This window comes from Rhinolophus hipposideros, assembly GCF_964194185.1.
Source record: "Rhinolophus hipposideros genome assembly, chromosome: 1".
NCBI classification, from domain to species: domain Eukaryota; kingdom Metazoa; phylum Chordata; class Mammalia; order Chiroptera; family Rhinolophidae; genus Rhinolophus; species Rhinolophus hipposideros.
The window spans coordinates 14,724,955-14,866,572 of record NC_138047.1 but is presented as its reverse complement, the minus strand read 5'-3'; the positions used below and the strand labels follow the sequence as shown (position 1 = coordinate 14,866,572).

The following is a 141,618-nucleotide window of genomic DNA, read 5'->3' as shown; positions in this document are numbered from 1 at the left end:
AATCAATTAGTCCTTGGGAATAATGGTTGCTAAGTGTGTGCATTTAATTAATATAGCAATGTTACAAGTAAAATTTATTAAAAATATTTCTCAGTTTTACATGCACCCTTAGATTTTTTTAAAGGTGTGTGTGAGTGTTGCTGTACGACTGGGAAGCAGGGATAGAGGGTAAGAACAAACCTTTAAATCTTGTAGCATTTAAATATACAAACATCATAATGCTTTATATGTTATTAGAAATAAGTCTAAAATTTTCTCTATAAAATAGTAGTTTTCTATTTAGAAAGAAGCCTATTTGCTAACATTTTTAAAGAAGCGTTTCATGAGAAGCATGAGTTTCATATAGCCTGAAACTGCTTTTACATTATGCCTGATTGCCACTTTGTTAAGGAACAGTAAATAAGTCAATTTCTGAAGGCAAGTAGCTGATAATTTTTAATACACCAGTTTGCTAATAAAATATAATGGGAAAGGAAGGAATTCCTGGCATCATAGTGAAATTATAATACAAAACTTCTTAAAACCACAAGTAAACTGGTATCACTGCCACTGTGGGCCTATGGAAGCAAAACACATTTTGACATTCATCCAATGTAAGGGGCATTACAGTTGCACAAAGGGAGCTGTGACTGTAATGTAATACAGGATTAGTAATGCTTTAAATCCAGACTTTGATAATATACTGTCACATGATTAAAATCAATAAGGTAAGTGTTAAGTGAACAATGGTCAAATGCTCTTGTAATAGCCCTGAAATCCAACCCATGAAAATGCTCCTTCTTTCCTACCAAGTTGAATGGTGAATCTGTTTTCAGGAGCTGATGTATTCATTCCCAGCCCCGACACTGACATTTCCCCCACCTGGATATTTTGTTGAGTAGAGAAATCAACTTAAATGTCAAAGTCCCAAGACAACTTTTCAAAAGGGGTCCCTGTTTAGTCCAATGTTTGCAGAAGTACCCTCACCATGTTCCTTGTTCTATAAGGTTTCAGATGATAGTAGCAGTGGTAATGGTAGTAACAACAATAATAATAACAGCCAACATATATGTGATGTTTTCTGTGTACTAGGAACATGTTTTAGTCAGTTCAGGATGCTAAAACAACACCATCGACTGGGTGGCCTAAACAAATAAACATTGTTTACCATTCTGGAGGCTGAGGAGTTCAAGACCACGGTGCTGGCAGATCCTGCGTCTGGCGAAAGCCTACTTCCTGGTTGTAGATGGTGACTTCTCATTGTATCCTCACATGGCAGAGAGCAGAGAGAGAGAAAGCAAGCTCTCTTGTGTCTCTTCTTCTAAGGACACTGAAACCAGTCCCAAAGGCCCCACCACCCATTACCATCATATTGTAGGTTAGGATTTCAGCATATGAATTTGGGAGGGAGGACATAAACATTCAGTTCATAACAGAACTGTTGTCAGTGTTTTCTATATATTAAACTATTTAATCCTGCCAATAACTCAGTAAGGCAACTCTTAAGCTATCATCCTCATTGTTCCATTTTATAGGAGAGAAAATTGAGGCACAGAGGTGTGAGGCGATTTTTTTCAAGGTTTTGTAGCTTGTTAGGGAGAGGTGTCAGGATTCTGGCTCTGGGCAGTGATTCTCAACCATGATGGCACTTTGGATTCACCTGGAGAGCTTTTTTCACACTGATGCCTGGGTCTTACCTGCAGTGCCCCCATCCCACCCCCAGTCCCAATTCCAGATTCTAATTTAATTGGTCAGGAATTTTTTTTTTTTTTAAATGTTCCTTGGGCAATTCTAATGAGCTGCCAGGATTGGGGCCTCCAGTCTGGGGCATCTTAGCATCATATTATGCAGTCCTTGAGAAACTCTTGAGCAGACACTATACCTTGGTTCCTATGACTTTCCCCATTGGGCACAATTGGTTAAAGGAACAGTCAATGGAAGTTCAAGTCTTATGAATGAAATAATGACAAACGCACAGGCATTTAGCTAGCCACAAGGTTTTAGTCAAGTGCCTCAGGACTTAGATTTTTCATCTGCCAAGCAAAGGATTGGAAATGATTTCCTGGATTCTTCCAGTGTTATGAGTCTACAAAATCAATATTTTAAAACCCTTGATTATCCATGAGTGGATGATCCACAGAAAATATTTTAACCTAAGGACTGGCTTCCTGCAGTCAACCTTATCAATTGGTATATGCCCAAGGAATGCACATCAATTTCATTTTTGGTCTAAGCAGAACATAATGAAGAAAGAAAGAATCATGTGTGTTTGCATGTGTGTACATGTGAAAACTATTCAAAAGATAAATGATCTGGAGGGCTTATCTGCTGTTTTGGATTATCCACATCACTGCCCCCTCCAATAGTGTTGATAATTGAAAGTTGCCTGTAGTCTGATTGCTGACAGCTGAAGGATCCATGTTGCCAAAGAAGCTATGGCTGTACGCCAAGTAATGACCCGATTAATTATCCTCCTTTTTGTGCTGCCCCAGCTCTCCCTATTCCCCTCACCAGAGGGGTGTCTAGTTTCAGGAGCATGGGGAGAACAGGAAGTCCCCAAAATGAACAGCCCCTATTTCCTGAGGCAGAAAATATATCAGAGCAACTTTTCATACCCCCTCAGGTCCTTTGCTAACTTCCCCACTTGTTGACTGTGCCAAAGACAATAATTAAATCAAGGAGGGTCTGTCTAGTGACAGTGGTTTTCCACATGGAAGAGTTTGGCAAAATGCTCTCTCTTCTTCAATCTGATGCATATGGAGGTCACCCAAAAATAGTACATGAGAGGCTCCAGAATAAAAACAAAATACCATGCATGGCCAAGAGGCTAAATCTTAATTCTGTTGGCTTTACGCTGATTGGACTAAAATGAATAATTATCCTCAGTATTTTGGTTTGAAATGTCATATAGAATTCTGACAGCCTTTTCTAAAATCAATTTTAAACGATTTCACAAGGGTATTAAAAGGGCATTGAATTTTTGATTGCAGAGCAGCTGCATTGCTGGTGGAGGGTGTGTTCTCTGGACTAGCTGAAGTGCCCTAGAAAAGGAGAAGAGCTCACCATGCACATTTCTCCATGGCCTGGGCTAATATGGCCTGGGGTACTTCGTGCCATGAGACTTTGTGGACTCCAAAGGCTTTCCCTGTCCCATGACTCAGTAGCCTCAGCACAGTTCCTGAGAAGCCACATCTTGATTTTTACTGGGTGTACCCTCCAGATGCCAGCTCTGTACTGGTCGGCTGGGGCTTTCAGTGCTGGTGCTCCAGGGCTGGCCTCTGGGATGTGTCACCTTAACTCTGGGAAACAACCCCCAGGAAGTGGGTGGTTCTACTTACCACCAGAACCGTTCTCCACCAACAAGGTTCTACTTTCCGTGTGGTAGTCAGCCAGACCTCAGGCATCTGACCATCTGGGGCTTGGCGTCGGCTCAGTGGTGGTGTTTATGTCACAGAGAACCAGTCTGATTTTACATACATTTCAAACATATATTTAAGAATGGGTCCTATGCTGGAGGCAGCTGGGAGGAGAGATTTCCTTCTTAGAATTTGTCTTTTAAAGTGGGTTCCACCAGCTATCTTGCTCTGAGCTTGTAACGAATCCAGTTGGAAACTGATTTGAGAGTTTGACCTGATGAGCTGGAAATCAGCTTTCCTGTGTAGAGTGGCTCAGTGAAACCACTGTTTTGAAACCATTGCAGCTCTGTGCAGTGCCCTCTCCAATGAGATTGTTCCAGACACTTCCTGAGGCCAGTAAAAAGAAGTTGAACCTATGTTTTTATTAGTAGATTAGGCGAGTTCTCAGATACTTGGACACTGGTTAAGGACACGGCTTTGTGCCTTATCTCCATAAACAGATTACTCTGGTGTCTAAGCCATGTGGATACTTGATTTCACTATCTACACATACATGTCCATAGTTATAATTTATTTGCTTGTCTTAATGCCTTTCTTACAAAGAACAATCTAGCCTTTAAAAACCACACTGATTTTTAAATAATAATATAGCTATCAAAAAGAACTTTAGTCTAAAATTATTTTCCTAGTTTCCACAGATTTACTGGGGTGTAACATACCAAATTGATGTTCTTTTATCTGTTCACTAAATTATTTTATGACTTTACCTGTTGCCCTAAGAATTCTTGTTGAAAAATATGGAGACCTATTACATTTTCCTAGTCTCAAAGGAATGTAAACTAAAACTAGAAGATAATGAGTTTTCACTCACCAAATAGTCATCTTAGCAAGGAAATTATTTTGCCACATATTGCCAGTGTGACGTCTAGGACTATATCCTGGCACAGGATTACCTTTAAATAGGGGGAAAAAGTTTTATGTACATTTTACTCAGCAGTATTGAAATGTATAATAATAAAAACAGTTGAAAAAAATCTATCTGATTACAAGGAAATAGTTGAACGACTAGCCATGTTGTAGTTAAAAATGGCTCTAATGAAGAACATTGAAAATGTTTATGACATACAGCTAAGTAAAAATGGAAGCTGTAACACAGAATATGGACAACAACTTTTAAAAAATATATATACATATAAAATACGTTTTTGGAGACAACCTCTACCCCCTCCTTCAGTGACTGCTCAGTGCCTTAAAACAAAGCTCTGAAATTTAAGGCAATTCCCAGTGAGGCCCAGCCTCCCCTCACTCCCACACTGCTCTGCTTCCGTTAGACCAGCCGGCTCTCTAATGCACCCTGCCTCTAAGTCTTTGCCTGTGCTGGTCTCTTCCTCAGAAAATGCTTCTCTTTTCCACATTTCAGTGCAGCCTTCACAAGTGTTTTCTGTGCTTTATATAATTGATTGTTTATGCTCTTATAATTCTCATCTAATTTTTCATGGACTTTCATTTTTTTCATATTCATACAGGGCAGATTTCAGGTACCCAAAAAGATGCAAGCTCCTAGGAGGCATGTGATTATCATGTTTACTAAACATTCCCTGAAATGTATTTCATGAGCAAACCAGAGTTAAAGGTACCCAGATCCCTTGCTTCAGATTCCAGAGAAACTGCAGTCAGTGCTTCATAATCCAGCCAAGAGTGGAATAAGTTTTGTTCTAAAAATCTAACATGTTGCATGACAAATTAATATTTGTGACTAAGATGCAAGATCACTGGCCCTGGAAATAGCAGAACCAGTGATCTTGTGAGAGAAAGAAGCTGGAAGTGATGCAGCTGCCTCATGAGCCTGCAGTGGGGACACTGCCCTGTTCTCCCCGGGTTTGGTGCTGCCCAGGCTTGGTGCTGAGTGTTTATCTCCACACTGGACCCTGGCTCATATCAGACGAACCCAAGGCTGGAGGGAAGCAAAGTATAGCAAGTGTCTATCAGTCAATCATGATGACACATAATGAAAATAAAAATGCTATATCAATTTTCCATGATTAGAAACATACGGGTCCAGAGCCAGGGCAGGCTGCAAGAGGCTGACTACAGAATGCCCCTTGATATTATTTCTGACAATATAAAATCAACTTATATTTAATATATTTTAAAAGAAACAACCCACCTATATTATTTGATATGACAAATGAGAGCTGAAATTGAATCCTAATGTGGTTCGTGAACATATTCAGCAGAAGTTTATTATTCCTAAAAATGCTTGGTGTAATCATAGCAGTTTATCATTGAAATTGCCAGGTTTTGTTATACAAATAGCTTAGATTCCTAATTAAAATCCTGTTGTCTATCAATGCTACCATGGCATTTTCCCAAGGAGACACTTAAAAAAATCCTGTACGCTTTCAAGGATGAGTGAGCTCCTCTTTAGGAAAGATTCTTCCCTATACATGCTTTTTTATTAATATGGTCAACCCAGAGAAGAATAAAGTATCATACGAATTAGCACTAATGAGGCCTAAGATCACAAAATTGGAAATAGTCATCCCCTTGTCCAAACTGTGAAATAGTCCCTCTAGAGTACCTACCTCTGCTGTGGCTTTAAGTGGAACCAACTCCTAAGGTTCATGAAACAATGTGGTCAGAGTCATCATAGAAAAAAATATAAAGATATAATGAAAGTTTTTTAAGAGAAAGTTCCAGTACGGTCGGAATAGCCCCTCCTATGCTCTACTCTATAGTTTAGGAAGGATGAGGAGTCTGGCCCCACCCACTATCCACAGGGCTCTGGGGCAGGAAAAGATTTCCATTTGTTTGCCATAACAGGCAAAGAGTGAGGTAGGAGTGGACCTGAGTTGGAAGGGCAGTGGAAAAGGGGCCCTGGAATGTTCCCCAGGACTGTCTGTTCTCCACCCATTAGGTGGTCAAAAATCTAAAACTCTTTGGATATGTTGGTTTTGGAAAGTGGCAGTGCGTTCCTCCTGCCTAAGCATAATCCTAGGTGCTTCTAGCCTAAAAGCAACCAGACTTTTGGGCTTTGGGAATAAAAGGCATTGGTCATTAAAGGCTTATAATATCTTCAGATTCTTGTATAACTTGTCTTGCCCTCTTTTGTTGAATTTTCATGAAAATCTGCATTGAAGAATGGAATTGACTAGAGCAGAGGCATCCAACCTTTTACCACCAAGAACTCTTATTAATATCCTCCATTATGGAAAAAAATAAGTAATCATTAATTGATTTTCCACTTTATAGCTTCAGGGCACCTGATCAGGAGGAGGGACAAGCTGATGGACTTCCAGCCAAATGCCACAGCTCATACCCTTTTAATCAGGTCCATGTATGATAGTTGTTAGACTTTTGGAAATACTTAAAATAGCCTGAGGACTCTTTTCATTGTCATGAAGACTTTTGACAAGCCAAAGCTTGGTGTTGAGCAGACAGAATCTGGGGAGGAATAGGCTGGAGAGGGCGGTGTAAATGCTGTGGGGGGTGAGGACTTCCCTCACTTCCTGTAACAGCGGTGTAGCTGGAAGGTGGAACTCCCACGGTGCTGAGCGGATTGGTTTCCAGGAGTGGAAGCAGTTCTCAAAGAGATGGAAAGGGAAATAGTTAATCAAGCTAGGTGTTGCAGAGAACACAAAGGTTAAAAACAAGAATGACAACAACACAAAGATCTTTTTAAAGCTTTCCAAAAAGCTTAAAAATGGTAAAAAGAAAACCCAAGGAAAGAATATGTAATCAAGTGTGCCCATCGAATCACAGGTGAGAGACATGTATTTAAAGACGGGAAGGACCATTTCAACAGGGGAAATCAGCATTATTGAGCAGATGCCACGTGCCACGCATTGCGTTTGCTGCTTGATGGACTGGGTTTTCTTACAATAGTATAGTGTGGATCAGGCACATTGTTCTCTTGTCTTGTCCCCATGGACTCATGGCTGAATGCCAGCAGGAAAGACACAGTAGTCGGAACAACAGCAACAATAACATCAACTACTGCAGCGTGAATAGAAACAGGTTATGTTTACTGAGCGCCTGACAAAGATCAGGTACCAGTCCTGGGGACACCCTAATACACAGGTAGTATTCAGCTGGATAAGATGAGGCTCAGTGACTTGCCCTATGTCACAAAGCTAGACAGCAGAGTGTCTAGGAACCAAATCCCAGAATAAGGATCCTTGCTTATACTTACAGCAATTAGAGTGGCTAATAGGAAGGGTAAAAACTAAGAGCTGCTTCCCTAGAATTTCCACAGAAAACAGAGAGCAAAAAAGGAAGGCAGTGTCAGTGGCCGTGGAGGTGGAGACATACTTAATTAACATGGTGGCTCAGAGAACCCTGTGTGGACTGAGGCAGGCTCTGCAGTAACCCCCATTCCCGGCCACACAGGACAGCCTGCCGTGAGTTGGGGCAGAAGAGGAGAAAAAGTGCACAAGTGACCTGGGAGCCAAGAGAGACAACTCCCACTTTCCCCAAGCATCTCCTTCCTGGAAGTCCTGGAAGTGTGGGGGAGGAATCTGGGCATCTAAGGGGAGGGCTGGAGCTCCTGCTCTGAGTGCTACTGTGTCCTGGGAACTATGAAATGGCGACTATTGATTGGACACTGTTTTTAATCCCAAACTGGTGGGCTTGGGACAAATGGCTTACATTTATAGTACGTGAATAGTTTATCTATTTGGCTGATGGGTCTTGCATATTTTTCTGAGTTGGAGCTCAAGCTTCTTTTATGCAAAGACTTCACTTGCTTCATCATATAGGATTTTGCAGAGTGTTGCATGAATTTCACCTTTGTATCTATCTATCTATCTATCTATCTATCTATCTATCTATCTATCTATCTATCTAATGATGGCAAATATTACTAAGAGATAGGGATCTCCTTCATAAAACTCTTTAATTCTAGGGGCCTTCTCCTCAACAAACCCTTGGTATACTTTTAGAAATAAGGAAGCTGTTCCACTGCTATTTTTAAATCATTGGGTTGTGTTAGTTCAGTGTGTTAGTTCCTTTATTTAATACTGACACATCTTAGATTGAGTGGGTGTGAGCCCCGTCTAGACCATTATTTGTCATTTGATTGCTCAGCCCTCAAGTAGATTGCTTTATGATCTGATCTGATTGTTCCAGACCACCAAAGTCACCAGAAGGAGACCACAAGATGGGTGGTTCTTAGCTGGCTCTCATCGTGTCCCTGCTCTAAGGCTTTTGGTGGCTCCGCTTTGCCCTTTGGACGCACCCGAGAGTCCGATCTGCACTATCCCTCTCCCTTACGCTGTATTTCACGCTGCAGCCCCTGCCAGCTCAGGAGCCTTCATGCCATGCAGATCTTGAGGAAAAATGTGCTTCACTTCCCATAGCCAGCAAGTGTGGTAAATAAATGATAATATGCTCAATCAATTTACAATTAACATCTCATGCAATGGCCTGACAAGCATCAAGCATTCTGAAAACTAAAGACAGGATTGGATATTACTGCTTTCAAGGGTGAAAAAACTAAAATAAAAGCATTACGTAAGAACTGTTTACACTTGTCAGCATTTCTACCTGAAATAGTAAAAGAGAACCCGAAGCAGCCTCATGAAAAACAGCCTGTTCCAAACCACTGAGATATATTAAAACACACACCAGCATAGATGTTTTGTCACTTTAAAAATATTTTGAATCCCTGATGTGAAGCTGGATGCAGGGGGATTCTTGCAGCCAGCACCAAGTGTCGGGGAAACATTAAAAGGGGAAAAAAAGAAAGAAAAAGAAAACACCCACACAAAATTCCCTCCATGTTGACCCAGCCAAAATAAACATTTATTAATCTCATAGTAAAGACAACTTCTTGATTGAGTAGATGAAATTCCAGGTAGCCAGATTTCCAGGTTGTACTGTGTAGGCAATTTTCAGAGACACTTAATAATAGTGTGTATGACAAAGTGTTGAATTCGATTGGCTAAAGGGCGATTGAAGGAGAGACAGCCCAGTGAGTGAGTATCATAGGCCGTATCAGGGAATCTGATGGGCGATGGAACCCAAGGAATAGTGTGCAATAGGTGCTTACTGACAAAGCCAAGAAACTTAAAAATAATAAACTAATTGTCGAAAATATTTTATAATTGTCAAATTATTGAGGACATTGTCTCTAGGGAATGTGTTAAAAAACAATCTCAGGCTGGGTTATGGGACTTTTTTAAAAAAGAGGGAAGAAAGAAGAAAGGAAGGAAGAGAAGGCAGAAGGGAGTAAGAGAGAGAAAGACAGAGAGAGAGAGAGAGAGAGAGAGAGAGAGAGAGAGAGAGAGAGAGAGAGAGAGAGAGAGAGAGAGAGAGACAAAGGAGGAAGAAGGAAAAGGGAATAAAAGCAATAACTTCACTGGCTTTGTAACTTTCTCCCCTATACATATGGAGGAGCTATCACCCATACATTCTTCTTCAGGGTGTTTCCTCATATTTTGTCTGGTTTTATTCTCATAACAACCTTGAGGGAACCATTTTTTAACCGAGGAAATGAACACACAGCAGTTAAATGACTTTCCCAGGGTGACACAGCAAAACAGGTCCAATGCCTCCAGCGAGCAAAGTCGAGAGGATATATTCTTATATGGAATGAAACACACCTCTTACCTAGGGTCCCTCTGCCCTCATGTTGCTGTTGAACTCACCATATGGAATGATTTACAGAACGTCTCTCTGAAGGCAGGGTCATGGACTTAATGATGCCCAGAGGTCCCTGGCCACATGATGGTTTTCTTGTGAGTCTAAAAACACATAGTGGACCTCTAGGAAACAGAATACCATGTGCAGGAAGTCGAGGTTGGGCTCCATTTCTTGTCATTGATCAGTTTATGTTGGGAAAGAGCATAAAAAGAGAGAAAGAGATGTTCATTGATGGTCTGTCTTCCTAAAGAGATCTTGTTGCTTATCAACCAGTGGCCCTCACCTGGGCTATGAAGACTCCACATCAAGTCCAGTGAAAAGAGTGAGAACTCTGAATTAGGTGGCTTCCTCCAGCGGTCTGCACCAGAGGCTCCCCGTCCCCTAGTCTCCTGGGCTCAATATTTTGTCAGAGTCTACACCCCTCAGTCCCTCATGGTAGGCAGGGTATGCAGGCTCTTGTAGGGTGTGGGGCTGGCTGGGAGGTGTCTTTGAGATGCATTTCTCTCTCTGGTACTCAGATCATCTAGAGAAAACCTACTGCCATTTTGATGCTACAATTATTTAATGTGGTGAAGAGTTGCTGTAGCAACATGATTTCTGTATCAGTTTGACACAAATTCACGCTTGCCTGGTTTGAAAAGAAAAATGGGACATTTAATACTCACCAGAGAATTTATATATAGGAGCAGGGAATACCTATAAATCCTGACTTCATTATTATTTTCTAACTTTTTAGTATGGGTTCCAACTAGACAAAAGTAGGTAGTCTAATGAAGCTTCATGTGTTAGCACCTTCAGCAATTATCAATATATGGCCAATCTTACTTCTTTTCTAGACTCACTCCTCCTCCAGACCCCACGCACTGGGTTATTTTAAAACAAATCCAAGCTATCATATCATTTCCTACACAAATACTTCAGTATGAATCTCTGAAAGATAAGGACTCTATTTTTAATAAATAATAAATAAAAGATAAAAATAGAGGAAGCCTTCAAAATACAAATTCTGAGAAACCGAATTATTTAAACTTCTATTTTCTTTATTAAGATGTCTACTCTAGACACAATTTTGTTTAGGTTTAAAATATAATAGCATTAAGTAGCAGGCAAAGTTTTAAGTACTTTATACCTGACCCCACACCCCCTAGATTCACCCTGGAATTCTTTTTTAACTCAAACAAAATATGAGGGCAACTGAAAATATATATACTGAGTGTACAAGAAAGGTCTGGAAGTACAGATGTCGCAGTGACAGTCTTATGAGTGAGCAGGAGGGGAAGCTTGTCTGTTGCCCCCTCACAGGCCCTGCAGGATGTACTGATGCCAAAGAGCTTGAGAACAAAATGCAACACTTCTCCTGGGTCCCCTGCACCCTCAAGGTGCTCTTCTGAGCGTGCCCCATGCTGGAAAGTCGGGCTCTCAATGCAGAGTGGTGGCATTCCCACAAGACACAACCTCTCACTGGCCTTTGTCCCCAGACCACTTTGCTAGATGCACAGCTGGAAGGGATGTTGGCCAAATGTAACTTTCTGCTAAGTTAAATGCCACTTCTTGTCAAAAACAACATTTAAAATTGTGCTTCCTTTTGCAGAGGAGGTTTAGGGTACCAGTCAGAGCTCTCAGAGAAGCGTTTCCATGGTATTTAACCAGAGCTTGTGGAGCTCGAGAAAGTTACTGCCACAAGGGCCAGCCAGCCTCACTTTCCAGTCTGCAGAGTTCACCCTTAAGGCCTCTTTCAGAAACATGTGGAGAGCTGATGGCAAAGTTAACTAAACCAAATGTCAGCAAGTGTTGCCTTTATTTGAGAGGAAAAGAGCCTTTTGTTACTGCTACCATTAGTTTAGGAGAAGCATAGAGCAGGTCTCAATTTTACCAAAGAAATAACACCTAAAACTTTATAATTGTTTTTAGTGTTGTGAAATAGGTAAGGCGATTCCTTCCAGTATAATCTTTTCAAGGCAGGAAGAATTCTATGGGCAGTAGCAAATCCCAGGATGGCTTGTTGGAAGAACCAAACTTTAAGAAGTACATGACCCAAGAGACACCAACTTACTCTGAAGAAAACTTGGCCCCAAGATAGCTAAGTGGATTGTCAGTTAGAGCTAAATTTATTGAGACTTACTATGTCGCAGGTACTGTGCTGAGGATATTACGTGGATTACCAGATTGAATCCTCACATAACAAGAAAAGTACTAATATGATATCAAATATCTAGAAGAGGAAACGGAGGCTTGGGGGTATGCACTTGTCCACGGTCATACAGCTAGCAAGTGGTAAAGCCTGGCAGGATTCAAATTCTCCCAGCTCACTCTAACGCCCGCGCTCTCAGTTTCAGTGCAAACCATCTCTCCTAAACTCTCTCCAATGCCACAGATTTTCCTCAACACCCAACCCAGTCAGGCCATTTGAGTCAGTAAGAGCAATTTATTTGTTTGTAGGTCTCAGAACTTCATTCTTTGATTATTAGCGTGCCCAAAAGAATAAGCAAAGGAGTTGGCAGGAGTGAAAAGTATATATCATAATCCCTTTTCACAATTCTTAGAACTCCTTAAGAGTTTTATAAGAAATGTTTGAAGCTAAATAAGGGAACTAGCAATAATTCTGTACTTACATTAGGACTGGAATGTGTTCAGTTTAGTCATGATGTGACTTTGTATAGAGTGAATGCTATTTTCCCACTGAGTTTTCCCACTGATGAAATCCAGAAGTCCATTTTTCACAGGAAATTATCTGTCCTAAAAGGTTAAGGTTATAGGAATGATCATATTGGACATCCTAGAGAAGCTTGTAGCAGACTTTCATGATGTTCCCAAGTCAGATTTCACCTCTCCACCCCCATTGTCCTATCCTTACGTCTTCTCTCTTCCTAGACCATAGGGACACAGGTTTCCTTCTTGCAAAATTCTAGATGCTCTCCTTTAGATTAAGTATTTATGTACCTTTTAGAGCTGGGGATTGTATATGATAACGACACCCATTAACATGTCTTCTGTCTACCCCTTCTTTGGGTTATTGCCCTTCCTTCCTATGGCCACAGGGATGGGCTCTTAGCTCATGTTACAGCCCCTTCCTTCTTGGTCCATCCAGTGTCCCAAACTAAAACCTGATGTCTTTCTTCACTCTCTCTACCTTATTCCTCACCTCACATCCAATAGGTGTCCAGGCTTTGCCTCTTCTTCCTCTGGAACCTAATCCCTTCTCTCCATCCACACACCATTCTCAGCTCAGCTCTTTTTCTTTCTCACCTAGATCAATGCCACAGATTTTTCTCAACACCCACATTAGGCATCTTCTCTTGGAGGTTTCTCTTGCCTATTCGCACCCCTCAGTAAGGGCTCAATATCCTATATGTTCACACTGCATCTTGTGCATATCTATCACTACACTTATCTTGTGTGCCCTAATTGTGTGTTTACTTTTGTATGTTGCCCCAAATGCCCATAAGCTTCTTGAGGGCCAGGTCTGTGTCTTACTATAACTAGCCCAGTTCCCAGCAGTACCCAACACTCAGCGGTTACTCATTAATGTCTGTTGAGAAAATGGAGAAGACTTTGCTGTTGGTCCTGGGGAATCTTGTCAGGATCTGTGTCTGATTACAAGCTTATCTACCTGCAGTTTAGGGTAGGCTCTTCAGGAGTTTTGATTCCTTTTCGTTTGTATCTTCTTTGTGATAATAAACAAGAACACAGCAAGCTCAACAGCATTTAGCCCAGGGTTACAGGCCAGAAATAAGTGCTTGTTAAATTAAAATGGACATTCAAATACATGGTGGTGGAAGGAGAACTGACTCTGGTTGGTGAACACACTGATGATATATTATAGAAATGAACACTTGATACCTATATAATATTTCTAACCATTGTCATCCCAATAAATTTAATAAAATAAATAAACAAATTAAAAAGGACAAGTCAGACAGGGCTCAAACTTAGAGATTTAGTTTTTAGACTTCCTGAAGTAACATATCTATTTTCTACATTACAAAAAATCCATCATGTAAGCATGTAATATACTACCTGGCTACAGTAGCTATTCGAACATTAATAACACTAAAAACAATAATGATAATTATCACTTACTGAATGCTTCCTATTCTGAGTGTTATGTGCATATGTCATATAATCTTCACAATAATTTTATAAAGTTGATATTATCCCTATTTTATAGTTGAGGGCACAGAGTTAAGTGACAGGCTTAAGGTTGCCTATATGTTAGTGGTGGCACCAGATATTGGCCCAGCTGTCTAATTTTGGAAACCACATTCATTAGTCACTACTGCCTGACCCAGTGCACACACGACTGTGTCGTGTTCTTCTCAGCCAAACTCTCAATGAGTGACTGCTTCTGAAATATGATTTGTAAGTATGTAGAAAACAGATTTCTGTTTCTGACATCCTTTCTGATAGTCACAACTTCCTCAAATTCAGGCAAATAATTTAAAATATTACACATGCTAAGTTGCTTCACATTGTCATTTAAAAATATGAGTAAATGTTTAAAAATGGTTTAAAGACCATTGATCAAAATGGCGACGTGAGGTGAGCCTCTGTAAAGCTCCCCTGGAATTTACAACTAATCGAACAACAATAACTCCACAAAGGACTCCCTGCACAGCAGATGGGCAAGACTAAGAGGCCCACTACTAAATTCACCTAAAGGTGGGAGAATCACGTGAGCGGGAAAGGAAGGAAGGGAGAAGTGCGGAGACGGAGCCGAGGGGGCACAGGACGCAGACCTAGCTCAGTGCTCCAAGCTCGCTGCATCCCGGAACTACCGCAGCTGCGGGAGAGGGAAGAACTCGGACTGCTAGGGCTCCGCTTACGGCCCACAGGGCTGAGGGGGGCAGCATATAACACGGCTGAACCCAACGCTCACAGCAGAGACCTCGGAGGAAAGACTGAGGGAAGAAGGCTGAAAACGGTGGTTTAAGCCCTCACTGCTGAGCAGAGAATGGAAGCCGTAGGCACTGAGACTAGCTGCCCCCTCCCTACCCTCCCAGAGGTTGCCCCAGCCCCACGTACATGGTGCTAGAAGTGGAACAGTAGCAGTGTCAGAACAAAATAATAGAATATTTGCTGTACTTAGAACTGTGGACTGCAGACACAGATTTGTAGCCCAACTAGTTCCAGCAAAGGGGAGGGAGCTGTGGAAGCAGGACCGGCTGTGGTGGTGGTCGCCGCCATTGTTCTGGGCCACCTCTCACAACTCACCCCCCCCCCCAGCCCCACCTATTTGGGCGGATCCCTGCAGGAGTAAACAGAACTGCTGAAACATACAGGCTCTGAATCTGGTGCAGGAAGAGCTTTGGAACTTCAAAAGCTCTTCGCATACCCACACAGACACTGCGCCCTGTGACCCAGGAGAACTATTAACAGAGGAGAAGCCTGTCTCCCAGGGAATCCCCCCATTGTGTTAGAAGCTGGAAAAGTGCCGAGAAAACATAGCACTACCGTGTGAGAGAGAATTAAAAAGCTGCAGTTGGAAAGAAAATAAAACATTCTACCAACAAGTACCGGAAAAAAAAAGAAAGACCTCTTCCTATCAACCTGTTGCAGAAGCCACTCCTGTAGATGTCTAGGAAGAGAAATAATAAACCAGTAATTGCCATGAATAACCAAGGCAACAAGACAGCTCAGAAAGAAAGTGAAAAGTCTCCAGAAAAGGAACTTAAAGATATGGAAATATGTGACTTAAATGACAGAGAATTCAAGATTGCAGTTCTGAAAAAACTCAATGAGATGCAAGAAAACACAGAAAGGCAGTTTAATGAACTCAGAAACACAATCAAAGAACAACATGAGCATATTACGAAAGACATTGACATTTTAAAAAAGAACCAAATAGAATTTCTGGAGATTAAGAACTCAATAGAAGAAATTAAGAATGAAATAACCAGCTTAGGTAGTAGAGTTGACCAGATGGAGGAAAGAATCAGTGATATCAAAGATAGAAATTTGGAAATGACACGGATGGAAGAAGAAAGAGATTTGAGACTTAAAAGAAATGAAAGAACTCTACAAGAACTTTCTGACTCTATCAGAAAGAGCAATATAAGAATAATGGGCATACCAGAAGGAGAAGAATGAGAGAAGGGAACAGAGAATATATTCAAACAAATTGTTGATGAGAACTTCCCAAACTTGTTGACAGAACTGGATCCTCGAATCCCAGAAGCAAATAGAACACCTAATTACCTCAATCCCAACAGGCCTTCTTCAAGGCACATTGTATTGAAGCTGTCTAATATCAATGACAAAGAAAGAATCCTGAAGGCAGCCAGGGAAAGAAGACGGTAACCTACAAAGGAAAGCCCATTAGATTATCATTAGATTTTTTAGTAGAAACTACAAGCCAGGAGTGAGTGGAACCAAATATTCAAACTATTGAAAGAGAGAAATTATGAGCCAAGAATAATATATCCAGCAAAGATATCCTTTAGATATGAAGGAGGAATAAAGACCTTTGCAGACATATAGAAGCTGAGGGAATTTTGTAATACACGACCTGCACTACAAGAAATACTAAAGGAGGCTATTTGACCACCATCAACAGGGACAACTTGTGGCAACCAAAATATAAAAAGGGGGAGAATGAATGCCTGAACCGGAATATGGGAATGGAGAAAGTAAACGTGCTGAAGAAAATGGAATACTCTAAATATGAAACTTTCTTTTACATAAATTTAAGGGTAACCACTCAAAAAAAATCCAGAACTGAAATATGTAATGTAATAAAAGAAGAAACAGAGGGAAACATCATAGAATATCACCACACAGAAATAATAGACAACAACAAAAAGGCAAAGAAACAATGGAGACACAGCCTTACAGGAAATTCTCACATATCAATAATCACCAGAAATATAAATGGACTGAACTCACAAATAAAAAGACACAGAGTAGCAGATTGGATCAAAAAACTAAACCCAACCATATGCTGTCTCCAAGAAACACATCTCTGCTACAAGAACAAGCATAGATTCAAAGTGAAAGGGTGGAAATTGATACTCCACGCAATTGGTATCCAGAGAAAATCAGGTATAGTCATACTGATATCAGATGAAACAGACTTCAGGGTGAAAAAGATAACAAGAGACAAAGATGGACATTTCATAATGGTAAAGGGGACTATAAAACAAGAAGACATAAAAGTCATCAATATTTATGCCCCCAATCAGGGAGCACCGAAATATACCAAGCAACTACTAACAGAACTAAAGGGTGAAATTGACCAAAACACAATTATACTAGGGGACTTAAATACATCATTGACAGCTATGGATAGATCATCCAAACAGAAAATAAATACTGAAATAGCAGCCCTAAATGACACATAGATGAAATGGATGTAATTGACATATATAGAGCACTTCATCCTAAAACATCAGACTATACATTCTTTTCTAGTGTACATGGAACATTCTCAAGGATAGACAATATGTTGGGACATAAAATCAGCCTCAGCAAATTTAAGAAGATTGAAATCATACCAAGCATATTCTCTGATCACAAGGCTTTGAAATTGGATATCAATTGCAAAAAGAAAGCAGGAAAAAACACAAATACATGGAGATTAAACAACATACTTTTAAAGAATGACTGGGTCAAAGAAGAAATTAGAGGAGAGATCTCATATAAAAAGATACATAGAAACAAATGACAATGAAAACACATCCTACTGAAATTTTTGTGATGCAGCATAAACAGTTTTTAGAGGGAAATTTATATCATTACAGGCCTTTCTCAAGAAACAAGAAAAATCTCAAATAAATAACCTCATGTTACACCTTAAAGAACTAGAAAAAGAAGAACAAGTGAAACCCAAGGTCAGTAGAAGAAAGGAAATAACAAAAATCAGAGCAGAACTAAATGAAATAGAGAACAAAAAGACAATAGAAAAAAATTAATGTGACAAAGAGCTGGTTCTTTGAAAAGATTAACAAAATCGAGAAACCCTTGGCTAGACTCACTAAGATAAAAAGAGAGAAGACACTAATTAACAAAATCAGAAATGAAAAAGGGGAAGTTATCACGGACACCACAGAAATACAAAGGATCATGGAAGAAAATTATGAAGGACTATATGCCACCAAATTCAATAACCTAGAAGAAATGGACAAGTTCTTAGAAACATATAGCCTTCCTAGGCTGAACCATGAAGAACTGGAAAATCTAAACAGACCGATCACCAGTAACGAAATTGAATCAGTCATCCAAAACCTTCCCAAAAGCAAAAGTCCGGGAGTAGATGGCTTCACTAGTGAATTCTACCAAACATTCAAAGAGGATCTAATCCCAATCTGCTCAAACTCTTCCAAAAAATTGAAGAAGAGACAGTACTCCCTAACTCATTTTATGAGGCCAACATTACTCTGATACCAAAACCTGGTAAGGACAACACAAAAAAAGAAAACTACAGACCAATATCTCTGATGAATTCAGATGCAAATATCCTAAACAAAAATCCTAAGCAAATCGAATACAACAATGCATTAAAACAGTTATTCATCACGACCAAGTGGGGTTCATCCCCGAGGCACAAGGATGGTTCAACATCCGCAAATCCATCAATGTGATACATCACATAAACAAAATTAAGGACAAAAATCATATGATTATATCAATTGATGCAGAAAAAGCATTTGACAAGATACAACATCCATTTACGATTAAAACACTTAATAAAAGAGGTATAGAAGGAAAATAACTTAACATAATAAAAGGCATATCCGACAAGCCCTCAGCTAATCTCATAATTAATGGTGAAAAACTGAAGCCCTTTGCTCTACGTTCAGGAGCACAACAGGGCTGTCCCCTATCACCTCTGCTTTTCAACATAGTGTTGGAAGTCCTTGCCAGAGCAATCAGGAAAGAGAAAGAAATAAAAGGCATCCTAATTGGGAATGAAGAAGTTAAATTGTCACTCTTTGCAGATGACATGATGCTATATATAGAAAACCCTAAAGACTCCACCAAAAAACTATTAGAAACAATCAATGAATACAGTAAAGTTGCTGGCTACAAAATCAACGTACAAAAGTCCATTGCTTTCCTATATACCAACAATGAAATCTCAGAAAATGAGATAGAAAAAACAATTCCTTTTGCAATTGCAGGAAAAAGAATAAAATACCTAGGAATAAACTTAACCAAGGATGTGAAGGATTTATATGCTGAAAACTATAAGACATTTTTGAAAGAAATTGAAGAAGACACAAAGAAATAGAAAGACATTCCGTGCTCATGGATTGGAAGAATCAACATAGTTAAAATGGCCATATTACCCAAAGCCATATACAGATTTAATGCAATCCCATTAAAATCCCAATGGCATTTTTTAAAGAAATAGAACAAAAAATCATCAGATTTGTTTGGAACCACAAAAGACCCCAAATAGCCAAAGCAATATTAAAAAAAAAGAACAATACTGGAGGTATCACACTCCCTGATTTTTCCTTGTACTACAGGGCTACAATAATCAAAACAGCTTGGTATTGGTGGAAAAACAGACACATAGACCAATGGAATAGAATTGAGAACCCAGAAATAAAACCACATAAATATGGACAGATCATTTTTGACAAAGAAGCTAAAAACATACAATGGAGGAAAGACAGCCTCTTCAATAAATGGTGCTGGCAGAATTGGATAGCTACGTGCAAAAGAATGAAACTGGACTGCTATCTGTCACCATGTACCAAAATTAATTCAAAATGGATCAAAGACTTAAGCATAAGACCTGACACAATAAACTGCATTGAAGAAAACATAGGTACTAAACTTATGGACCTTGGGTTCAAAGAGCATTTTATGAATCTAACTCCAAAGGCAATGGAAGTAAAAACTAAAATAAACAAATGGGATTATATGAAACTGAAAACCTTCTGCACAGCAAAAGAAACTATTGACAAAATAATGAGGCAACCAACTGAATGGGAGAAGATTTTCGCAAACAGTTCCTCTGATAAGGGGCTAATATCCAAAATATACAAGGAACTCATGAAACTCAACAACAAAAAAACAAACAACCCAATTGAAAAATGGACAGAGGACCTGAAGAGACATTTCTCCAAAGAGGATATACAAATGGCAAATAGACATATGAAAAAATGCTCAACATCGCTAATCATCAGAGAAATGCAAATGAAAACCACAATGAGATATCACCTCACCCCAGTCAGAATGGCTTTCATCAACAAAACAAATAGTAACAAGTGTTGGAGAGGCTGTGGAGAAAAAGGAACTCTCATACACTGTTGGTGGGAATGCAGACTGGTGCAGCCGCTATGGAAGGCAGTGTGGAGGTTCCTCAAGAAATTACGAATAGAATTACCATATGACCCAGCAATCGCTCTCCTGGGTATCTACCCCAAAAATATAAAAGCATTTCTCTATAGAGACACGTGTACGCCAATGTTCATTGCAGCTTTGTTTATGGTGGCCAAGACATGGAAACAACCAAAATGTCCTTCGATAGATGAATGGATAAAGAAGTTGTGGTACATATACACAATGGAATACTATTCGGCGTTAAGGAAAGATGATATAGGAGCATTTGTGACAACATGGATGGATCTCGAGAGAATAATGCTAAGTGAAATAAGTCAGACAGAAAAAGCAGAGAACCCTATGATTTCACTGATATGTGGTATATAAACCAAAAAGAACAAGACAAACAAATGAGAAACAAAAACTCATAGACACAGACAATAATTTAGTGGTTACCAGAGGGTAAGCGGGTCGGGGGTGGGTGATGAGGGTAAAGGGGATCAAATATATGGTGATGGAAGGAGAACTGACTCTGGGTGGTGAACACACAATGGAATTTATAGACGATGTAATACAGAATTGTACACCTGAAATCTATGTAAATTTACTAACAATTGTCACCCCAATAAAATTAATTAAAAAAAAAAAAGAAGTTAAATTGTCACTCTTTGTAGATGACATGATGCGATATATAGAAAACCCGAAAGACTCCACCAAAAAGCTATTAGAAAAAATCAACGAATACAGTAAAGTTGCTGGCTACAAAATCAATGTACAAAAGTCCAGTGCTTTCCTATATACCAACAATGAAATCTCAGAAAAAGAAATACAAAACAGAATTCCTTTTGCAATTGCAGCAAAAAGAATAAAATACCTAGGAATAAACTTAACCAAGGATGTGAAGGACCTATATACTGAAAACTGTAAGACATTTTTGAAAGAAATTGAAGAAGACACAAAGAAATGGAAAGACATTCCGTGCTCATGGATTGGAAGAATCAACATAGTTAAAATGTCCATATTACCCAAAGCAATATAGAGATTTAATGCAATCCCCATCAAAATTTCAATGGCATTTTTTAAAGAAATAGAACAAAAAATCATCAGATTTGTTTGGAACTACAAAAGACCCGGAATAGCCAAAGCAATCTTAAGAGAGAAGAACAATACTGGAGGTATCACACTCCCTGACTTTAGCTTGTACTACAGGGCTACAATAATCAAAACAGCATGGTATTGACAGAAAAACGGACACATAGACCAATGGAATAGAATTGAGAACTCAGAAATAAAACCACATAAATAAGGACAGATAATTTTTGACAAAGAAGCTAAAAACATACAATGGAGGAAAGACAGCCTCTTCAATAAATGGTGCTGGGAGAATTGGATAGCTACGTGCAAAAGAATGAAACTGGACTGCTCTCTGTCACCATGTACCAAAATTAATTCAAAATGTATCAAAGACTTAAGCATAAGACCTGACACAATAAACTGCATAGAAGAAAACATAGGTACTAAACTTATGGACCTTGGGTTCAAAGAGCATTTTATGAATTTGACTCCAAAAGCAATGGAAGTCAAAGCTAAAATAAACGAATGGGACTATATGAAACTTTAAAGCTTCTGCACAGCAAAAGAAACTATCGACAAAATAAAGAGGCAACCACCTGAATGGAAAAAGATTTTTGCAAACAGTGCCTTCGATAAGGGGCTAATATCCAAAATATACAAGAAACTCATGAAACTCAACAACAAAAAAACAAACAACCCAATTGAAAAACGGGCAGAGGACCTGAAGAGACATTTCTCGAAACAGGACATACAAATGGCAAATAAGCATATGAAAAAATGCTCAACATCACTAATCATCAGAGAAATACAAATAAAAACCACAATGAGATATCACCTCACCCCAGTCAGAATGGCTATCATCAACAAGACGATTAGTAACAAAGTTTGGAGAGGATGTGGAGAAAAAGGAACTTGTACACACTGTTGGTGGGAATGCAGACTGGTGCAGCAGTTATGGAAGGCAGTGTGGAGGTTCCTCAAAAAATTACAAATAGAATAACCATATGACCCAGCAATCCCTCTCCTGGGTATCTACCCCAAAAATCTGAAAACATGTATACATAAAGATGCGTGTACTCCAATGTTAATTGAAGCTTTGTTTATGGTGGCGAAGATATGGAAACAACCAAAATGTCCTTCGATAGATGAATGGATAAAGAAGTTGTGGTATATATACACAATGGAATACTATTCGACGGTAAGAAAAGATGATATAGGAACATTTATTGACAACATGGATGGATCTTGAGAGTATAATGCTAAGCAAAATAAGTCAGACAGAAAAAGCAGAGAACCATATGATTTCACTATTATGTGGTATATAAACCAAAAACAACAAAAGAACAAGACAAACAAATGAGAAACAAAAACTCATAGACACAGACAATAGTTTAGTGGTTACTAGAAGGTAAGGGGGGTGGGGGGTGGGAGTTAAGGGTAAGGGGGATCAAATATATGGTGATGGAAGGAGAACTGACTCCGGGTGGTGAACACACAATGGGATTTATAGATGATGTAATACAGAATTGTACACCTGAAATCTATGTAACTTTACTAACAATTGTCATCCCAATAAATTAAAATAAAAGGTAGACCATTAAAAAGATTACTCTTCAGGAACTTCCACATTCTTTTCTTCCCCTGAATAATCTTGCTGGAAGATATTTGTTCATCTTAGTTCATATTACTTGGTTTGTGTTTGTGTGGTAATTGAGGTTTTTTAGAATGGGAGTAAAATATATTTATGCTTTTGACACAGATTATTGAAACTTCTTTTATCACGGTAAAAGAATGGAAACACCTTTGAATAGGTCTTCTTCCTTAGTTGGCTTGCACTTTACTTGTGGATTGGAAAAGGTCACATGGGCCAGAATTGTGTTGGCACAAAATGGCCTGACTCTAAAAGCTATGTTAGCCAAAAATTTCTTCTGAAAGGCAGCTCCTGAAATTACTTAAAGAAGTGTCCTCTGACAAGACCAGCTTCAACTAAATGTGGTCAGAAGATCTCCATCCCACTGGGCAGTTTTGTAGGTTTCTGAAAAATAGTTTTGCATGAATGGTGAATGGCAAAGAGGAGAAATGTGGCTTTAAATTTTTTCTCTCTGATGTCCACTACTCTGTATTACCAACCAGAAAAATGTGGTCCATTGAGCCAGCTAACATGAAACACTACAGAAATAAAGAGGAAATTAGATTATGTTAATTGAGTGTTTTATTCATCTGTTTAAATGTATATATCTGCATCAAGTTCTGGATTATAGTGTAAGTGTCCACACTGGTGTAAGACCTGTGTTTTCTTTTTCCTCATTATTGAGCACCAGTTCTAAGTTTGTTAACATCATTTACAAATACATCTTTAGGGGCTATACATACCATGTGTCAGATGCTCAAGGATTTAAGGAGATGTGGAACCTTTTTTTTTTTTTTTACAATTAGGAGAACCAGTGATCTATGACAAAATTCCCAAAATGTACTTAAAAACAATTCCCCCAAGAGCTGTGCATGATTGAGTGTGTTGTTGCTTCAACATTAAGAACTTAAAAATGAAGGAGTTGTTTTTAAAATTGCTAAGACTCCTCAGAAAGTGTCCCAGACTGACTCATTCCCTAATTTTCTGGTTTAAGGAGCATGTCTAGACTATACTCTTCATGGAAAAGAAAATGTTCTAGAATAGAGGACAATCAGTAGCTTAAATTGTGTCCAAAAGAATATTAGTGGACTAAATGATCAACAGCTCATAATATAACAATTGGTTAATAGCTCTTTAACATCCTTTGGAACTGAAAATTTAAAATATTAACTTGGAATAGAAATATTTTGAGAAAATTTTTAGTAAATTGTGTACATGCGTGGGAAAAACTATGCCAATACATCTGCAGTATTTGTGGGACGATATTTCAAATATGAGATTTGATGTTTTCTGTGCAAAAGTGGATTGTATTTGGTGTATGCAATTATCAAAACTCATAAACTCTAACTTGAGGTCTCTGCATTTCACTATATGTAAATTGTACCTCAACTTAAATCCTCAAAATCTCAAGGACATAAAACACAAGCAACGTCTGAGAAACTATCACTGCTTAAGGAGATATGAGGACTAAATGTAATGTGATAGCTTGGATAGGATCTAAGAACAGAAAAATGAAACTAACAAAAACCCAAACCCCCTCAAATCCAATGAAGTATGGAGTTTAGTTAGTAATACTGTATCAGAATTGATTCTATACCGTACTTGTGACAAATGTACCACACGAATGAAAGATGTTAACAATTGGGAAAACTGGAAAATGGGTATAGAAAAAACTCTTTGCCACTTTTCTAGAAGCCTGAAAGTATTCTAAAATTTATAAAGCTTATCTGAAAAATAGAAAGAAATTCGCTAAGCGGGTGGGTGGGATGGATAATATGGCAGTTACCCAAGACACTACTGGAAAGTCAAGAAAATGAAAATGTCAGTATAATCTATTTCAAGCAGTAAGTGTAAATAAGCCATAATGACCAAGTTTTTTGTTTTTATTTTTTTTTAATCTACGGACATTAGCGTCAAATAGATAGCCCCTCTATCAGATTTACTTTCCCAAGATAAAACCGAAGATTGTCATCCTTATCGCATGTTTTTTTAAAGCTGGCTAATGTTAAAAAGGGGGGTGTACACATGCAAATGGCAATGGACTGAATAAGCAGTATAGTTTTTTATATTTTCATATAGCAGATTCCTCATTGTAAACTATCTATGGCACCATTCCGTCCCGTTTAATGCCACCATCCTTGAGTTACGCGCAGTCTTTATACGTATGAATAGAAAAATACATTTCATGCCCGCCAAAGCGTTTTTCTTCTCAGGTGTGAGTGTATAGAAAGAGACGAGTGAAGAAAACTCTTGCAATGGCATCTATGTCTCTGTTAAATATGCTTTTATGCTATAATCCATAATTATTACATTTAAATCCTGTGGATCCCCTTTTAATAAGCAGGAAATCTTCCTCATCATTTATTGGTGTCGGTGCCAAGCAGCCCTCGGAGCTGCTTGGATGGGCCAAGCACAACTGGAAAGCGATGTCTGGTGTCACCACACCTGGGCTTGGATGCAGGGTACCCACAGGACGCAGCAGGGTCCTTCCTTTGCAACCCGCAGCTCCATCGGGAAAACACCCCTTGCGACAAATCCCTTTTTTCAGTTAACAGTTCTGGGGCTGTGGTTGGTGGAGAGGCCCGGAGCCGACGTAGTCAGAGACGAAGATGAGGAACAGCAGGAGTAGGAAGATGGTGGCTACCGCAGCGACCGCAGCGCAGAGCTCCAACCGCAGCGCAGCCTCCCGCAACCCTAGCTGGCGGGCCAGCGCTGGGCTTTGCGTTGCCATGGCAACCGCCCCCCGCGGAGCCCCACCTTTATGACCAGAGAATCGACCCGCGCGGGCACCACCCCCACGCCGGGGCGGAGGGCCGCGCTTCCTCCCTGCCCCCATCATCCACGCAGGGAAAGCAGAAACCAGACCACGCTGAGCTGTGTAAATTGCAGACGCTCCGTGAGCGTTGCCGAGAGCGGGCCGCTGGGAGCCCCGCGTGGAGGCCGGTTGGGGACCCGCCCGCCAGCCCCCTTTCCCGCCGCTGGGGTTTGGCCGCCGGCGGGGGACGCGACGCGGGCCTCAGAGAGACCCTCTGGCGGGTCCCGGGCTCCGCTGACCCCTCGGACCCCTGGCTGGGATGCAGCGCCGGCAGGTGTGGGACGTCCGAGGCCAGCGTGGGCGTTTTCTGCGGACGCCCCAAGGCGAGGCCGCGCTTATCCTTCTCTCTCGTGCGCAGTTTCTCGCAGGGAGGGAGGGAGCATAAAGATATTTACCCGGAGTCCTAGTTACTGGAACATTTCCTGAACACGCTCTCTGGTCCGGGAGGTAGACTCGTCTTGCAGGAAGGCGATGTTTAGGAAATTAATAAAGAGGCGATCCCTGCGCTTCGGCATCGCTCGCCGCCCGGAGCCGGGCCTGCTCCGAGCTGGGCGCCCCTCGGCCCTTCTCTCCGCGGGCGCGTCCACACCCCGCCCGACTGCCTTCGCTCTGGAATTAGCCAAAACGCGGAGGGCGGGTGATGCCCGTTTTATCCTCCAAACCTCCTTCCGGGTCACAGGCGAGGCCCCTGGCTCTGGGGACACCGGGCGTCTGCGCCTCCTCCTGAAAAATCCGCCTCCAGGGAGCGAAGGTCTTGTCAATCCCGGCTCTGAATATTAATGAGCCCAGCGGCTCAGGCATAATTATCTCCCTTTAATTGCAACTCCACCAAAAATGCAGCCCCTGCCACGCAGGGTCCCCTAAACACGGGGTGTCCGTGTCAGCAGACTCCCCGGCTCAAACTCCTTCTCTGCACCCGCTGCCCAACATGGAAACCAAGGCTGCGCCTCCGCGCGTAAAATCACCTTGCGGAGATGGAGACGCGAGCTGACACCCGTGCGCCGCTCCCTCAGTCGCCTGAGTCTCCGGGGCGACCAGGGGACTCCGCCCCTACCCACCCAGACCTCCTGCCACCAAGGCAGTAGTCTGAGGGCTTTTCCCAACAGGGTCGACCCCGGACCGGGTGGGATTCGCCGCGGGTTGGACCCGAAGGCCACCGGCGGCCCCAGAGCGCCCAGGCCTCCGACCCCGAAGAGCCGCGGCCCCGCTGCCCCCCCAGGAAAGCAGCCGTGGCGGCGCCCCCGCGGCCGGGGACTCCGGTCCGCACGCCGGCCTCCCGGCGTCCCGCTGCGTCGCGGGCGGGGGCCGTTACCCGCCGCCCCGTCCTCCTCCTCCCTCCCAGAGGCTCACCCTGTGCCGCGAGGGCGAGCACGCGGTAGAGGGAGGGCGCGGGGCGAGCAGGAGGCTCCGCCTCCCTCCCCGGGGTCGGAGGTTGGCATGCGGGGCGTGGGGGGGTGCAATTCGCCGCGCTCTCTCGTCCCGCGCGGCCAACGCTGAGAGCCGGGGTGTCGGGCCAGCCCCGCTCTGGCTGCGCCCCCTGCCCAGGCCTCCTGGCCGGCGGACTTCGACAATGCAGGCCACACTCACAGCTGGGTCCCCAGGGCGTGTGGAGCCCAAAGGAAGCCAGCAGCGGGAGGGGGCTTTGCGGAACCCTGGCGTCAGGGACGCGGGAGGAAGCCCAGCCGCGCTCCTCCTGGAAAAGCGGCAGAGGCCAGGCGCCCCTTGGGACGCCCGTGGGTGCCTCAGAAGGCCCAGCTTTCTGACCACGGACCCGGTTGCTCAGATTTCTCAGTCACCCTCGCAAGCCAAGAGGAACTGCCGAATTATTTCTACTTGAGGAATCGTGTGCCAACAAACAGCTGCCCAAGACAGAGGTGCGGTCCACTCCCTGGAGGTTATGATCCATTAAAAATACTCACGTCCTTTTACTTGATACATTCCCCTTATAATCTGCATCAAGAGGAAAGTTCAAAATGCAAAATAAAGATTTCGGTAAAACACCCACAGCACTTAAATTAGTACACATTTTATTTCAGTAAAACGTAGACCCATCTGATTAAGAATACTGTGTGCTCTACAATTGATGTGTCGTGATCACACTGTGGTGCGCACCGAGTTCCACGAATAGTAACTTTTCGCTGAAAAGACAAAAAGAAGTTCATCTCGGAGGTCAGATGCTTGAACTGTCGCTGTGTGAATTGTAGGCAGTCTCTGCGAGTCACTTCGGAGGCAAGATCAGCTTTTGGGCTGACCAAATCAGTTTCCTGTAAAATTGACCCAGGCTCAAGGCTCTGGCAGCACATGGTTAACTGAGGCCCAGAGTTGTGGAGACCCATTTGGATGGTCAGGGCAGGAGGTCAGTGCTAGCACTGTGGTTTTGCGTCTCCCCTTCTTTGCTTCCAGCACCCAGGTCACCTGTAATGGGAAACTTTGTGGCCTGGGAGGGCATGAGTACATGAGGGCATCGGGTGCAAGACAAGTGGAGGTGGCAGTAGTGGGCATTTGGACAGGCATATATTTCATTTATTATTTTTTCTGCATCCAGCAGGTGTTGAATAATTGCTAAAAGACGCAGAGCTACATGAAGACAATGTGGGACTGGCCTTCTCCAAAGGAAAATTTAGCTTGAGCGGCCTGATTTCGAATTAGGCCTAGAGCTGCATGGAGTAACCTGTTCTAGCCTGCATTGCTTTTTGCCATGGTGCACAGAGGCAGGCAGCGGTGGGCGGCCTCCTGTTCCCTAGAGCGCAGGAAGGCATCTGGAAATCTCCTAGTGGGAGCATTTCTCTAATCGTCTTGGAAACTCTTTAATCTCAACCAAGAAGGGTTTCACAGGCTGAGACTGTGTTTAGAAATTGTTCTTTGCTAATGACAGTCTTGCGGGATCTCTCTCTCTCCCTCTCTCTCTCTCTCTCTCTCTCTCTCTCTCTCTCTCTCTCTCTCTCTCTCTCCCACACACGCACAAATCTGCATTTTCTATATTTTGTGTTAAACATTTTGGTCTGATAAAGATCAAAGTCAGGTACCAACTTGTCTCTTCAAAACTCTACTTATAACTTAGTCGTCCCTGGCAGTAAAGTCTGGAAGCTGTTTTGAATTCTGCTACCTCAGCCTCACCTGCTCCTCCCCAGATGATGCAATACTAGAGCAGGGCCCAGAAAGCTGCTGGGTCTGTCACCAGCTGCTGAGTCTGGCCTCAAGGTGCCAGATTGGATTAAACAAGAGCTGTGTTGTGTGATCTTCCCTCAACCCCTGGAGATGTGACAGAAATCACAACATAACACCTCCCGTTTTTGTAGGACTTTAGAGCTGACAAAATTCTTGCTAGTTCCTTACAACAACTTCTGCATTTATAGATGAAGAAAATGAAGGCCAGAGAGATGAAGTGATTAGGTCAAGGCCACATGGAGAGATGGGGGTCTTGGGAATCTGCCCTTGGGCTCTTGCTACCACACCTGTCACTTTAAAGTTAGCAGTAAACATTGTGAACTTTAATTGGGGTTTTACCCTGGAATTCACATTGCATCTCAGCTCTGTTTGGCAGGAAGTGGGTGCAACACATCTCTCAGCAGCAGAGAGATGGTGGGTTCCTATCAAGAAACTGGGTGCATTCCAGGCACCAGAGCCAAAGTCACAAGTGTGAGTGAGCGAGCAGGCCTTTCCACAGTACCAGGCCTTCCAGCTTGAGGATGTTACCTGAGTAAGCAAAAGCCCCTCTCTGCAAAGACAGCAGCAGGACAGGGGATTGTGCCTCCCCTCCCCACCAGGGGATGATGGGGTTCCTCTTCCCTCCCTTCCACCCTTGCCTGACTCACTGGACACAGGCCCAGGCAGCTGGCCTTGATGGGAAGTGCAGGCCATGGACGGGGACAGTATTTTTTCTTTCTCAGAAGTTGCAGGATGTGACATTTATTATCACTAGACACTCAACAATCTCAGACCTGTAATGCCTGCAGAATTTTAAAGAGCATAGACACCCAGACACACCCTCCATTTATGGTCATGAAAACTCACTCTAACTTACATCTCTCCCTGGTTAGGCCTTGAGACAATGGGACTGAGATCTAAAAGAATGGAGTACAGGCGTCCTCTCTTTGCTTGGATTTTCATATTTGCTACTTAGAGTTGCTCATGTCCTCAGACTGTTGGCATGGAAACTATTGGAAAGAGGTAGGAAGGTGTATTAGAAGAGAGAAGACGGCATTTTTGATAGGTTGGAGTGAGACTAAGAAGCATTTGATAATTTGAAGATTTTTGTAAACATAAATGCATGAAAATGAGTGCTCAGCTGCTGTTTGCCAAAGCAGTGAGTCTGATTAGTAACGACAGCTGACGTTTATGAGCACTTAGTATGTGCCTGGCACCGTGCTAAGTGCTTGACACATATTGTCTTATTTCACTTTCATGACAATCCTGTGGGGCAATGACTATGACTGTGCCCGTTTTATACATGCGAAAACAGGCATAGAGGTGTTCTGTAACAATGCTGGTAAGAAGCAGAGTTAGGATTTGACTAAAGTTTTTTCTTCTGTGAATTAGCATGAGCCAACAATCAAACAGGTGAAACTGGTTCCATCAAACTTGTGGTCACTAATGTTAGGTGGCTTCATTTGGAAATCAAGTCTTTATTATCTTAGCAAGAACAACATTTCAACTGTTTTTCCTCCTCTTTCCTTTCTTCTCCCCCCATTAGAGCTGAGATTCCTATGGTTGTGTGTGGGGTCAGAGTCCCGGAGAGCTGTTTCCAGGCTCTTGGCCTCACGTGGAAAGGTGCTGGCTTGGGTGGTTGTTGGCAGTCAGCTGTGGCCAGTTGGCCAATCAGCCACTGATATAACTGCCGTGGCTATGCAAGTGGTGTTGGTTAGCGGGCAGAAAAATGGTCGGTCGATTGTAGGTCGTGTGGATCCTACTTCCTGTGTCTTGCCCAGCCGAAAGAGAGACTGGGGTGCAGGAAGACCCCTTGTTGGAGTACTGGTGGATGTTTGCTCCCTGTGTTTCCTACCCAGCCGCCAGCAAGAATATAGTGGTATGACTCCCCTATGGCTCCGTGGGTGTTCCTTTTTGGCCTCACCATATCCTGCATTTTTATGTGGGGAGCGGGATCAGAGACCATGCATGACATTGTGCTTGGAGGAACGTGGCAAGTGGTTAAAAGTGGAATGAATTGTTGCCATGAGTTCCCCTTGTAACCTGACTATGTCCCACACAGCTCCTAGTCAGCAGCGCACCAGGCTGAATCCAGCTGGGCTGAAGTGTATGAAGTAAATACCTGTTACCAGTTACTCAACCTTCAATGTGTCTTAGGTCAATGACAATGGTGCCTTTTACACAGATTGCACGTATTTACAGATTTACAGTCTACAAGGCACAGTCACTCCTGGCCTCTCACTTTAGATGTTTCCCCTTTGCACTTGGGGCCTTATCTCTAGAATAAAGACTGTGTCCTTTGTGAAAAAGACCCGAGGCTAGGCCAACCTGTGCCACACAGAACCCAGGGACTCACTGAAGGAGGGAAGTGCAAAGGTAGCCCTCAGGATCTAAGGGAGGCAGTCTTACCCAGACGCTTTCCCATAGGGTTTCACGTCATTACAACTTGTGCTATTGGCTCCCATTTCAACATGTTCTTCCTAAGTTGTTCTTGTCCCGTTCCCCAAGGCAGAGTTTGGAAACCCTGCTCTCCATGGGCCAATCTGCAGCATGACACAGAGCTGCTTTTCTGCTTCTCCTGTCTAACAATCTGTTTTGCTCTTGGGCGACATTGAGACAGGCGACCAACTCCAATATGGCAGAGTAATGTCTCCAGAAAGGTGATGTGTGTTAAAGGAATTCCCGGCATCTTTTTTCTCTTCCTCCTTTGTTCCTGTCTTCGGCAAGGCAGAAAGTGGGATGGTTCACATGCAGGTTTCTTCATATGAGTAGAAGAATCAAATTAGGGTCAAGTGTGTATATGCCCTTCACTGTTGCACCTGCTTCTATCAGCTCTGTTATGAACAATTCTAACTTTCTCATCTCCTCCGCTTTGTACAGGGCTGGGATTAGGGAAAATGAAGGTCTTGCCTTGTGCACACAATTTAAGGGGTGCCAGAGAACTCCGTAATCTAAATAAACATTTTAATGCAATATTTAAAAAAATGAAAACAAATGTAAAGAAATCCATAGTGAGCATAATCGAAATTGTAAATAAAAACAGTATTACTGACATTTCCCTTTGCCTCTAGCTTTAGTATGGCTTGTCACGGCACTGCTCTCTTATTTATCTTTCTCTTAAATCAGAGGAAATGAGAGAGGCAGCAGGGTATAGCTAACTGAAATCAGTGTAATAAACCAGAGAAACTAGATGTGAATGAACAAAATGAAACCAAAAGTAAGACAATGCACTAAACATAAGAGAAGGAGAGGGACTAACTAGATTAATATATAAATAGCTTTTTTATCATTGGCAATTAAAGATTTTCATAGAGAAAAGCTGAAAAATCCGCCTCTTGGGAGTGAAAGGTCTTGTCACTCTGGGCTATAAATATAAATAAGCTGAGTAATGACTAAAAACCTTGCTAGAGCTCAAAGCATTTTGAGACACGTGTGTATTTCCCCTTGTCCTCCAAACATATGTTTCAGTAATAATTCTGTGTTGTTAGAGTGCTTCTTTATTTTTCAAAGCATTTTTTGAGGGGACATATTTCTTCATTCTTCTCACGTTAAAAGAGATAGGACATGTTATCTTTCTCAGAAAATGAGTAGGTGGGATTGGGGAAGGAAAGGAAAAGTCATTTTCCCAGTGCCAGGCAGAGCTAGATGCTTTATATATGTTTTCTTGTTTATTTCCCAAATAACCCTGAGTTATGGGTCTGATTAGCTTCTTTTTATATACCAAGAAACTGAAATTCGAGGGGATTGGTTAATTAGCTGGTAATATTCTCATATTTATTTCCTAAAAAGTACATTGTATCATTGTTCTCATGCTTTCAGTTGTTAGTAAACTGAAAAAGAGACCAATTAGACTAAGAAATTATAATCTAGTTCCAAAAAATGTTTTATGCCTCCATATCTAGTAGTCAAAGTATAAGACTACAAGACTTTTTATTTTCTTCTTCTGAATAACCTATATATGTACCTATGGCAGAATGTGTCAACTTCTAAACTGCTAGTTTGATAGAAGTAAAGGTCCTCTTAACATGGAAATACTTTTAATTAAGTAGATGTAAATGATTGGTCAGGAAAATGATTTAGTCTTTTTTTCTTCTCTACACAGTGCATTTCATTTATGAAATACATACTAAAGTATGGAATCATTCTTCTGTGGTCTAATTTTAGTATACCACTTACTTTTGTAAATAGAAGTATGATAATATTAAAATAATGTTCAATCAACCATAATTCCTCATACTTATAGAACTGTTTTTATTTTTGAATAATGCATTCACATGAATAGTTTCAATAAAAGAAAGAATATTATTTAATATTTTACTTAATATATTATTGCATAAGCCTCTCTTGATTTCTGTAGACTTCATACTAAGAAAAATGGCTGTGCAAATTGTTTTAGTGATTTGCCACAATATATTAAATCATGCCTCGGAAAATGAAAAATTAAGCTGCTTCAATTTTATTTTTTGGTCTTTAATTGATAAAAAAATAATGCAGTATGCCATTTTAAGCATTTACTCTGTGCTATGCTTGGCACTTTAAAAGTGTATATGATTTCGGTTAGAGCTCCCTGCTCCTAACTCCGAAGGCTGCCAGTTCAATTCCCACATGGGCCAGTGGGCTCTCAACCACAAGGTTGCCAGCTCGATTCCTCGAGTCCTGCAGGGGATGGTGGGCTCCGCCCCCTGCAACTAAGATTGAACACGGCACCGTGAGCTGAGCTGCCTCCCAGATGGCTCAGTTGGTTGGAGTGCGTCCTCTCAACCACAAGGTTGCCGGTTCGACTCCTGCAAGGGATGGTGGGCTGCGCCCCCTGCAACTAGCGACAACTGGACCTGGAGCTGAGCTCGCCCTCCACAACTAAGACTGAAAGGACAACAACTTAACTTGGAAAAAAGGCCTGGAAGTACACACTGTTCCCCAATAAAGTCCTGTTCCCCTTCCCCAATAAAATCTTTAAAAAAAAAAAAAGTGTATATGATTTCATTTAAGGCTTATAGAAGGATCAGAAGGTAGGTTTTATTAATCTCATTTTACACACTTGGAAACTGAGGCATGGAGTATGCGTGGCAGACACAAGCTGGATTCAGAGTCAGCTAAGGCTGCCCTCCCTTCATGTGGTTTCAGTCACTCAGTGACAGCCAAGGTTACCATGCCCCTCTACCTTTAGACTTTTCTTCTTCTCTGGAAATCTATCAATAAATCTCCTTCGCTCTTCCTATGCCCTGCCATGTTGTTTTCTGAAGGGGCTGCGATAGCATATACTCCTTCTAGCAATGAAGAAGAGAATCAGTGTCACCTTCGCCTTGATAACATTGGATGTTGTTATTCCTTTAAAAGGATGCTATCTGGGCAGGAATGAAAACACAGCTTGACTTGCCATATGTATTTTTTTTGATTACAAATGAGTGCAGATATATTTTTTTGATGTTTGCTAATTTGCCTTTTCGCTTACAGGTAGATTGTGGTTAATATACGTTGCCCACTTATCTATTGGTGTCAAGGTTTTTCTTATGAATTTGAATGATCTGTTTATATTTCATGCATATAAACTTTATCTTACATAGCTTTTTAAAATATTGTCCTAGTCTGTGGTTGACCTAGTAATTTTTTTGTAGACTACACTTAAAAAAATTTTGCAGCACTACCTCTATGACTCAGTGGTAATTCGATTGTACAATATTATTTATGAAAACTAATTGAAGTTGACCATTTGAAGTTAATTAGGGGTGAACTTTCTCAACTCTAACAAGTCAAGCTCAAGCTTGGATGGGATAGGGAACATATTTCTGCCATCCTCCATCATTGGAGTCAGAGACACTCAAATAGAATCATGTAAGCTATGTCACGTTTATGTGTGTCTTTAAAAATAACAACTGACATTTATTTGAGCAGAAACTGGCATAGATATCTGTGATTTTACTCGTATGTTTTTAGCTATAAGAAGATTTTAAAGCAGAAGATTTTAAAGAATAGAGAATATTTTACTCAAGTCAACATGAGTAACCTGAAAGGACAGATTATGTTGTTAACTCAGATTTAGTCTTCACTTTCCTCTTCCTGTACTTTCTCAAAATGGAAAATAAAAATTTTCTGAAGTCTTACAAGGTAGTCCACCAGACAGCCTCTGGAGACTACATATGACTGTTCTCCAGTAATTATAAAGGTTTTCTGAGGTGGAAAGAGGTATTTTTTTCCTAATTTACGGTATAATCTCTGACTATATGCCTTAAAGTTGTGCATTTTAGGAAACACACATACACACATACACCACAAACACTGAATCTTTAAAAACTCATTCACAGAGATTTTTTTTACTTTTGCTTTTGTTTTTTTAAACTCTGCTCCCCAGTAGTTGCTAAAGCATAGGAACATACCCTTTAGGTGAAGAGCAGGATTAGAAGGTGTCACTCTCCCCTACCAGTTTTGTACTCCCTCCCTACCCCCAACCCCCAACACAAACAAGGTCCCTGTTTCTTAAAGGTCCACCCCCCCATTGTTCTCCATTCTCCAGGTTCCCCAAGAGCAACACCAGCAGTTGGGCTGTACCCAGAGGCTACATGCCTTTGGAGTCAGACAATCCCTCACTTTTTTTTCCTTTTAATGTAGGAAAATATGTGCCTTTGGCCATCTTGAAAGTTTCTTTGCCTCAAATACGCAAACAAATCTAAGTATAAAAAGAAGTCAGGAAAATACAAAGTTTAGAGAGCAGTGCCTGTTCTTTGTGAAGTGTGGGGCAATCATGGCTGTTGTCTTAATTAACATCATTGGGATTTGCCCAGACACTCTTCCCCCGCCCCACTCAGTAAAGTAGCCAGAAGCAGCCTCCTCTCCTCTTGGAAACCATCAACTTTTACCAAAGCTTTGCCACCAAAAATGGGTTATATATTCTTAGAACACCTGAAGGGCTTGCTGAGGCAAAGTTAAAAAAATACAAGTGAGATGGAACAGCTTATATTTTACTTCCAACAGATGTTGCAAAATTGTTCAAAGCACAGTAGCTTCAGAAAACAGGATATTCTTGAACCATGGAGTTAATTTGACCCATGTGGTGTCCAGAATACCAAGGAATCAGTCCTGACACAAGTTTATTGCCAATGTTCGTTACTCTACTTACTCTCTCTCTCTCTCATATCCTGATAAGATGCGCTATATAATCTATCCTTAGGCCTTCCTTCTCCAATTCTGACATTTTTACTACTACTTTTTCTTCCTAAATTGATTTCTTCCTGAATGAGCTGATTGTATGCCCAGGTTTTGAAATGTCTTCTTAAAATTAATCTCTTCTTAAAATTAATCTCAAGATCACATATAAAGGCAGCTTACAAGGCCCTTTTGTGAGAATGAAGAGTCAGAAATTGTGTCCTCTGCTGGGTGGTGTATCATTCTTTTTTAAAAAGTAATGTATTTTAAACAAATTTATTGTTTACATTTTTAAAAATTCACCTGATCTTCCTACATGAAGGGAGGGCGGGAGTCCATTATTGTAAAGACCCAGAAAAATTCCATTGGAGGAGAAAGGGAGACACCTCGTGAGTCTTCAAGTTTGAATTCAGCAGCCACTATTTGTTGCATCCAAATAGTTGTTGTACTCTCTTGATTATTTTGGCTTCCCAAAGTTATGGAAGACTTCATCAGCGGTTCTTAGCAATTTTTATAGACAGAATATATTCACTTTTTCCTCTGAGGTCAAGTATGTAAGAGCTTTTTTTGTCACAGATTTTCTTTAAAACAATAAAGCTCAAGTAACACTGGAATATAAAATGAAGCATATTAATAGTGGCTTTTAAATGAAGTGGAAGGACCTTTGTTTAATTAATTCAGGCATTCACTCAGTAAACATTTATGACGTGCCTGTCTCATGCCCCCTCTGGAAGAAACATCTGCCTGACACTCTGTACTTGCTAAACCAGAGGAATCAAACCGTGCCATCATGGCTGCCATTTATTTGAGCTCATACCATATGTCAAGCTCTGTGCTTAGGACTCTAGACATGTAATTTCATTTAATCTTCCGAACAGTCTGTCCAGGTAGGTATCATTCCTCCCATTTAAAACATCAGGAAGCTGAGCCTTACATGGTTTATCTCTCTCAAACCGGTAACAGTGGAGCTGGGGTTGGCCCCACTTGGCCTAACTCCAAGTTTGGGCCTGGAATTACTTTAGGTCTCTGACAAGTTCTCCTTCCAAAGAATACTGAGAATGGAGCAAAGGTAAGATGGTTGAAACTAAGGTAATCATGAAAAGTGTAAACTAAAGTCACTTTATGGCCTTTATTGTTGGTTTCATTGTGGCTGCTGATTTCTTTTTAGATCATGATATTGTACCCTTAGTTAAATCTGGCCCAACTCCTCCAAGAAAGCCTCCCTGATCACTCAGGCCGTGCTGCAATCCTGTCTTAGATTTCCAAGCACAACCACCTATACCTTTCACTGCATGCTGCTCTAGAACTATTTTCCTTTCCACAACCACAGCAGGGCCTCTCTCACACATTTCTTTTGAATCCTCTCTGGTGCCTTGTATATGGCACATTCCTAATAAACATTTCCTAAATATAGGAACACCACTTATTACTTTTGAGCAATCACAGAGGTGAAAGGGCTGGATAATTTCATTATGTGTTCAGTTCTCTGAAAATAGTAAGGGCTTGGCTGGTGGAAAGGCTCTACCAAAAATCACTGTCAATTTGTAAATCCCCAAAGAGGCCATCATGAAAGAAGTGAAGTCCATGGTTCATAAAGATGAGATAAATGTTTTCTATGGAAAATAAATTAGCAAATTCACTGTCAATTTCCAAATGACAAGGAAGCATGGAAAGTCACAGTTTAACTTCCTTAACAAACCTGTCACTGACAGCTGGATGACAGAGCCTGTCAGAGAAACCATGTGTCACTTTGGAAACAGATTGCTTTCTGACATATAGCATTCATTCCTGGGCCCATTCCCTAAGACTGGAAGAAGAGTGAAATCTCACAAAAACCATTTACCATTTGACTGCACAGAAGTTTCCCTTCAATTCTGAGGGAATTTTGAAGCTGTATAGAGTCCCACCTATGAAAGGAGTGTTTGTCATGGGAGTCTTTTATGGGAAGTAAAATATATTTTAACATCTACTGCAATTACATCATTTCATGTAATTTGGACTTTTGCTCATGGCAGATGTTATGAGTCAGATGGGGCCAACCCAACTCCTTTCTTTGTCATAAAGACTTCCCAAATGTGGCCCTGCCTGCTAAATGTATCACTATTTGATCAATGTAATGAGGAAGTAAGAATCATCACACTGAAAATATGCCGAAATATTCTGAGGCTAATAGAGATAATGATGAGATTATCAATATCAGCCATGAACTAAGGACAACAGTATGCTGGTGGAACGAAACGCTATGTAGAATAAACAAACTCATTCATAACCCATCTGTTCAACAAGCATTTATCAGGCACCCGCTGTTTGCTGGGTGCTGTGTTAGGTGCTGGAGAAACAATACGAAGTCGACAGCGCTGCTGTTCCCAAGAAGAGCGCAGCGGAGCCAGCCCCACCCTGGGTGGTGGGAAAGGAGCGTGCTGGACTTAGGGGCCCCACAGTCCTTGAAGCTTTCCATGAATTCACTTTTGGAAAATCAACTTCATTGACTCCTCAATTCATGACACCTCACACTGAAAAATCACATGCAAATAGAATGTTGATCCTTTTATTGCTGAAGAAATGGCACCTGGTGTCTCTAAGCAGCCTGAAATTTGTTTTTCTTACTCAAATGAAACATCAGGTTACTATGGCTTATGGATGAAACTTAAGTAGCACAAAACTTCAACTTAAAAACTAAACCTTACTAGTACAAAAGACAGCATGGCATATTAAAAAAAATAATAGGTATTAATAATAATAATAATAATAATAATATTAATAATAATATGAGCCAGATCTAGGCAAGGTCCTCAGCTGTGTGACATAGGGAAAATTTCTCAGCTTGGCACAGAATAATTGGTAGCTGATACCACTGGTGATTGCATCAGTGATGGAAGCCCTTAATTCATAAGAGCAACTGCCCACCAAAAAGAAGAGACTGAAATTGCTCTGATGGTGCATCTGGGATCCTTTAAGGACGCAGCAACACTCGGAGTGACTTGGAATCAAGGAGTTGTCATACAGATTAGGTGACTGCATGCCACTGCCGCCTGTGAGCCTGGAGCCATCCTGAAGTCGTGTTAGGTCAGCAGAGCTGGCCTCAGGAAGACGATCTGAATGCAGATATGAGAGAGTGAGAACAAATGAATTCACAAGGACAGCCTACGTATTTTCTCATTAACCCTGACCTCGTGTCACAGACCTGTAGGAGTCGGTGCCCTTTGCCTTGGAGCTGCATGCACACCTAGCCCAGGACTCAGAGAAGTTGAGGTAGGAGATGTGGTGGGAGCTGAAGGAGCTGTGGGCCAGGTGCTGCTCCTCACCAACAAGGCGGGCCCGCAGATCACACGCAGGTGCTGCAGTGGCACCTGGTGTCCTCCACGGATCTTCACAGTGTCATGGCTGCCACTTTGCTTCTGCTTTCCAAATCTAGAGCAAATTTCTCCTGGCCAAATCTGACCTGGAACCATGCTGTGGGCACAAAGCCCCCCAAAAAAGTTTCCAGGCTCTCGGCCTCACATAGAAAGGTGCTGGCTCGGGTAGTAAATGGCCATCAACTGTGATCAGATGGCCAGCAGCTGTGGCTAGTTGGCTGTCAGCTGTAACCCGTAGGCCATTGGCCACTAATATAACGGCTGTGGCTACGCTAGCAGGAAGAAAATGGGGGCTAGCAAGAAGATGGTGGCTGGCAAGCGGGACTGCTGTTAGGCAGATTATGTAGATCCTGTTTCCTGTGTCTCCAACCCAGCCGCCAGCGAGAATATATTGGTTTGACTCCCCTATCTATGGCTCCGTGGGTATTCCTTTTTGGCCTTACCGTGTCCTGTGTTCTTGGGCGGGGAGTGGGAGCTGAGACACTGCACGACAAATGGCGCAGCGAGCAGGGTCCCCTGCACGACACATGCTGGCAGGAGAATTCCGGGGAACAGTTTCAGCTCAGTTAACACAGAACCAACCACCCCAGATGGGAACATGCATTGCTGCACAGTTGCAGAGCGGTCTCTTCTACCTTTCTCTAGTTTCCTGTCTCTCCTCACCCTGCCCCACCTTACCCTGCCTCTTCACACTTTCATAAAACTCTGTAGAGTACTTACTATGTTCCAGGTACTATACTGGGTTCAGGGGGAAAACTTGTGAGATAAAACAGACGTGGTGTCTACCCTCATGACTCTTTTTTTTTTTTAATTAATTTTATTGGGGTGACAATTGTTAGTAAATTTGCATAGATTTCAGGTGTACAATTCTGTATTACATTGTCTATAAATCCCATTGTGTGTTCACCACCCAGAGTCAGTTCTCCTTCCGTCACCATATATTTGATCCCCTTTACCCTCATCACCCACCCCCCACCCCCTTACCCTCTGGTAACCACTAAATTATTGTCTGTGTCTATGAGTTTTTGTTTCTCATTTGTTTGTCTTGTTCTTTTTGGTTTATATACCACATATCAGTGAAATCATAGGGTTCTCTACTTTTTCTGTCTGACTTATTTCACTTAGCATTATTCTCTCGAGATCCATGTTGTCACAAATGCTCCTATATCATCTTTCCTTAACGCCGAATAGTATTCCATTGTGTATATGTACCACAACTTCTTTATCCATTCATCTATCGAAGGACATTTTGGTTGTTTCCATGTCTTGGCCACCATAAACAAAGCTGCAATGAACATTGGCGTACACGTGTCTCTATAGAGAAATGCTTTTATATTTTTGGGGTAGATACCCAGGAGAGCGATTGCTGGGTCATATGGTAATTCTATTCATAATTTCTTGAGGAACCTCCACACTGCCTTGCATAGCGGCTGCACCAGTCTGCATTCCCACTAACAGTGTATGAGAGTTCCTTTTTCTCCACAGCCTCTCCAACACTTGTTACTATTTGTCTTGTTGATGAAAGCCATTCTGACTGGGGTGAGGTGATATCTCATTGTGGTTTTCATTTGCATTTCTCTGATGATTAGCGATGTTGAGCATTTTTTCATATGTCTATTTGCCATTTGTATATCCTCTTTGGAGAAATGTCTCTTCAGGTCCTCTGTCCATTTTTCAATTGGGTTGTTTGTTTTTTTGTTGTTGAGTTTCATGAGTTCCTTGTATATTTTGGATATTAGCCCCTTATCAGAGGAACTGTTTGCGAAAATCTTCTCCCATTCAGTTGGTTGCCTCATTATTTTGTCAATAGTTTCTTTTGCTGTGCAGAAGCTTTTCAGTTTCATATAATCCCATTTGTTTATTTTAGTTTTTACTTCCATTGCCTTTGGAGTCAAATTTATAAAATGCTCTTTGAACCCAAGGTCCATAAGTTTAGTACCTATGTTTTCTTCAATGCAGTTTATTGTGTCAGGTCTTATGCTTAAGTCTTTGATCCATTTTGAATTAATTTTGGTACATGGTGACAGATAGCAGTCCAGTTTCATTCTTTTGCACGTAGCTATCCAATTCTGCCAGCACCATTTATTGAAGAGGCTGTCTTTCCTCCATTGTATGTTTTTAGCTTCTTTGTCAAAAATTACCTGTCCATATTTATGTGGTTTTATTTCTGGGTTCTCAATTCTATTCCATTGGTCTATGTGTCTGTTTTTCCGCCAATACCAAGCTGTTTTGATTATTGTAGCCCTGTAGTACAAGGAAAAATCAGGGAGTGTGATACCTCCAGTATTGTTCTTTTTTTTTAATATTTCTTTGGCTATTCGGGGTCTTTTGTGGTTCCAAACAAATCTGATGATTTTTTGTTCTATTTCTTTAAAAAATGCCATTGGGATTTTGATGGGGATTGCATTAAATCTGTATATGGCTTTGGGTAATATGGACATTTTAACTATGTTGATTCTTCCAATCCATGAGCACGGAATGTCTTTCCATTTCTTTGTGTCTTCTTCAATTTCTTTCAAAAATGTCTTATAGTTTTCAGCATATAAATCCTTCACATCCTTGGTTAAGTTTATTCCTAGGTATTTTATTCTTTTTGTTGCAATTGCAAAAGGAATTGTTTTTTCTATCTCTTTTTCTGAGATTTCATTGTTGGTATATAGGAAAGCAATGGACTTTTGTACGTTGATTTTGTAGCCAGCAACTTTACTGTGTTCATTGATTTTTTCTAATAGCTTTTTGGTGGAGTCTTTAGGGTTTTCTATATATAGCATCATGTCATCTGCAAAGAGTGACAATTTAACTTCTTCATTCCCAATTTGGATGCCTTTTATTTCTTTCTCTTGCCTGATAGCTCTGGCGAGGACTTCCAACACTATGTTGAAAAGCAGAGGTGATAGGGGACAACCTTGTCGTGTTCCTGAACGTAGAGCAAAGGGCTTCAGCTTTTCACTCATGACTCTTTTTTTAAGCCCACCGGTCCAGTCACACGGGATCATGCTCAGTTCTGGAGGCAGCTGCTCCCCCCAGTGACCAGCTCTCCTATAGGAGCCCCCTGCCCTTCTCAAGGCTGAACAGGGGAGGGGTCCTTGCTCTGGCACCCACAGCACCCTGTGCACCTCCATCCTCACTGTGTTTGTTGAGGTTTTTCTCCCCCGCCTTCCCCTCTCAACTCAAAATTCAGTGCAAGAGTGAAGAGTGGGAACTTTCCACATCTTTACATCCCAGTGTTTACCACAGGGTAAAGAAGTATTTGTTGAGTGAAAGAATGAACAAATTAACCTTAAGACTTTAATATGTTTCTAATTGACAGGACTCACCCTCTATCAAAGCGTGCACTCAGCCATCCTTTAAAGAATGCATTTATGCACATCTTTCCATGGGCGCCTCACCTTCAGTTGCAAGAAAGCCAGTAATGCATCCAGCCCCAGACTATGATATGCAACACCAAATGGGCCTTAGCTCTGACTTTACTGCCCATCAAAGCCATTGACTCATTCAAAAGTGTTTATCAAACACTCACCATGTGCAAGCATTTTAGTTAAGTGTCATGCAGGGTGTCATGCAGGGTCTCAGCTCCCGCTCCCCACACAAGAACAAAGGATATGGTCAGGCCAAAAAGGAACACCCACGGAGCCATAGTTAGGGGAGTCATACCACTAGAGTCTCACTGAAGGCTGGATTCACATGAAGTGAGACCTGCTGTCCGCTTTTCTGCCAAACGACTGACTCGACTCTCCTCGACTCCCCTCAACTCCACTCGCCAGCACACCCGTGGCAATTATATTAGTGGCCCACAGCTCAAGGGTTACAGCTGACGGCCAACTAGCCACAGCTGACGGCCATCTACTACCCGAGCCAGCACCTTTCCACGTGAGGCCAAGAGCCTGGAAACTACTCTCTGGGGCTCTGTCCCCACACTCCACCCCTATAGGGTCTCGCCTCACAATCTACACAACAAGCGTCTTCCATGAGGGTCCCTGTGCCATATCAGCCTATCGGCACCTACAGACGAAAAGAAACAGCAGTCTTAGGAACCAACAATGGCAAATCCCTTCCATCTGGGAGGATACACTCTAGCTTTTTGTCCTGGGAAAGGAGAGTCGCTGCCACTGGCACCTTTCCCGGTTTGTGGTACCAGACCTTTATGGCAGTGCTTGGGGTCCCTTGCATAGTTTCAACATGTAACAGAACAGGGGACCCCATAATAGGCCATAGTGAGAGCACATAGGTTCCCCACAAAATCATCCCGGTATCGGGACCTCTGTATACTACAGTCACTTGCGGTGGCCACTCAGCCACCACCCCTGGCGTCACCTTATTTAACTCCCTATAGTCCACAGTCATTCGCCAGGTCCCATCTGGCTTCTTGACACCCCATACTGGGGACTTAAAGGGACTGTGCGTTGGCCTCACAATATGTGCTTTCTCCAATTCCAATATTGTACGACCAATCTCCTCCTGCCCTCCTGGCAGGCGGTACTGTTGCACGGTAACCATGCGCCAGGGCTGTGGCAACACTTGAGGAGTGTGGTGAGCATGCCCGCGTGTCACCGCTTTCACCACCCAGATCCGGAGACGGAACTCTCCTACTGACGTCTGTAAGCTGAGGCCATGTAGCATGTCTACCTCTAGAATATACTCTGGAACGGGGGAGACATAAACCTTGTAGGTACGAGGGGGAAGCCTTCCTACACCCAGTGAGTGGTAAGGAAACGGCTTTCATAGTCACAGTCTTTCCCTCGTAGCCATCAATGCAGATTGCTGGTCCGGGGAACAGTTTTGGGTTCCCATAAACGAGACTGCAGTCTGCACCAGTGTCAACTAGGGCCAAAACCCTCTGCACATTAGAAGGGGACCAATGTATGGACAGTTCCACATGGGGCCTCTGGTCCCTGCCCGTCCCCTCTGATCGGGTACCTTGGCCCCACCCCTAATCTAGCTGAATGGAGTAGGCCTCAGGCGGCCACATGAAGTCCTGGAGGGACACGGGTCATGCTTTCCCAGACTTCTCCTTTAGGCTTCTCCGGAATTGCTGTTCCGGAAGCAACTGTTTCCAAAGTTCCAGCAGGAGTGCATTGGGTTGTTGGTCTGTTGTCTCCTGATTGACCTCTGCTGCCACGAGATCACACTACATCTGTGCCCGTTTTACTCTCTGAGGCCGGTGATCTTGCCCCTTTACTTTTGATTTGGGCTTCCAGGTCTCCACTGCGCGGACTTTCTGTCTTAACTTCCTTCACCTCCAGCTTTCGACAACCCCTAGGGTGGCCATGGCAGTTGTAACTTCATGGATCTGTCGCCCCACATAGGGTGTAAGAACGGCAACCAAGGATCCAAAAGCACTCGCAGGTGCAGTATCCAAAACCAGATCTCTCATGCTGGCTGTAAAAAGCTCGTCATCCGGCCGCCGCATATTAGGGTTGAAAATAGCATGTCTCATACCCATTTCATGGATGATTTGAGTAAGTTCCGTATATGACTGCCATTGACTCACAGTGTCTGGCAGCTCGCCAGCCTGTCCCCATACTGTGCATACCGCAGCAGTGAGCCACTCCATTAGAGAGTGGTTGCCCTGGTCGTGGGCCAACCTGTGGCAGTTCTTTAACCTTTGTCTCGGGATGGATGCACTGTCACGAAGGCTAGCTTTTCCATCTCGCCTGGGGAGCAGAGAATGTTGTCTGCTCCCTTATCCCATAAATGTAGTAGCCAAGCCGTGACTGGCTTTCCAGGGCTCTGTCTGTACCGTCTCCCCAACTCCTGCAACTCAGTGGGAGTGTAAGGGGTGTAGGTTGTGAACTCAGTCACAACTGGGTTGCTGGCAGCAATGCCCCCTGGGGCCCAAAGTTTGCTCACGTTTTACTCTTTGCTTCAAGATTGGCCAGGCTTGGGGGTTGGGAGCTACATTATCTCCACTTGCTTCCTCCGCCTCTGTCTCAGAGTCTCCATTGTGGGGCCCCTCTTCTAACGGGCGGGCCCCGGCTTCCAGCGCTTCCAACCGGGATTCCTGGTCCGGCACCTGGGCCATTTCATTAAGCGCATTTTCCGTGGTGAGACTCAAGGCCGTGAGGAACATCCAGCCCACGCAGCCAGCTGTAACCTTTTCCTCCTCCGGCAACCGCTCAGCCAGAGCCTGCAGAGCCCTCTCCACGGTGGCCAGAGAGCCATCCATGTCCTCCCACCCCTCCTTGGGGGCCCAACTCCTGAGAACAGTGGCCACCGGACACCACACACTGGGTGGGGGCCACACGTCCTCCTACCCAGAGTCAGACTCCATTCCTACCTGGTCGGAATCCTGCTTGCCGTGCCAGGTATCTGAGTAGGTGGAGGCCTCGGTGTATAATGTCCACAATCCTTGGAGCCTACAGCAGAAGCAGATCAACAAAAGGAGGACAACGCCTTCCACGGCCAAAAGGGAGGTGTGCCATCTGGAGGCTTGAGTCTCCCAGGCAGACCATGCCTCCCGCTCCCGGAGTTGCTCCTCGTGGGCCTCCCGAGCTGAACTTTTGTACGCATAAACTGCTCCACCATCCTTCGTGAGTTTTGGCCGGCACCATACCCTGCTTGCTGCGCCATTTGTCAGGCAGGGTGGCATGCGGGGTCTCAGCTCCCGCTCCCCACATAAGAACGCAGGATGTGGCTAGGCCAACAAGGAGCACCCACAGAGCCATAGGTAGGGGAGTCATACCACTATGGTCTCACTGGAGGCTGGGTTGGAGACACAGGAAGCAGGAGCCACAAGATCCGCAATCCACACTCAGCCACACTATGCGATTGCCAGCCACCATCTTCTTGCTAGCCCCCATTTTCTGCTAGCGTAGCCACAGCAGTTATATTAGCGGCCAATGGCTCACTGGTTATAGCTGATGGTCAACTAGCCATAGCTGATGGCCATGCAATCACAGTTGATGGCCATTTACTACCTGAGCCAGCACCTTTCCACGTGAGGCCAAGAGCCTGGAAACTGCACTCCTGTCTCTGTCCCCACACCATGGCTCCATTGTTGTTCCCTTTCGGCCTCATCGTATCCTGTGTTCACCTACTGCATGACAGAGGGCATTGAATTTTGTGTTACAGTTAAGGGGCTGGAGGAAGGTGGGGGCAGATTTGCTTATTTAACTATTGTTAACAGGGCAGTAATGTGACGAAGTCAATATTTTAGGAAAAGACTCTCTGATTAACCGTTTGCAGCGGAGAGCCTGAGCCAGCCCAGAAGCCGTCTCCGATGTTTGTGCTAAGCAGCACTAACTCTCTGAGCTCCTCGACCTCCCAGAGATCTTTGACAGCCAACCTGGTCTCCACTCTCCAAGTCTGTTTCCTCAGGATGTTCGCTGATACCTTAAGTCTCTTTCTGACAACACGTGGTCTTCCCCAGGGGTTGGCTTTTTCTCTGTCCTGGCCCCATCACCAAAGGGAGCAAAGCCATTGTGGAACAAGTTTTGTTTGACCATTCTAGTTATCCATCACATAAGACAAATTAACATTGTGTGGGGACAGAGCTCCAGAAAGCAGTTTCCAGGCTCTCGGCCTCATGTGGAGAGGTGTTGGCTCAGATAGTAGATGGCCGTCAGCTGTGGCTGGTTGGCCATCAGCTGTAGCCATTGAACCATTGGCCACTGATATAACTGCCATGGCTACGGAGGGGAGCCGAGAAGAGTGAACGAGGAGACTGAAGGAGAGTGAAGCAGAGTCGAGGAGAGTCCGTCGGTTGGCAGCAAAGCGGACAGCAGGTCGCACGTCGTGTAAACCCAGCCTCCAGTGAGACCATAGTGGTATGACTTCCCTACCTATGGTTCCGTGGGTGTTCCTTTTTGGCCTAGCCACATCCTGCATTCTTATGTGGGGAGCAGGAGCAGAGACCCCACCGGACATCCTGCGCGACAAATGGCGCAGTGAGCAGGGTCCCCCGCACGACACATTGACACAGTGATTTAGAGTTTACTGGACACCTAGGATTTTCTAGATATCTGGGAAATGTGACTTTCAGTGGGCATCTTGTAAAATTATGACTATGACCACCCAAAACTATTCTATTGAGGCAGGTCACCAGGCCCTTGCAAGGAGGACTTCTGCAAAGTTCTACTCCATGGCTCACGGACTCCTTGGTAGAATTGGGGAAGGACCTCGGGTGGTAAACACGGGGTCGGGGGCAAGGGTCATTCCAGCTGAGAAGTCAAATGGTGTCTGTGCACCCCGGCACTTATAATCTGCCCTCAAAAGGCACAGGCTTCCTCTCTGATCCTGCCATACTTTCAGGAAATAACCATCCTCACCACTATGAAATCCCCACTTGAGGGTCCCAAGTAGAAGATCCCCTTAGGCAATGTGGGCTCTACTGCTTTTCAGACAGCTGAAAACACAACTGGTGTGAGTGAGGGACGCAGAGCTGTCAGCTAGGGCAGCATAGTGGTTCTCCTATTTTGATGGTCATCACCACCACCTTGTTGTTTGTAAGCTGTTAGAGCAAATAGAAAACATTATAAATAAATACAAACTCGAGAGGATGCCTAATCCACAAGGGATTCAGAGTCCCTGCATTGAACTCTGTGTCTGGAGGGGCCTCATCTGTTCTTCTCATGGGGACTCATTAGTGCCTCGTGAGACTCCCAAAGGAGGTGGGACAGACTCAGCCTTGAACCTGTGTTTCCTGACAAGTCTGTCTTCTCTCTCAATGTCACTACCTCAGCTTCTTTCTTTCTCTTCTGTCCTCACTCAGAATGGAAAACAGCTGGCCAACCTCCTTCCTCTTTAAAGATGGTTATTGAGTTCTGCCCTTTCTCTTTTTCCCTCTGTTGCTTGTAGCCCTTCATTTACTGGGCAGCTGAGGTAGCATGTCAGCATGAAAACTCGTTACCAGCTTGTGTTGTTCCACTGCCTCAGCTCCTTGTTGGAGGCAGGTGGCCTCTTCATGATGAATATATTAAAAAGAAAAAAGAAAATATTCCTGGTTTGTTGTCAGATCTGCTTCTTATTAGAATTCTCATTCTAGTTAAGTGTATTCTAGTAAAGTGTATTATCCTCATTCTAGTTAAGTATATTCTAAACCACATGAAGGAGCTTCATGTGTAGAAAATAATTTTCTTCAGCAATTGTCAGAGGCAGTGATTGAAAAAGTGTAAGTTGCCAGGTAAGTTAATTAGCCAGCTGAGAGAGAGAGAAATATTGCTTAGTTATGCGTATGCAGAGGTGTTTCCTCTTCCCAGAGTGGAAGAAGTCCTGGGTGGTGGAGGTAGGGGCAGAAAGAGCTGCATTTAAGAGACCTGACCCTTCCCCTGAGGCAGAACTGGTTTGGCAGTGTGAGGTGCTCTGGGGTGTGCATGGAAAAGTGACAACTAATTCAGGAAGAAACTGTCAGCAATTAGTGGCGCAGGAGTGGTCATCTGAACAAACGGGTCTGGCAGCCGTGTCTGAGGGGAGGGGCTTTAAGGCGAAGAGAGAGCATTTCCAAATGTAGTCTCTAAATTAAAATATTAATTTCAATGAATTTGGATTAATTAGCATCACTTTCCTTGGGTCCCTCCTAAGTTTGGACAGAAAGAATATAAATAAGAGGGAAAGGAGAAGAGAGAAAAGAGGAAGAGAGAGGAGGAAAGAGAGGGATAAAAGGACTCAGACATCTGAAAGTAAGTGAAAAATTATTTGGTGAAATTAGACCAGGCCTGCAAGGCCTTTGACTTCTGGGAAATGCCAATTAGTACCAGGTCGTTTAAGTTGTTAAGCCGACCGTCATTGGATAGTAAAAAAAGCTGTTTAAATTTTGGCAACTTGATAGACTTTTGAAAAACCTCTTCTGCAAGGTTGATTTTAACATAAATCTTGAGCAAGCATAGCATGTAAAACACCACTCAGGGCCATTACAGTTATGTTAAGGTTTTATTTTCTCTCACCAGCGGGATTTCTCTCTTCACTAGTGTATGTGTGCCTGCCAAAACCATATAAAAAGCATTCATGGAGAAAAGTTTCCAGTGGCAGCAGCCAATCCAGTTCTTTCCCCAATTTGAAGGTTAGCACAGGGCTTGGAGACTGGTAGGAAATAGGTGTTAGCAAAGATGCTGAGTGAGGAAAGCTTGAAGGGAAGATGAATGCATTCAGTGTCTAGTGGTCCCAGGCTTCGGGGAAAGGATGCAGACACTTTCATTCATCGCAGCTAAAGCTGAAAAGAGACAGAAGTTTCTGGTGTTTTTCAGTGACGTTTATCTGCTCATCATTCAGGAATTGTTTTCTGTCAACAGCGAGAAGCTGCTAAAAAACTAAACCAAACCAAATCCTTCTGTTCACAGTAATCACTATGTACATTTGCACTTTTTCCACACATTTCTGCCATCATGAGTCATCCTGTTTCCCCACCCCCCTCCCTTTTCAAATGAGGAATTATAAAGAGGGTCATAGGAAAAAAATGATTGTTTATAGGCTTTGATGAAACACACACACACACACACACACACACACACACACACACACACACAAAACCTGTGGCATTTAGACTAACACAAACCTGTCTTGAGCTGACAGTCATATTTTTATACTGTGACACAGGCCATATATTTGGGACCATCAAGACAGATAAGAATTCTGAAGTCCCCTGTGATTAAACTGAGTGAAGAATCCTTTGTTTAGCTCACAGCAATGTTCACAGGACAATGGACTGCGAGTGATATATGCAAATGTGTCCTTTTCCCATTACTAAAAGTGACCTTTATGATTAGATTGGAATAGCAACATTAGTTCCTGGATTAATATGACTTATGGGCCTAAAGGGAGGGAGGATGTTCTCCTAGCAATATTTGAAAACGAGGAGTTAGAAACGTCAAATTCTAACCTTCACCACAGCCGCAGGATTCTTGTGTGACGCTAGAGAAACCTTTCACTTCTGTGGGACTTGTTTACTATCTTTGGAAATCAGGGAAACCACCTTTTTTAGGAATGTTATGAGCCTTTAGTAAGACTCTCACATGAAAATCAGAAGAGATGACTAAAGTAATATCCTGACATATCAGTTCCCGACACAGGACTCTTTTCAGATTATTCTATGTCCCAGTGCATGGGGCTTATTCAGGCGAGATTTAGAGACATGCATGTCAATAAAAATTATTATTAACTGTTTAACTGGTGTTTATCGGAGGGGAGAGTGGGAGAATGGGTGGAACAGGGAAAGGGGATTAAGAGGTACAAACTTCCAGTTATAAGCTACAGGGATGTAAGTATAGCATAGGAAATACAGTCAATAATATTGTAGTAACTGCAGGGATACTAGACTTGTTGTGGCGATTACTTGATAAGGTATTTAAATGTTAAAGCACTGTAGTGTATGTCTGAAACTAATATAATGTTGCATGTCAAGTATAATTATTTTTAAATATATTTTTAAAGTTACAGTTAATTGGTAAAATAGTCCTGTCGTAGCCAAATACAGAAAACACACAAGAAGGTGATTTTCCTGAAGGAGTGGAGTGGCCTCACCAAGCAAACTGCTCCCTCCAGACACACCCCAAGCTGGCCTCTGCATCATGAAGTCAAGCCCTTCCTCTCACTTCACGGGCAATGAGTTTAGCGGTTCTTTCATTGTTCTTTGATACTCGGCATGGTTATTTATTTGCCCTGTGATAACACTTGAGATTTTTTAAATGCCTTAAAATAATTTGGCCAGTTTCTCCAAGTCAACATGTATTAAAAATTGGGGGAGGAAGACAGACGAACTCAAAGACACACAGCAAAGCCAGCGTGTGCTGACAAGTGCCTTGCAGCAGAGATGAATGTGAATACATTTTTTAGTGAGGGCTAGATTTCAAAGGACAACATTTAAAAGTACTATTGTCATTTAAAGGAAGAAAGCACCAGCTGCTGTTAGAGACTCCAGACACTTTTAGTTAAAAAAAAAAAAAAAAAGTAAAGACAAGGTTTGAAACACGGTGAACATATACAATTTACACTCACTGTTTGCAAATAAAGAGCCATTTTAAAGTGCTACTGAAGTGTATTCATCAAAAGAAACTGACATCACCTTGTTAAAATACCATTGGATGTAAAAGAGGCATTTGGCTGGGTTTGTCATCCATAGGGTTAAAATGCTTTAGTATTTAATTACTTAGAAAGTAATCCTATTATTTCAGATTTTGTGCTTAATGAATTCTTTTTCTTAATTTGAGGAATTCTGAAGAGAAAGTGAGATTCTCTGGTAAGTTTATTTTTGAAAAAGCACTTTATACTGTGTTTCCCTGAAAATAAGACCTGGTCTTATATTAATTTTTGCTCCAAAAGACGCATTAGAGCTTATGTTCACGGGATGTCATCCTGAAAAATCATGCTTATTTTCTGGTTACGTCTTATTTTCGGGGAAACATGGTCGATGCTGTAACATCTAATGAGCCTTGGTCAGCAAGAGCCTCTTAGCTGATGGAGGAGTGGGTACCAGAGGGTGCCTGTGTGAAACCCACATGGCGGTCAAATGAGGTGATGTCTGTCTTTGGTTCCGAGCATGAAATCACCATAAAAACATGACTTTTTAGAAGCAGGGCATAAATGAATACTTTGTTTTGTTAAAGCCTCTACTATTTCTCAGAGGAAATTGTGCATTTGAGGAAATGTCTCAGTCCTAAGTGTTTAATAGTAAAATTGCAAACCTATGAAAAGTTCGGAGGAAACAGGGCCTGCCTTTATTTCACAACTTCTGTCACAAATGACTAGACAAGAAGGTGATTAGAAACAGAGGGGGAGAGAGTTCAACCAAGATGGTGCAGTAGGTAGATGCTGTATTTACCTTCTCTAACAACCACATCAAAATTACAACTGATCTACAAAATAACCATTATTGAGAATCATCTCAAATCAAGCTGAACTGAACTCTTTCAACTAAGGATTACAGAAGAAGCCACCTCCAGACGGGTAGGAGGGGCAGAGATGCGAAATGGGCTGGTCCCACACCAGCATGTGACCATTAAAGATCAGGAGGCCTATTTCGGCTGTGGGGTGCACCCTCATTCCCTAGAGATCCCAGTCCCACCCCAGCCCAGGGTTCCAGTGCCGGAGAGAGAAGCTACTATAATTTTTGGTTGTGAAAACCAGCGGATATTGTGATTGAGTGAGACTGAGGGTGGCTGCACTCCCAGGTGGTCCTCTGAAAGGGACTGCGCGTGGACTTACCCTCTAATGGAATCAATCACTCCATCACGCAGAAAGTCGGCAGTGACAAATGGTGGGAAATTGAGTTGTCTGGCTTGGGACGAGGGCTGAAGAGGTGGCTTTCTCCCGGATGGGGGAGATGGCAGAGACCATTGTTTCTTTGCTGAGCCCTCTCCCTTCCCCGTCTGAGGACTGAATCTCCCCCATTCGTTCACCCCACCCTGGTGATTCGAGACCTGGCCCCACCCAACTTTCTGACACGACTAGGCTGCTTCCAATGGCTTTTTCGTGCAGACCGCCTGCCTTGGATCATGCTACAGACTTTCCTAGGGTCTCTCCAAGGTTTGTGGAACCCAGACAAGCAACATCTGGCTTGAGCATGTCCTGTATCTCTGGTTGAACAGCCCTAAGCTGGCACAAGCAGCAGCCCAGTCTTGGTTCTTGGCTTGGCCTCTCAAGGTGCTTCCAAGCACAGCACGCATGGCAGCCATCTGCAGATTTCTTTGTGGTTCCCGTTGGATGTCCCCAGGTGGGGCCTAGTCTGTGGCTAAACTAGACCTAAAGCATATCCCATTCAAGCTGATGCCCCCAGTAGCCAGCTTCAAAATGAGCTGGAGCATCACCCAGCTGCCTCTAAGTACGACACACCTAAGGGGCAGATTGGGCAGGCACCAGAGTCCTGCTGAGGCAGACCCTGCTCCATAGGGTCAACCCCTGCATAACAACTCTTCCACTGTAGTCAAGGCCAGTCCTCACAACCAGTGACCCCAAGGGCCAGCCCCTGACATTAATGTGCAATTATCAAACAAGGTTAAACTACAAGAGGAGGGCACACATAACCCACACAAGGGACACACCTGGAGATGTGGCTCCGGTGACCAGAAAGACTGTGCCAGTGAACCCCGCAGCATACCTACTACATGAGGCCACTCTACTAAGACTGGAAGACAAAACAGCCCTACCTAATACACAGAAACAAACACCAGGAGGCAGCGAAAATGGGGAGGCAAAGGAAAATGTCCAAAATAAAAGAACAGAACAAAGCTCCAGAAAAAGAACTAAACAAAATGGAGACAAGTAATTTACCAGATGCAGAGTTCCAAACACTGGTTATAAGGATGCTCAATGATCTCAGGGAGAACTTCAACAAAGAAATAGGAAACATAAAAATGTGTCGTGTCCTGTATGACGAGAATTGTGGGGAGCGAGCATGGCGGTGCAGGGTTAAGAAAAGACAGTAGTCATGAATAGAGTTTAAGCAGACCAAGGGACCCCCAATCTCAAGGATTGGAAGCCCTGAATCGGGCCTTGCATCAGCTTTTATTAGTTCAGTGGGGAAGTAAAAGAGATAAAGCTTGTCAATCTCATGACCTGTGAATCCTATACATCATAATAGGAAACCAATTCAAGTCAATCATCCTTGCCTGCAGGCAGCTGGACCATAAGTAGCAACTTCCCCAGGGGACAAAACCTATATGCATATGAACAGATGGAGAGCACCTCATTGAATCACTTCCCTTGCAGATTTAGGAAGGAATGCAGCCACAGAGGCTGAGGCTTTCCATAGCCTGAGGAAGGAGGGGGGCTGTGCCCACCTCTGTGAACCCCATGGGTTCTCTTGTGGGTCCCCAAGCGACTGCACCTGGCTTGGTTGTTCCTTCCGTGAGGAATCTTATTCGTCATTGGCTGACCAGCCATCTTTCTGGGACCAAACAGGGAGGCATAAGGTGCAAACACGAAGGTTTAGCAAAGTCCCTGAAAGGATCCATCTTACAGACTCTCCTTTCTTTGGGGGCAGGTTCAAGGAAACAAATGGTTAAGCTGTTGTGTGGCGACAAAAATGAAGATAGAAAACATAAAAAAGAACCAGTCAGAAATAAAGAATATGATAACTGAAATAAAGAATACATTATAGGGGATCAGTAGCAAAGGATCGAATCAGTGATTTAGAAGATAGGGTAGCAGAATACATCCAACCAGAACAGCAAAAGGAAAAAAGAATCCAAAAAAATTGGGGAGAATTTAAGGGGCCTCTAGGACAATATCAAGTGTACCAACATATGCATTATGGGGTGCCAGAAGGAGAAGAGAGAGAGCATGGAATTGAAAACCTATTTGAAGGAATAATGACAGAAAACTTCACTAACCTGGTGAAGGAAACAGACATACAAGCCCAGGTAGCACAGAGAGTCCCAAACAAGATGAACCCAAAGAGGCCAATACCAAGACACATCATAATTAAAATGCCAAAGGTTAAAGACAAAGAAAGAATCTAAAAGCAGTAAGAGAAAAGCTGTTAGTCACCTATGAAGGAGCCACCATAAGACTGTCAACTGATTTCTCAACAGAAACTTTGCAGGTAAGAAGAGAGTGGCAAGAAATATTCCAAGTGATGAAAAGCAAAGACATACAACCAAGATTGTTCTACTCAGCAAGGCTGTCATTTAGAATTAAAGGACAAGGACAGATAAGGAGCTCCCCAGACAAGAAAAAGCTGAAGGAGTTCATTACCACCAAACTAGTTTTACAAGGAATCTTATAGGGACTTCTTTAAGATGGGAGGAGGGTTAAGGATGGGTGAACGGGGAAGCGTTTAAGAAGTACAAATTGGTTGTTATACAGTATTCATGGGGATCTAGGGTATAGCATAAGGAATATAGTCAATAATATTGTAATAACTAGGTATGGTGCCAGATAGGTACTAGATCTATCAGCGTGATAGATGGGAATGAGGTTGGGGACAGGATGAAAAAGGTGAAGGCATTAAGAGATACAAATCGGTAGTCAATACAGTATGGGAAATATAATCACAATGTTGTAAAGATCATGTAAGCTGCCAGAATGGCACTGGACTTATCAGGGGGATCACGTCATAGACTGTGTAAATGTCTGACCAATGCGCTATACACCTGAAGAGCTGAAGTAGAATAATATTGAATGTCAACTATAACTAAATATATAGATATACATAGTCATGCGATGTGGAGTACAGCATAGGGAAGATAGTTGATGGTATTGTAACAGCTATATAAGATGTGACAGGAATAGTAGCTTGGGGGGTGGTTCTAACTTTAGAGAGGTTTAAATGTCTATTACGTTGCTTTGTACACCTGAAACTAATACAAAAATAAATTTAAAAAAATAATGGGAAAAAAATAGATGCATATATTTGAAAAGGAAAAAAAAAGAAACAGAGGGAGAAAAAGGAACAAATGGGTCAGAGAAGGTATTGGTTGAATAGAGGAATTGCAAGCATCGCTGAGCTCCCAGTATGTAATGCAGCGTCAATAAAGATTTGTTGTTTGGATCGATGACTGGATGGACCCAGTGAAAGGTTTTGTGATCACAAAGAAAGGTCAGTCAATGCTTTTTCTTGTTGGAACCGCCCCCCATCCCACTACCACCAATGATTGGGGAATGGGGACTTCTGATTAAGTTGATTAATACGCCCTAAATGAACCATTTAATTTCAAAAAAGTGTTCAAAGGCCTTAATAACATTCATACCACGTAGACCAATCCAACCATGATTTATGTGATTCTTTGGTGAGTCATAAAGCTCTTTAGGATATTGCATTGCCTGGACATCATTTATCATTGCACAGTTTAGCAAAAACATCCTGTGAACTCTTGTTTTCAGATAACTTTGATTCTTGATAAATAGGAATTTATTTTACTTACATTTTTATTCTTGCTTTTAGATTATAAAACATGCTATTATCTAATCTATGCTTGAAATTTTGACAGAAGAATAGTACAGTAGGGGCCACCACAGCTTTGACCTTTGTTGATGGGTTTGACCTTTGCTAAGTGGGATTCTCCTCAGTGGGCCCCTAGACGCTTACAGAAAGGGACCCTGTGGAAGTGAGAAGAATTGGCTGACTTAAGCCACAAGCAAAAAACAGATTTTGGAATTTGTGTTGCTGAGTTTCTCCTTGTGACCTTGACTATATTTACGATTTAATGAGATGGACATTTTTTTTTTTCTTGTGCTTTTTAAACTTTTCCACTGCTCTTCAAAAATACTTCTAGGCAATTTCCATTATTATGTTGTTGTTTTTTAATTTAGTAAAAATATATAAGGGTCACTTATTCACAACATCCAAGCAGCTGGTAATGACTCTCCCTTACTTCCCCATCCCTCATGCTCCCTGAGACAGAGAGCACAGGCATCAACATGCTTTCCTGAATTCCTATTCCAGTTAAGCTAATTTTTTCTGAGTTGCCTCCTAAATCCTCTAAAGAATACTTTGCCAGAGGGTCTGAACACATTTTACCTGTAAAGAAAAATCAGGCTGGAAGCCATTAGCCAGAGAGGAAGTTTTCAGGAAAATACTGAGCCAGTAGCTAGATGATGATGAGGCAAGGTGAAGGTGAAGAAAAGTATGTCTAACATGCTGTTATGACACCTTCAGATACAATTCTAGTCCCAACAGAAAACCCACCAGAGCTATGTGTACAACAAACAGGTACTGCAAAGCTATTTTTCTGTCACTGGAGGTGAGAGTCTGTCATGTTATCTGCCTGGGAGAAAATTCTCACTGGAAGGGTGGTGTGTGGGGTGAATGATCAGCTAGAACTCCTTATCTGCCTGTGTTTCCTGTTCCTTTGCCCCAGAACCTGGGATCCTGAGGTAGGTCCATCCGTTCCATGAAGTTATAACCTTCTCCTCACTGTGTTGCTTTGCATAACAGCCTAAAAAGACAGCACCTCATCTAGGGCACAATCTGATCCCATTTGGTGACTCATGTGTTCTTACTGTCTTGGAACCTACCTTGTCATGCCTACAAATCAAATCATAACCCCAAAATATTGACCTTGCACTGACATATTAAAGTAGTCGTGGCTGACCTTGCTCTGAGACATCATATGAATATGTAAAAAAGGAAGTTTGAAAGGAAGAAGGAACGAGAGGGAAAGACAATCTGGTCCATAAATAGGAAGGAATGCAAACCATGGTTGAAGACAGAATATTGATGTATCTCTTACACCAATACAGCATCTGCGATGCTACATGATTGTATGGAAATGGATTCAATTATTCCTTCTAATTAATAAATTAGGAGATGTGATGATGCCCACAGTCCTGAGTGATCTGGGGTCTTATGCACTTCCTATGTGCTAAGTCCTAGAACTAGTGCATAACATATCATTATCTCAGTTAATCACTGAAACAACTGTGTGAGTTGCACATTATATAAATGTGGAAATGGAATCCCAGAACCCTGTCCAGGGTTACACTACAGAGCTGTGATTCAACCTCAGATCTGAATGATTTTAAAGTCTGTGCCCTTCTCATGACGAGGGAGGAAAGAAGCACTTCAAGGCTTTCCACTTCGAAATGCAGAGTGTGCTGTTAGGAAGACACACATCTGCCCACAGGCAGCAAGCAGAGAACAGGGGCCCAGACCCTTAGCACAGTGGTCCCCAGGGTATGGTCCTCCTCAGTGCTCTTGGTCCTACAGTTCTGGCCTGATGTTACAGTTATCTTTCATGCTAGCCCATAAGCCCCCTTAGTTCATTTCCTTTACATCATCAGTGCCTCACACATAGCTTAACACATATAGGAGCTCTATACAATTCATTAGACAAGAGATTATGATGCAAATTCTGTCTCATCAAATCCTAGAAGTCTGCCTTTTCCATTCATCTAGAGATTTTGTTTTTTGGCAGCATTTTCTATCTCAGCTGGGTTTTATAGGCGTCTGGGACACCTACTCTGACAGCCTTGACACAGCCTGCCCATTCAGCCCTCTCTCCTCCTTTAATGATTGTTATGGCTGCTCCCTGGACAAACATCAGGGCTGCTGTTGACATCTGATTCACACATTTCAATTCTTTTTATCCCGGTGAGAATTCTGGTTAGGGAACAATAAATAAATGAAAATAAGTGAGGGAAAAAAAGTGACAAAAAAGGGTGGGGAGGAGGCATAGCTTCAACATCCTATATTTTCCAAGTAAAGTTATAAATGCTGAGTTGACATTTACTCAAAGAATAATGAGGAGGTGAGTCTACATCTGGTACCGTCACTGACACTTGTGATTTTATTCAGCCAGGAGAAGGCCTAGCCAATCAGCACCTCAGTGTTACCAGACTTAGAAATCTGCTCAGTGTGTTGAGAATGTGAAAGTGAGAATTTAAAGATAAACCTACAACTTTCTTGGCAAACACAGGGCTTTATAAGCTGCCAGGCATCACCCTATCTGCTTATTATGCAGGTGGCAACCTAGGAGCATTGCCACCATGAGAAACAGAATGAACCCTACGCTTGGATCACTTCATGGACATCTCAGTCCCACTATTTCCTATGAGTGCTCTTTGAAGTGTAAACACTGACCACCTGCCCCACTGCAGAGGAAGTCCAGAGAAATCAAACCTTAAACCAGTCTGAGAACGCGTTGTCTATTCCCCACTTGGAAGGGGTTGTAGTGAATGTAGGTAGAAGTGGCCAATCCAGGTAACTTCCCAGCTGCTCTGCCTTGGAACCTCACTCTGGCTTCTTTGTTTTAATGGAATTCCCAGAACAAGAGATAGTGAGAAAATTCTGAAAGTCAAAAGTCGTTCCCTTAATTTTAATACTATTACTCTTGTAAAGAGTTAAAATTTAATTTGTATTTGCAAAAGATACAAATGGGCATATAATCTAAAGGAAGTTTCTCTCCCACCTCTGTCTCTAAGTCATATACTTCCCCTCCCAGAGGCAATCATTGAAATAGATTTCTTGTGTTTTCTCACAGAGATTCTCTATGTATCTACAAGCAAGGATATATACCAAATGGAATTATCATCTACATGCTGTTGGGCATCATGTTTTCTTTTTTGGAAAAACTCTCATTTATTTACCATTCCCATCTACGAGACATTTAAATTGTTTTCACTTTTTGCCACTACAAACTTCAATGAATGTTTAGACATTCTTTCACACGTTTCAGTATTTATGTAGGGTTAATTCCTATCAGAAGGATTGGCATGTTCAAGGAGTAAGTTCTACATACCATCACTCTCAGATATAGGCATACAGTGGGTGCTACCCACCTTTCTCAGCCTCCTGTCTATTCTAAATTTACACCCCAGCCACACAAAACCACTTAAAAGCGCTGTGTTTTCTCAGTAGTCTTTATCTTCTGTTCTCTCAGCCAAAACTGTCCCTTCTTACTCACCATGTCACCTCTCTTTCCCTTTTTGGCACATGATCCTTTCGATCTCAAACTAGAGAGTACTGCTTCCTCTTGGCAGCTTTCTGTCTCCTCAAGAGATGGCATAAAAGCCTTCCTATATGTACCCACAGCATCTGTGCTTTCTCTTTATACCAGAGAACATACAGGAAACCAAAAGTAAATTAGTAAGCAACACACATTAAAACATTACAGATTATGAGATGGATTATAATGAAAATAAACAAAGCATTGTGATAAAGAATAACAGAAGAATTTCTATTTCATAGGATGTTCAGTATGAGAAGGAACAAATCATGTGAAGAGCTCAGGGAAGGACATTCCAGGATGTGGGAAGAGCAAGGATGAAGGCCATAATTTGGGAAGAACTTGACTTTTTTGAAAAACTAAAACAAGTCAGGTACATCTGGAGGAGTAGGAGGCACTGGGAGAAGGACAGATAAGAATTGAAAAACAGACAGGGGCAAAATAATCTAAGACCTGGCAGGCCATGTAAAGGGTGTGGATATTGTTCTAAGTACAATCAAAAGCCATTCACAGGTTTCATATATGTGAGTGACGTATTTTGATTTACCTTTCAGGAAGAGGAGAATATACTTTGTAGCAAGAGGACATTCAGTAAGAGGTGATGGTGGCCTGGACCAGAATGGTGGCAGTGAAAAGAGACAGAAGTTGATGGAATGAGATACTTTGAAAGAACAGCCAGCAGGATCTGCTGATTAGTTGCATGTGGTAGTGAGGGAAAGAAATGAATAATGGAAGTTCCCAGGTTTCTGTCTTGAGTAACTGAATGGACCCTGCAAACTTAAACAAGGTGCTAGACATGGAGAAAAGTAGAGGAAGTTAAGGGATATTTAGGAGAGAGAATTAGGAGAGGATGTGATATTATTGGATGTGGGAGAGGGGGGATGCAATTCCATTGGGGAAGAATGAACTTGAGGACATGATGTGAAATGAAATAAGCCAGTCACAAAAGACAAATACTTTATGATTTCACTTATATGAAGAACCCAGAGTAGTCAAGTTCATAGGGACAGACAGTGTAATAGCGGTTGCCAGGAGTTGGGGAAGGTGGAATATGGGAATTGTTGTTTCACAAGTATAGAGTTTCAGTTTTGTAAGATAAAATGAAATTGATTTCAACAATGTGAATGTACTTAACACTACTGAACTGTACGCTTAAAAATTGCTAAGATGCTAAGTTTTATGTTCTGTGTTTTTGACCATAATTTTTAAAAAAAGGAACAACTTAGCACCCTCAAAATGAACCTGGGATGATCAACTTTGAGCTATCCTAGTGTATTTGTTATTTATTGTGGTGTAAAAAATTACGCCCAAGTTTAGCAGCTGAAAAAACAATTATTATATCACAGTTTCTGTGAGTCAGGAATCCAGACTCACAGCTTAGCTGGGTACTCTGCCTAAAAGTCTCTCATGAAAATACAGTTCAGTTGTCAGCCCTGGGCCCCACCTGAAGGCTCAATTTAGGGAGGAACTCACATGGTTTCTGACAGGCTAAAGGTCCTGTGGGCAAGTGATATAGTTCTTTGCTAAGTGGGCCTCTACAACGTGACAGCTGGATTCCATCAGAGTGTGCAAGTGAGAAAGCAAGAGAGGGTGAGGAAGATGGAAACCAGAGTCTTTTTGAAACCTAATCTGAGCAGTGACATCTCATCATTTTTGCCATATTCTATTTGTTAGAAGTGAGTCACTGTTCCAGCCCACCCTTGAGGGGAGGGGATTAAACCAAGGCATGAATACCAGGAGGACGTGATCATTGGAGGCTGCCTACCAGGTCTAGTAACATGATTACCATTTAAAGATAAAGAAGACGTCTTCAGGGCCTCCAGGCAAAAAGATGAAATAATTTCAGTGGCAACAGAACAGTAATTTTAAGAAATTTAGGAAAGGAAGTATGAACCAGGGAAATTATTCAGCCTTCAAGTATCAAGGCCATCGATGAACACTCCCGAGTAAGCAAGAACACTGTATGGACCACCATACACAGGTGCTTTTCCTAAGGACTCCATTAAAACAGGTGTATTAGTCAGGGCTCTTCAGAGAAGTAGAACCAGTAGGACAGATATATAGAAAAAGATTTACTGTAAGGAATTAGCTCACACAATTATGAAGGCTGAGAAGTCCCATTATCTGCTATCTACAAGCTGGAAAGCCCGTAGTGTGATTCAGTCTGAGGTGAAAGGACTGAGAACCCAAGAGCACCTAGGGCAGGAGAAGACCAATGTCTTAGCTCAAGCAATCAGGCAAAAAGGGTGGAATTCTTTTTTCTGCCTTTTTGTTCTAATCAGGCCCTCAACAGATTGGATACTGTTCACCTACATTGGGGAGGGCAAACTGCTTTACTGAGTCACTGATTGAAATGCTAATTTCATCCAGAAACACCTATAAATAAAATTTAGCTAAATATCTGGCTTTGACCTGTGATCCAGTCAAGTTGACACATAAGATTACCCTTCAGGGGTCAGCAAACTGGCCATGAACAAAATCCAGCCTACCATCCATTTTTGTAAACAAAATTTTGTTGGAACATAGCCACATCCATTCATTTATGGCATCTATGGCTGCTTTTGTACTACAACAGTCGACTAATTTCAACAGATTCCCACAAAGCCTAAAATATTTACTATCAGGCTCATTACTGAAAAAGCTCGTCTATTCTTGTGCTAGAGGATGAGCTTCATGCAATAAAGATGATTGAGGAAACTTTGGTAAAAGGACTGATGTTATTTTCTATACTTAATTGTAGAGCCAAAGCTAAAATAAGGGTGGGTTTATGAGTATAAGAATGGCATATAAACATGTAATGAAAAAGTAGAAAGAATACAAATCAAAATAGTAGGAGAAAGGAAAGAGTAAAGTAGAATAAGTTATATGTTGCCATATGCATAATGGGAGTCAAGGGATGCCCATTAAATGATAAAAAGAGTGTGCAGGCATCAGCAAGCCAGGTCAGGGGTCAGTCAGGCAAGATGGCAGCTGTGACCTTCTATTAGATTCTGGGCTGGAGCTGCATGGTGGCACGGAGCCTGCCCCAGGGCACCAGGTGTTTTGGGATGTGGACATCAAACACACTAGCCAGGTTTATGATGTAAATGACTATAGGAAAATTTGAACTCTGGGTCATCAGAAAGAGGTGAATGAAAATTTTGTCTTTGATCTGACAACAGAGCAACCCTTGAGTGAAGTTGAGAGTTGAGTGATAGCATGTAATGGTGGTGGGGGTCTCTGGCCATGCGGAAGTGTATATAAACTTGAACAAAGAAACAAAAACTGGGATGTGCAGTTACTGTGGATGCTAGTTCAGTAAACAGGATCATGGGAGCGAATCGGGCACCTTGGGTCTTAGGATTCTTTGGATATATATCAAACACTACTCCCTGGTAATTGAGAATATACCTTCTTTTTAAGTACATGTGAACATTCCTAAAAAGTGACCATATATGAGGGCACAAAGAAGACATTGATAGCTTTCATCAAAGTGAAATATTACTGACAGTTTTGGTATACAGTACAATGAAGCTAGAAACTAAAAACAAAACTGAAAACAAGAAAAGGCACTTCCATCTGGAAATTTAAAAAAATTTCTGCTAATCTGTTGGGTTAAAGGGGAAATATAAACAAAAAGTACAGAATTTCTGAAAATGATAATGAAAAGTCTATAAATGAAGAGTGTATGACTTCTATGTATAACAAGCAATGATCAGAAAAAAATTCATAGCCCTAAACACCACAAAAAATGAAAGTAAATGAACTAGAGCCCCAATTTAAAAATCTAGAAAAAAAAAATAAAATATACCAAAAGAAAACTCGAAAATATAATAAAGATAAATGCAGAGATTAATGAGACTGACAACAGAAAAATGGTAGATCAAATCCATTAATCAGAATTCTGCTTCTTTGGGCAAAAACATACAAAATAGACAGACCACTAGCTAATTTAATCAAGAAGCTGTGATGACAGAAGCAGAGTCGAAAGAGGAGTCGGGGAGGGAAAGAGTATTTGAAAATGCTGGCTTTGAAGATTAAAGAAGGACCAAAAAGTCCACAACACAGGCAGCCACTAGACACTAGACACTGGAAAAAGCAGGAAATGGATTCTCCTTCGACTTTAGAAGGAATGCAACCCTTCTCTTGGGCATATACCTAGAAGTGGAATTCCTGAGTCATGGTGACCTATGTGTAAACTTGAGAAACTGCCAAACTGTTTTCCAAAGTGGCTGCACCATTTTACATTTCTACCAACAGTGTTTGAGGGTTCTAATTCCTCCACCTCTTCACCAACACTTGCTAGTCTTTTTAAAAAATTTTTATTATATCCATCCTAGTGAGTGTGCTAATGTAAAATTCCTAGAATAGTCACCTGCAGTGGTGCTGGGGACCTTTAGAGTGCGCTGATGTTTAAGAACTCCAGAGTTTAAGTCCATGTTCAACCTCTTGGCCTTGCCTTCTCTCCATAACCCCACTTCATTACATACATTATATACACGTACATTTCTACTTCATCATATGCAGTTCCTAATCTCTTGCATTTAACTCTTAACCACTATTTCCAAAAGTGATGCCAACATGGTTGGTCTGGACATGCATTTCCTTCTCCCCCGCCCCCCTACATTTGCTTATTCATTCATTCATTCGTTCATCTGTCTACAGTTGCAATCAGAGGGTCGTTGATACTCTGAAGCTGGTCAGTTTTCATTAATTAATCAATCAATTAATTTTGAAGATTCATGTGCATACACACACACACACACACACACACACACACACACACACACACCAGAAATAGCTAGAACGATGCTGGGAAATATCAGGTAGCTGTTAAAGCGAGTAGCCCCCAAATCAGTCATCTTGGCCTGAAGATGTAAATGAGGAGGTGTACTTCACTGAGTTTGGTTTTCATGTTCCCTACACGGAAGCCACCCCTGTCCTTCCCATGCTCATGGTATGTCCAAGGCTGTGCAGGAGGTTACGTCAAGATGTGGCCAATAAAGTCCAAAAAGCGCTTTGAATACTGTTCTGTGTTCACGGTCGAGATCTCCGCACCAGCCTGGGCAGTTTTAAAGGAGAGGAATATTGATACAATTACTAGTCAGTATCTAGCTGAACATAAAACTAATCATTCTCAAATCTGTGCAGTTTCTGCTTTTAAAACATAACTCAGAATACTTTGGTTTTGGACACTGTGTCTGAATAATCAGGGTTCTTAGGGATCTGTGTGTGAAAATGAGGCAAAGAGCGGCGGAAACAACACATGCTATTATCACATACGTACACTGTGACTGATGCGACTTAAAAAAAAAAATCAAACTAGCCACATTTGGGATGTTCCTATCCAACAGTGGAGTGGGTGTGGCCTACATTCAGAAGCCATGGGGACAATACTTTTGGTTTCCAAGGGAGCAGATTGGGGATACCCTGAGAATGACACACCCTCCACATTTGGCTAAAGGGAAACTCCGATGCCAATGATGTAAAGATTGCGTTCATTTTTCTGGACCAATGTAAGCAGTCCAGTGCTCTAAGATAAGCCCAGCAGCAGCAACAATAGGTTCCACATTAGCTGTCTGGGCTCTTTCTGACACCCTAACCATATGCTGACTGTATCTCCCCAAGAGGGCAGGGGCTGGCTTCTATCAAGCACAGGGCCTGGGGATGCCATTGTTCCCCCTCACAAAGACCTGCTTGGAAAAAGGATGCTGGGCCCTACACAGTGGCTCAGGAGGGGCTTTCTTATTGTGAGAGGGGAGCGGTCCCAAGATATTTACTAGCCAGGGGCCTGAGCTGCAAAGGGGAACACCAGAGTTTTACTAAGTCACCATGTGCTTGTTTTAGACACCCATGCTCACTGGGGAGCATGTCATTTCCATGCCTAGATTGGACCACTGGGATCTCCATGGAGAAGCCCAGGCCTTGGGAATGGTTCCCAGCAGTAGCTCAATACAACATTCCTTTGCAAAGAGCGATATCTTGTTCTTGCAAACTGCGTACGATTATACGCCAAGTGGTATATTCCCAAACTGGTGACTTACTGGGGAGATGAAAATGGAGCCATGTTTGCTGTGGTACATTTCCAATTCCATATGGAATAGAATAGTACAGCAGGTTTAAGGAGGGACGGGAACAACACAGAGCATCTCCCAGTGTTCAGCCTGTTCCTCTCATGTTTCCCCCCATAATTATGACCTCATCAGCAAGGCATTAGGACCCCTTTATCAGTTGGGGGGAACTGAAGCTCCAAAGTGTTTCCTCAGGCTCACACAACCGGGAAAGGTGAAATAGGGATTCCAACCCAGGTCTGTCTTTATAATACAGGTACCCCCTACTCTTCCAAGTTTCTGGTTATGCCACTTCACTTTTACAAAAGACCCATCTTAGTAGCTGTTTTGGCTAACCAAAAGAAATCCAAAAACAATTTCTGCTTTTACAAAAAAGGTGAAAAGTGAAAATAGGTTCAGCGTTTTTTCTGCAGCTAGCCCTTAGAGAGGCAACACGGACCCCGAGCAGCGACAATGGCCCCGCCAGGCTCCTTCCCCGGGAACCACACTCAGCATCTCGGCACCAAGCGCCAGAGCTTTGCACTGTGTCAGAGCACCTGTGCTTTATCTCGATTTGCTCTGTGTACCTGTTAGCAAAAGGGACCTACGGTATCAGAAAAGCCTAAGAGCTCCTAAGGGTGTTACACTTTGTGTAAAACTGAATGTAATTAAATGTATTTGGCAGGTTATTTTGGGAGATCTGGGAATGCTCAAAAAGTTTTCCATATAAATTAGTGGCAATTGCTTCTTCGCTTTACACATCTTGGTTTATGAAACGTTTCATAGGAAGGCTCTGCTTTCGGATAGTGGAGGAACCTGTATACCCATGGTTTTCATCCAGACGTGAGCATCAGAATAACCATGGAGCCTTTTGGAGACCTGTCGCTCAAGCTCCTGAACTGGACTCAGAACCAGGGAAAGGGGATAGTGCATCTGGTTTGCACATCGTTACAAATGGTACTCAGAAGATTGACGCCAACTGCTAGGGGAGAGCTACTGTGTAACCACCTCTCTTACTCAGTCAGGGTTGCTAATGTGGTCAGGGGACCGGGTGAGGTCTTGGTCCATGCTATCCACACAGCAGGAACACAATAATTAGTTGGTGATGAAGTGACCGATATTTCTGTGGCAAATGGAATATGGTTTTAGGCTGATTCCACTACTGGGAAGATAGGCTGTTTGGTTGTGAAATAGAGAAAAAGAGCCTTTAACAGAAGTTGATGTTCTGCTGTATCTGGGTTGCTCTACACAGTTTGCTGGGGTGGCCCCTCTCCTTCCAGTGTGAACCAGCCAGGGCAGGAGTTCATCTGTGTGGGATGGGTTCTACCGCTTGTTTAGTGCACCTGGAAAGCCAAAATCGATCCCTACAATACAGCATAATGGAAACCCACGACTTGAGAACTTCAGCCAGTCAGGTGGGGTTCGCTGGTGGGGCAGAGGGTACGACTAGCACAGAGCTGGGGCCGGGCTAGGACCTGGGGGGCAATCCCATCTCTGCCACTTCCTGGTGATGTGATCCTGACACGTTACCACTTAAGCGCTCTTCCTCCATGTCTTCAACTGATAAACAGGGACACCCTAGTACCCCTCCCAGGCTTGCCATGGGATTCAACAAGTTAACATATGCCAGGAATAGCGATAATTCTGAGCAAGCACAACAAAGGGAAGGAATTCAGATGGCTAAAGTAATAGAAAAAACACAATCACTGTGAGAAAAGAAATATAAAACTGCATATTTTGGAAGTGTCTGTAGCAGATAATAATAGTTCAGTTCTGAACATTTCATATTAAAACACTTAACTATCTTTAGCACTTTTGTCTTTGAAACATTTTTCAAATAAAAAAGTATTTTTATAACATTCTAGTGATGCAGTGTGGGTGGATATCCCCAGTGTGTAAAAAGAAGAGACACCACTGAGTTTAAGTGACTTGCCCAAAGCCTAGGCAGTCCTGGGAGCAGCATGGGAAGGGCCATTTTCTGAGTCTGAGTCTGCACTCAGCCCTCTGCAGGGAATGAGACCCACTGAAGGACTTGGAGCAGCACAGTGGGAACGAGCAGCCTGGAGCTGGTCCCTGCACTACAGACAATGTCAAGGGCCCAGGAACAGAGAAGGAAGCAAAACGGAGATACTTACGCCATGTTTAATGGTTTTTGCAGCATGGGCAGCTTTCTTTTTTGCATCGTAATGAGTCAGAATGTCAATAATTGCCATAAAGTACACCTCTTTCCTAGGTGAGTCTGTAAACGGATAACAGCAAAGTTGGGGCATAAATGACAACACTGGAAAAGGCATGAGCTGCCTGCTGAGAGAAGAAGGATCATGGGAGGGTGAGGGACTCAGGGATAGGAGATTGGAGGAGTCCAAACACAAAGGCAACAGAAGCTTTTGAAGATTCCATGTAACTCCTGCATGTCCCTATTAAGTCTCTGTACCCAACTCCCTCTCAATTTAAAAAGTGAAAAAAGAATATAACCGCAGGATATTAACAGTGGAGGTCCAAGGGTGAGATGGAGTGTTTTTATTTTTTGTTAATCTGCATTTTTTAAATAACTGTGAATTGCTTTGGTGTAAAGACAAAGTCTATTTTTAAAACATTCTATAAAACAAGTAGAAGCAGTATGTTACTTAATCCCTTTTCCATCATTAGATGCTAATTCCTAATTAGATGCTAGGTCCTCATTCTCATTGGATCTAGTATCAGAGCTGGGTAAAGGCATACGAGGTCTGACAATTAAGTTTGCAAACTTGTTGCTAACCTTTTTTGATATCAGAGGGATGACTCATCCTGAATTTGTACCAACTAGACAAACAGTTAGCCAAGTTTACAATTTGGAAGTGCTGAAAAGGCTGCGTGAGAAAGTTAAATGACCTGAACTTTTTGCCAACAATTCATGGCTCTTGCATCATGACAATGCACCAGCTCATACAGCACTGTGAGGGACATTTTAACCAGTAAATAAATAACTGTATGGGAACACCCTCCCTACTCACCTGATCTGGCCCCCAATGACTTCTTTCTTTACCTGAAGATAAAAGAAATCTTGAAAGGAAAACATTTTGATGAAACTCAGGACATCAAGGATAATATGATGACAGCGCTGATGGCCATTCCAGAAAAAGAGTTCCAAAATGGCTTTGAGGGCTGGACTAGGCACTGGCATCAGTGCATAGCTTCCCAAGGGGAGTACTTCGAAAGTGACCGTAGTGATATTCAGCAATGAGGTTTGTTAGCACTTGTCCTAGGATGACTTCGCGAACCTAATTGTCTGACCTTGTATGTCCTGTACAATATCTATCTTCTGTATATTTCCATAAATATAATGCTCTTTCAATTATAAAGAATAAGAGAAGTACATTTGACTATATCTGATTTTCTGTGTTGAAGAAACAATTTTGGTGAGCAAAATAAAAACACAACTCAAATTAACTCAGCTGATGTGCCAGGGCTCAGGATAGACTCATGACACTTTAGATTCACATAAAAAAGAGACAGATGAGAGAAAAATTGAAAAATATTTCTTATATACGTTATCCATATATAAGTACGTGTAAGTACGTGTATATGTAAGCTGTATATGTAACATTGTGTTACATCACTCTATTCCCTCAACATCACAAGATTCAAGGACCTCATCACATTATACTTCAAAACCAGGGATTATGTTACCTTTAATATACCCTTGTCCCCAAATCAATTACTTGGGACTCTGGAGAATGAGGCTTGCAAGGCAGTATACTTTAAACTGGGGTTGTGATTATTGGTAGATACGGCACACACCAAACTGCTTCATAGGTAAAAAGAGTTGGTAGTAACTCAGCTTACTTTCATGGCATTCAATTCCATAAACATCAATGTTTGGATCGAACTCCCCTGGAGCCAAGGGTGGGGAGCTGTTGAGCGTATTTCCAGGACTGTCTGGAGGGGTTCCGACAGGGTGGGTGCCATCGCTTTCTCCCTCCTCTTCCCCATCATTCTCTTCACACTTCACCTCTTCCTGTTCGGCTCTCTCCACATCGTGGATTCCCACCAGCAGGCTGTAGTCCATGAGCTTCAACTGGGCAAGAAACTGGAGAGCAGGAGGTGACAGGGTCAGGTATGTTCAAACAGAACCCAGATTTAAAGAAAACAAGCTCAAAAAAAAGCACATGGGGGAAGCTGTGAGTGAAGGAGCGGCAGAAGCAAGAAGAGGGTCTCTCTGAGGCGGCCGGGAGCCTAAAATGACGCCTGGCACTTTGGGCTGGTTCAGAGCTAGCATTATTTTCCCTGAAATGCAAAGCTGGAAGCTGCGAGAAATGCATTCATCACATGTCAGTTGGATTATGCCAAAGAGCAGAAAGCAAGACTGGCAGAAAAAGACCCCGAGGGAGGGAAGAGAACGTTTCTCCCAACAATTAACACTGGCTAATGGGAAAAACCAGGGCCCTCCCAAGTAGCTGCCAGCAGAGTCTCAGAATGTTTTGTGAAAGCACTTTGAAAGTCAGTACACGCCGCTGAGATTACTGTGCTGTTCATCACCAATAAGTAAAAGCCCAAATGTTCCAATCAACCAGCAAATGCCTGTGTCAGTACTCTGGTGAATAACGCAGTCCTTCCGTCCTGCTCGCGTTTCCTTCTGATGGAAGCAAGGAGACCAAGATGCAGAAGGTGGTTCGCTCTCCATGAGGCTGCACCGGCCCAGGTTCCCGTTCTCCCTGCCTGTCCTGTTCCAGCCATGGCGAGAACGTAATGTGGGACAAGGCCCAGCTCTGGGGTTTGGCCACTCCTCCGGCCAAGTTCTTTTTTGACTTTCCGTGTCATATTTTTCTTTTCTTCTTTTTTAGTAGATGCACCCAGGCACGTGATCTTAAGCACACCACACTAACCAACCGATTCAAATGTGGATAGTATTATTGAGGGCAAAATGTGGCAGCCTATCTGTTGGCTGGAACTAAAGGGCTCCCTAATGCCCCCAGCTGGCTGGCTCTGCACAGGGACCAATTCTGCTCAGACCCTGGGCTCATGGTCCAAAAAGGCATGTCACCCTGACTCTTGAAAGATTTGGGGACAGCCTCGCTCAGTGACGCAGAGTAGCTGATGGGCCTCAGGATACTCTGATAGAATTTAAGAAATGAACTTCCTTACACAAGGTCTTGAAATTATGGGTCTTGAAGATCTGGCTGAAATGAAATGAAATCAGTTTTCAGAGACCTGCAGAGCCGTTACTTTCTCCCAAGCCAGTCGGGAAGCAGCTCTGTCTCCTAGCTGAGAGAGAAGGCCTGCCCCCTTAAAGACAAGGTGAGGCCCGCACACTGCAGCTGTTTCCTAATGCCTTTGGTTGTCGCCAGCCCAGGCGCGCTCCTGCCTGCTCACCCCTCCCTCAGCTCCCATTTTGCTCTCATTTCTCCCTATGAGTCCCCTGGGGCTAGGCTTAATTTTCCCCATTTGTTTTGAGCTCAGAAAAAGAGAAATCACACAAATCTTTAAGTAAGGTAAGGGAAACCTAATACTTGAAAATAGATAAAAGCAAACCGTTTATCAAAAAATAGTGCTGAAGTGCCAACAGGTACATGAAAAGGGGTTCAACCTCACTAATCATTAGGGAACTAAAAATAAAACCATAAGAAGATATCACCTCACACTTGTTAGAATGGCTATTATCAAAAAGGCAAGAAATAACAAGTGTTGGAGAAGAGGGAACCCTTGTGCACAGTTGGTAGGGTTGTAAATTGGTACAGCCACTATGGAAAACAATAAGGAGGGGGCTCAAAAAATTAAAACTAGAGCTACCACATGATCAAGCAATCCCACTTCAGGGTATATAACCAAAGAAAGTGAAACCATTATCTTGAAGCTATATCTGCACCCTCATGTTCACTGCAACATTATTCACAAGACCCAAGACATGGAAACGACCTAAATGTCCATCAGTGATGAATGGATAAAGAAGTTGTGTGTATACACACACACACACACACACACACACACACACACACACACACACACTGAAATATTATTCAGCCTTAAAAAGAAGGAAAGCCTGTCATTTGCGACAACATGGATGGACCTTGAGGGCATTACACTGTGAAATGAGCCAGCCAGTCACAGAACGACATACACTGCATGGTAGAACATGTGGCATGTAAGAAAAAAAGGTCAAACTCATAGAAACAGAGTGGAACGGTGGTTGCCAGGCGCTGGGGAGGTGTGGGAAATAGCAGAGGTTGGTAAAAGGATATAAACTTTCAGTTATAAGACGAATAAGGTCTGAGGGTCTAATGTAAATCATGGTGACCAAAGTTTGTAACTCTGTATTGTATAATAGAGATTTGCTAAGAGAGTAGGATTTAAATGTTCTCACATATGCAAAGGTAAACATGTGAGGTGATTAATGCTAATTTAATTAATCCAGTGGGGATAATCCTTTCACAACAGATACATATAGTATCAAATCGCATTGTACACTTCAAACAGCTTACAATTTTGTTTGTTAAACAAACAAACCTGGGGGAAAAATAAAGGTGAAACTTATTCTATTTAAAGAACAAAGAAAACCGAATGCTGATTCTCAAGTCTTGAATAGTTTTCTGAGCCACTTTTCCCACACTCCCCCATTACAGTAATCACAAAAGCAACTTGCCACTTCCAGTTCCCTCAACCAGACTTCCTCTCCAGTGGTCAGAGGCCACTTATCCTCCCATGTCATCCTGGCAGCTGCTGGGCTTCACGGTGCATCTGGCCAAGGAACATGCTTGTGGGCATGACCTTGCCAATCTCGAGACAATCATAATACCATAAAACATTTGAATCCATTACCAACACAGATCCAGTCACGCAGCCAGGTACAGGACCTCGGTTACCCATTCTGCTCCCCACGGGCCCATGATCGGGAAGAGAACCAGGAGCCCTGGGGTATAAAGACAGCTGGCCTGGCACGAGGCCGGCATTTGGATCCCTGTGTGAAACAGACAACAGGCTCAGACAGATTAAAAAAATCTTGCCCAAGGATTCAACGCTAAGAAGTAGTGGATTCAGGATCCCGTGTTAAAAGCTCATGTTCTTTATATTGCATTACGCTGCCTCTGGAAGCTGCATTAAGGTAGCTTTCCCCAAATCTTGTTCTTCATGACACTAGTAGGGAAATAATGAGTTAAACAAACAGAATGGTTTCTGAGGAGGAGGACCACCCAAAGTAAGTGCAGGTCTCCGAGACGGGTGTCACCAGCAGCACACCTCACATGACATGCGATCATGGAATCTGCTTTCCCCCTTTCCAACCCTGTGGGCCCAGTGTTCTGGAAACAAAAGCCATGTGGGAAATACTGCATTAGGAATATGCAGTCATATCTCTGACCCCCAGGAGGTCCGAAGGGCAGGATGGTCACCAGAGACCCTGCGTCTGCTCTGTCCGTCTGTCGTTCAGGCTCCCAGGAGGCTGTGTCTGGTGCTGAGCTCAGCCTCTGGGCTCCTAGGGACCAGGGCAGTGCCTCCTTTGTCTCGTCCAGTGCCCTCTTCTACGCCTCGCTCAAGCCTGCCCCAGCGCCTTTATCTGGGGCCTCTCTCTGGCTTGCTTCTTGCCCCCCCAACCCACATACACACACAGAGCCCATCCTGGACGCCCTCCAGAGGTCCGGGTACAGCTGGGGACACTGTATTGCCAAGTGGCAACATCTCCCCCCAGAATCCATGTGTGTGGGGGGGTGCAGGGTGGGTGGGGGCTTGGCCAGGCCTGGTCTTGCGCACCTCGTATGGTGCTGGGACACAGACCCCCTTCTAACCATCCCTGTTCCTCCGGGCCCTTTGAAGGCCTCTGGAAAGTGGGAAAGAATGGATGTTGCCAGAAGTTCTCCCTCCAGCCCTCTGGAAAGGGAACATCTTTCCTAAACACAAATTTGACCTAGTCACACCCCTGATTAGGACCTTTCCAACAGTGCCCCATTTCTCAAAAGGCAGAAACAAACTCTAACATGGGCCAGGGGACTGGGCTAGTTCGGCCCCATCACTTCCCGGGCCATCTTGAACCCTGTTCCCACCTTCTTCCACTACTTCCCACTGTACCACCCGGTCTCAGCTGCAGGGGCACTTGCTCAGGAGGCTTTTCCTGATCCTGCCTAGGCCACATCCCCAAACATGAGCATATATAGCACTGTACACTTTCTCCTAATGACACTTGGCTTAGCAGCACATTCATTTTGTCAGATGATCTGAGTAACTTCTGTCTTCCCTAAACACGGGAGCCCCACAAGGGTAGGGGCTCCGGCTGTTTGTGCCCTCACAGCATTCCTGACCCCCAGGAAGTGATGGTGGGTACTCGATATTTACTGAACAAGTGATTGAGATGCCTGAATCTCCTTCCCAGTCCTCCTTAATTCCCCCTAATTGCCCTTCCTAACCCTTTCCTCCAAGAAATAACTACACCAACCAAATGAAAACAAAGAACAAAACGACACCAAAAAGCCTTTGTTTGGGACTGCAAGAGGCAGCACCTTTCGGAAGCAAGATGACCACTTACAATGTGTCTTTGCTCTGCAGAACAGATCTCTCTCTAACACATAGGTCTATGTTTAACTTTCAGACAGCTCCCTTACACGTGTGCTTTACGGACGACAGTAAGGGGCTGCCTGTAATTAACCTGCCAAGGGTCAGACAGGGAAGGAGTGCCCTCTGGGGCTGCACCGCCGCCCCAGGCCCACGCCTTCCTCTTGCATCTGTGCTGCTCCCTGTATCGGGCAGGCCCCCAGTTCCTTTCCTGGGCCTCTTCTCTGCGGTCAGACCGCTGCTCAGGCTCCTCTTCCAATAAGGAAACAATTGTACCCAATAAATAGAAGTGAAGTTAGCTCCCAGCACTGCCTACTAAACCATCACAAAATGAAAAATGCATTTTTAGGTAAGAAGCTGTTCTGACATTTCCAGAAGATCAGGGAAACCAACTGCAGGCCCAGATCTGTGAGCCTGAAGTAGAAAGAAGAAGGACCAAGGCAGCACAGTGGTTAGGAGTAAGGGTTTTGCTGGTAAGGGTGAGCCGTTTGTTATTCTTTAATTAAAGCATCAGATAATCTTAAAAATGAAAAGAGTATAGGTTTGGAGGCAGATGGGACGTTAAATCTTATTTCTCTCACTCACTAGCTCTGTCTCTTGTCAATGAGTTCACCTCTCTGAGCCACAGTTATTCTAACTATAAAATGGGACAATAGAACTTGCGGAAAAAATGGCGGCGTGAGGTGAGCCTCTGTAACGCACCCCTGGAATTTACAACGAATCGGACAACAATAACTCCACAAAGGACTCCTTGCACAGCAGACAGGCAAGACGAAGAGGCCGACTACTGAATTCACCTCCAGGTGGGTGAATCGCGAGAGCGGGGGAGGAGGGAGAGGAGAAGTGCGGAGACGGAGCCGCGCGGGCGCAGGACACAGACCTAGCTCAGTGCTCGGAGCCCGCTGCTCCCGGAACTACCGCCGTTGCGGGAGAGGGAAGGACTCGGACTGCTAGGGCTCCGCTTACCGCCCACAGGGCTGAGGGGGCAGCATACAAAACCGCTGAACCCAACGCTCGCTCACGGCAGACCTCGGAGCAAAGACTGAGGGAAGAGGGCTGAAATCTGTGGTTTAAGCCCTCACTGCCGAGCGGAGAACGGAAGCCTTAGGCACGGAGACTAGCCACCCCCTCCCTACCCTCCCAGAGCTCATCCCGCCCCCACCTGCCCGGTGCTAGAAGCGATAAAGTAGCAGTGTCGGATCAAAGGACAGAATATTTGCTGCTCTGAGAACTGTGGACCGCAGACACAGATTCGCAGCTCAACTAGTTCCGGCAAAGGGGAGGGAGCTGTGGAAGCAGGACTGGCTGTGGTGGTGGTCACCGCCACTGCTCTGGGCCACCTCTCACAACTCACCCCGCCCCTGGCCCCACCTATCTGGGCGGATCCCTGCAGGAGTAAACAGAACTGCTGAAACAAACGGGCTCTGAATCTGGTGCAGAAAGAGCTTTGGAACTCCAAAAGCTCTTCGCATACCTATCAACCTGTTGCAGAAGACACTCCTGTAGATGTCTAGGAAGAGAAATAGTAAATCAGTGATTGCCATGAATAACCAAGGCAACAAGATAGCTCAGAAAGAAAGTGAAAAGTCTCCAGAAAAGGAACTTAGAGATATGGACCTTTGTGATTTAAATGACAGAGAATTCAAGATCGCAATTCTAAAAAAACTGAACGAGATGCAAGAAAACACAGAAAGGCAGTTTAATGAACTCAGAAACACAATCAAAGAACACCATGAGCATTTTACAAAAGAGATTGAAATCTTGAAAAAGAACCAAATAGAATTTCTGGAGATTAAGAACTCAATAGAAGAAATTAACAATAAAATATCCAGCTTAGGTAGTAGAGTTGACCAGATGGAGGAAAGAATCAGTGACATCGAAGATAGGAACCTGGAATTTACACAGAGGGAAGAAGAAAGAGACTTGAGACTTAAAAGAAATGAAAGAACTCTACAAGAACTTTCTGACTCCATCAGAAAGAGCAATATAAGAATAATGGGCATACCAGAAGGAGAAGAAAGAGGGAAGGGAACAGAGAATATATTCAAACAAATCGTCGATGAGAACTTCCCAAACTTGTGGACAGAACTGGACCCTCGAATCCAAGAAGCAAATAGAACACCTAATTACCTCAATCCCAACAGGCCTTTACCAAGGCACATTGTATTGAAGCTGTCTAAAATCAATGACAAAGAAAGAATCCTCAAGGCAGCCAGGGAAAAGAAGACGGTAACTTACAAAGGAAAGCCCATTAGATTATCATCAGATTTTTCAGCAGAAACTCTACAAGCTAGGAGGGAATGGAACCAAATATTCAAACTATTGAAAGAGAGAAATCATGAGCCAAGAATAATATATCCAGCAAAGATCTCCTTTAGATATGAAGGAGGAATAAAGACCTTTCCAGACATCCAGAAGCTGAGGGAATTTTCTAATACACGACCTGCACTACAAGAAATACAAAAGGAGGCTATTAGACCACCATCAACAGGGACAACTTGTGGCAACCGAAACATAAAAAGGGGGAGCGTAAAGGCCTGAACTGGAATATGGGAATAGAGAAAGTAAGCGTACTGAAGAAACTGGAATACTCTAAATATCAAACTTTCTTTTACATAAACTCAAGGGTAACCACTCAAAAAACATCCAAATTTGAAATATATACTGTAATAAAAGAAGAAACAGAGGGAAACATCATAGAATACCACCACACAGAAATAACAGACAACAACAAAAAGGCAAAGAAACAATGGAGACACAGCCTTACCAGAAAACTAAAGACAGAATGACAGGAAATCCTCACATATCAATAATCACCCTAAATGTAAATGGACTGAACTCACCAATAAAGAGACACAGAGTAGCAGATTGGATCAAAAAACTAAACCCAACCATATGCTGCCTACAAGAGACACATCTCAGCTACAAGGACAAGCATAGACTCAAAGTGAAAGGGTAGAAATTGACACTCCAAGCAAATGGTACCCAGAGAAAATCAGGCGTAGCCATAATGATTTCCGATGAAACAGACTTCAGGGTGAAAAAGATAACAAGAGACAAAGATGGACATTTCATAATGGTAAAGGGGACTATACAACAAGAAGACATAACAGTCATCAATATTTATGCCCCCAATCAGGGAGCACCGAAATATACCAAGCAACTACTAACAGAACTAAAGAGAGAAATTGACCAAAACACAATTATACTAGGGGACTTAAATACATCATTGACAGCTATGGATAGATCATCCAAACAGAAGATAAATAACGAAATCGCAGCCCTAAGTGACACATTAGATGAATTGGACATAATTGACATATATAGAGCACTTCATCCTAAAACATCAGACTATACATTCTTTTCTAGTGTACATGGAACATTCTCAAGGATAGACCATATATTGGGACACAAAATCAGCCTCAGCAAATTTAAGAAGATTGAAATCATACCAAGCATATTCTCTGATCACAAAGCTTTGAAATTGGTTATCAACTGCAAAAAGAAAGCAGGAAAAAACACAAATACATGGAGATTAAACAACATACTTTTAAAGAACGACTGGGTCAAAGAAGAAATTAGAGGAGAGCTCAAAAGATACATAGAAACAAATGACAATGAAAATACATCCTACCAAAATTTTTGGGATGCCGCGAAAGCAGTTTTAAGAGGGAAATTTATATCATTACAGGCCTATCTCAAGAAACAAGAAAAATCCCAAATAAATAATCTCATGTTACACCTTAAAAAACTAGAAAAAGAAGAACAAGCGAAACCCAAGGTCAGCAGAAGAAAGGAAATAACAAAAATCAGAGCAGAACTAAATGAAATAGAGAACAAAAAGACAATAGAAAAAATTAATGTGACAAAAAGCTGGTTCTTTGAAAAGATTAACAAAATCGACAAACCCTTGGCTAGACTCACTAAGATAAAAAGAGAGAAGACACTAATTAACAAAATCAGAAATGAAAAAGGGGAAGTTATCACGGACACCACAGAAATACAAAGGATTATCCAAGAATACTATGAAGGACTATATGCCACCAAATTTAATAACTTAGAAGAAATGGACAAGTTGTTAGAAACATATAGCCTTCCAAGGCTGAATCCTGAAGAACTGGAAAATCTTAACAGGCCGATCACCAGTAACGAAATTGAATCAGTCATCAAAAACCTTCCCAAAATCAAAAGTCCTGGACCAGATGGCTTCACCAGTGAATTCTACCAAACCTTCAAAGAGGATCTAATACCAATCCTGCTCAAACTCTTCCAAAAAATTGAAGAAGTGTCAGTACTCCCTAACTCATTTTATAAGGCCAACATTACCCTGATACCGAAACCTGGTAAGGACAACACAAAAAAAGAAAACTACAGACCTATATCTCTGATGAATACAGATGCTAAAATCCTAAACAAAATTCTAGCAAATCGAATACAACAATGCATTAAAAAGATTATTCATCACGACCAAGTGGGGTTCATCCCCGGGGCACAAGGATGGTTCAACATTCGCAAATCCATCAATGTGATACATCACATAAACAAAATAAAGGACAAAAATCATATGATTCTATCAATTGATGCAGAAAAAGCATTTGATAAGATACAACATCCATTTATGATTAAAACACTTACTAAAATTGGTATAGAAGGAAAATACCTCAACATAATAAAGGCCATATACGACGAGCCCTCAGCTAATCTCATAATTAATGGTGAAAAGCTGAAGCCCTTTGCTCTACGTTCAGGAACACGACAAGGTTGTCCCCTATCACCTCTGCTTTTCAACATAGTGTTGGAAGTCCTCGCCAGAGCTATCAGGCAAGAGAAAGAAATAAAAGGCATCCAAATTGGGAATGAAGAAGTTAAATTGTCACTCTTTGCAGATGACATGATGCTATATATAGAAAACCCTAAAGACTCCACCAAAAAGCTATTAGAAACAATCAATGAATACAGTAAAGTTGCTGGCTACAAAATCAACGTACAAAAGTCCATTGCTTTCCTATATACCAACAATGAAATCTCAGAAAAAGAGATAGAAAAAACAATTCCTTTTGCAATTGCAGCAAAAAGAATAAAATACCTAGGAATAAACTTAACCAAGGATGTGAAGGACCTATATGCTGAAAACTATAAGACATTTTTGAAAGAAATTGAAGAAGACACAAAGAAATGGAAAGACATTCCGTGCTCATGGATTGGAAGAATCAACATAGTTAAAATGGCCATATTACCCAAAGCCATATACAGATTTAATGCAATCCCCATTAAAATCCCAATGGCATTTTTTAAAGAAATAGAACAAAAAATCATCAGATTTGTTTGGAACCACAAAAGACCCCGAATAGCCAAAGCAATATTAAAAAAAAAGAACAATACTGGAGGTATCACACTCCCTGATTTTTCCTTGTACTACAGGGCTACAATAATCAAAACAGCTTGGTATTGGCGGAAAAACAGACACATAGACCAATGGAATAGAATTGAGAACCCAGAAATAAAACCACATAAATATGGACAGATAATTTTTGCAAAGAAGCTAAAAACATACAATGGAGGAAAGACAGCCTCTTCAATAAATGGTGCTGGCAGAATTGGATAGCTACGTGCAAAAGAATGAAACTGGACTGCTATCTGTCACCATGTACCAAAATTAATTCAAAATGGATCAAAGACTTAAGCATAAGACCTGACACAATAAACTGCATTGAAGAAAACATAGGTACTAAACTTATGGACCTTGGGTTCAAAGAGCATTTTATGAATTTGACTCCAAAGGCAATGGAAGTAAAAACTAAAATAAACAAATGGGATTATATGAAACTGAAAAGCTTCTGCACAGCAAAAGAAACTATTGACAAAATAATGAGGCAACCAACTGAATGGGAGAAGATTTTCACAAACAGTTCCTCTGATAAGGGGCTAATATCCAAAATATACAAGGAACTCATGAAACTCAACAACAAAAAAACAAACAACCCAATTGAAAAATGGACAGAGGACCTGAAGAGACATTTCTCCAAAGAGGATATACAAATGGCAAATAGACATATGAAAAAATGCTCAACATCGCTAATCATCAGAGAAATGCAAATGAAAACCACAATGAGATATCACCTCACCCCAGTCAGAATGGCTTTCATCAACAAAACAAATAGTAACAAGTGTTGGAGAGGCTGTGGAGAAAAAGGAACTCTCATACACTGTTGGTGGGAATGCAGACTGGTGCAGCCGCTATGGAAGGCAGTGTGGAGGTTCCTCAAGAAATTACGAATAGAATTACCATATGACCCAGCAATCGCTCTCCTTGGTATCTACCCCAAAAATATAAAAGCATTTCTCTATAGAGACACGTGTACGCCAATGTTCATTGCAGCTTTGTTTACGGTGGCCAAGACATGGAAACAACCAAAATGTCCTTCGATAGATGAATGGATAAAGAAGTTGTGGTACATATACACAATGGAATACTATTCGGCGTTAAGGAAAGATGATATAGGAGCATTTGTGACAACATGGATGGATCTCGAGAGAATAATGCTAAGTGAAATAAGTCAGACAGAAAAAGCAGAGAACCCTATGATTTCACTGATATGTGGTATATAAACCAAAAAGAACAAGACAAAATGGGACAATAGGGGTGGCCAGATGGCTCAGTTGGTTAGAGTTCGAACTCTGAACAACAGGGTTGCTGGTTCAATTCCCACATGGGCCAGAGAGCTGCGCCCTCCACAACTAGACTGAAGGACAACAACTTGGAGCTGATAGGCCCTAGAGAAACACACTGTTCCCCAATATTCCCCAATAAAACTTTAAAAAAAAAAAAGGGACAATACCACTCAACTCACAGCGGTGTGGAAAAGATGGGAAAGAGATAATGCAGCTGAGGCAATGAAACCTGTAACAAAGGGAGCTGTCATTATAATTGTCCGTGTCTTTACCAGTACGGTAGAAGGCCTGTTTTCATCAAGCGTGCAATTTACACTGTACGTTAGGTGGGCCGACAGGACAAACACGTGGCAATGACCATTGATTCACTAGCTCTTATCTTCACAAACTTTCTTTTAAATCTCTTCTGAAGTAGAGTGAAATGAAATGTGGCAATAAATCTGACATTCTTGTTAGGAAAACATTTCTATTGGGTACCACAAAACTACTGTGGATTGGAAGATTATAGGTTGAAAGGCGAGAAAGGGATCAAGGGCTCCACTGTTGGGGTCTGCCTCCAGCTCACATTAGGAACTTAATACATATTTGCTCAGTTTCTGTTCATCCCTTTAAGCTTCTGATTCAAATTTATCGATTTCTTTAAAGTACATAAGATTTCAAAGCACGAAGAGTTTTAAATCTTTATAATCTTTGGGTCCCCTCCTTTTCCGCTTTTCCAATTTCTTGATAATTATCTGACAGATCTTTGATCATCATCTTTGTCCCTCAGAATATCCTGTCTAATCTGATTCCTTCTTAATTAATTCCTCATTATGCTACATCTTTGAGCTAGTACCTTCCTCAAGATCTTTATGAGCCCTGTCACAAACCCTTCCAGAAAAGTATATGACAAAGGCCCATTAATAAACTCTCCTTCATAACAGATTTAAATTCTGTTTCTTTGCTAACTTTATCAACACATTGCTCTACTGAATTACCCCTACACATCTGTGACCTAGAATTAAAATTCCAACCAGCCCTTTTTAAGAGTTACGTTTTATCATTTGTTAAAAGTTATAGTAATCCTCCTTTGGGGCATTTATCAGAAAACAAAGTCTGAACTGTGCTCACATTTTTAATTTGCATTTATATCAGAGCAGTTTAGGAGCCGGGCCTCTGAAGGCCTGGAATCCTGGACTGAATTTAGTAGTTGTGTGTCTTTGAGCAAATTACATAGTGTCTCTGGATGCAGTTTTCTCATCCCTGTACTGGGAAAATAACAGCACTCATCCTCAAGAAGTTTTTGTAAGAATGAAAAGAGCTAATGACTGCATGAGAAGGACTTAAGCTCTCCAGGCTCTGTAAATGTTGGCTGCCATCCTCTCCCTCCCACCCATTGCCAAGGTTGTGGGACTATCACTGAGAGGCCCTGTGTTAGGGGCTTTCCCAGACACACAGGGAGAGCACAGTTTTACATTGTGTGACATTTGGATCCCAGTGTGGACCAATGAGAGGAGTCCACTGTCATGATCAGAGCTGATAACAGGCAGGTCAGAAGGCAAAAGTGATTTTCACCCCCTATAGAGCACTTCCTTTTGGAGATAAGGGCTCACATATATTTAGCTATGAACTAAAGTACTTTTTCTGGCACAAATAAAATCCGATTTTAATTGCAGAAAAAAAGGAGTTAGATTCTCAAATGACAATTCTTTTTTTCTACAAAAAAGATTATTTGTTGAGCTGTAATAAACTCATCTTTTACTTGAAGCAAGTAAAAACCAACCCCTCCATAACCCCCTTACCCCAACTCCCTGCAAACTGTACTCAAATAGGCCAGTCAGCTAAATTAGAGAGCATGAAACTGATGAAGAAGGTAAACTAGATTAAATTCTAGCCTCATTATCAAGATCAGATGTCAAGCTACTTCACCATAATTACCGGCTTAAAAATTTAATGATGCTTCAGCAGGAATTTCAAAACTAAAGACACTTTTATCAACCATTGAGAATTTTTAAAAATGAAAGAATTCTTTATGCCCTGCTTCTATTTCAACAAAACTGCTAAGTGTGAGAGCTATGTAAGGGATTAAACTATCCAAATCCTTTAATCAACGACATTATTAGAGACAAAAGGGCTAAGAGGATCCCTATGTCACTCAACTGTAAATCTGAACTGCTTCCGTTACAGTATTTCTGGAGTCTATCATATAGGGATATACAGCCAACAGGGAAAACAATGAAAACAATTTTCTGGCAGATTACAAGTAACCCTAAGGACTATTTACCATAATTGCTAAAACAATGTTATTCTCAGGATAAAAGATTTGCTGATTAATGAATAAAAATCCAAAAGAGGGTATGTCTACCTATGGTTAGTTATCAGTTAGATCAAGTTAACCCCAAAGGTTAGGGGGAAATGCTTAACTAGTACACATTTTAATAATAACCACTAACAACTGAGGAAAAGTAAATGCTCACTGATGAAAGACTGGAGGAAAAATGTTATATGATAAAAGAAAATACTTATAATCAATTTTTTATTTTAAGTAGACACATATCTTTCACAAATAACCAATATTTAGGTTCCAAACCAAGTATATACATGGTTTAGTATATAATGTATATTTTCAAAATTAAAATAATTGATGACCAAAACTAATTATGAACTAACTTGGTCAGTCTGAGTGTCTTACAATGAAAGAGATGTTAAAAGATTAAAAAGGAAACTGTAATGCTGCTTCTGTCCTCATGGAGAATATGATCCAATTCTTTGCCTCAATTCATTTTAATTGCTTTTGTTCAATGATATGAAAAAAAAAATCCACAAAGCCGCTAATTAGCAGATCTGTAGTGGTATTGAGAGAGCTGTATTTCAAAGTAAAAAGAAAAATAAAAGCACACACACACATACACGAACACATAAACAAAAGTAACTGCTAAGAAAAATGTAGTTTAGTAACTGTCTAAATGAGAATTCTCTTTGCACTGTCTTGTGATCAAACGCATTTCAAGAAAATAACTTTCTTCCTGAATTTATTTAGGAAAGAATTATATAAGGAAGTCCAACAGGACAGCTGTTATGACTTTACAACAAAACAAAACCAAACAAGAGGAAAGAAATAGTATGTTTTTAATCCTTAAACAAAAAAAAGTATTTAAAAAGAAAACCAATTCATTATAGACTTAAAGCCCATTTCCAGATAGTATTTTATTTTCCACAACAATCCCCCATGACTTTAGTGTCCAAACTGCCCTTGTGCTGTTCCCATGATGCGTAAGAATGGTTTAATGGAGCTAATGATGCTAGTTTCATAGAGGCTGGTGGAAATAGTGAAGCTTTAAGTGATAGAGGCTGTGTTTACTAACACCAATTTGTGGAGTCGATGGAGGAAACCCCAAATTCAAAAAGTTACTAAACATTTGTGTTTGAAATGCTCTGCTGTTTGACAGAATGCAGTCATTCCCCTCCAACCCAACTCTGGTGCCCGTGGGCCGTCAGTCTGAAGGAGTTTTAACTCATCCAGGCTAACCCCACCAGCACAGGCTCACCCCACCAACAAAGAATGTGGAAACCCGGGGGTGGGGCTACCCATCAGAAGATAGCAGGCACTTTCTTTTGTTTGGCACCTAAAGGAGGGAGCTGCTGAACCAGCACACTTCTTTTTCAAACCAGATCCCTTACAGCCCCTGCTGATTTGGATAATGTACGATATATATTTTTGCCCTTTTGCAGATTAAAATAGATGGTTTAAAAAGCTCCTAAAGACCAACAGTGTTGACATTTATACAATGGGGCTGTCCTTTATATTGATTTTTCTTACCTCAACATCCTTTTTCAGTTTTTCCAGGAACACCTTTTTGTTGTTGTCATCGATATAAATCTTTTGGCCCTCATTAATGAAATCATTATCCTTTAAAGTTGGCAGTTCTTTGGCCTAAAACAAATGAGGAAAAGAACGGGAAACTGGCTTAAATGAAATCTACAAGACACGTATGCCTCCCAATCCTGGAGGTTAAGTTTCTGCCCCTGGAAACTGAGTTTGCCCTGTTCACCGCAGATGTCTTACCCAAGGCAAGGGAATATGAGGTAGCTTCAGTACCGCAAGGGGGCACTATTGAGCTATGTCCGCTGGTAGCATTCCCACTAGGCGTGGAGGGTCAGAGGTACTCATTTCATATTACAAAACTTTTGTAACAGATTTCATTGTTTTCGTAGGTATGAACCGGACTGCATTCTTAGATTCGCTTTCTTACAAGAAGTCTTCTAAGTATAGTATTTGTATTCTTGGAATGTCAGGAACCCTCAGTTTCCTTACTGGTACGTACAACCCAGCTCCATATCCCCCACACTTTGGGGTAGCCTTTGCTGGGTTCATGTTACAGATAACATGTTATCTTGTCTCAGAAGAGCACCGTCCACAATCATATCTAATTTATGCGTTGCGGAGAACATGGTAGCCATCCACCTTTCCATGCCTGCCTGCTCACCACCCCACCAAAAAGGAAATTCTGTTTTAAGTTGGATAATGTCAAAGGAAAATGTTCTTTTAGCATAGAACATATTAAGATGAGAAATGCTACCCTTTATAAATAAACAATAGGGTGGTGAGCTGGCAACTCAACTATTTACGTTGGCCAACACAGAATAATGGGTGGCTATCAATACATGGGTCACAAGCTGAAAAAACTCTAGCTTGTGCTATACGATAATATAGGCATATAATTTTCAAATAGTGTGGATCATTCTATTTAACTTGGTGCAACCTGCATTCTGGGAGAGTTCAAGACCACTCAAAACTCTCCCCCTCCTTTCTGCTAACCATAGCTTATTTCTTCCAGTTGAAAAGAATCCAGCATGATATATTGCCTTTCTGTGTATAATAATGAATGTCTAAATGACTCTTTTTTCCGTAACTGATATTAAATGAAAAAAAGAAAAAAATCCAAGGAAAGAACATTATTCTCCTTCCTTTATTCAGCGCAATAAAAGAGAACTCACTGGGCATACCTACTGAAACATCCTTCAAATGGCTGGACTCACTTTTTCTCCTGATTTTCTAAGGGTTACACACGTAAGTAAGCTACTCACATCTTTCTGCACAGACACAGATGCACATATATTAGCATTTCCAAGTCACGAGCTTTGCTACTCATTTTAACTTTGAGAAAGTTTGCAGCTTTGTAATTTCGAATTTGACATAACTACTGCCAAAGTAATTATCCTTGCAAAGCAGGTATAGCAAAGATCAGAAATCCAAAGATTCAATTCAATAAGCAGTTACTGGATGACTGTCAGGTACAGAAATGCAAAAATGAACTAATCAACATTTCTATTCTAAAGGAGTTTATAATCTAGTATGAAAGACACAAAAGCAAGTAGGCAGAAAACAAGGCGGCCTGAGTATGTAAAAATGTACAGATAAATAATTCAGTTCTTGGGGGGAGACTGATCTCCTTTCAAATACTTTTATGCCAAGTCCTAGAGTCTTGAGGAAGTAAAAAGATGGTGCCATTTTCCACAGAAATGAAGGAGGGGCCTGGTAAACTAACCCTCCAAATTTGTCATTAATACCTTAACAATAATGTAATACATGTAAAAGAAACCCCGGAATATGAAGATAGCACACTGATGTTAAATGTCTGAGTCAATTACACGGGTCCCTTAGTTCTTCTTCCATTAGAACTCTAAATGTAATGAAGTTTCACAGTGAAGGAAATGCAAGGATCTGAAGTTCAACAAGTTCATTCAGCAGTGGGCATTGCCCAAAACACAGAATTAGAAGTACCTCAGAAGAAAGGGCTGAAGCCAGATCTATGTACACATGAAAACAGAGATGCAGAAGGATCGCGATTCTCCAATTAGACAACTTGGGCATTTCTGTCTGTTTTGAGGTGTGTGTTTATGGGGGGGGGTGTTAAGGGTTAAGATATCTGCCTCAATTCCACAACTCATTTCATATGTGTAAGAAAAGAAGGGGAGAGGGATTTTTGTGTGTGCGAGTGAGAGAAACCTGAAGGCAGGGATGGCAGATCAAAGAGAAGGCAATAAATGACACAGCAGACACGTGTTTAATAGCAGTCACATTAATGAACATGAGTGTCACTTCAGGTTTGCCCCAGCAGAATTACCCCATGTGACAGGCAAAGCATAATCCTACCTCATAATACTTTGCATACTCTGTACCGTATTACTAGGCTTACTTGTGAATTTCACAGGCACTAGGGATCAAGTTTAAAAAGGGCAACCAGATTGGTTAAAAGACTTAGAGGCTTATATTATTGAAGGGCTCAAGAGGCAAAGGCAGGTCCTTAGCAGGGCAACTGCTAGAGGGACCTGAGACTGGTCTAAAAACGCTCACCGCGAAATGTCTGTGGGTGGCACAGTGCTTAGGAGCACCAGGGTTTTGGAGACATGAATCCTGAGGTTCCAATCCTGGCCCCACCTCTTACTTGTCAAGGGCCAGGGCTGGGTTTCTGGACCTCTCCAGGCTGTTGCCTTATGTGCAGAACGGGGAAAACACCAGCAGCAGCAGTAACAGCCTTGGGTACTATGCTAACAAGCACCTGACGTGCATCAATTTATTTAAGCGCCTCATCTCATTGACTCTTCCCAACAACCTTATCCTTAAGCTTCTTTTACAGACAAGGCAACTGAGTTTAGAGAGATTATACTACTTGATTAGCCTGGTAGGTGAGCCTGGCGAGTAGACCGGGTGAGCCCGTTCTCCCGCTGAGATGGGAACCCAGACCCTCTGACGCTTGGTCATCTGGCTAAGGTAGAGTTGTTCTGAGAATTCGACCAAAACCTGTGTGACACATGGAAATAGTGGGTGACACATGGAAATAGTGGGTGACACTTGTCATCTCCATCACTGTCACTGTGAGCACTCAATAAATTTCATGGATTTAAAACTGGTATTAAAGTCTGAGAGTACATACAATATATTTTCATAAAAAAGTGAGCTTTACAGCAGTCATTCTTTTCTACTAAAGACTAGATGACAAAGATGAAGTCGCCTTACAATGATTCACTCTCAAGAAAATCTTATTCTTACCTTTTAAAAAAAAATTCAATTTATCTCTCTGATGATAAGCAGCATTCATATTAAAAACACAGCATGATTTAAAAGGGAGATAAACTATTATGCTATAAATTAATGAACTTGATCTCTTGGTGTCACACTGCCCACAAAGGTGATGCCTGCAGAGCAGCCCAGAAATCACTGAGCAGCAATGGCTTCTACCTTTTGCTTTGCGACACTGAATTATTTGCACTGAGGAGAGTTCTGAAAGCCTCCAAGTCACCGGGTCTGTTTCTGTACCCTTTCTAGTTCCACACAGAAGCAGCCAGAGGCCGGAGGAACCCACCAGAGCGAAAGACATCAGCTCAGAAACACTTAACTGTGGACTCTCGGAGGCTGGCGTCCAGCCAGTGGTCAGCAACCTTTCTGAAGTGGTAGCAGGTTAAGTCTTTATTCGCTCCCGGTCAGCTCCGTGTAGATCAGGAGCGTCCGAGTGTGACGGGGGGAATTGCAGCAGCACACTCATAAGTGCTGGGAGGCAACACCATGGAGGACGAGGTATGGGAGGGACCTGTTGGGCCCCCTCCCCCCAGGCTGCCCAGCCCTGTGCCATGACTGCTGCCTGGGGGCCTCTGGAGCTGCTCCCAAGCCCTGGCCAGCTGAGTGAGGCTGTGCAGTTCGGTACAGCCCAAGTTAAACAAGACAGGTCATTTTTCCTTTTGTATGAGGGCATTTTACTGGGGTGGGTGGGGTGGACCCCAAATGGCATTCATCTCTATTAATGAATGTGACATGGAAATGCACAAAACAGCTAAAGCCATAAGCAGAGACGCCATTCGCGCTGCAACCTGACTATCCCACTTCTACTGTTTGGGTAAAATTAGCAGAATATCCCTGACACTTTCCTGTTGGGTGATGCCAGACCCCAGGTCTATTCAGCATGGTCCAGGTTTCTACTTAGGACACAGACTGAAGCCTGAGGTTATGACTGAATCCAGACTGCCTGGGTTATATCTCAGCTCCTCCAATTATTAGCTGTGTGACTTTGATCAAGTTACTTAACCTCTTTGTTACTTGGTTTCCTCATCTTTAACCGGGGATTAGCAAATAGCATTGTGAGATTACATGAGTTCATATATGTAAAAAGCTTAGGCCAGTGCTTGCCACTAGGAGGGTTACATACAAACATTGTTCTTGTTATTTGCTGGCCATGGTCTCAAGTATGGCTTGTGCATTTAGACAAAAGTTCATCACTAATAAATACAGAGCAAGAGTAAAAAAACAAAACATGTTGGCATATTCAACATTTTTATACTAGCTGTGAGATTCTGAACAGGTGCTTCATGTGCTCAGACCTCAGTTTTCTGATCTATATAATGGAAAGTGAATGTCTATGTAATAGGGTTAGTGTATGAAGTAAATGACATAAAACACACAGTGCTTGGCATTAAGAACTCGCTCTATATTAGTTTGCGCCTATTTCCATCTAAGCCATTGACCATGACCAGTATTGTTATATAGTGTGTTTCTTACTATTGAAGAATACAGACTTGCCCTTCTTTTAGCCTTCCTGTTTTTAAAAGGAATGGGCAATTTAAACATAGTCTACCATGTTTAAAATTTTTGTTTTTAGATTTTCTCATTAGTCACAAATATCTCACATGAATTCTCTACATATTCCTTTACATTTCCTTACTTGCTGCATACAAACTTAGCGTTCCACAAGTGGAAGGTTATTATCTCATTTCACTGCAGTAGATATGAGGGACATACGAGGTCTGACAATTAAGTTTGCAAACTTGTTGTAATGATGTTGCTAACGTTTTTTTGATACCAGAGGGATTATTAATTATGCATTTGTACCAACTGGACAAACAGTTAGCCAAGTTTACTATTTGGAAGTGCTGAAAAGGCTGCGTGAAAAAGTTAGATGACCTGAACTTTTCACCAATTCATGGCTCTTGCATCATGACAATGCACCAGCTCACACAGCACTGTGAGGAAGTTTTTAGCCAGTAAACAAGTAACTGTACTGGAACACCCTCCCTACTCACCTCATCTGTCCCCCAATGACTTCTTTTTTTACCCGAATATAAAGGAAATATTGAAAGGAAGACATTTTGATGACATTCATGACATCAAGGGTAATACAACAACAGCTCTGATGGCCATTCCAGAAAAAGAGTTCCAAAATTGCTTTGAAGGGTGGACTAGGTGCTGGCGTTGGTGCATAGCTTCCCAAGGGGAGAACTTCGAAGGAGACCGTAGTGATATTCAGCAATGAGGTTTGTTAGCACTTGTCCTAGGATTAGTTCATGAACTTCCGCATCTCATAGAGGGCACATTAGGTGCATTCAAGTCGATACTGGCCAGAGGCTTATTCCCTTGCGGTGTCTGCTCCAGCTCCCTACCCTGCTCTCCAAACTTCAACTATGAATTGTCCTGGCTGGATAAACCTCTGTGGTCACTGCAAAAGCTATCCCTAATTGGAAAACCTCACTGAATATACCCTTCTTGAATACCAAATGAGGATAAAATGTTGTTATATGATAATAAAACTTGGGTAAATTAACTTCTTGAAGTAATAAAGTATCTAAATTTATATTTATTAATGTGGAATAAAATTTAGTGATTTTATATACATGGCCAAAGACAGAAATTTGCTGACTCTGGTCTTACCTTAATTTTCCATGGGTTAGTTTTCCTTGGTGAGTACATTATAAGACTAAGGTAATTTAGTGAATATCATTTTGCTGTCCTAAAGCAGAAATTCACTACCTGAAATCTTAGTAGCCACAAAATATTCCCAAATATTAGAGAGTAATAAGCTCATTGGGAGCACTTGCTATGAGGTATAAGAAGAAAATTGTTTCCTTAGAAACATTTTTTTCTCCCTTTTTGTAATTACATTATTGGGTGAAAAGGTTTTGGTTTCTTTTAAAGCACAGTATTATAGTCTGTCTCTCAGCAAGTCTATATTCTTCAAGAGTAAGAAACACACTATGTCACAGTATTGGTCATGGTCAAAACTGGCTTATGTGTAACTAAGATACGAATGAACGTGGAAGTGAGAATGAAGATATGCAAGCTACTGAGTCGGAGCCTGAAGATAACCAACATGTGGGTAAAATTTTAAATATATAAATGCTTCTGAATATAAATAATTACTCCTTATTCTCTAGGGTTTAATAAAAGATCTAAATGATCTCCAAGGATAGATTTGGCTAAGGGTTTGAGATTTTAAGAAACAGGGAAAAATGTGCAGAACTAACAGCTACAAAATTTAGAGCTCTCATTTTTCAGAAATGAACATGTGCTTTTGTGGCCAGCTCACTAGAAAAAGACCTGAGAGCACAGGAGGTGGCCAGAGAGACAGTGTGGATCCTTGGAGGGCAGAGCTCTGCTCTTCCCATTAGAATTGTAGAAAGGAGAGAAAGAAAGAGAGAGAGAGAGAGAGAGAGAGAGAGAGAGAGAGAGGGAGGGAGGGAGGGAGGGAGGGAGGGAGGGAGGGAGGGAGGGAGGGAGGAAGGAAAGAAAGAAAGAAACAAGGCATTAGAATTTCCCTTCTAATATAAAAATACTTAGCACTTTTTATAAAAACTTTAATAGTGCAAATCACTAAAAATATTGCAGATTCTCTGGAAACAAAAACAAAAAATAAATGTTTACCAGAAGGATTTTAATTTTCTATTTGTTTCAAATGGATGTTACTTGTTTCTAATGTATGTTAACTGTTAAATATACATATTTTTATATGTAATAAAAAATTACATATAAATTTGATATGTATATACCAAATTTGGTAAATATATATACATATATACATACATATATATACATGGTAAATGTATATATACATTTGGTAAATATATACATATATACACATATACATACATATATATACATTTACTCATGTCATTAGGTTCTGTGATCTGATGTATGACTGTGGCCATTTGCATGGAGTTTAGCAATAACGGATATTTTAAAGTTTAGTAAAACCAGAAATGATAGAGAAATTTTATTTTAGCAAGACTTAAAACATCTAACGATCTTTTAAATGACTCAAAAAAATTTTTTTAAAATCACAAATATTTGAAATTTGTATTTACAGTCAAAAACATAACTTCAAATACACAGACTTCAAACTAAAATGATACTTGATTTTATCATCATTCTACAATTATATTAAATTATGCAAAAAGAGTCTATTGTATTTTAAATTGCCATTAACAATAGGAAAAAAATACATGTATTTAAAGTGTACAGAGCCAAATGTGTATCACATAGAACCAAGTTTGTATTTTAGCCAGGATGGAAACCTTAGTGGGAAGGTGAAATGTACTCCTGTCACACTTGAGTATTTAATGTAAACAGGATTTTGGTACCAGAAGGTTTCAATGCAAAGGATAACACAGCGTAGTGCTCTGTGATTAAAGGACTTGTATTTCAGAAAGAAATAAATTTTTGTTGGATGTGCTCATTTGGCAACCCATTTAAAAGAAGTCTAATTGTAAGCCTTGATGTCAAAGTTTGCTGCCTGGTGTCCCTTTGATGGCCGTATTGTAACACTTGGAGCTGAATACACAACATTAAAACTATGTACTAATTATTGTCTCATGTTCAGAACTGCTTATGTTTCTGATTTACTTGTTATTAGAAGCTCACCTAAATGAAAATAAACTTGCGAAAAAGACTAAATCCCCTTTCACCAAACTTGCCAAAAACTTCATAAAAGTCAGCCTGTGGGGCTGAAAATATACTCCAGAAATATTTCTGTAAGGGAGAGAATTTTAGGTAATCCTTACCTGAGAGCAAGGACACAGATAATTTGAATGAATACATGCGGTATCAATTTTGGGGTAATAAGAGATGGTAAGAGATTTATAGTAAAATCAGCTCTGCTTCTGAAAACATCCAAGCCACAAATTTGAAACTTGAAAAGGCAAATTAGTGAATATGGGTAGAGTTCATACAGAAATAGCAAAGATAACAAGTGTTTTTTTTCTCAAAAAAAGGTACAGGAAACAACCTTCTTTAACAACATAAGCGCAATGTCTATACAAGTTTGTGGCTTGGGAAATGATCCAATGGGTCATTAATAACTTGTAATTTCCAAAAGGATATCGTATACATTTGTGACATATTCATGTGAATGTGAAAGTTTTGATTTTGAATCTGTTTATGTGTAAATGTAGAGAAGACAATATACCTCAACATACTTGTGAAACAGTGCTGCAATTAAGAAGCACAAAACTGGGTAAGGCCTATCATGATTTTGCAATTTAGAAGAGTTAAGAGTGGTGGAACCTAGCTGTGTGGTTATTTACTTTCCCTAAAAATTTCAAGTTAATATTTTAAAAAGTGGTATCTATTCCTTCTCTAATATTGTCATACTTTTCAGAACATAATGGTCCCTTAAGCGGCGATGTCAAATGCCGCTTGGTTTTCCTCCACGGGCTGTGCTGTGACAGTTAAGCTCCATGCAAGATGGACAAAATAGGTTTGTTATAATCTGATTGGAAGATTCTGTTGCACGGTCATCGATGGTGATAATCTAAGAAATGTCAATGTCTGAAAACTTAAGTTTGCTAAGTCCTGTAGTTACTGGTTTAATACTAGTTACCTAGTGAATATTATAATTTTATTATTTTAATAGTTATACATCTGCAGCAGCTTGGCTTAAATTCAGGCCACATACTAAATTTTGGGAGTCTTCTCTCCATTCCAACTCTGTCTGGAACCCAGTGAATAAGAGTTGTCCGCATAAGAAGAAATCTCCCAAAGCTAACAGCACTGTTCTCATGAGTGCTTGGGATGGATGAACTCAACCCTGAGTTGAGCTCATTCCAGTGGGAAAAAAATTAATCTAAAGCAATTGAGAGTTCATACACCACCATAAGCCAGACTGGGTTGACGAGTTTAACACTGTCATCTGGGAGATGCTCAAGTCATTGCATGTGATCTCTCTTTTTCACATGCCACTCATACCGATCGGGAAAAATTTCAAATGAACTGAATCTTAAAAACTCCACTTCCCAGAATAACCCTCATGGTTTACATTATAGGGTTCTTAAGGCTTGTTCAGACATCTGCTGATACAATATGACGGTTCAGAACAATTTTTCCATCAATAATAGCAATGGCCTTAACCCGTACCTAAAACAGACAGAATTTTAGTGATTGTCAAGTCCAGGACTTCTAATAGTCTGCTGCTGAAGAGCACCTCTGAAGGAATGGAAAGCTTCATTTGAAACAAGAGATTCTCACAAACACTAAAGCATCAGAACCAATGATATAATCAAATTCTTTAATTTGACAAATGAGGACAACGTGAAATGATTTATTCCCCAAACCCCAAACTTCCATTAATAGCAGGGCAGGCGCTGGGACTCAGTCAAGGTCCCTAAGGCTCTGTTTGCTGCCCTACCCCTGCCAAAACCCCTTTTATAAACCTTCTCCAGCCACGGAGCAGATGTGACTGGTGCTGTCTTTAATTTAAGGTCTGAGAAACAGGCCCTGCTTCTGCTCTGATGGGAAACCTTCCCCTGCACTTTGGGCTTCGGGATAGGTGTTCCTAACAGTGACTGGCAAACGGAAATGATTCATTTCCATCTTGGGAGAGAAGGAATTTTAGAGGTTAAAGCATCCCGAGTTTAGTGCCTAAAAGCCTTGACAATCTCCCTTTAATTGATCATCCACTGACAGCGGTAAAGGAAGCACGTTGTGACTGACAGCCAAAGAAAGATTCTCAGAAACACACACTGTACCCTATGCTCCCAACCTACCTTTTACTGCAGCATGAATAACCAGATAGAGGTAGTCATTAAGTATAATGCGTTAAGATCTAAAGATCACAAAAGAAATGCTGAAAACTGGTTTAGGAAAGCAGTTTTCGATGTGAGGGTACTAAGGGTTCATTCGCAGAGCCTTCAGTAGTTAATACATAAAACGTCAGAGATGGTGATAGTCACTTAATTGCTAGTGCAATTCACAGTGCCTAAGAATTGCCAAGGTGGTTCGTTGTAGCCCATTATCAAGGTGTCAACAATGATTATTGCCAATATAAGTTATACAAATGCCAACTGCACGGCAGCTGCTTTCTTTCAAATGGGTTCCAGGGAGAAGGTTATAAGTTAAAAGGAATCTTCTTATTGTGACCCTAGGACTCCATTACACAGGCTTTACTTTACCTAATAAAATCAGACATGAGTTTGGAGAAGAACTGTGCAGAACGATGAACAAAATGCATATTTGTGGAAATCCCCAGGTCTCTCTCTCTCTCTCTCTCTCTCTCTCTCTCTCTCTCTCTCTCTCTCTCTCTCTCTCTCTCTCTCTCTCTCTCTCTCTGTCTCTCTCTGGCTCTCTCTTTATCGGGCTTTTTAAAGAGTCAGGTCAAATCCCCCAGAAATCAAGTGAGTCCAGTAATGTTTCCTTTTACTTGCTCCGATTCCCTGCTGAGGAGCTTGCTTGCTGGCAGCATGCTAAGACTGTCATTTGTAAAAAGCCGTCTGCTCGGCTATAATTACTAATTTGATGTCACACTGGAATTGCAGCGCAGCTGTGAGAAGATCGACCACCAGGGAGATTTGCATTTCTCTGTCTCATTTAGAGCAGGCTAAACTGCTGAAGCCATGAATGGAAGATGGCCTTGCATTAAAAAGGGAAGAATTAAAGAACAAAACACATCATAACAACTGTCAGAATTTGACAACGTTTTTTAAAAAATAAAAGCACTGTTCTGCTCTTTTTTTAAAATTCAAGACATCTGTACATGGCGCTCTGATACTTGTTGCCATGAAAGTGATCCCATTATATTTGGAATAGAACTTCTTTATTTCTTCTGTTCCATCTTCGTTATTATGCTAATGCAAATCACACTAATTATGTGTCAAGCTGAAATCGAAGAGATGGGACTTGTCTGCACCTACATCACCAAATACTTGAAATGACAGTTTTAAAACTTGTCATCAACAAGTTAAAAGTATGGGACATGAAAACAGTTATAATGACTCAAATGAAATAAAACCTAAGAATTCAGATAACTAATTAAGTCTTGTTGATGGAGAGTCTCTATGAAAATTGTTCTTTGTACCAGGACAATCATTTTGTAGAGAATAGGGTTACACAATGAAAACAATGGACATAATATTCTTGCAAAATCATTTGGTTTCATTTATAAGAGGCTAACATGTAGAAAAGAAATAATTTTAGCCTTCTCCAAATATTTCCAACTAGAGCTAACAGTGATTGTTTTGATAACATTTAAGGTTTTCTTTGTGAAGAAAACCTTTTTCTTTTTTTGTGAAGAAATTCTTTTTGGAATAGTAAAAATATTAACTGATCATGGAGAGACAACCTGCTAGAAAAAAGAAAGCAAGAAAAAATTTTAAAACTTAAAAACCCAATGTTTTGATGAGTTCAGCTCCATTAATACATTTCACTTATTTTTGTGCATTATAGGTTAGTACATGTTACTTCATTGTGGCTGGATTCTAAACAAACTGCCATCTCTGAGCGATCATGTCCCAGTGCAGGCATACACTTCCCTCATCAATTACCGATTTTAATTACTTTTACATTCCATATCATTAAGAGATTTGCTCTCGCCCCTTCCCACTGAGCGCTTATGATCTAGAAGGACAGGCGGTTGGCCTTTTGGAGCTTCTCCTTCTGGAAGAACAATTATCATTAACTCCAAGCTGAGAAAGTAGAGAGCACTGTATTCTTCCCCAGGGCAATTGTGTAGACGATTTTACTGTGCAAACAGTCAGTGTAAGATATAGTGACATGGGCTGTATTCCAAAAATGCCAACTCCTCAAATGGAGGAAATATGAATCAGTTGTTTTGCCAACATAGTCGGGAACGAAACAATTTATTTCACTACTTTTTAATTTTTAAATCAAGACTCGGAATGAACTGTTTTAGTACCATATTTAACTGTAAACCAATGGTTTTTCCAATGTAGCGAGTGTTGTCTTGTTCATCTTTATGATTCCTATGTATTTTTGATAATATGTCCTTTACAAAAAAGGAGAGAGAGAAGCCCCAGACATTTAGAACAGCACATTTAATATAGTGGCTGGAAAGGTGAGCTCTGGGCTGGAGCCCTGGCTCCATCACATCGTAAATGATGGACCATGGACAAGTTTCTGTCTTGTAAGGAGCTTCATTTATTCAGAGGAAGCAATAATAGCACCAAGCTCATAAGGTGGTTGTAAGGATTACATGACCAAATCCATGTAAAATTTCAAACAGTGTCTGGCATATAGTATGCACTCAACAGATGTCAGCTGTTAGTTCTTTGGCACCTGGAAGAAATGTATAGCAATAATGAAGTCGACAGTCCACTCTTTTTACTTCTTTGGCCAAAGCTGGAGCCTTCCGGGTGACTTACATGGAGGTTAGAAGTGTGAAAATATATTCACGAGTGTACAGTAAAAATACAAATGGTCAAAGAAGGATCCACCGTTTCATTTTCTCTTCCTCACTTCTTAATCCTCTGCTATCTGCTTCTGCTCTACCCACCCATTATCACTGACAAGGTCGCCAGTAACTTCGCTGTTGATAAGTCCAATAAATAGCATTCAGTTCTCATGTTACCTGACCTTGCAGAAGCATCTGGTACAGGGAAAGTTCTCTTCCTGTGGTTTCCGCGCACTATCAGAGGGTAAGTTTGTGAGAGTAGGGACATTATTCACTGAGGCACTTCTCAGAATGCCTGGGAATGCTTGCTCATAATAGATGTTCAATGAGCATCAGACAAATGATGCAGACTTTCCTGGGTCACCTCCTGTGTCTCTGCCTGATCTTGTGCAAGACTCTTCCTTTATCCATCATCCGTAGATGCTGTGTTCTTCTGGGCTGGCTTCAGACATACTTCTCTTTCTGCTCCATACATTCATCCTGGGTGACCTCATCTACTTCCCTGTCTTTGCTGATCATCTTTCCCATGAGGTTTCCCAGCCCCTTTGTCCAGCTGAAACCCTCTCTGCAGCCCCTCATGCCTATTGGATATCTCTGTTCTGATGCCCCACTGGCATGTGAAATATCTCCTCCCACTCTGCTCCCTCTCTCAGCAAGAGGAACCAACACCTACCCAACTGTGCAAACCAGAAACTTGGGGGTCGTGCTTAACCCTGACCCCCCTTGACACCTGCTCCCTGGCACCATTCACCTCTCACCTTCAATCTCTGAGTTCTGTGGATTCTTCTTCCTAAATCTCTCTGTAATCTATCTTCTTCCACTCTCCCAGCTCAGGCCGCCATCTCATCTGCGTCATATCCATAAACCTCCAACTGGTCCTACTTACTGGCCCTCTCTCACCCTTTAACTAGAGCACCAAGCGAGTCCCACTGAGCTCATGCACTTGCTGCTCTTTCTCGCCTTCTCCCCTGGCTAATTCCTACTTATCCTTCAGGCTTCCAAACATTACCTCCTCCAGGAAGCCTTTCCCTGGCCCCACCAAGCTGGAGTCAGGTGCTCTTCCTACATGGTTCCTATCCAAATATCACACGGCACTGTCATTTCTAATCAATGTCTGTATCTCCTGCTAGGTGTGTCTGTGTGGTTCACTATTTTCTTCCCAGAAGCTACGATAGTAACCATGAAGACATTTATAAACACTTCTGAATGAATAAGTAGATTTCAAAATCTGTAAAATTTAAACTAAAATTGAATATCATTTAAAAAGAATTCAAAGTCAAAACCAAAAACGCTGAGCCCAGCTTTTCAATATTTGGTGAAAATAAAGACAGTTCCAAGGTGATGAAGAGGAATCACAACTGAGAATATAGAGGTGCCTTTCACATAAATCAATATCAATTTTGGTCAGTTTGGGTTTACATACAGAAAGCTATTTCTTAAATTCTAAGCAAACTGATTCAAGTTGAAACTCTCTATAATCTTCCATAATAAATTAAATGTATTTCAAATATGGCCTACTCTCCAGTGACTCGGGAAAAGATAAAAAGATATAGTTTCCTCATCCCTAATTCTTTAAACAAAAAATACTGTTATCATATCTTAACAGTTTATCCTTGGAAAAGAGCTTGAAGCTCATTCAAGCCAACATTTTACAGGGCAGAAAACGGGCTCAGAGAGGTCATGGCCAGCGAGTGAGTGGTAAAGTATAGGCTTGGGAACCTGTTGCTGAGCTGTACCTGCCAGCCTTGATCATAAGTTACTGAGTTTTCAAGACCATGTTGCATGTGAAAAGTATCTTCCAACCACACATAAAACTAATAACTACTTCATTATTCAGCCAAGTGCTGTGACATTCCATGACATTTAACGCGTTAAAAGGTGTTTGTTCTGATGTAAAATATAACAGTTCTGCCTACGGCATTTACACAGAGTGAAACCCTCCAATCATTAAGGTCCTATTTACAGAAAATGACCACATTTGTACTGCTTAACACAGGATCTGTGTTTATCATGTATACACAAATAAGAAAATTCAACTTTATCTCCAAAGATATATTTTTGCCCTACATTCCACACTAATTGGTAAAGTCAAAACTTGGATATAAATAACAGTGTAAGGAGAGAGGACTATTGATTGACCCTTTCACTTTAATTTCAATTACAGTGAAATTACACTCCACCTGGGGCCTCCATCTTCCTCCCCAGAAGATGTAATGATGATTATGAGGTTGACAAAGAGTCACTCAGCCACTAAGATCAGCTCCTTTCCTACTGAGAGTCACAGAGCATCATGGAACAGAGTGGATACTAACCATTATCTACGTTGATGAATATGTTAAAGAAACTTTCTGAAGTTGAGATTAAACAAATTGTGGAGAGAGCCCAATGTTAGAAGCTGGGAGGGGTGGGCCCTACTCCTAGTTTTTCTGTTTCTCACTGAGACTCGACTGTCTGGAGCTAAGGTGCCCATCAGAGCAGCAGTGTGAAGGGTAGGCTCCACGCCACCATGGAGAGCACACTCCTGCTCTACACACACATGGAGCTTCTCTGGCTCCATGTTGGACTTCATCAGGACCATAGGTCGAGTCCCAGCTTGGACACCATTTCCAAGTAGAGTTGCAAAAACACAACAGGAGTTCCAAAGTCTTTCATGACCATACTCTAAAAGACCACAAGATGGAGACACTTCTCCTCGAAAGCCAATCTTTATAAACTGGGTCCCACTGCACTTCCCAAAGGAAAGCTTTTCTTTTCTTTAAAACGACGGGGAATGATTTCAAAACAGCTCTTTTATGCTCATGTGTGTGAAATCTCCAGGATAATAAACAGCATGAATAGTATGATTCCAGAATTGTAAAAATTGTGCTCATTGTGCATATTTACAAAGAGATGCCTTGGAAAAATGGTCACCAAATGTTAACGGTGGAATTTTCAGTTACATTGCTTTTTTCGTTTTAAAAATTATCCTACTGCTTGAATTTTTCTGTTTTACAATGAGTGTTTTATAAAAATAAGAAAATTTGCCCTTTCAAACTTTTTAGTGGCAAACCCCATCAATGATCAAATCTGATAATATTTAATTATCATAAGAGTTTTTTTTTAAGCCTTTAGTTTCTATCATGAAAGAAAAGATGAACAGAATCAGTATGAGTTTGAGTTTTGCTACACAAAGTTTTGGCAGATTTTAAATATGTTATGCGCGCCCCCCTTTTTTTCGTTTACTAATCATAATTGAGCTACATATTTTAATTTGATATATTTTTCTGAGTTTTACCTCAACTTGTTCTTAATTTGAAGTCAGGTCAGCAGAACATTTTCTATTTCTCTCCCTTCAAAAAATAGTAGATTAATTTGAGTTTTGCTAATGCAAACCAAGTGATAAAGAGCCCTGCATTGAAGGGAAAATGTCTTCCAAAGAATTAAAAAGGTGTGGGGACAGAGTCCCAGAGAGTAGTTTCCTGGCTCTCGGCCTCACATGGAAAGGTAGTGGCTTGGGTAGTAGATGGCTGTCAGCTGTAACTAGTTGGTCTTCAGAAGCGGACGGCGGATTGCGGCTAGCAAGTGGGGTTAGCAAGCGTGGATGGCAGATTGCGGATCATGTGGATCCTACTTCATGTGTCTCACCTGGCTGCCAGCGAGACTGGGGTGTCGCAAAACCCCCTGTTGGGCTACTGGCAGATGTCTGCTTTTGTGTCTCGAGCAGCCGCCATGGAGACTATAGTGGTATGACGCTGCTATCTATGGCTCCGTGGGTGTTCCTTTTGGGCCTCACCATATCCTGTGTTCTTATGCGGGGAGCGGGACCAGAGACCGCCATGACACATGGCGCAATGACCGGAGTGTGGTGTTGGCCGAAACTCTCCGAAAGGTAATGGAGCAGTTTATAGGTATGAGAGCTCAGTTTCAAGGAAGCCCATGAGGAGCGGCGCCAGAAACAGGAGGCGTGATTGGCTTGGGGGAAATGTTACCTCTTGGTGAATTGGTAGGTCTCTCAAGCCTCCGGATGGCACGCCACCCTTTTGGCAGGGGCAGGCGTCACCTTCCTTTTGGCGGTCCACTGCTGCTGTGGGCGCCTAGAGTTATGGGCATTTGACGTTGAGGCCTCCACCCAATCGGATGCCTGGCACAGTGAGCAGGATTTCGGACAGGTAGGAATGGTGTCTGACTCTGTGCCAGAGGATAGGTGGCTCCCACACAGTGTGTGGTACCCGGTAGCCACTGTTCTCAGGAGCTGATGCCTGAGGAAGGGTGGGAGGACATGGATGGCTCTCTGACCAGTGTGGAAGGGGCTGGACAGCTCCTGGAGAGCAGGACCCCTGTGGAGGGGTGGGAAGATGTGGACAGTTCTCCAACCAGCATAGGCTAGAGAAAGCGAAGGTCATTGTGGGGACAAAACCCCAAAAAACAGTTTCCAGGCTCTCGGCCTCACATAGAAAGGTGCTGGCTCGGGTAGTAAATGGCCATCAACTGTGATCAGATGCCAGCAGCTGTGGCTAGTTGGCCGTCAGCTGTAACCTGTAAGCCATTGGCCACTAATATAACAGCTGTGGCTACGCTAGCAGAGAAGGAATGGGGGCTAGCAAGAAGATGGTGGCTGGCGAGCACGGACTGCTGTTAGGCAGATTATGTAGATCCTGCTTCCTGTGTCTCCAGCCCAGCCGCCAGCGAGAATATATTGGTTTGACTCCCCTACTTATGGCTCCATGGGTGTTCCTTTTTGGCCTTACCATGTCCTGCGTTCTTTGGCGGGGAGTGGGACCAGAGACCCTACACGACAAATGGCGCAGCGAGCAGGGTCCCCTGCGTGACACATGGCGTAGTCGGCAGGATACGGTGCTGGCCAAAGCTTTCCGAAGGGCAGTGGAGCAGTTTGTGCGTATGAAAGCTCAGTCTGAGGAAGACCAGGAGGAGCAGCTGCCGGAGAGCTCGATTCCCGTGGAGGGGTGGAAAGATGTGGATGGTTCCCCAACCAGCAGAGGCCGGAGAAAGCGGAGAAAGCGAAGTTTGTTGCCGCCCTGTGGGCTGGGAAGTGCTTGCTGAGGCAGCCTGGATGCAGGACTTGTCCCAGGAGGAAATGCATGCTGAGTCCTCCGTGGGACATGACGGTGAGGTCAAGGTCATCCCTCACCCCCAGGACAGCCCTGGCGAATGACTATGGACTATGGGGAATTGCCTTCCATCCCTAATTTAATGGACGCTTGACTGTTTGGGGACACACCACCATGTAGTGGGACTGGCGAGAATGTTTGCTTTTGTGTCTTGACTGGCCGCCATTGATAATATGTAAGCACCTTGATGTGAGCCGCTGTTGTTCCAGCACAGTACCCCGAGAGGCCCAGAGAGAGAGTGGCAGTGCCCTGAAAGGCCCTGGCTGTGTCCAGGAAGTCTGGCTGTGTCCAGAGAGTGGCAGTGCCCTGAGAGCCCTGGCTGTGTCCAGGAAGTCTGGCTGTGTCCAGAGAGAGTGGCAGTGCCCTGTGAGCCCTGGCTGTGTCCAGGAAGTCTGGCTGTGTCCAGAGAGAGTGGCAGTGCCCTGAGAGGCCCTGGCTGTGTCCAGGAAGTCTGGCTGTGTCCAGAGAGAGTGGCAGTGCCCTGAGAAACTCTGGCTGTGCCCGGGGAGACAGGTGGTACCCTAAGAAGCCCAGGAAGTCTGGCTGTGACCAGAAGTACTGTGGTGGTGCCCTGAGAAAAGCTGGCTGTGCCCGGGGAGACAGGTGGTACCCTAAGAAGCCCAGGAAGTCTGGCTGTGCCCAGAAGTACTGTGGTGGTGCCCTGAGAAAACCTGGCTGTGCCCGGGGAAACAGGTGGTACCCTAAGAAATCCAGGATGTCTGGCTGTGCCCAGAAGTACTGGGGTGGTGCCCTGAGAAACCCTGGCTGTGCCCGGGGAGACTGATCGTACCTTAAGAAGCCCAGGAAGTCTGGCTGTGCCCAGAAGTACTGGGGTGGTGCCCTGAGAAACCCTGGCTGTGCCCGGGGAGACTGATCGTACCTTAAGAAGCCCAGGAAGTCTGGCTGTGCCCAGAAGTACTGGTGGTGCCCTGAGAAACCCTGGCTGTGCCCAGAGAGCCTGGCTGTGTTCAGGATAGTGCATTCACCTCCAGGCTCCTTGCACAGGGCCCCTCGCAGAAGACGCTTGTCACGTAGATTGTGAGGCGAGACCCTGTAGGGGTGGAGTGTGGGGACAAAACCCCAAAAAACAGTTTCCAGGCTCTCGGCCTCACATAGAAAGGTGCTGGCTCGGGTAGTAAATGGCCATCAACTGTGATCAGATGCCAGCAGCTGTGGCTAGTTGGCTGTCAGCTGTAACCTGTAAGCCATTGGCCACTAATATAACAGCTGTGGCTACGCTAGCAGAGAAGGAATGGGGGCTAGCAAGAAGATGGTGGCTGGCGAGCACGGACTGCTGTTAGGCAGATTATGTAGATCCTGCTTCCTGTGTCTCCAGCCCAGCCGCCAGCGAGAATATATTGGTTTGACTCCCCTACTTATGGCTCCATGGGTGTTCCTTTTTGGCCTTACCGTGTCCTGCGTTCTTTGGCGGGGAGTGGGACCAGAGACCCTACACGACAAATGGCACAGCGAGCAGGGTCCCCTGCGTGACAGTCATTGTGGCCCTGTGAGCTGGGAAGTGCTTGCTGAGGCCCTCACCCCCAGGTTGGGGTGGACTTGCAGCCCTCGCTCTGCGGAGAGGGCACACAATGTGAGCCCAACGCATAGCCCTGGCGAATGACTGTGGACTATGGGGAATTGACTCCATCTGTCGTTTGATGGACCGTTTGACTGTTTGCTTGGGAACGTGCCACTGTGTGGTGGAACTGGCGGATGTTTGCTTCCTGTGTCTTAACCAGCTGCCATCGAGAATATGTAAGCATCTTGGCTGTGAGCCACTATTGTTCCAGCACGGTACCCTGAGAACCCTGGCTGTGCCCAGGTCTGACTGTACCCAGAAAGTAGGTGGACATCGAGGGACACACCCTGGGACATTACTTAAACTGGACTGGAACTTTTTCTCATGAGTTGGGTTCCTGACACAGGGCCCCTCGCAGAAGCTTGTTGCACAGATTGTGAGGTGAGACCCTGTAGGAGTAGAGTGTGGGGACAGAGTCCCAGAGACCAGCTTCCAGGCTCTCGGCCTCACATGGAAAGGTGCTGGCTCAGGTAGTAGATGGTCATCAGCTGTAACCAGTTACCCATTGGCCACTGATATAAGTGCCGTGGCTGAGCTAGCAAGCACGGATTGCAGTTAGCAAGGGGTTGGTTGGTTGGCAGAGAAGTAGACGGTGGTTTGCTGCTAGCAAGTGGGGTTAGGAAGCGTGGATGGCAAGTTGTGGATTCTACTTTGTGTCTTGCCCTGCGGCCAGTGAGACTGGAGTGCAGGAAGACTCCTTGTTGGGGTACTGGTGGATGTTTGCTTTTGTGTCTTGACCATCCGCCAGCAAGAATATAGTGGTATGACTCCCATACCTATGGCTCCGTGGGTGTTCCTTTTTGGCCTCACCACATCCTGCGTTCCTATGTGGGGAGCGCATGACAAAGTGGTTGTTGTCCCTCGCCTGTGAAGACAGATAGTTGGATGGGCCTTAAAACTGTGGAGACTATAGAAGTGTACTTTGTGTAATAAGCACAGTAGAAGGAAGGGAGGTTTGTGAGCCACAGAGATGCGCATTTGTGTCCTGGTGCCTCCATTTACCACTGTGAGATCTTGGGCAAATTATGAAATTACTCATCATTTTAGTTTCATTTTCTGGAAAGTGCGCACCCTAATTCTAACTCGAAGCTTATTGTGAGGTTTACAGATAACAGTGTGTCCACATACTCCACACAAGGCTTGTGTTCTCTACTATACTCTTCCACCTACTACAGGTGACAAAGATCATAATTATTTTCATTCACAACTCTGATAAGAAACGTTATGTTACACCCATCTGCTGCTTTATGCTCCAAACTGACTCACAGACAGGTACTGGCATCTATTCTGAGGGAGGCCTGGAGTAGGTATTTTGGGGGGCTCCTGGGGGGCACACGGCAGTTTCAGCTTGGCGGCTCAACCCTCCTTTGTGCTGTTCTGCTCAGATTACTCTCATCATGGCCTGTCTTTTAAAAGTCCTGCCAGTAGACGGTGTCTCTGATCACAATGTCTGTGCAGAGCTACAGAACGCCATGGAACAGAGTGGGTACTAACCATTAATTCAAGTTGATGAGTATGTTAAAGAAATCTCTGAATGCTATACAGGAAGTCATTGACAAGCCTTTTTTTTGTTTTCAGAGGAAAACACATACAGATTACATTACAACTCCTCTACCTCTACAACTCCTCTATCTTTAAGATTAGATAAATTACTACATATAAAAAATAGATCAAATGTGATCTCTTCATCACGGCTCACCTCTGAGGCTCTTTGATGAATAGCTTGAAAAAATAGATTTAATAAACTTAAAGGTTTTGAGTATGTAAATATGTACAAATTAAAACTATCATATTAGTTTTAATGTTAACTATCATATTAGACTCCAGTACTGCCAAGCAGCAGTTGGTGACAAAGGTTTAGAGAGCATTTATGGGTGAAAACTTTGCAGAAGAGGAAATTCTACCCGTTAATTGACTTTCTGGGTGGGGGCACTGGGAAAAGAACACACTGTTTCATTTTAGTGGAACATTTCACTGGGTCTATGAAGACCGGGGTTGGGGGACCACTGTGCTCTAGCGCTATATGTCCCTGTATGCACACATTGACATGTGGAAGCCTGAATGTTAGTCCTCTCAGATTCTTCACCAGTTGCCCCAGGAAATGCTGTGCACAAATTCTGACCCGATTGGGCACATCTATAAGGATTCCTACACACAGAGTCGGCTACAGGTAATCCTACGACCAGGGAGAATATTTATAAATTCATGGCCACAGCTTTCGCTGGGTTCTCTGCATGACTCAGGCACATCATGATTCCAGGAGCCCTCTAGGTCCAGTTTCACATTCACTAGCTGTGTGACCTTGAGTGAATTATTCAACCTCTGTGTGTCTCTGCATTTGGAGAAGAGGGGTAATGAAACAACTTGGTGCCTAGGGTTTTTGCAAAGAATGTGAAGAGCAGGGAAATGAGACTGGGGTGAAGGACAATGACTCAAGCAGGGTCAAGATGAAACCAAGACCCTGGGGCAAGGGGTGGAAAAGAAAGGAAGGAAGGGCTGAGGGAGGAAGATGTCCCAGAGCACCTGATATGTTCCTAAAATGTTCTCTGAGAAATGGATTCTACTTTCAATGCATGATGGAAGTCCCAATTTCAAGGAATCTCATAAAACAAAGACTTTCCAAACATGAATAATGTTGCATATATGTGTGCTTGTGTGTGTGCAAGTATTTGTTTATAAAGTGAGGTAAACTTTTTGTAAATTAAAAAAAAAAACACTGAAAATTATATTTCTTTCTTGTTGCTTTTAGGATCAGAACTCTGAGCCCTTTCACTTCAAGAACTTAAACAGTGTTAACAAATTAACAAAATAACTTGTAAGTAAATTCTTCGCAGATGATAAGAAAAACGGGGTGTTGGGGGCACTACAATATAATGTCTTTCTTTAATAAACAATTGCTTTGCACAAGCAACCTTTTTCTTGAATAGTTAAAAGCATCCTCGGAATCTGTGACTTTCTTTATAACACCGTTGATTCGATCACAAGACAATCTAAGGTCTCTTTGCTTTCTCCCTTCTACATGCTCCACTTCCAGATTACAAGAATGGAGAGACAGTGATTTAATCCTGAGGGTCCCTCTTTAAAAAAGGTATAAATATTTCTTTCACTTTCAACCGCTGTCTTGACGTGGCTACAAGGCAGTTCCGGCAAGGGACATAAGCAATACCTAGCTGTGGTATTAATGTCTCAGTTTACAGACACCACAGGTGCAATGCTTGAGTGCGGCCTGGTAGACTCCTTTCTAGAAGTCTGCAGACTTCTGTCCTCTGCTACTCTGAGGTCCTGAGCAAGATATAAGAAAAAGGGGGTCCACAAGTGGGCCAGACGACACTGGTCATCTGTGTGCGGCTCAGAAATTAAGAGCACACGTCAGGCAAGAGAGATGGTTCTTTTGCGAGAGCACAGGCTGAGTGTACACAATCCTGAAGAGTGTTCCTTTCTGTGACCCCTCATATATGCCATTTTCTCTGAGGTTTTCCTCTCTGTGGTACAGTGCCAGTCATTATTCCCACCTGTCTGGGCTCTCTAGGTCACCTGCAGCCACATTCTTCTCACACACCAGAAAACTTGGTCTGGTACCTAGTGGCGGCTTTCAGATGCTTGCAATTCAGTGGTAACATGGAGTGTCCGTCTGAATAAGCCCTGGATATATAATCCCAAATGTTAAAAAAGTGAACTTGATAATCATCAGTTCTTATTATGCTTACTATATGGAGCTCAATCAATCACAATCATTCTTGGGGTCCATATTCTCAGAGCTAAACTCACTGATTGCCTAGGTTTGCATTTTAAAATATTGTTTTTATTACTTTTCCCTTTTGCATTTTCATAGCTGGACACCTTGTGTCACCTCATTTTGTTAGTTATCATGCAGTGGCTTCTGTTTTTTCCAAGACTGTTCTCAGAAACATATATTGGCTGGCAATGTTTTATCTGTAACCTGTGTTTCCAGCACTAACAATTATTACTTTTTTCTGTCTTCTTTTAAAAAAATTGACATGTAGGGATGGCTGGTTAGCTCAGTCGATTAGAGTGTGGTGTGAATAACACCAAGGTTGCTGGTTCAATCCCCTCATGGGCCACCGTGAGCTGCGCCCTCCTTAAAAAAAAAAAAAAAAAATCGATGTGTGAATGATTCTATGATGTCATCAATAAAGAAAAGTTTAATCTCTCCATGTCTCCCTCAGAGCTTTGCCCTGTGGGCTTGTTAGAACTGTAATGCAATGATCTTTTGATGTGGTGAAATCAGAATTTTAAAAACATAAAATGTAACAGCTACAAGATCTCAGTTTCCTTTGCTCTCAGGCACTCAACAAGAATAACAAGTATTGTAAATCCCCAATTTGTTGCTCTGCTCATGCAAAATGAAATGCTAGTAAAAGATTCACAGCTGACTGAAGGTTTTCGCTGAGGGGAGTCTAAGTGATGTACTGCAACAGATAAATATTTATGTCTCCATATGATTGTGTGAACCTGGGCTCTGGCTTTGGAAATTGCTGTTATTATCATGTTTCACTTATTTTCATTTCAGAGGTTTGAAGTGACAATTTAATATATCATTGAATTAATACTTCAATGTAACGTCTTGTTTCAGTTAAATGATTTTGAGAGGTTAAATTATCTGTAATCCTTATTGTGACTTTTGCTATGTTTATAGATCACTCCAACAACATATTTTACAAGGAAGGAAAGAAAGAAGAAGGAAGGAAGGACGGAAGGAAGGAAGGAAGGAAGGAAAAAAAGAAGGAAGGGAGGGAGGGAGGAAGGAAGGAAGTCAACCAGCCTAAAATTAAGAATGACTTTGTTTTAGAATGATCAAATAAACAAATAATCCAAATTTGCCTTGGATTGATATTTTGGGATAATGGTGTATAACTGTCAGTTAACATAATTTATTTTGGTTTCAAATTATTTTGAAGTCAAAAAAAATGTAAGGATGACAACTTAAGCTAATATAAATGTAAAACTTTACTTCTTTTCTTAAACGTAGTAAAATCAGGCTTAAAAGGAACAAACATTCCTCTGGAGTGTTTCCAAACATTCTTAGTACTAAGATAATGGGGAATATTCCTGAACTCAAACACGATTGTTCCTAATTCCCTCTGTTCTATAATCAACACCCATAAATAACATCATCATTGAAGATGAAATGACTGTGTAAAAAAACTTTATTTTGAATATAGATGGAGTTTAGTCACTGACTACAATTGAAATGCAGAATGGCTGCTCCAAGCATCACCCTGGTGGGCAGCTGTGAAAGGTCTGGCCACCGAGCTGAGGAGTGTGGTCAGAAGCTTCAGTTGGCAGCTCCTCCGGGTCTGCCTGTCTGTGAGTTTGGCCCATCATGGGAGCTTCTGGGTGGAGCACTCCAGAGTGCACCATGAGGTTGGCTGTGACTTGGTTAGGCCTACACGACAGTGTGACTTCTCCCTCTGTCCAATCCTACTTCTTTGCTCTTCCCTACATAGGTTTCGATCCCTAATCAATATCTTAACCCCAAACTCTGTGTGGGCTTCTGCTTGGGCAAGTCATTCTGAGTGAGGGTCAGCAGACAGTACAGGCAAATTCAGGCCCAGGAACTGCAGAAGTTAGGGCTACCGGAAATAGATTTGAAGTTCTGCATAAAACATTTAAAGAAACAAAGGATGCAATGTCAGGGATGAGCATATAACAAGAAACTACCAGGAATAAACTGGTAGATTTTTTTAAGTGGAACATCTAGAAGAAAAAATACAATTATTGAAATGAAAAATCACTGGACAGGGGGAGACAACAGATGGAAACCGTTGAAGAGAGAATTAGGACTGGGTGATGATATAGCTGAGGAATTTACCCAGAACTGGGCGGAGATATTTCGAGATGGAAAATGGGAAAGAAAAGTTGAGATGTAGAGGCCAGAATAAGAACGTCAACTATATAGCTGTTGGAAAGACACAGGGAGAGAACAGAACAGACAGGCAATACATAAAGAGAAAAAGATGATGGAATTTCCAGAAAATGGAGAAAATCTGCTGCAGGAAAATCATTCTGAGGAGTGTGCTGGGAAGCTCCCTGGAAACCTGGGGAGCAATTAGCTAGGACATTGTGAACAGAGGTGTCCAAACGCCCCCATTAGCAAGCCATGACTCCCTGTCAGCAAAGTGGTGCTTGAAGGGGCACCACCCAGGCCACAGGCACCCAGGAGATAGCAAACGCCCTCCTGACGTTTCTAAGAGGGAAGCAAGAAATGTGTCTGCAGCTTCCGATGGCAGACAGGCTCTGCTGGGAGCCTGCTTTATAGTTCTAGGTGCATGTAGACCTTAAAACTTGAAGTGTACTTTTCACATTTCAATTGACTTCTCCTCCAGATAGAAGAGCAGAGAAACCAGAGCACACTCAGAATGTTTCTCCTGTTCTAGAAAAAAGGGACTGACCTGCCATATCCTGGGAGTTTCATCAGCATAACCTGAAAGTGTCAGACACCCAGATCTGCTGAGTCAGAATCTGCGATTTTATAGGTGTCCTGTCTATAATCAGAGTTTGAGAAACACCCATGGAGTGCGTAACTTTTTCTCTTTCAGTGCCACACACCCAATTTTTCATTGTAATTCCTGGCTTTTACGGTGCCTGCTTTCTCAGTTTTCCTCTATTTGTGGCTCATATTCGAATGGTAATGCCAACACCACTATCCTTCATGGGAGGATAAAAAGATGTACTCCACATAAGGTCTGTCATGTAGGGGCTCAGCTCCCAGTAGGTGAACACAGGATACAATGAGGGTGAAAGGGAACAACAGTAGAGCCCTGGATAAGGGGTTCATATCACTGTATTCTCGAGGGCGGTCTGTCGAGACACAAGAAGCAAACACCCACCAATACCCCAACAAGAGATCTTCCTGCACCATAGTCTCGATGGCCGCCAGTCTAGACACAGGAAGTAGGATCCTCCACATCTGCCACATCCTTGCTTCCTAACGCAGCCACGGCAGTTATACAGCATACACAACAGTAGTGGCTGATGGCCAGCTGGTTACAGCTGACAGCCAACTAGTTACATAAGTGCTTACATAGGGATGCGTCCTGCGCATGTGTGGGCTACACAACCGAGCCAGCACCTTTCCATGTGAGGCTGAGAGCCTGGACACTGCTCTCTGGGACTCAGTCCCAACAGGTCCAAAAGAGTCAAGCATTCACCCTAAAATCCTTAACTGAAATTTGAGGTACTAGCTACCTTATTTAACAAGGAATTCAGACTTTTAGGAATAACTTCTAGATTTGGCTCAAGTTACTAATTGTTTCCTACGTGCAAAGGATAAGAAAGATTTTTAGGATATTTTTCAATTTATCAATTCAGTCACTTTGACATAAAAAAACAAATAAAAATAAATTTAACCTCTATATTTCAAAAGCTTAAGAGATACTCTTAATATTTTCACAAGACATTTCTTAATCATCTACACTATAACTTGTTCCCTCCTGTAAAATTTCTAAATTTTAACTGACATTTACTTTTAACTTTAAATAAAGCCGAAGCTATGTGATATCAAACCTCCCAATGAATTCAGGTAAGTGAAAAAAAGATCAGATAAGTGAAAGATCAGGTAAGTGAAAAGAAGAGAAATAAGATATTTAAGTAGTTTCTTGACCACTTTTTTTCTTCATGAATGCTCTTCTGACATTGCTTAGCTAATCAGTTGAGACCTGAGTTTGTTTTAGCCTAAGAGAAACTTAAAGAAAAGGGTATTTATGCTCAAACATTAAGTTATTCTCCTAACTATAAAAAAGAGAAAATCAAATAAAGGAAGAGACTTATAAACGTTTGCTCTGCTTAATATAAATTTTCCATTGGTCTGAGAGAGGATGCTGTGTTTTCTTAGCACAGAGTGGAAATTACGGTAGGATTTGGTAACAGATAAAGACTAAGGCAAGATGCTGGACCTTGGGAAGAAATATAAACCCTTGTGTTTCAAATCTTCACAATTCTGCCTCAGTGTCACATTCTACGAGAAACCAGGCCTTCTAGGGGACTGAAAGAGTTAATGAGTTCAATATTGGGATATAGAAAATTGAGTAGAAAAATGGTATTTAATTATCTTATTCAATCATTTATATAACACTTATGATATACTAGGCACTGTTCTGAGCAAGTTAAAAATATCAGTTCCCCTAATTAGCACAACAATGGATAAAGGAGGTATTATTATCCAAATTTATAGACAGAGAAGCAGGTGTAGAGAGGTTAGGTGACTTGCCCAAGGTCACACAGCTGGTCAGGGGTAAGCTGGGGTCTCAGTGCAGCAGCCAGCTCTCCACAGTTCATGCTCTGAACTACCTACCACACCGCATTGCTGACAAGGTTGACTTATCAGAAAATTAATCCCAGGAAGAATTTATTCAAATATCTAGCCATGTTTCACTTCTACAGAAGCTGACATAATGGTAATTTTAACCGTCCAGAATATAACTGCAACTCTGGATATATTCCATTAAAATAAAAAACAATAAAAGAAAAGAGAAGAAAAAAGAAGTCAAGGGCCATCGAGCAACCAGAGCTGTCAGAAAGTCCATCCAATTTGCTTTGCAAGAGAGTCTCTCTCTTGGAGCCTGTCCCATCTACTGATAAGCACTTTGAACAAACCTAAGTACTTTTCCAGACTGGGCAGTTCAGAATTACAGCAAAGTACAAGGGAAAAGCAACAAAAAACAAGAAGAAACAGAAGAACCGACAGTAGCCACTGAAGTAGGAGACAGAACATTTACAAGACTAGACATAAATCCTAAAAGTAGTCCAGGCCTTCTTGAATTAGGAAGAAAAGGCCTAAGACCCCTCTCACCTGCCCCTGAGCATCACTGAAGAGAACAGAGAAAAACAAAGCGTAGAAGGACCTCCCCTGGCCTACAGATGGCAAGGCCTGTGTCTGATGGCACGAAATAGCCACGCCTGAGGATGCGCAAGGCCAAGTTCACTGCCATGTAATATCCAGCAACACTTGTTTGCACGTGGTCCGTGAAAAGGGCAGCTTGGGGACATTCAAACACCTGCATGGTGGGAGCCAGCCTGGCAGAGTGCTGGGTAGCTGTGTACATTGCATCCTCCCTACGCACAGTGATGTTGGCTAAGTGGGAGTTACATGTTGGTGTGGGGTCAGCAGCCTATACTGACGATTTTCCTTTGAGGTTTCATGAAATTCTTGTGTGTTGCACAACTGGCTGCAAGGACGATGTTTATCATGTCACGTGTTCTCTCTGTGGGGAATGCCTAGAAATAACCCTTTCTGAGGTTAGTGCCAAGTTAATTATATTTCTCCTTAACAATTGATTTATTTGTATCCTCATGCACAGTAGCTGTGTAACTACCGTGTTTCCCCCAAAATAAGACCTAGCCAGACGATCAGCTCTAATGCGTCTTTTGAAGCAAAAATTAATATAAGACCTATTATTATATTATGTTATATTATATTATATTACCCGGTCTTATAGTAAAACAATATAAGACCGGGTCTTATATTATTTTTTGCTCCAAAGATGCATTAGAACTGATTGTTCGGCTAGGTCTTATTTTCAGGGAAACACGGTAGCTTATTCAGGTTTCACTTTCCACTTTGGCTGCTAGGAAACTAGATTAAATCAGTGGATCTCAATGTGGGAAGCTCACTGATCATCACAGCATGAGTTTTACGAGGTGTGATTAAACAATACAGTGAATGTTTAAATAAAAAAAATTATTACAGTAAAAGACACATTGCCATCAATACCCCTCAGAATACTCCTCCTTGCTTCAAACACACTTATCCCACCATTCTTGCCACTTTCTGAAGCAGTTCTGGAAGTCCTCTTTTGTGAATGTCTTTAGTTGCGCTGTCGTGGCTGCCTCGATGTCCTGAATTGATTCAAAACATTTTCCTTTCATGGTCATTTTGACTTTGGGGAAGAGCCAGAAGTCACACACTGCCAGATTCAGTGAATAAGGTGGATGAGGATATACTGTAATGTTTTTATTTGACAGAATTTGCTATACCAGAAGCGGTATGTGACACAAAGCATTGTCATAATGGAAGATGAAGTAAAGACACTCATGAAAGAGGCCTTCCAGAACTGCTTCAGAAAGTGGCAAGAACAATGGCATAAGTGTGTTTGAAGTGAAAGGGAGTATTTTGAAGGGGACTAGTGGCAATGTGTCTGTTAGTGTAACAATTTTTTATTTATTTAAACATTCATTATATCTTTTGATCACACCTCATAGTAACTCTGCACAGTGATAAATGGTTATTAGACTTTTCGCGGTGATACATGGCAAGGTATATAAATGCCAAATCACTACATTGTACACCTGTAGCTAAAATAATATTGTATATCAACTATACTTTAATAAAAAACAAAAAAAGAAAAGAAAAAACTACCCATTACCAATTACTTTCATTCTTCCTCCAGCCGCCTAATGATAAACCACTAATCTACTTTCTGTCTTGCACATGTTTGTCTATTCTGGACATTTCACACAAATGCAATCATACAGTACACAGGTATTTGTGACTAGCCCAACCCTTCTTCTTGCAAGTCCCCTGAGCACACTCATCACCCTGAAGTGACCCACTGTGGCAACTGTAGATCCTCGGCTGTCTCTGGGTGAGTATGGTGACATTCTGGGGGATCTATACTCAATCCAGTGCAGGGGACATGTTATGGTCCCCAAATGCTGCTTCTTAGGATGCTCCTAGGAATGCTGGGGAGTTGGGGATAAAATAAACTGTTTGACAAAAGGTTGAAATTGTAGGACAAAGCTATTAGATGAAGGGCAGGTAAAAACCTGACAATTTAGTCCATTTTTGTATATCTTGTCACTTGGTAAGTAAACTTATTTTTCAGCACTTCCATTTCCCGTAGCCAAATCCATTACTGGTCTTACAATATACCCTCTCTCAAATCTCAACAGCTGTGTTTGAACTCGGGGGGGCCATGTAGCCCTTAACAGGAAATAAAAGAAATAATGAGAGATGAAGCTCACTCTTCAATGGCCTTCTTACATTTATAATTGGAAATTTATTGTTCTTTCCCTAAAGAAAGGGATTAATGGTGCTATCCTTCCTCCCCACTCCTCTAAAAGTCTTCACTGAAGATGTTTATTTTTGCAGTGGGGGGTCCCGGATTAGTGAGGCCCCCAGAAGGGTGGAGGAAATTTAAAGGTCAATTTAATTAGCTCATTCTTACCACCAATCTTACACACCTCCCATAAAAATGTCATGATTTAGTAACCATTATAGTCCTCTGGGACATTTTTAAATACCCAAGCATTTTGAACATTTAATTTTCTTGAACTACTCATATAGTGTTATATACATTCTTTTTTTCCCCATTTTGATATGAGTTTGTATTTCTGCTAAAGATCATGAATGAAAAGTTTTTAGTCAACAGAAAGGCCACTTAAAAAGCAATGCTGCCATGTTCAAAATGCATAAAAGTCACCACCTTACAAAGGGAACCTGTCAATATTGTGTGTGAGAACCTAGGTGACAGTCATCTACTCACAGTGACTTGGTAATAGATTCAGAGATTTGACAGCTAACGGGCTTCAGAGAGCATTGCGTCCTTCTCCCTCATTTCCCGATGAAAAAACAAAGACCTTCCAGGCCGAAGTGACTGGATCAAGTAACAGCATCAGTCACTGAAGATCCAGGACTCAAACTAGCCTCCCAGCTCCCGAGAAAATAGTCTTCTTCCTAACTCAGGCTACCTGTTTCAGACTAGGAATCTGGAAGCCAAATGCTGCCCTCTGACAACTCAGGGTTATGATTTCATGCCTGAAATCACATGGCCCAGGAGCTGGGAGTGATCGCCCAGACAAGACTGCTTTCTGGGTTTGCATTGGACATGTCTGAGCGAGCACAGATGGTCCCCTGACCTCATCAAACCAACATGCGAACTCAAACATCATCATCAAGGATTTATTAAGTGCCCACTGTGTTCAAAGCCCTGTGTTAAGCTCTTGGAGGATTTCAAAGAAAGTCTGAGCTGTGATCCCAGGCGTTGAATGGCTTTCATTATGGAGGGGGCAAGACACAGAGCAATTTAACACTTATCAATAATGAAACAACTTTGCAGAAAAGAACACAAAAGTAAAAGGTAATGACCAGCAGCGAAAGGGGCAGACTTGTAGTAACTTCACAGAACGCCATGAGATCTCCTTTAAAAATCTCAGTTGCTACTTGACTTAGATGACAATGCCAGAAACCTGACCCAGGCTCAAAATGAATGAATATGGCATTTAACCCGGACAGGAGCTCCCTGTGGCAGCTCTTGGTTGAAAATCACAAACCAAAATGGGTTGCAGGGGCAGGAAAATGCAGGTAAAACAGGAAGCCTGAGTCCCACGTGCGGGGAGGGGAGCAATCTGTGGTGGGGACAGTCATTGGTTCAACTCATAAGAAGGAGCAGAAAAAGCACAAGAAAAATCGGATGATGCTGATGGACTGTGAGTTTTCCAAGAGCCTGTCCAATCGGAGCGGAGCTCCTCTGGTTTTCAGCCCAGGCAGGGCTTCCAATCAATGTTCATGAGGCTCACAGTAGCTAACCTGTGAGGCCAACAAGTACGAGGAGAAACTTTCTAAGAGCAGGCTGAGCCAAGCCAAGAGCCAACAAACAACTACTAGGGGTTGAAAGAGCTTATCTGGTTCAATAAGCAAACTGAGGTGGTGACAGTATAAGTAGGATTGTTGAGAGACACATACCTCGGTGCCAATCACTGTCAGATCTGGCACTCTGTTCTAGGCCCCAATCCTGAGCTCCCTCTGAGATGCCCAACTGCATGACAACCAGCCTTACACAGGCACTTCCAGGTCACCTATACATTCAATAAACTAAAAAGTCAACTTCATCTTCCTCTCTTTCCTCTCCCATCCCCCAAATTCCCTCTTCCTGTGAACAGCACCCCTGCTCTCTCATTGTCTCCAACTCCAACAACTTTCGCTTCTGTCCTTTGCTCCTATGGGCCATCAGCCACCACTCCTGTCACTTTCCTCTTCTCCCTGTCTTGTGAAGATGCTCTCTGCTTGATCTGGTCAGTGTCAAGTGTGCTGGTTCATGCCTCTTCTTCACTCATTGGGATATTTCATAGCCTCCTAATTTCTTTATTTCCCTTTTATGCATTCTATACATAACTGTCCTGATTATCTTTAGAAAATCCACGTGTCATCACATCGCTCCCTTGTGCAAAACCCTCAGGGTTGCTCACGTTCTGAAGAATCCGCTTGATGTCTTTAGCCCAGTTTTCACATTCTCCACTTTCCCATTTTTATCTCCCACAATCCCGCCACCATCCAGTTGCTTCATACTTTCCTGAGCATTTTGGCCTCCATGTTTTGGCCCAGAAGGCTCACTTCTCTTGGAATGCCCCCCTCAGCCCTTCCTTCCTCCTTCCTTCCCTGTCTTCCACAAGTATTTTTCTGAAGTGCCTGCCCAGGCCCACTTATTCTCAGCCTATAGCCAGGAAAACAAACTAAATTCTATACCTGCCCTCAGACAGTTTAAATTATATTGGGGAAATCTACATTTGAAAATCTGGTGACTATGTTCTAGAGATACTGGCAGATTCCCGCCCCCCCCCCACGAAGTTTAGTGTTCTCTACGGGTGTTAACATTTAAAAATTTTATTTTTAAACCTAGAACAAGAGCATCAAAAGTTTAAAACACTAGCTTTTAAAATTAATTATTTTAAAATTAGAATTCTCTGTTACAAATACAAAGAAGAAAATGCATCTGTGGGGACAGAGCCCCAGAGAGCAGTTTCCAGGCTCTCAGCCTCCGTGGAAAGATGCTGGCTTGGGTAGTAGATGGCTGTCAGCTCTGACTGGTTGGCCATCAGCTGGTACTGGTTAGCCATTAGCCACTGATATAACTGCTGGGGCTAAGCTAGCAAGTGAGGTAGGTTGGCAGAGAAGTGTATGGTGGATTGCGGAACGTGTGGATCCTACTTCGCGAGTCTCACCTGCCTGCCAGGAGACTATAGTGGTATGACTCCCCTATCTATGGCTCTGTGGGTGTTCCTTTTTGGCCTCACCATATTGTCATGCAAGGTGTCATGCGGGGTCTCAGCGCTCCCCACATAAGAACACAGGATGTGGCTAGGCCAAAAAGGAGTACCCGTGGAGCCATAGATAGGGGAGTCATACCACTATAGTCTCGCTGGCGGCTGGGTAGGAGACACAGGGAGCAGGAGCCACACGATGCGCAATCCGCCATCCACTTCTCTGCCAACCACCCAACCCCCTAGCATAACCATGGCAGTTATATTAGTGGCTAATGGTTCACTGGTAACAGCTGATGGCCACACAGCCACAGCAGATGGCCATCTGATTACAGCTGATGGCCATTTACTACCCGAGCCAGCACCTTTCAACGTGAGGCCGAGAGCCTGGAAACTGCTCTCTGGGACTCTGGCCCCACATACTTATTACTTGTTCTGGCCATGATGAATGAAACAACTGGGTAGTAGTGAGTGGAGGTGCCAAGCAGCTGAGATGAGGAGAACCCCGGTCCTGGCCTAGTCCCCCTGCAGCCTGAAAGGACCACAGCGCTTCAGCCTACGCCCGCCTGTGCAGGGGCCCTCAAGGCACCAAACCAGAGCCAGCCTTGTCACAGCTTCCTCCTTTTTTCCAAACCAAGAAGCCAACAAAATGGGTTGAGCCTCACATTTATGATCTTGTTTTTGGTGTAAAGTAAACTCAGGGGTCCTGCCTCTGTTGACAGTTGTTTAAGAGGTACACACATTGGATGTAGGCCTGGGGAGGGAAACCAGTACCTCTCTGGTTTACTAAAGTTACTTTGAACACCCACCTTTTTCTTTTCTAAATAGAAATACAGTTGCCAAGGAAAAAGCAGCAATTTAAACGCCAAAAGTACCAGAGCAAAGGAGTGGCGTTCCAGTGATTAATTATATTCACACTGGCTCTCCTCTATGCTGCTCATGCTAAGAGCATAACAGACCTGCCCATTAGTTAGTGTGAATCATCCTCCACTGGCCTAATTTGCCTTCAAAGTTTGTTCTCAGCAATTTGTGCTTCCTTCAAGATCAACTTACATGGTTTTGGTTTTAGGGAACCAAAACCAAAAAAAAAAAAAAGAGAAAGCAAATGGGCTCATGCCTTAGTATTTCAGCAACTAAATTGGTCATTTTAGGAAATTAAAAAAATGACTTTTATCTGCTACAGTGCAGAACTCGGGATACAACGGGCCCCTTTTTGGGACTCATTTAACAGGGCTGATTCTAAGAAGAAATATCTTCGTTTTGGTAATGAATTGAGGAATCTAACAAGATCCTGTTGCTTAGGCTCTTTAAAGCCCGTTTCTGTGAAATGCCAGAGTGGTTTTATTTTAAAAAAAGAAAAGAAAAAAAAAAGAGGGGAACCAAGAGGAACATGTTTCAGTTTAGCACCAGAGAGACAGCCACAGGAGATCTTCGGACGTCAAAATTACCAGCTGTTCACTCCTTTTAAAGTACTCCGTTTATTTTCATATGGCCTCTTTAAATGTAGTAACAGTTCTTAAATAATCAGGAATTATTCCTCTTTATTTTATACAAACCTTTTTTACTATTCCAAAAATGTATTCTTTAAAAGTGACTTATTCTTTTCAGCCTCAGTTGCAAGTCTGAGTTCTTTCTCTCTGACACATGAAGGTCAAACCTGAACGTTGTTGGCTCCACCGCACTTTTTAAAAGGAAACAGAGCGCCCACATCCTCCTTGTGACACTTCCCCTCAGCCCTCCCCGGGCTCACTCTGCTCAGGACCTGGACCTCCCTGGACACCTGGGCCCCAACAACCAAGGAGGGAATGTCACCTGCAGCCTGGCCAGCATTGCTTTTTCAAAACATGGCAGCTGGGAGGCTTCTCAGTCCTAGGTGGCACGTGAGAAATTCTTGGAAGGTTTCAACATTGAGGCAGGGCAGGGTGGTGAGGCCCAAGTCTTTAGGAAAGTGTATTAACTAAGCTCAATTTGCCTCGGAGAGCCTAATCGTTCAGGGAAAATACAGGGTAAGCTGTGCTAATACTTAACTTACGAGGTCACCCAGGGAGGCAATATGGCACCTAACGCAGGATCAATTAAGATTTCCCCATTGAGGGCAAATGAGATCAAGGGTTTGCTAGATCTGAAGGGATTTATTGTAAGTTAGAACTCAATAACATGAATAGATTGTCATAAGAGACTGAAAGTAGTCCTTGCATCTCTTAAATAGATTTCTGCTTACAAAGAAAATCCTTGGCTTTTCTGAATCTGGCTGGCTGTATGAGAATCGGGTAACCGATGTCAGGTCCTTTCTTGGGAGAATGACTGTGGATCAGCAGATATGACAGCACCATGATGTCGATTTTAAAATAAATATTGAGAACCAGACACATATGGGGAGAAAAGCAGCAGTGCACCTTTTTCCATGGTGGTGCTCTCCAGAGCCGTTCCCGGGAGAGGGGGGCTGCTGCTGGCGACAGCGGTGCTGCAGCCACCATACCATGCAGCACTGGAGTGCATATGTGTGGCCCCTGACAAAGACACTGCGAGTGAGAATCTCGGTTGGCCAATTTGAAAAGCGGAAAATCAGCAAAAACAAAAACATTTCTGATTCCTAAGTGGCCTCTATAAATACAGGAAATGCGAATTCAACACACACATAGACATTTGCACAGGCTGGTGGCACACTCATGGCATCAATCAAAAAGGGGCAGAACACTGACTGGCAGAACACCCTCACCTGGAAGTCAGAGTGTTATATAAAAGTCTCACACGTCTGCTCTCTTCCCAAAGAGTAACTTCTTTTCCTAGCAACTAATGAAATCATATTGTAGACGGGTCTCAAAATGAAAGAACTCATTATTTCAGAAATAACATCGAAAATTAATGTATAAAATCAAACCTACTATCATATACGTACTTGTAATGACAAAAATGTATTAATAAATCGTATTTCACAGAGCAAAAGGCACAATGAAGCCCATTTGAAGCAAACGTTACAAAAGCAACTCACCTGGAAATCCTGATCATCGATTCCAAACCTTTCCCGCACGTTTCGGAAAACCATCTGGCAGTACTCTTTAAACTTGAAATGGCTCGGCATGTTTTCTCTGAAACAGCATATTGTGGAATAAAACTCACATATACAAAGGGATCACCACACTTGAATCTCCCACCATCCAGTTCTACCAGTAGCCAAAGAAGTGCTTAGAGTTCCCTACCCACAGAGGGCACAGAGGGACTTGTGACAACCAACTGCTGCTGACCCTGAACAACAACACATGGGTGCTGACCCCCCACACATGCAGTTGAATATCCACATATAACCTTTGACTCCCCACAAAACTTAACTACTAATAGCCTACGCTTGACTAGAAGCCTTACTGATAACAGTCAATTAACACATATTGTGTATGTTATATGTATTATATACTATATTCTCACAATTAAGTAAGCTAGAAAAAAGAAAATGTTATTAAAATCATAAGGAAAACACATTATGGTACTGTACATATTTATTTTAAAACGTATTTATTTTAAATGGTCCCACATAATTCAAATCCGTATTGTGCAGCGTCAACTGTGCAACCCACGGTATGATCCAGGGGACAGAAGGGATAGACTTATCACATTGTTGTCCTCTCACCACCTAGGAGCAATCAGCCTATATGACCTTTTTTATCCTGACCACCTTCTACAGCTGCTTTCCCAAGGAAGAGGAGGTGCAAAGGGAAGGCGCCCTGCTGAGGGAAATTGTGAAGGAAAAGCAAAACTGTTGTGAGTTAGGGTAAGGCAGCAGAGCGAGCTACAAACAGCGCCCCCACAGGAGTCTCCATTATTTTCTGATATAAGTTTACAGAACAAGACTCTCGCTCTCTAAATAGCCTATTTCGTTTTATATAAATATCACATTCCAAATTCACATAGAATAGATCCTTTCAAAGGGTCAACCTCTAAACAGTAGTTTGAGAAGAATTAACACACGAGCTTCATGTTAAAACAATAGCCCCGTAAAGAAATTTCACAATTGGTCCTCACGTAGGAGGGATTTCTTTGAGGCGCATTCTACTCCAGAATTGCTTCCTCTTTTGTTCTCTCTCTCTGTCTCTCTCTCTGTCTCTCTCTCTCTGTCTCTCTCTCTCTCTCTCTCTCTCTCTCTCTCCCCGTCTCTCTCTCTCACACACACCTCATTGTGGTAGTTTGCACACCAAATTATAGTAATTTGTACATGTGTCGGTTTTCAACCACCCGCCTGACTGTGAACCCCATGAGGGTGGGGCCATTTCTTATACCTCCCTGTATCTCTGTCTCTCAGTGGACTGCCTAACACATATAGTGCTCCCTGACGACATGTACAATGACATTCAAATGAAGTCGAAATATTCTCAATGCCCAACATGGCATCCAGTTATGTTTTATGAAAATGCACCTTAATTCTTTATTGTTCTATGAAGTTGTCATTTCTGTTCGTAAAGTAATCATTAGGAGAATTTTGTGTAACATAGACGAGGTCTAGAGCTGTTTTAAAAAATCCTAGCACTTTACAGTTTGACGCATTTAAATTGTAATGAGAATATCACTTTTAACATATAAGATATTCATAGAGAACAATATGCCATATGGCAAAAGGATATTACCCAAGAGGGCCTGCTGTCGCTTTTCTGAAAATGACAGATGGTTATGTTTATCACAGGATTAACTTCATCAGCAAAACTTTACTCCCACCCATTGAAAAATAATGTGATTATAGAAATTCACAAAAATCATACTCTTGGCAGCCATATCAGTTCTAGAAAAGGTCGTATTTGTACTTACTTGTTAAAAAGGTGATTGTCCACCTTTATCTTTGAGTAGGCTTGAAGTCATCTGGCATCAACATCGTAGGGATTTGAACATGGCTCAGTTCATTGATCTAGAAAAATATAAAATAAATGGCACAGGTTATTACTCTCTACGTGGGAAGTGCTTGGAACTTTCAGCCCGACCCACTAACCTCAGGGATGGGGAAAGGGGATGCTGGAGGAGAAGCACTACAAAAACTCTTGAACAAGAGTGGATGGGCTTCCATGTAGGTGAAGGCATGCCAGGAGGGTGGTGCACCCCAGAGCCATGGGGACAGAAACTCCTGGGCTCTGCACCCTTCTGGGCCTTGCCCTATGTACCTGTTCATCTGGATTCTTTATAATATTCTTTATGGTTAACTGGTAGTTGTGAATAAACGTTTCTCCATGAGCCACTCTAGCAAGTTAATTGAACCTGAGGACACTGTCTTGGGAACCTCCAATTTATAGCTGGTCAGTAAGAACCACAAGAAACAATCTGGACTTGCGATTGTCCTCTGGAGTCTTATAGAAGATAGTGTCAGAATTGAGTTAATTGCTTCCTGGTGTTGGAAAAATCACACGTCAAATATATATACACACATAAACATGTTTTATTTTGTTGTATATGGGGCTCACCAGTCATTCATCAGTTTTACCAAAGTGTGTTAATTATGGTGCTGCCCAATAAATTGAAAGCCATTTTAATTTAATTAATTTAATTAAATTTAACTTCCTGGATAAATCTCTCCTTTACCTTATTACGTGGACATGACACAAACTGGAATGTATCCTTGTCTCTAGTTCACATTCATGAGTGATGCAGGTAATGACAATGATCTATCATCTTGAATAAGATTGAGTGAATCCTATTCATTAATTTCTTTTTTTTTTAAGTTTATTGTGGTGACAGTGATTAGTAAAGTTACATAGGTTTCAAGTGTGCAATTCTGTAATACAACATCTATATATCACATTGTGTGTTCACCACCCAGAGTCAATTCTCCTTCCATCACCATATATTTGATACTGTTTACCCTCACATACCACCCCTCCCCCCTTCCCCTCTGTAACCACTAAACTGTTGTCTATGTCCATCAGTTTTTGTTTCTTTGTTTGTTTGTCTTGTTCCTTTCTTGCTTTCAGGTTTACATACCACATATCAGTGAAATCATATGGTTCTTCACTTTTTCTGTCCGACTTCTTTCGCTTAGCATAATTTCAAGATCCGTCCATGTTATCGCAAATGGCACTATTTTATCTTTTCTTATGGCAGAATAGTATTCCATTGTGTATATATACCAGATCTTCTTTATTTAATCATCTATCAAAGGACACTTTTGTTGTTTCCATATCTTGGCCACCGTAAATAAAGCTGCAATGAACGTTGGAGCACATATATCTTTACTGACAAGTATTTTCAGATTTTTTGGGGGGTAGATACCCACTAGAGGGATTGCTGGGTCATATGGTAATTCTATTCTTAATTTTTTTTTTTTTTTTTTTTTTTTTTAAAACACTTCTTTTTTTTTTTCTTTTTTTTTTTTTCCGGTTGTTGAGAGCCCACTGGCCCATGTGGGAATCGAACCGGCAGCCTTCGGAGGTAGGAGCATGGAGCTCTAACCGCCTGCGCCACCGGGCCGGCCCCTATTCTTAATTTTTTGAGGAATCTCCACACTGCCTTCCATAACGGCTGCACTAGTCTGCATTCCCACCAGTAGTGTGCGAGGGTTCCTTTTTCTCCACAGCCTCTCCAACACTTGTTACTATTTGTCTTGTTGATGACAGCCATTCTGACTGGGGTGAGGTGATATCTCATTGTGGTTTTTACTTGCATTTCTCTGATGATTAGTGATGTTGAGCATCTTTCCATATGTCTATTGGCCATTTGTATGTCCTCTTTGGAGAAATGTCTCTTCAGGTCCTCTGCACATTTTCAAATTGGATTGTTTGTTTTTATGTTGTTGAGTTGTATGAGTTCCTTACATATTTTGGATATTAGCTCTTTTTTGGAGGCATTGTTTACAAATATCTTCTCCCATTCAGTTGGTTGCTTCTTTATTTTGTCCATGGTTTTGCTGTGCAAAAGCTTTTTAGTTTGATATAGTCCCATTTATTTATTTTAGCTTTTACTTCCCTTGCCTTTGAGGCGAAATACATAAAATCCTCTTTGAACTCAAGGTCCATAAGTTTAGTACCTATGTTTTCTTCTATGCAGTTTATTGTTTCAGGTCTTATGTTTAGGTCTTTAATCCATTTTGAGTTAATTTTGATACATGGTGACAGATAGCAGTCCAGTTTCACTCTTTTGAACGTGGCTATCCAATTCTCCCAGCACCACTTATTGAAGAGGCTATCTTTTCTCCATTGCGTTTTTGGCTCTTTTGTCAAAAAGTATCTGTCCATATTTATGTGAGTTTATTTCTGTGTTCTCTATTCTATTCCATTTGTCTGTGTGTCTGTTTTTCTGCCAATATCATACTGTTTTGATTATTGTTGCCCTTTAGTACAAGCTGAAGTCAGAGAGTGTGATACCTCCAGCATTGTTCTTTTTTCTTAGGATTGGTTTGGCTATTTGGGTTCTTTTATGGTTCCATACAAATCTGATAATGTTTTTGTTCTATTTCTTTTAAAAATGCTATTGGGATTTTGATGGGGATTATATTAAATCAGTGTATTGCTTTGGGTAATATGGACATTTTAACTATGTTGATTCTTCCAATCCATAAACACGGAATGTCTTTCCATTTCTTTATGTCTTCTTCAATTTTTTTAAAAAAATGTCTTAGAGTTTTCAGTATATAAGTCTTTCACATCCTTGGTTAAGTTTATTCCTAGGTATTTTATGCTTTTTGTTGCAATTTCAAAAGAAAAAAATTTAAATATCTTTTTCTAAGATTTCATTGTTATTATATAAAAATGCAATGGACTTTGGTATGTTGATTTTGTAGCTGGCAACTTTACTGTGTTTGTTTATGGTTGATACTAGCTTTTTGGTGGAGTCTTTAGGGATTTTTCATATCTAGCATCATGTCATCTGCAAAGAGTAACAAATTAACTTCTTTATTCCGAATTTGGATGCCTTTCATTTCTTTCTCTTGCCTGATTGCTCTGGCGAGGACTTCCATCACTATGTTGAAACGCAGAGGTGATCGGGGACAGCCCTGTTGTGTTCCTGAACATAGAGCAAAGGGCTTCAGTTATTCACCATTAATTATGATATTAGCTTAGGTTTGTCATATGTGGCCTTTGTTATGTTAAGGTATTTTCCTTCTATATGCATTTTGTTAAGTGTTTTAATAATAAATAGATGTTGTATCTTTTCAAACGCTTGTTCTGCATCTATTGATATAATCATGATTTTTTCCTTTATTTTGTTTATGTGGTATATTACATTAATTGATTTGTTGGGTTGATCCAACCTTAGGCACCTGGGATGAACCCCATTTGGTCGTTATATATAATCTTTTTAATGCATTGTTGCATTCGATTTGCTAGAATTTTGTTTAGGATTTTTGCATCTGTATTCATCAGAGATATTGGTCTATAACTTTCTTTTTTTGTGTTATCCTTACCAGGTTTTGTTATCAGGGTAATGTTGGCCTCATAAAATGAGTTAGGGAGTATTCTTTTCTCTAATTTTTTGGAAGAGTTTGAGTAGGACAGGTATTAGATCCTCTTTAAATATTTGGTAGAATTCACGAGTGAAGCCATCTGGTCCCAGACTTTTACTTTTGGAAGGGTTTCGGATGATTGATTCAACTTCCCTATAAACTTCCTGATCAGTCTATTTAGAGTTTCCAATTCTTCATGATTCACCCTAGGAAGGCTATGTTTCTAAAAACATGTCCATTTTTTTTAGGTTTTTAAATTTGTTGGCATATAGTTCTTCATAGTATTCTTGGATGATCCTTTGTATTTCTGTGGCATCTGTGGTAACTTTCCCTTTTTCATTTCTGATTTTGTTTATTGTGTCTTTTCTCTTTTTGTCTCAGTGAGTCTAGCCAAGGGCTTGTCAATTTTATCGACCTTTTCAAAGAACCAGCTCTTTGTCAAATTAATCTTTTCTATTGTCTTTTTGTTCTCTATTTCATTTAGTTCTGCTCTGATTTTTATTATTTCCTTCTTTCTGCTGACTTTGGGTTTCATTTTTCTTCTTTTTCTAGTTCTAGTTCTTTAAGGTGTAACGTGAGGTTATTTATCTGGGATTTTTCTTCCCTCTTGAGATGGGCCTGTAATGATAGGCCTGTAATGATATAAATTTCCCTCTTAAGACTGCTTTCACTGCATCCCAAAAATTTTGATAGGATATATTTTCATTGTCATTTGTTTCAATGTATCTTGTGCTCTCTCCTCTTATTTCTTTTGACCCAGTCATTTTTCAAAAGTATGTTGTTTAATCTCCACATATTTGTGGTTTTCCTGCTTTCTTTTTGCAGTTGATATCCAATTTCAAAGTTTTGTGATCACAGAATATGCTTCGTGTGACTTCAATCTTTCTAAATTTGCTGAGACTAGTTTTATGTCCCAATATGTGGTCTATCCTTGAGAATGTTCCACATACACTAGAAAAAAATGTATAGTCTGATGTTCTAGGATGAAGTGCTCTATAAATGTCAATTATGTCCATTTCATCTAATGTGTCATTTAGGGCTGATATTCCTTTATTTATTTTCTGTTTGGATGACCTATCCATAGCTGTCAATGATGTATTTAGTATACATTCTGTATACTTGTGTATACTTGTGTATACTAGTATAATTGTGTTTTGGTCAATTTCTCCTTTTAATTCTGTTAGTAGTTGTTTTGCATATTTAGGTGCTTCCTGATCGGAGGCATAAATATTGATGACTGTTATGTCTTCTTTTTGTATAGTCCCTTTTATCATTATGAAATGTCCATCTTTGTCTGTTGTTACCTTTTTAACCCTAAAGTCTGTTTTACCTGATATGAGTATGACTACACCTGCTTTTCTCTGAATACCATTTGCTTGTGTCAATTTCCACCCTTTTGCCTTGAATCTATATTTGTCTTTGTTGCTGAGATATGTCTCTTAGAGGCAGCATATAGCTGGGTTTAGTTTTTTGATCCAATCTGCTAATCTGTGCTTTTTTATTGTTGAGTTCAGTCCATTTACATTTAGGGTGATCATTGATACATGAGGATTTCCGATCATTCTATCTTTTGTTTTTGGTAGGACTGTGTCTCCATTGTTTCTTTGCCTTTTTGTTGTCTGTTATTTCAGTGTGGTGGTATTCTATAATTTTTCTCTCTGTTTTTTCTTTTTAAATTTTATGTATTTCAGTTCTGCATTATTTTGAGTGGTTACCTTTAAGTTTATATAAAATAAAGTTTCATATTAGAGTATTCCATTTGTTCAGCATGCTTCCTTTTTCCTTTCCCATTTGCTGGTTCAGACATTTACTCTCTCTCCTTTTATGTTTTTCTTTTTACAAATTATCTCTATTTATGCTATGAGTTGATTTCTGTGTTGCAGTAGCAAGTTGTCTTTTTTCTCTGTCTTTTTTCTTTTTTTTTGAAATATTTTTTTCTTCTTTAGCCTGTATGTTATGTTCAAGTGTATAGTGTTCTATTTGGTGTGGGGGTAGCCATTTCCTGCTTCTGTCTGTGTTTGTAGTATGACTCACGGTTTTGTATTCTTTTGCTTTTTTGTTTCAGATCAAATGGCCTCCTTCAGTATTTTTTGTAGTGCAGGTTATATGTTAGAAAATTCCCTCAGTTTATGTATGTCTGCAAAGGTCTTTATGCCTCCTTCATATCTGAAGGATATCTTTGCTGGATATATTATTCTTGGTTCATAATTTCTCTTTCAATAGTTTGAATATTTGGTTCCACTCCCTCCTGACTTGTAGAGTTTCTGCTGAAAAATCTGATGATAATCTAATGGGCTTTCCTTTGTAAGTTACCGTCTTCTTTTACCTGGATGCCTTGAGGATTCTTTCTTTGTTAATTTTTGATAGCTTCAATACAATGTGCCTTGGAGAAGGCCTGTTGGGGTTGAGGTAATTAGGTGTTCTATTTGTGTCTTGGATTCGAGGAGCTAGTTCTTTCCATAAGGTTGGGAAGTTCTCATCAACTATTTTTTTAAGTATACTCTCTGTTCCTTTCTCCCTTTCTTCTCCTTCTGGTATGCCCATTATTCTTATATTGCTCTTTCTGATGGAGTCAGAAAATTCTTGTAGAGTTCTTACTTGTTTTTTTTAACTCTCAGTCTGTCTCTTCTTCCATCTGTGTCATTTCCAGATTCCTATCTTCGATGTTACTGATTCTTTCCTCCATCTGGTTAGCTCTATTACCTAAGCTGACAATTTCATTTTTCATTTGTTTTATTGAGTTCTTAATCCCCAGAAATTCTTTTTAAAATACCAATCTCTTTGGTAAACTGTTCATTTTGTTCTTTGATAGTGTTTCTGAGTTAATGAAACGGCTTGTCTCTGTTTTCTTGCATCTCATAGAGTTTTCTCAGAACTGCAATCTGGAATTCTCTGTCATTTAAGTCACAAATTTCCAAATATTTAACTTCATTTTCTGGAGACTTTTTATTTTCTTTCTGAGCTGCCTTGTTACCTTGGTTATTCATGGTGATTAGTGAATTATTATTTCTCTTCCTTGGCATCTGCAGGAGTGAGTTCTGGAACAGGTTGATAGGAAGAGGTCTTTCTTTTGCTTTCCAGCAGATGTTGTTGGAATATTTTATTTTCTCTCCCACTGCAGCCTTTTATTCTCTCTCACACTGTAGTATTATAGTTTCTCTTGCAGTGTTCTATCTTCTCACATGAAAGGTAAGGGGTTTTTCCCTGTAAAATGGGCTTTTCCTCTGTAAACAGATTTCCTGAGTCTTAGGGTGCTGCTTCCACGAGGGGATGTGAAAAGCTTCTGAAGTTCCAAAGCTTTCCAGCACCAGATTCAGGGCCTGTGTGTTTCAGTGGCTCTGTTTACCTCTGCAGGGACCCACTCAGATAGATGGGGGCAGATACAGAGTGGGTTTGTGAGAGGTGGCTCTGAGGAATGGCAGTGACTACCAGACCAACTGTCCGCCACTTTAACTGGAATTGCTGTGGGTCTGTGGCTATGGGACTGCAGTTCTCAGAGCTGTAAATGTTCTGTTCTTTTTATCTGACACGGTTACCATTCTGCTTCTAACACTGGGAGAGTAGGGATGGGGCAAGCTCTGGGAAGGTCGGGAGGCAGAGACCATGCTCTGTGCCTATGTCTTCCATCCTCTGCTTGGCAGTGAGAGCTTAAAGAACCGTTCTCACCTGTCTTTCCGCAGTCTTTGTTCCGACATCTCTGCCGTGAGCTTTTGGTTTAGCCGTGTTATATGCTGATCCCTCAGGCAGGACTGTGGGTCATAAGGGGAGCTCAAGCAATCCAAATTCTTCCCTCTCCCATGACTACGGTAGCTCTGGAAAGCAGGGAGCTCGGAGCTCAGAGGTTTGGTCTGTGTCCTGCAGCCCACGTCTCTGCACTTCCCCCTGTCCTTCTCCCCCACTTACCCAATTTGCTCACCTTTAGATGATACCAACTGTGTGTCTCTTAGTCTTGCCTGTATGCTGCACAGGGAGTTCTTTGTGGAATTATAAGTGTTCCATTTGTTGTAAATTCCAGGGAGGATTTCAAGAGGCTCACCTCACGCCACCATTTGTGTGACATAAACCTATTTGTTAATTTCTTTATTCCACATGAGGCTCTATGGGTTGTGAACTTTCACATTTCAGGACAAATTTCTTCAATTTCAAAGTCTTCAATTTGAGAAAATATAATTTATTAATCTGGCATTCTAACCTAGCCCAACCATTCTGTATGGCCCATCTCATAATTGGCAGCTAAACTAACAATAGTTTAACATCATTAGTTTACATCTGTTATTATCAGTATTTTTAACAAAAAATTTGTACTTTTCTTTCTTCTTTCTTTATAGATAATTACATAAGGAACACACACACACACACACACACAAACACACACACAGATATATGCGCTACATAATATTCATGAAAGGAAACAAAATAATTTGTGTTAATCATTACTACTTTGCAGAAAAAAATAAGTCACTGCACCATAAGAGTAAGCATGCATTATGAAATCCAAATACCTTTTAATTTATGGAGATAAAAGTGCTTTTGGAGTTTATTAAAATTGTATTAGGTTAGTTAAACAATAAACTGAAAGCACTACTTCTGTTATTAAGGACACATTTAAGGTTCCCTCTTGTTGCAAATATTTAATAAACTTTCACTAAATAGTGTAATACCACTTTATACTTGTGAAATACTAGTTGTCAAACCACTTTGGCAAATATTTTTTCATTTTCTATTTGTGCTGACAGCCCTATTGAGCTCATGATCATAAAAGTTTGTTGTTAATACACCCATGCAGAGGCTGTGAACAGGGTCTCCCAGTGGTCTGGGAAGAGCCTCTTGTTCCTGTTTATACCCACCAGGCACCCCAAAATAGACAGGTGTGGATGAGCTCTGCCTTTCTGCTTAGCCACTTGAAATTAATGTGAAGAGCAGTGGGGCCCAACATAAGACATACAATAAAGAAGTTTTGCTATCATCAGTACACACAAGTGCATAGGGGGGTAGGGTAACAGATTTAGTACAAGGGGCCCAAATGTTCCTGATTGTATTATAATTCAAGAGTTGGGAGGAGGGGGAGAGAGGGAGAGTGTGTGTAGATGGGAGGATGTTGATTGACATGAGGGTGGTGAAGGGGGGAAGGATAGGGAGAGCCACTGGGTTCCAGGCTTACTTTGATCTTAACTCACGTTAATACATTAATCTTGCTGCCAACACTTGGTAGACACCTGCCAAGCATCACATTAAACCCTTAGACACAATATCCTATGTGATTTTTACAATCAAACAGAGTAGGAACTATTATTATCCCCATTTTCCAGGAAATTGAGGCTTATAGTGAGATTAGGTAAACTAATCCATTCTAAGTCTTCCTGTGTCAGACAACTCACTTGAGTTACCTCAAATATAAAGTTCAGAAAGTGGGACTGGCTGACTCCAAGATCATTTGGAGCTTCTGAAAGCCTATGAGGTAAGAAGCACAGGCAACTTCAGGAATGTACACCTCAAACTTAAGTCTTCGTTGTGTTAAAACCTTCTAAAGCATTCCTCTTTTAAAAAAGGAGTAATTAACTACATGTTTAGAACAAATGATTAACGGCATATTTAATTGAATGTACAACATGGTCTACTGCAAGTATATCAGCTGTGATTTGAATAAGTGCAATCTAAATTTGTAAAGACCTGTATCCCTGAAAAGTTATCGTTTCTCTGACATTCCTTGTCATTTCAAAAAAGGGAAAATAAATATTCCTCAAAGCTCAATTAAATCTTAATGAATTATGAACAGTATCCATGAAATATAGAAAATTGATTTCCAAAACAATTATTTATTAAAGCAAATTGTCTGAGTTTTCCTTTGTGAAAAATATGACTCACACATAGTGCAATAAAATTTATGCAGACTTTTCCTTTTAAAATACTATATGGCCCAACTCAGAAAAGGTATCTTGATTCATGTCTTCAGCAAAACATTTAAATTTCTATCCCATTCAAGTTCCCTCCAACACTGTAAAACGTGTGTGTGTGTGTGTGTGTGTGTGTGTGTGTGTGTGGTGGGAGAGGGCGCGTTGGCCTTAGATCTGCTAACTGCAATGAGTGTTATTCCTGCAGATGTAACACTGAATTCAAACTGACAAGAAAACAGAGTTTGCAATGAAAATGTAAAAATGAGCATAATATATAACTATTGGACAAAGAATAAATAAGATCCAGCCTATAATCCAGCCTATAATTCTGAAATTAAGACATACAGAGGTGTTCCCACAAAGCCATTTCACACAGAGACATTTAAAAAATAAACTTCATGAATCTATATAATCTTAAGTAAACAATATGTTCATAAATTGCGAGGCATTAGTAATGGCGCTTAATTAATTCAGATATAGTCACCCTAAATACTACATTCCCAGACTAATACATAATTAGTAATTGGTTTTCCTTTAGCCAAGCATACACAAAAAGGACCAAAGAAAAAACAACAGCAAAAAGAAAACTCTCACATGTAGTAGACACTGAGATATTTAATCTGATTAGAATAGACAATTCACTACAAATTAAGCCACGTTGAGAAGAAATAGGAAGCATCCAGCACGGGAAGCTACAGGGTGGCTGCTGGGTACAAAGGCTGAATGAGAGCTGCTGGGAAGAGCTGTTCATGCCAGCTAGTCCATCGAGACTGGGGCAAAATGGGAGACGGCAAGAGTGGGAATTATCTTAAAAAGCCCATTTATCCCTCGAAATCTCAAGATGAAGACTGAAGAGGGCTTACTTTATCTCCCAAACAACATTCCTACCACTTAAATATGAATGCATATTTTAAAACACGATTCAATAATAAAAATACAGTGGGTGATAAACCTGGGTAAGATGAACACAAGGAATTCAAGACCAGTAAAGAACCAACAGGGACAAAACTGTAATGCATAACTCAATATGACTATTATTTTGGGTGCTGTTTAAACTTTAATTAATTTCTTAGGAAAATCAAAAAATAAATATGTCATACCAGATTTCCCAGATTTTACAAGTTTTTCAATTGCTTCTGGTTTCTAAGAAAGCATCCTGACTTCACACACACACACACACACACACACACACACACAACCAATTCACCATTACTGTTGACAATCTCTTTTCCCCCTTCATATCTCTTCTTTTCAGTGTTTGAAAAGAGATACTTTCCACTTACTGGACTCACCCTAAAAAGCAAAATTCCTTTGTGGATTCTATTGTTGATAAGCATAGAAGGATTTCTCCCACCAAATCATTTACTTTGAACATTTCTGCCCTAGGGTTCATTGGCTTCCGGAAAGGAAAGAATATAAAATGAAAATTACTTCTACTAGATGAAAGGTGCTGGTATTCCCAGAGCTACTGAATGGAATCACAGCTGGAGGTTCTGACACCTATCACTGGCCCACAAACAGCAGGGCCCATTTAAATGTGCATTGGAATTTTGGTTAGTTCTCCCCATAAGTCTACAAAATAACCTCTAGTGCATTCCTAAGAAAATATTTTCTCTAGTGTGACTAGGAAAGATCCTCAAGATTGTACATGTCCTTCTCCATGCTCTTCTCCAGGGCCATCTGCACTATTTTGGGAGAGGATAGGGAGTGGGAGCCTGAGGAGGAGCAGGAAACAGAGACCTAACAACTTAAGGGTTATAATAAGAAACTTGAACAGATTAGGTAGACTTCCTTGTGTACACAGAACTGTCCAAATTGGGTGCAATAACTACGACCACCCCTTTCCAATACCTGGCAACAGACTTGTGAAAAATTCTTGTAATACCTTTGTAAGTGGGAATAGCACCGTGAATTTATAACAAAGTTCATATTTTATTGGAGATAGCAACCATCATGTCCTTAGAGCAAAGAACATCATAAAAGCATCATATTCTCTTACTTTTTTCTACTATTTTTCTTAACAAATTTGCAGCAGTGGGTATGGGGTAGGGGGAAGATTACCTGAAGTTTTTTTAACTTGATTGATTTTTACCATGTATTTGATACCTATTTGTAATTTCTTATTCCATGTTTGTAAAAAATTGACTTGAACATCATCAATCATTTTGAAATAATCTTGTAATAATCTTGTAATGCATATTAAAATCTTGCAATGCATATAATCTTGTAATGCATATAGGTTGAAATGATTACGAATTTAAGTCTCAATATGACTCAATCACGAAGCTGACACTTGGAATAGTGTGGCTCTCATTACAACTTATACTGCAAATCAAATAGCAATTTTAAAGTTCTGAGGCTTCGAAGGGGCAGGCAGAGCAAATTAGAGTCAATTATAGAGGTAGGAAAAATAGGCAGTTGATGTTTGTGAAATGTATTTTTACCTGTCTTGAGGCAAGACCTCAATTTTCTACAGCTGCTCCATCACTATTCGTTTTCTGAGATCACTTTTTAAAAGTTAATATCTTTGTTTTTGCAGGTAAGACAAAATCAAAGATACAAGTACATTTTAATTAAAGCCTTCTTTTGAAATGTGAGCTACCTTCAAATGTCTAGAAATAAATGCTTTATTTTGATGAGCCAAATAAAACTGTTCTGATAGCAAAGCAGAGTAGAAATGTGAAATGAATTAAGGCACAAAGGTCTGTCATTCCAGCATCTATTAAACCAAAAAGTCCAAATTATTACACTTAAGGGGATTTTCCTGTTGAACAAGGATCATTAAGTCAATCTTTTGATTAATGACTACTTGACTACAATTAAAATGTCATCAGAAATATTTAAACTCTTGCTTAGAATCTTACTTAATTTATGACACAGACAAACCCTATCATAGACCATCTGTCAACGTGGTATCTGCAAGCTCAATCAGACTTCTGAAGGGTGTTCCTCATTGGCTGGCCTACTGCCAACTTCACCCAAAAGAATGAAGTCATGTTAAAATTTTACCTTCCATGAATCAAAGAATTTGACATGAGACTTGAAATAAAGCCAAAAATTTACTGTAACAGAGTAATACCATTTTTAAAAAGTCAGGAATAATTTTGCCAAGAAAAACAAGATTTAAATGTGAATGTGGTTCATTCCTAGGTCCCCCAGGCTTGGAGTCAGGAGACCTATGACAAAGCCCAGTTCTGCCACTTCATCACTGCCTATCCTTGAGCAATCGCAACAGCTTTCTTGATCTGGCTTTGTACTTTTTCAAATGAGTTCAAGAAGATAAGAGATTGCAAATGATGTATTGTTTGGCCCAGACAGTGATTTAGAAAATGCTTGAATTAATTACCAATTTTTTCAGGTGTGAGAAAATTTACATACAGATTTAGATTTCAGGCTTCTTTGAAAAACTAAATGATCTGGCATCCAGCCTGGATTCACTCATTTGGTGCAGAGCAGCAGTGGGAATGCACCTCTAGTTGGGCACAGGTCCCACCACTCTCGATAATCTTTGGCCTAGATGCCTGCTCGTTCCAGGGTTTCAGCCACCACTGGGCTCCAGTGACTGGCACACGGGAGGCAAATACTAGTGAATCCAAAAAACAACTTCCCACAGAGATTCTGTTAATTCTAGAAGACACAGATGACCTCACAAAGTGTTTTGTTTCTATGTTATAGGAGGGCAGGGACAAAGATAGGATGAGAAGCCACAGCCCCGATATTATAATCAAGGACATTGTGTGATCTTGGTCCTTCATTGCAATTGATATACACACATAGGAGGGATGTCAGAGTGAGAAGCTACGCCTTCAGCTGCCTGTAACCATGTCTTCAGCCTGCTTCCAGAAGGGCATCGAGCCTGAGACACGAAAGTCATGTAAGAGGGACAAGAGCCACGTGGAAATGATGTCTTTTGACTCTCTGGTCCCAATGCAACTTGAGACCAGCCTACCCCCTGCCATTCTTCTCAGATACACAAACCAATCAACCCTTTACGCTAGTGGGAGTTAGGTTTCTAACACCTGGGATCGAAGACATCCAAATACAACACTCAAATACTTCATAGAGGTCAAATGAATATAAATTTCTTTGGTCTGGGGAGGGTGGCATGAATGGTAGCAATAACACAACACTCCAAGATACCGATCTTGAAAGTTTCAAATGAATATATTTTACTTTTTGTAGCCAGATATATATTACGCCAAAACATTTTGAGACTTCCCGATGTCTCTGTGTATCATCCAATGATGAGGACACTCTAAAAGTAGAGTGGCCCAAGTGGACTGTGAGAGAAAAACCCCCAGAAGGCTGTGGAAAGTGCCACATTAGTAACAATTATGGCAGGAGGTCCAACAGGCAATGCACTTTCTCCTCCCTGAACTCCAGGCAGAGGGGTTCCCTACGGCTGGGGTCCTGACTGGCTATGGAGAAGATGGGGAGGCGTTGCTACGTAAGATGACTGTCTCACTGGCATAACCAGAGGACCCCATCTGCTGAAAAAGTGATGAGAGACAGCCATGCATTTAGAAAACCAATTACTCACATACGATCAGTAAAACCTGGAACACGATGAAGACGAGAATGGGCATGTATAGTTCAGTATTTAAAATAAAATGATGTCTTCAGCAAACTTCATGGTTGGGACCTATATTCACATTCCAGAAGGGAAGCACTGAATTCCTGATTCGGTTAGGGTTGGACTTTTGTTTTTCTTTCCATGAACAGGACAGAGGGGCAGCTTGTTTCACTGCACAAGAAAGAACAGTATGAGGAAGGTTACCATCAGGCAGTTTATACAGCTTTCTTGGATTCCCAGTTTAGGTGATGAATAGACCGCACACTTTTATCTCCTTCCCTTCCAGAAACCCTGTTAAAATGACAGTAAAGGAAGTTAGCAGACAACAGGCGAGCAGACATTTAAAAGAGGAAAAAATGGAGGATTGCTAAGTGACAGAAGAGGAGAGAAAGCTGCCACCTAAATGCCAAGGCCAATTTGCTGTCACAGCTGCAGAACAAGTGCCTGGAGTTCAGGGAGCAGAAAGTGCATTGCGTGTTGCCAACCACCGCACCCCACGGAAGACAAGGGATTGATTCTTTAGGGAACGGAACCCAGGAGGCTTTAGAGTTAACACCAGGCACAGAGCAGGGCGGGGCTGAGCACAGGAGGCATAAAATCTCTGCTCTCAGCCCGGGGCCCTCTCCCACGGGCTCTCAGCCCCTACCCTCTGCTCTGCTGCAGTCACACCTGCAGCCCGTGGCCACTCCCTGAGGGGACACTGCAAATTCCTCTCAGGAGAACAGGCCCCAGAAAAAACTCCAGCAGTGGGAAATGACCCACCCACCCTCCGGTAAAAACCTGAGGCATCAGCAAGCATCGCCACCTGGGTTCCCAGAACATTCATTCTGCTTTCCAGTGGTTCCTTCTGGAATTTGAATGATTAACAACAAACCATCAGACACATGAGAAAAGCCTCCAACACGAACGAGAAGGGCTGCAACAAATCTATAATTTTTTCAGCGATATTTAATATCGCACAATACTAAATTACCAAATTCAGTACTTCACAAAGTACTCAAAATCACTGAGACACACTAAGGTGAAGACTGACTATTACTTTAACCTAAGGCTATGTATTATTTTAACCAAAAGGAGGAATATGAGGAGAAATGAAAAGGTGTAGGAGAGCTACAGCATCATCTGTCAAGGCAGAAAGTCCACCGATAATCCCCGTAACTGACAAATTCATAAAGAACAGTATAAGCCTATTATGCAGAAATAAATGGGTAAATATCAGGGGAAATTATTGGTATGTATATTTGTATGCTGATATGGAAAGTTCTGTAAGAAACACTATGAAGTGAAAAAGCTAGATGTGTTCAATATGCTCCCATTTATGTTTTCGAGAAAAGTTATGCATTCACAATTTGTATATGAAACTTAGAGAAAGCACATGAAAGCTGGAGTAGCAGGTTTGGGGATCGGGGGTAGGCGTGAAGTTCCCCAGATGTTATTTTCATAATAATGAAGGGAAAATTAAAGCACTCATGAAGCGTCTAGCTCAGGGGACACATCACATGACTACCGCAATGGTCCCCAACACAGGGTGCATGCTCGCTAGCAACGAGATGGCAGAATTTCTATTTCTATTTATTGTATATCTAAGAAATTTAACCTTGGCAAAATTTATTATATAGTTTAACACATGGCCTCATTGGTCTACATGTTAAAGTCGTGAGCTGTATATTGAAAGGGAGACAACCTGAAGAAACAGCAGAACCCCACAGCCTGGAGGGGTGGCAGTGGAGCACCGTGCCTTCGTCCACGTCCAGGCTATTGCAAAGGACTGCAGCTTACTTGTGCCCCGCTGAGTGGATTTACGGAACATACCATCTGGCTTTAACATCTGGTTTTAATTAACACTCACAGACCAGACACGTGTTTAAAAGGATGCCTGAAGAGAAACCACCGACTGAAGCTAACACTAAAAACACAAGCACAAGTGAACAAGAATATGGCAGAGCTAACAGAGGGCTGAGCTCCTGGTGCGGTCCCTTATTGTCCATATTACCAGGTCAGAGCACTGATGATTTAATCGAATACGACAGGAACAGTTCAAAAACAATTGGAGTTATTGCGAAGACTATTTAAAATGTAGGCTCCCATCCATTTTGACTATCAGATACTCACATATCAGTTAAGGGTATGCTGTGCCTTCAGGTATTAGCTGATGACAGTATGGAGCTAGCAAATGCGCAAGTCATTTAAAAACTAAGCACCCTATGGGAACACAAACGTCTGCAGTTTTTCAATGATGTTTAACATCATGTAATACTAAACTACCAAATTCAGCAGTTCACAAAATTTTACTAATTTAATGATTAATGTACAGTAGCTTCTTTCTAGGTTAAAACAAAAGACTAAAAACCACATACTGAGTGTGATTCTTACCAAGGAAAAAATGGCCATAAGTACATGAAAGCCAACATGGCACCAAATTCAAATGCATTCTTTTGTCAGCAAATACTATTGGCAGATACATAGAAAATACTGATCAGTATTTGAAGACTCAAGGTTTAGAACAAATTGCACAATCTTGGAAATTTGCTTTACGGTTTCATCTAAGTGAAGATTATTCTAACATTTTTCTGCTTCTGGTAAATTATATTCCATATATTCAAAGAACTTGGGTGGGGGGTGGGCAGAAAAGGGGAAGGGAACTAAGAAGTACAAACTTCCAGTTACAAAATAAATCACAGGGTTGTAATTTACAGCCTAGGGAATACAGTCAATAATATAATAACTATGAGATTCTGACAATTAAGTTCCCAAACTTGTTGCAAGGATGTTGCTAACCTTTTTTGATATCTGAGGGATTATTCGTTATGAATTTTTCCCAACTGGACAAACAGTTAACCACGTTTACTATTTGGAAGTGCTGAAAAAGCTGCGTGAAAAAGTTAGACAACCTGAACTTTTCGCCAACAATTCATGGCTCTTGCATCACAACAATGCACCAGCTCACACAGCACTGTCTGTCACGCAGGGGACCCTGCTCACTGCGCCATTTGTCGTGCAGGGTCTCAGCTCCCACTCCCCGCCCAAGAACGCAGGACACGGTAAGGCCAAACAGGAACACCCATGGAGCCATAAGTAGGGGAGTCAAACCAATGTATTCTTGCTGGCGGCTGGGCTGGAGACACAGGAAGCAGGATCTACATAATCTGCCTAACAGCAGTCCGCGCTTGCCAGCCACCATCTTCTTGCTAGCCCCCATTCCTTTCTGCTAGCGTAGCCACAGCCGTTATATTAGTGGCCAATGGCCTACGGGTTACAGCTGACGGCCAACTAGCCACAGCTGCTGGCATCTGATCACAGTTGATGGCCATTTACTACCCGAGCCAGCACCTTTCTATGTGAGGCCGAGAGCCTGGAAACTGTTTTTTTGGGGTTTTGTCCCCACAGAAGTGCTGAAAAAGCTGCGTGAAAAAGTTAGACAACCTGAACTTTTCGCCAACAATTCATGGCTCTTGCATCACAACAATGCACCAGCTCACACAGCACTGTCTGTGAGGGAGTTTTTAGCCAGTAAACAAATAACAGTATTGGAACACCCTCCCTACGCACCTGATCTGGCCTCCCAAAGACTTCTTTCTTTATCCGAGGATAAAGGAAATATTAAAAGGAAGGCATTTTGATGGCATTCAAGACATCAAGGGTAACATGACGACAGCTCTGATGGCCATTCCAGAAAAAGAGTTCCAAAATTGCTTTGAAGGATGGACTAGGCACTGGCGACCGTGTGTAGCTTCCCAAGGGGAGCTCTTCGAAGGTGACTGTAGTAATAATTCAGCGATGAGGTATGTAGCAGTTTTTCTAGGATGAGTTCATGAACTTAATTGTCAGACCTTCCTATGTACTGTGACAGATGGTTAGTATTCTTATTGTGGCAATCACTTTGTAAGGTATATAAATGTTGAATCATTATGTTGTACACCTGAAACTCATATAAAATAGTATGTTGTAGTTCTACAATAATTAAAAATAAATTTAAAAATAGAAAACAAAGAACTACTCTGTGTGGTTACAAGGGAAGCAGAGCCCAAGAACCTTCAAAATTTGTGGAATTTGAAAGATGAGTCATGTGTTCCAAAAAAACAAGTGTTCCCAATTCGTGGACCTTTGCAGGGGTCAGAGGTGCCTGTCAGTAGTGTGCTCTTTAGCAGCGAAGAAATCAATGCACTTTAAGCTTCCTTTCAAAGTAAAGGTGATGAGACTCAGCATTGACTAAGAAAATAATTGCTTTTCAAGAGAAATTAGAGCTTTGCAAACAGAGGATTCTCAAAACAGATGTTTGGAAAAGTTTCCACTGTTTTGTGATCTTGTGGCCAAAAACAATGTAACTTTGTCACCTATGAAAACTCTTATATCAGCACACCCACACACTTGGAAATAGAATATTCTAGCTTAGTAGAAATCTTTCCGGAGAGTTTTGAGCCCATTTGTTGATGGACGTTGAACCCATTTGTTACAACTTTAAAAACAAAACAACAATACCTTTCAATAAGTTTAGAAGTTTTCAGGGAAAATGAAATCTAACATCTGAAAGTCAACTAAAATTTTGTCGAATCAACTAAAACTGGTAAGATGGGCTGAGACAAGGAGTAGGATGATTTAGTAAAAATGGCCAGTAATATGCTTGTAGTTCTTCCGTTTGTATTTATAAACGTTTGTGAGGGTTCTTTTTAGCAGTGAAAGCTGTTAAT

At 41.7% G+C, this 141,618-nt stretch overlaps 1 protein-coding gene across 1 annotated transcript; it reads right to left on the bottom strand.

Annotated features, from left to right (window-relative positions):
• Positions 1–64,500: 64,500 nt before the first annotated feature.
• On the bottom strand, positions 64,501–121,132 carry LOC308496081 (phosphatidylinositol 5-phosphate 4-kinase type-2 alpha-like; the record flags this gene model as incomplete). The annotated part of the gene is made up of 5 exons (XM_081044733.1): positions 64,501–64,764; positions 67,888–67,991; positions 69,578–69,821; positions 84,741–84,854; positions 121,043–121,132. The coding sequence occupies 5 exons, from the start codon at positions 121,130–121,132 to the stop codon at positions 64,684–64,686; spliced, it is 633 nt and encodes a 210-aa protein (XP_080900859.1). The 3' UTR covers positions 64,501–64,683.
• Between the last annotated feature and the right edge of the window lie 20,486 nt (positions 121,133–141,618).